Genomic DNA, 144,179 nt, shown 5'->3' on the forward strand with positions numbered 1-144,179 from the left:
AGAGCTGGTTAAAAGCAAGCAGCTAATTGTGCTGAAGTTACTCATTTCACTAGAACCCATAAGAGGTGAGTGGTGAGTTGCTACACATTAGTGAATGCAAAACATCAGCTTGCAGAGTTTGCTGATTTTGCAAGTTGCAAAGAAAGGAAAAGGGAAAAATAGGTGCAAGGCAATGCACTATGGTTTGATATGCTGGGCTAGTTCAACAAGAAAAAGCGCACCCGGTTTGGACCGGGACGCCCGTTGCGGCAGGGGAGGATGGAGTGTCTGTTAGGATTTGCAAGTGTCTGTCACAATCCTGACAACAAGGGGTTAACTGTGTGCATGTTAATTAGCTAGTGAGGTCAGTGTCTTGCTATCAATTCATTGATGAGTCATTGGGCAGTTAATCCGACATTGCTTAGGTGAGGCAGAGCACAGTAGGTCAGAGGTTATAAAGTTAACTATGTTTTCCTTGTCTCACACACGAGGCTTTTTCTTTGCTACCTGTAAGATGGATTCACCTTAAGAGGTGAATGCCTAGGCCACATGTGGGCTCACATGTGCCTAAGTTCTGTAACTAAGTTTGTACTAGAATAGTAAGGATTTGTTATGTTTATTCCATGTATACCCTACCCTGATTTAGTTAAGTAAAGTTTCTTTTTATAATCACAGCAAAAGTCTCCTGGTCTTTCCTCTCACTCTGCTTATTACCCAAATAGGGAAACAATTCCCCAACAGCGTCTGCCCACTTCCCCGTTCGGCCAAGAACGGTGGTCATGTGACTGTTCCACCGTCACATGACAGGGGAGCCGGGAGGCTATAAAAGCCTGTGCCTGGCTCAGCTCGGCTTCTTCGCAAGGCCAGGGGTGAACAGACCCACCCACCCTCCCTAGGGTTATTAGGAGTTGTTGCATGTTTTGTTTTACTTATTTGTCGCAGTCTGGGTGGTTTTTTGGGCATAGGGGCACATCCTTTATTGGGGAGGCAGGCTTGCAGGCCAGACCTCCCTGCGGCGGGGGCCTCAATAAGAGGTCTGGGGGTAGTGGAGGGCTTGATGGCACAGGCCTGGAGGTCATGTTTCGGGCACGCTACCCCCGGCAGGAGGGGGTGTCACAAATGGATATGCATCCAAGTGGCACCCAGTAACCTCCTGTCCCGGTCCCCATGGGGGACGGTGCCAGGCCAGCGGTTTGCTGCCCGAAGGGCCAGGAGGTGTCAGCTTTGGGGCTGGCCGTGGCCAGGTTCAGCGCTTCGCTGCCTGGTGGCCAGGATGTGTCCCATATGCTTGCCCAGCTTCCAACTGTTATTATTGTTGCTGTTATTGTTAATGTTAATAATCTGGGCTGCGGCCATTTCATTTCCAAAGAAATAAATATTTCTCTGTGGTTATTGGGTAAAGTGTAATCCGCACATCTGCACGCAACTGTTGTGTGGGTGATCTGGCGTTTGACCTGAGAGGTGGGGCTTTAGTTCAGTCTCTGGAACCAGCAGAGAGGAGTAGCAGCAGAAGAGACTTGGCCAGGAAGAGCAGAGTGACCTGCTGGTGTTCATTTTGGAGGGCTTTTCTCAAAGCCACAGCTTTTAAAACAGTGTATTTTAACAGGGGTTATCTCTTTTTCTCCTTGTAAGGCTGCTGAATCTGGAAGGTGGGGCTTAACAGGGGTTAACAGAGTTCATCTCTTGTTCCTCTTTGTCCTGAGAGGTGGGGCTTTTGTCCTGGAAGGTGGGGCTTTAGTTCAGTCTCTGGAACCAGCGGCGCGCGCCTAACTGCGCGCGCAATTTTAATTTAATTTTTTTTGTTTTTTAAATTAATAAGGACATATTTGACAGATAGTACGTGCAGATAGCTCCAGGGGGGCAGTGACTAAAAGCTTAATATTTAAATATCTAAACAAATCAGATATGAAGGCAGAAAGCCAGCAGGGGGATGGGGGCTTTCCAGTGTTTTGCACTGAGTGTCACATGTATGACTATCTGCCACTAGGACAGAAGTCGTGGGTGTGCCCTCGCTGCAATGAGCTCCTGGCACTCAAGGAACGTGTGCGTTCTCTTGAAGCCAAGGTGGCAGACCTGGAGAAGCTGAAAGAGGCAGAGAGGGTGACAGACAAGGCTTTCAGGGACCTAACAGCCGGGTCCCACTCCCAAGGTGACATCTCTTCAGATGTCATGGAGAATGAAGGCCTTGGGGATGGAGGGTGCCAGTCTGAGGTGGGGGAAGATGCTCCCTTAGATGGGATCCCTTCCTTAACTGGTGATCAGCTATCCTCTCGCACTGAGGATACCCCTCGGGGAGGTGGGGGGCTCCTTGTAGTGGGTGATTCGATCATTAGAAATGTAGAGAGTTGGGTTTGTGAGAGGCGTGATGACCGCATGGTGACTTGCCTGCCTGGTGCGAAGGTTGCGGATGTCACGCTTCGTCTAGATAGGCTTTTAGACAGTGCTGGGGTGGAGTCAGCAGTTGTGGTCCACATTGGCACCAACGACATTGGGAACTGTAGCCGGGAGGTTCGGGAAGCTAAATTTAGGCTGCGAGGAAAAAGGTTGAAGTCCAGGCCGTCCAAGGTGGCAGGCCTCAGAAATGCTACCTCACCCACGCACAGGGCTGAAGCTAGGGCAAGCGGAGATACAGGGTCTCAATGCGTGGATGAGAAGGTGGTGTAAGGCAGAGGGTTTCAGATTTGTCAGGGAACTGGGGAACCTTTTGGGACAAGGTAGGCTCAGCAAACGGGACGGGTTTCATCTTAACCAAAGAGGAACTAGGCTGCTGGCTTTTCTCAACATGAAAAAGGTGGCAGAACAGCTTTTAAACTGATCCCTTTTAAACAGAAAGCCGGCAGGAGCTGAGGTGACTTCAGTTCGGAATACAGTATCTATGGGGATGCAGATAGAGAGGGAGGTTTTTCTAAATCAACCACATACAAGCCGAGGAACATAGCAATGTGCATGTGACAAGGGATAGTGTCTGGCTACAAAAGACTTGAGGGTAAAGCACATAAATCCCAGGTTAGGGACAGAGATTAGGTATACAGGTGTCTCCTATGCTAATAGTAGAAGCATTCGATCTAAAATGGGGGAGCTAGAGTACAGAGTTTTGAAGGAGGACTTTGATATAGTGGGCATTACAGAGACATGGTGGGAATCAGGAGAACCAGTGGGATGCTGTTATAACTGGCTACCGGCCCTATAGGGAAGGATAGGACAGGGCGCATTGGGGGTGGAGCTGCCCTTTACATCAAAGATATACAGTATCACATAAAATAGAAAATGCAAGGGGAGCTGGTTCCCCTACAGAATCACTGTGGATATCAATACCAGGTGCGAAGGATAGCCATCATTAGGAATATATTATAGTCCCCCTGACCAAAGTGCACAAGAGGATTCTGAGATGGAAAAAGAAATTAGAGAGGCCAACAAAAACAAAAATGTGGTGGTAATGGGTGATTTTAACTATCCCCATATAAACTGGAAAAATGCATGTTCAGGTCATAGTAAGGAGAGAGCTTCCTGGATATGCTAAATGACTGTGGCTTAGAGCAGATGGTTGTGGAACCAACCAGGGGAGAGGTGATCCTAGATCTAATTCTATGTGGGACCCAGGACCTGGTGCAGGAAGTCAGTGTTGTTGAGTCGATATACAGCGACCACAATGCTGTCAGATTCAGTATCTCAGCATGTGAACAAGTGGCAACTACTAATGTAGTTACATTCGCCTTCAGAAAGGGAAATTTCTCAAAGATGAGGGGGATAGTGTGCAGGAAGCTGAAAGGGAAAATCAGGAGAGTCAAAACTGTCAGGGATGCTTGGAGGTTATTTAAAAACACAGTAATAAAAGCTCAGCTGGAATGTGTTCCACAGGTTAGAAAAGGCAGCACCCAGTCCAAAAGAAAGCCACCATGGTTAACAAGAAAAGTTGAGGAAATTATCAGAAAAAAGAAAATGTCTTTTAGAAAATGGAAGTCCAGTTTGGCTGATGAAGAATATGAGAGGGAACACAAATGTTGGCAAAAGAGAAGCAAGTTAGCTGTAAGGGAGGCAAAAAAGGATTATGAGGAACGCATGGCCTTGAACATCAAGACCAGCAACAAACAGTACATCAAGTACATCAAAAGCAGGAAGCCAGCAAGGAAAGCGGTAGGCCCGTTCAAGATGACAAAGGAACAAAGGGTGTGCTAAAAGATGGCAGGGAGATTGCAGAGAAGCTGAATGAATTCTTTGCATCTGTCTTCAATTCAAGAGGAGGTGAGGAACATTCCTGCACCTGAACCAAGCTTCTTAGGAGGCTTAACTGAGGAACTAGCTTAAGATAGTGGTAGACAAGGAAGAAAGTTCTGGCAGCCATTGATAAACTAAATGTTACCAAATCCCCTGGCCCAGATTGCATTCAATCTAAGAGTTCTTAAAGAGCTCTGCTACGAAATTGCTGATCTTCTTCACTTTAATATGCAACTTATCCCTGAAATCAGGCTCCATCCCTGAAGACTGGAAGATGGCCAATGTCAACCAATCTTTAAGAAAGGATCTAGGGGGGACATCGGAAATTACAGGCCAGTCAGTTTGACATCTGTTCCTGGTAAATTAGTAGAATCTATCATAAAAGATAAAAATAATAAACCAGTAGAAAAAACAGACCCGCTGAGAAAGAGTCAGCATGACTTTTGCAGCGGCAAATCCTGTCCTTTACAAACTTACCAGAGTTCTTTGAGGGTGTAAACAGGCATGCGGGACAGGGGGGAACCGGTGGACATTGTCTACTTGGATTTCCAAAAGTGTTTTGACAAAGTTCCTCACCAGGAATTGTTGAGAAACCTCCAGCAAATGAAGGAATAAGAGGGGAAGTCCCTCCCCATGGGATTAAAAAACCGGTTGAGAAAACGGAAACAAAGAGTAAGTGTAAATGGGAAGTTCTCACAATGGAGTAGATGTCGGGAGTGGTGTCCCCCAAGGATCCGCTTTTGGGACCAGTGCTCTTTAACCCATTCATAAAATGACCTGGAAGTAGGGGTGGGTAGCTGCGGTGGCCAAGTTTGCAGATGATACCAAAATTATGTAGGGTGGTGAGAACCACAAAGGATTGCGTAAGAGCTCCAAGCTGACCTTGATAAATTAGGTGAGTGGGCCCAGAAATGGCAAAATGCAGTTCAATGTAGCAAAACGTAAAAGCGATGCACATAGGGGCAAAAAAATCCAAACTTCACATAACATCGCCACAGGGGTCAGTGCTATCAGTCACAGACCAGGAAAGGGACTTAGGCGTCTTAGTTGATAGTTCCATGGGAATGTCAACTCAATGCATGGCAGCTGTGAAAAAAAAAAAAAGGCAAACTCTCTATGCTGGGGATCATTAGAAAAGGAATTGATAATAAAAAATGCAAAAGATTGTCATGCCCCTTATATAAAGCAGTAAAGCGACACACCCTGAGTAATTGTGTCCAGTTCTGGTCGTGCATCTCAAAAAAAAAAGGATATTGAGGAGATAGAAAAAGTGCAGAGAAGGGCAACAAGGATGATTATTGAGGGACTGGAGCACCTTCCCTATGAGGAGAGGCTGCAGCGTTTGGGACTCTTTAGTTTGGAGAGGAGGCGGCTGAGGGGGGATATGATTGAAGTCTACAAAATTATGCATGGGGTAGAAAATGTTGACAGAGAGAAATTTTTCTCTCTTTCTCACAATACTAGAACCAGGGGGCATTCATTGAAAATGAGCCCCCAGGGGATGGGGCGGTTTATAAATCGAAACAATAAATAAATAAATAAATAAATAAATAAATAAATAAATAAATAAATAAAATAAAATAAAATAAAATAAAATGCTGGGGGGAAGAATTAGGACTAATAAAAGGAAACACTTCTTCACGCAACGTGTGATTGGTGTTTGGAATATGCTGCCACAGGAGGTGGTGATGGCCACTAACCTGGATAGCTTTAAAAGGGGCTTGGACAGATTTATGGAGGAGAAGTCGATTTATGGCTACCAATCTTGATCCTCTTTGATCTGAGATTGCAAATGCCTTAACAGACCAGGTGATCGGGAGCAACAGCCGCAGAAGGCCATTGCGTTCACATCCTACATGTGAGCTCCCAAAGGCACCTGGTGGGCCACTGCGAGTAGCAGAGAGCTGGACTAGATGGACTTTGGTCTGATCCAGCTGGCTTGTTCTTATGTTCTTATGTTCTTATGACCCAACAGATGAGGCAAAACATTCATAAACATAAAATTATTTGAAAAGCCAAAATAACAATAGGATGTAGCATGACATTAAAAACAATGGTTGCATGTTTAGACCACCTGAACAGAGACGATCCCCTGGAATGGCGGCCTCATGAGGCAATCTGGGTAGAAAGGCTGGCAGTTCAGGTGCCGGTATGGGAAACAGTCAGAACGGCATGGTTCCCAGATTCCTTTATTTTCCAGAGCTCTGCTTCCAGATCAAATTGCACAAGGATTTCTAGGATGAGTTCTAGACACAAACCCAAAAATACAGGGGAAAGGAATAGCATAAAATGGGGGACAAAAGCATTTCTTGATAAATTCAAATGGGGATTGAAAAATAGAAAGCTTAAAAATAAATACAAATCCACATTATTAATTAAAAAGAATCAAGCAATGCTAGAAGCTTGGGAGCAACTTAAATTCCAGAACACTTCGTTGTTTTGGAAATTGGTTTGAAACTGTTCACAAAAACCTTCATCTTATGCAACAATTCTGTCTAGTATCTGGGAAACACATTTCAAATATCTATATTTGGCCTTAAAATTGCCAGGATCTGTCTTTACAGAAACAACAACTCATCTCCCAGCGCACAAACTGAAGCGCACAAACTAATTGACACCTTACAATATGGGAAAGTGCCTGGTTTTGACCTTGTTCCCCCTGATCTTATTGACAGAAATATAGGCTGGAGGCTTCCAGAGTTGACCAAATTGTTTACATCAATAGATAGGTTGGGGAAAATCCACAAAAGGTGGGAAATACCGGTAATTGTTCCCATTATAAAAAAGGTGATAGGAACAACCCAAAGAGCTACAGGCCCAATAGCTTGCTTAACACTATAAGCAAGCTGTATGCAAAACATCTTTATTGGAAACTAAGAGATTGGTTAGAACAAGGCAACATCCTAGCAGAAGAACAAGAGGTTTTTAGAGAAGGTTATTCAATACAGGATCACTGTGTAATTATGGACCACCTAATAACCAAGTATTCCTCAAATGCTGAGGCCTCTCTCTACACTGCTTTTATCAATTTTAAATCTGCATTCAATTCAATATCGAGAGAGATACTGTGGGCTAAACTCCTGTGCACCAATATAGATAAATGATTATTATTCTTAATTAGGGCTCTTTATGAGAACACCAGTAGAGTAAAATAAACCCTTTTAGCCTTTTGCGTTACAATGCCCTTTCACCTGCTTATATCGAAGGGATATATTTATTTATTAATTTATTATTTATATTTATATACCGCCCTGCCCTATTGTTGACAGAAATTGTATTTGCCAGTCAGGGACTACTGAACTGAGACTACAGAACACATTCTATTTGAGTGCACACTGTACAATGAGATACACAGGACGCTTCTGCTCTTCGGCTAAAAGGGATAGGATGAAAATATTATCAGATACAAACAAATATCAAACATGTTCTGTTGCTATGTTTGCATGGATAGCTAGTAAAATCAGGAAGGTGCAACAGAATCAGGTGTGCTAGTTAATCCCTCTTTATTACTTTTAGGTGGACATTGTTTCATTTACTTGTTATTATTTATAATGAATTTGTTATATATTTTATTTATATTGTATCTGAATTTGTGCAATTTTAAATCTGGAATTTTTACTGGTCAATGATCATAAATAAATCTGAATATTTTATAGTCTTTACAATTTTTTCCAGATATCTGATGAAGTTTAACTATGTTCTGAAAAATCAAGATAAAGGTAAGTTTTTAACTTTTTTGATAGTCTATCCAATTAAAAATATTCTTCTGTCTGAGAGATCCAATCATCGATCTTGGGTGCAGTATCATTCCTCCATGTTCTTGCTATCATTATTTCAGCTGCCATGGACATGTACAGGAACAATTCTACATTGAGATTTAATACATTCTTGACTCCTAGACCCAATAAATACAATTCAGGAGATATTTTAAATTCTACTCCTATGATTTTTGTGCTAACTCATGTACCTTTTCCCAATAATTTCTAATCTTTAGACACTCCCACCACATATAAAACAGAGTACCTACACTCTTATCACATCTCCAACATGTTGGGTCATTATTTATATATATATATTGCTAATTGTTGTCATGTAAGGTACCATCTATGGAATAATTTAAGAAATTGTTCTCTTAATTCTAAACTTGACGAAAATTTATTAAAAATCTGAAATGAGTTTTCCCAATCTTGTAGAGGTACGTTACTACCAAAATCCTTTGCCCATTTTACCATAAACTTCCTTCACACTTTCCATTTCTAATTTTAAATTAGGAAACATTTTATAAAGTTTACTCATAGTTTTACAGTTATCTAGTAATAAGATTTGGACTAAGTCTGTAATTTTTTTGTAAATGTCCCAATTTTTTTTAATCTTCAAAGTATTGCTGTGAAAGTTGAAGGTAAGTGAACCAATGACACAGATATTCTCCCATCATTATATTCTGTTGATCCTTTAATTCTGAAGTGTTATTTTTCCCAAACTAATACATCTTTGTATGTGATTCATGATGTATTAGTATTTTGAATATTAAGACAACTTTCTGTTCTTGACACCAAAATTAGCAATTTACTGTAGAATCTATCTTTATACTTATTCCAAATTAAAATGAGGGTTTTCCTTATTATATGGTTCTTAAAGTTCTGAAAAGTTTTTTTGTTTACTGGGCCATAAATATTCATGCCATCCCAGGGATTTATTAAAACCTTCTAGATTTAATAAACTTTTATTTTCTAGAATAATCCATTCTTTGATCCACTTAAGTGCACATGTATCATGACAAAATTAAAAATCAGGTAGCACAAAGCCCCCTCTTGTTTTCATTTCAATTAGTGATAAGTATTTAATTCTATGTCATGATGAGTATTTAGTGATGAGTGATTAGTGATGAGTATTTAATTCTAATTCTTTTATCATTCCAAATAAATTTACCTATATCTTTTCTCCATCATCCACTTTTTTGAAGTTACATTTTACCTCAGATTTAAGTGAGGTGGTCATTTCCAGAATCTGAGATACTTCTGAATCTCTTATCTCTGGTGTGTTATCTCCATTATTTACAACTTTATTTTGTTTAGTAAGTCTGTTATGTTTTTGTTAAGAGTTTGCTATCTTTAATTCTTATGCGAAGTGTAAAAACAAAAACAAAAAAACAAAATATCAGTTTCTATTTGGATTACTACAGTTTCCCCCTTATTTGCATAGTTCTCTCTGCAAATGTGCCAGATGGACCTTATTTGCTACTCTATTATCTCTACTTCCTGCTTCTTTAGTAATGCCTCTCCAGCCAAAAACAGAAAAGTCTATGATCCTTTGTTAAAGCAAACTTTAATTCATTTGTCTCAGCCTTCCCATATCTATCTTGTCAGGATTCAGATTCAACTTGTTCATCTTCATCCATTTTTTTTTAAAGTGGTCAGGCAGTGGTTCATGGATTTGGATAAAGACATATACTAGCCAGCACCTTTTCCACAATTTCTCTTACTCCTAATTTTCACAGCAGCCAGTCCAGAAGCACTGGCATCATAGTGATGTAGTGTCATAATGGTAATTTATGCAGGTTCTCTGAATTCCTAGATTTAATTTTGTTTCTGCCCTCTTACCTTGTGAATCTATAAGAAAAAAGGCATATTTATGTGAGGGAAAGCGATACTTTAAAAAAATGAAATCTGAGAATTCAGGTAACCTGCATAAACTACTATTACAGAACTACATCAATATATTTATATCTTATGGTCATTTAGTCTTTTTAAAAACTAAAATCACTCATTTTCAGGCCAGGGTGATAAGGAGTAGTTTGGTTATGAGGACAATGCAATAATTGAAATGAGGCTGGAGGTGAGTGGGAATGGGTGTAACAACAAAAACAGAAATATTATGCACGAGGGGTTAAAAAAACTACACAAAATAAGCTTCCAGAAAAAGATCCAGGTAAAAGTGGTATCAAAAGAAATGGAACACCCCCTCCCCCTGGAAACCACCAAAAAAACTAAAGTGAAAACTGAAGGCACAAAAAAGCATGTGGAGAACTATATGAGAAAAAATGGAAAAGCCATATGAATTATTGCTCCCAAGGGCTTTACAAAGAGATTAAACAGCATCAAAGATAAGACTGAGCCCTGTAGAACCCTGCAGAACAAGTCCAAAATTTACAAGGCTATTTATTTTTGAATGTATAGATAAGTGCTATTCTAAATGCATAAATATACTTCTTGAGTGTGTAAGTTGTCTGATTCTTTCATTTCTTGGAACAAATTTGGTAATTGTCTCTTTATTGTGTTAAGCATTCTCCTCCAAAGTAGCATTTTGTTACATTTGAAATAATATTCCATAAAAAGCGAGGAAGGCACTAAAAGCACATCATGCAAATTTGTTTCTGATCATTTAGCAAAGTAAAATCTGGCTGAATCCAATTAGGAGGGAGAGTTTTCTTTGTAAAAAGTCTCTTAAAAATTAGTGATGCAGTCTAAATTGACTCTACTTAAAAGTGGTGCTCACCAGAAAGTGTGCATTTCATTTCATTTTCTTTTCATATTCATGTTTGTTTCATTTCTTAAAGATACATGCAATGTTGTTTAGTTATTAAAATGATTTACATTTTTTAAAAGATCCTCTTAGGAAAAAATAACTGGAACTAATGTGTTGCAGTTTCCAATCTCACCCTACAGCTCAATCTGCTACTTTGTTTTGTTTACACCTCATTGGATTTCCTTTTGTCTTTTCATCCTTGCTCTGTTGATGAAGTCATCTGTCTGCATTTTCCCCACTGACTTACCCCCCCCCCCCAATCCAGAGAGCTGTAGATCTCCTCCAAAAGTTAATAAGGCAAGCCAAATGATCCCATAGTTTGATGGCAGGCACCACGGCAAATAAAAAAAAACTTCCAGCAGAGTTCAGTCTGTCCATGTTAACTCTCAAGGCTGAACTCTTCCCATAGACAATGATGTGGCTGAAAATCCTGCAGCTAATGCTTTCTGACCAGTGACATGGCAGAGAATTTTTTTCATTTCATCTTAAACACACACACAAATGTTCATTTGTTTCAATTCACAGAGAAACGTTATGATTGCTTATAATTAAATTATTATGTTTTATTTTTTTTAAAAAAAGACTATTACACTGCCTAATCCTTGTCTCAACTTGTTGCAACTACATTAAAAAAGTAAACTCCTTATAGCTAATCCTGTTGACTGAACTGCCAGAATTTTCTATCTACACACTTCATTACACAGCTTCAGTATGTTCAGATCTGGGGAAGAAGAAAGCTAAAAATGGAGGATGTCTTGAATCCTTAATAAAATCCATAACAACAGAGTCTCCATCATGAATCAAAATAATTGACATATGCATTTTCAGTAGTTGCTTGATATCAACTTTGCTGCTGTTTTCAAGACTGTGAATCAGCAACCAAAAACAGTTTCCTAGGGTTGCCAACTCTGCTTTGGAAAATTCCTGAAGACTTGGGGGTGGATCCTAAGGAGAAGAAGAAGAAGAGTTTGGATTTATATCCCCCCTTTCTCTCCTGCAGGAGACTCAAAGGGGTTTACAATCTCCTTGCCCTTCCCCCCTCACAACAAACACCCTGGGAGGTAGGTGGGGCTGAGAGAGCTCTGAGAAGCTGTGACTAGCCCAAGGTCACCCAGCTGGCATGTGTGGGAGTGTACAGGCTAATCTGAATTCCCCAGATAAGCCTCCACAGCTCAGGCGGCAGAGCTGGGAATCAAACCCGGTTCCTCCAGATTAGATATACGAGCTCTTAACCTCCTACGCCACTGTCCCCAATGCACAAGGACCCAAGCAGAACATTCTAGGACAAAGATGGTCCATGCAATAGTAGATGAATTCTCAAATCTGGTATCATCTTTATCCTGAAAAAGATATAAAACAAAAACAATCTCCTGTCACCCTTATGTTGAAAAAGTATAGTCCACAGTACATCAGCCCTTTGAAGTTTAAGGGTTATTATTGTTTTATTTTTTATTTTTAAATCACTATTTTAAATGTTAAAATTAAGTTAAAATAATATTTAATTTTAATTAAGTTTTGTTATTTTATATGGGTGGAAAACATCTGGAGTTCTTAGAAAATCATTCTCTCTATGAAGTGTAAAGGGCTAATTTGCTAACCAGCTGAGACATGCCTCCCTCTTCCCTCGCCACACCTGCTGCCTCCCCATCACAATGCCTATATTATTGGAAATATCAGAACTGGGAATTATTGTGGGAGATTCTGCAGAAATGGATATTGTTGATCCAGTCTATTGCTGGAAATATCAGACATTTTCAGACCCATAGTTTCCAGAGCAAAATGTTACCTGATTCCTCAAGGACTTATCTGGATTGGATCCCAGCTTTTACTTCCTGTCTAAATGTATATTTTTCTCTTAGACTGAAGGAACTAGGGTTAGATTCAAAAGTTCAGTTTGTTTTGTTAATAAGGCTTTTTATGCGTGTTCTGCTTACTGAGTGCTTTAAGAGCAGTCAATTCACAACCTTTGCTTTGCAGCATTTTTTTCTTTTGTGCACTGTCCTTTTCCACAAGTTGTGTTTAATCTGCTGTGGGGTTTGAATTTTTATATCTGAGAAAGCTGCAACAAACCCCCATTATCAACCACTTTTCCATTTACCCTTCTTTCAATGGCTTTTACGACGTGATTCTTTCAAGAACTCTTACAAATAAATTTCATAATGTCACATGCAGAGGGAAGGCAAATAATGAATTATCATTCACATGTAGAAATTTGAAATGAATTACTGTAATGGTACAGAACCATGGAGCCATGTAAATGTTCCATTCCATTGTTCTAATATAGTGTCATGGAAATGTTAAATATATTGTTCCATTCTTTAATGCAGCCTTCCTATATTAATAATAGGGGCTGGAACACTGCAATGTTGTAGATGAGGTATCGAACTTAAGATGCTCAGACAAATAAAAAATACTCATTTCCTGTAACAAAATGTTTCTTTTGTGATTACAGTGCTAAATTGCCTGCCTCCTTTCATTGAGGGTAAAATATTTTCTGCTTTGTTTTATTCCCAAACCTCCTATAACACTTGTCTAAACAACTCATGTAAGTAAGACTGATGTTTCTCAAGGACTGTAAGTGATGAGAAGATCTGCCCTTTGCTCTTAAGTTATCTCTTCACAGTTATTGTCATGCTTATCTGCAGTTTTCTGAAAGAAATAGCTCAATTTTGCTGGATTGCAAACATTCATTTCTCTTATTCAGTCCAAAGCTTTTTCTCCAGGCAAACTAGAAAAAAGGTTCTGGATCTCATCTAGTGGTAGTGCTTAACTGTAAAAGAAACCAAAACAGAAAGTATGCTTCAAGTGAACAGCTCTTTCCAGAGTTTAATTGTAATTTACTAACTCACCAGTGATAAAATGTGCCCCAGGACTTACTCAGTTGGGGCAGGGGAGGAGTGAGCGTCAGCCCTCTTCCCTAATAGCCGATTGATGATGAAGTCATGTGACAAGGGAGCCGGGTACACCTTTAAAAGGCTGTGCCCAGCCAGCTTGGGCTCTTTCCAAGACCGGCAAGCAAAGGGAACAATCACTCATGTCAGCGGTGACATTGGGCCTTACAGCATGTGCTGAGGCCCCTTGCGCATCACTGCAGCAGCTTTGGAGGGCACGGGTGATAGGCCTGAGAGAATTAGAGGTTTTTTCTGATGGGGTGGGGGTGCATAGAATGTGGGGGGAGCTGGCCCAGCGCTTCAAGGCCCGGCAGCTTAGCAGCACAGCCTCATTAGAGGGCCTTTCAGAGGCATTTCTCCTTGTTCTCCCTTCCCTCCTTTTGTCACAGTCCAGAGGTGGAGGCAGCAGGTGGGATTGCCTGTAGTGAGGATGGCCTTATGTTTCTTTTCCTTTTAGCGGCAGGGGCATTTGAGCTCCTGGGGATTGAGGTGGGGCAGTCATTTTAGGTGAGGGTGATACCTTGCCTCAATGGCCATTTTAAGGACCTTTTTTCCTCATTAGCCAGATTTAGTTGCTAGGGTATTTTTCCCCCCATTTGCCTCATTGTACTTAAACCAGGACCACAATTGAGTTTCCCCCTCCCCTGATATCCATCCATCCATCCATCCATCCATCCATCCATCCATCCATCCATCCATCCATCCATCCATCCATCCATCCATCCATCCATCCATCCATCCATCCATCCATCCATCCATCCATCCATCCATCCATCCATCCATCCATCCATCCATCCATCCATCCATCCATCCATCTAGATAGATAGATAGATAGATAGATAGATAGATAGATAGATAGATAGATAGATAGATAGATAGATAGTGCAATCAGCCTGATGCCTATAAACACCTGGGCATACTGCAGCTGGATAATATCAAGCATGGACATGTGAAAAATGTGGTCAGCAGAGAATATGTCCAAAGGGTCAGAAACATTTTGAAGAGCAAATTAAATGACGGGAATACAATCAAAGCTTTCAAAACCTGGGCCATACCTGTCATCAGATAGACTGCTGGACTTGTAAACTGGACGCAAGCAGAGCTGGACGATCTGGACAGAAAAACAAGAAAACTGATGACAATCCACTACTCATTACACCTGCATGGTGATGTTGAGAGGCTTTACCTACCCAAAAAATCAGGAGGCAGAGGGCTTCTGCAATTGAAGTAAACAATAGAAGAAGAGAAACATGCAATGGCAGATTATGTGAAAGACAGTAAAGAACAAACACTGATGGAAGTCAATAGCAGAAAACTGCTCAAAGTTCAAAAGACAAAGAGTGAATACCATAAAAATACAGTGCAATGGAGAAGAGAAAACTGACAAAAGAAGGTTCTCCATGGACAGTTCCTAGAAAAAATTGAGGGCAAAATTGACAAGAAAAAAACCTGGTTGTGACTCACAAATGGAACTTCGAAAAAGGAGACTGAGAGCTTGATTCTTCCAGCCCAAGAACAAGCAATTTGAACAAATGTCAGCAAAGCCAGAATTGAAAAGTTGACTACAGATCCCAAGTGCAGACACTGCAAGGAAGCTGCTGCAAGAAAATTGCACAGACAGACTACAAGCAGAGGAATAATACTGTTGCTCAGATGATTCACTGGAACTTGTGCCACAACTACCATCTGCCTGTGACAAAGAACTGGTGGAATCACAAACCTGAAAAGTTCACTGAAAATGAACACGTAAAACTATTCTGTGACTTCCAAATTCAGACTGACAAAGTTTTGGAACACAATACTCCTGACCTCACGATTGTGGAAAAAAAGAAAATGTGGATAGTCGATGTTTCAATACCAGGTGACAGTATAATTGATGAAAAGCAACTGGAAAAAGTTACACGATACAAGGATTTAAAGACTGAACTACAAAGACTCTGGCACAAGCCAGTAAAGGTGGCCCCAGTGGTGATCGGCTCACTGGGTGCAGTGCCTAAAGACCTTGGATAGCACTTAAAAACAATTGGCACTGGCAAAATCACCAACATGTCAGCTGCAAAAGGCCACTCTACTCGGCTCTGCACGCATTATTAATGGATACATCGCATAGTCCTAGACGCTTGGGAAGTGTCCAATGTGTGATTTAATACAAAATCTAGTATATTGATCTTGTTTGCTGCGTATTACTGTTTTTGTATCTTCAGATGTTGCCTGAGCCCCTGGTCCTGATCCTGTGCCCACTACTGAAGGTTCAGGCTCTAAGTCTGCCTGAGTTGGCTGGTCCTCTGATGGATCAACTACAGCCTCCTCTACTCCAGACTCCATATCTGCAGCTTCTGTTGTATTCTGGGTCCTTGATGGCCCAGCTACAGCTTCCTCTTCTGCAGACTCACTATCTGAGGCTTCTGCCATAGTGTGCAGGGACGTGACAGTCAGGATTCTAAGGATTCCCAGAGACTCAAAATGGTTAGGGACCCCTGGTCTAAATCACAGCCACTGATTTCTGACATGGTTAAAACTGGCATAACCATACAACAGTGTGTTTTGTATACCATATCTGTAGTACTGGCAATCTTCACTATTCAGTGGTATCCAGACAAGCGGAGTAAATTCTGAACTTCAGACGGTCAGCCCAATCAAGGACCCTGGGGCAGTCAGGGACAGAGCCACTATGGTGCCAGCCTGCCACTTCTAGAAGGTTTTTCAGTGGTGCAGAGAGGCAAAAACAAAAGCCTCTCTCTGGGCTCAATGGGCTTACAGCCCCCCAAAGGAAAGTCCAAGACCCAAGCAATAGCATCCCAAGAAACAAAACCAGGGTGCAAGTCAACTAATGTCAGCAACACCCTTGGTAGAATGCCTCTGCTACACCCATGAAGCCAGAGGAGGGCATAAGAGCAGCTGTGTGTATTCAGCTGTCATTTTTAGAAACTGATTATTGGTGATTCTTCTCTTTCTTAATGGTTCTTCTGGTATCATATACTTTATCTTAATAGCACAACTGTTGTACATCCACTTCACAAGTGCCAAACTTGACTAAGCAACAGTTCATGCTCATGCCAGTAGTCTCTTCAATGTTTAGAAATTCAGTGACATTTTCCTGTTGTTTTGTTATTGCTCACGATTTAATCTCCACAGTTTCCATACCTTAGCCTAAGCGAAAATTATAGACTTCTTGCTGAGGTTGTTCAATTCTCCACAGTTATCAGCACACTGCTGGAGTCTGACCAAAAGTAAGGAGCAACCTAGTGTCTAGTCCTCATTTCTTTCATGTCTTTACTAAATAAGAATGCATTCCACAGCTTCTGTGCTGTGACTATTATTACTGACGCGGTTTGGGGATGTAATGTCTTAGAGAACAACTGTTCTTTTCCCATTTATTTTTGCTGCACTTCATTGGACTTACTCTTCAAGTAAAACATGGTCTGCAAACATCCATCCCTTCCTGAACTATTACTAGTCTATCATGCTTCACATGCACAGATGGCAACTCAAGATGTCAGTCAACCAGAAAACCTGGGAAACCAGGGAGGCGGTAAAAAGCAAAGATTGAAAAAAACAAATCAGTTAACAAATCAGTTATGCTGTGATGCTTAAATTTAATCTGGTTTACTTCTACTGACCCAAAACTTAGACTTTAAATAGAAATAAATTACCCCTTAAATTCAAAAACTCTGCTCAATGGAACAATGTAAGACAGTAAATTTTAAACCTAAAACGTTCATTCCAATCCCATGAAGAATAATGACAATGCCCTTTCCTTTGAGTCTGTGTACAAAGGCTCATAAGCTATTTCACACATAGCTGGACTTAAACACATTATTCTTCTATGGAAAATTCTCTATTCTGTGGACAGTTGCTACTGCTGCATTAACTTCATGTGAGATACAAGTGGTATTACTAATCAATTCTCCTTTTCCATCCAGTTACCAATAACAAATAATGTAATTTGGGCTCTCTCAGAACCAGAAGCTGGCTACAATTGAAACAGAACACCATTAGAGGATGTGCTTACTGACCCTGGACCCATTTCAGTCCGGCTTCTGATCTGGCCATGGGACGGACAAGGCTCTGGTCACCCTCATAGATGATGTTTGGATGCAGCTGGACTGAGGCAGATCAGCCCCACTTTTATTGCTTGAGCTGAGAGAAACTTTTGACACAGTGAATCACAATCTTATGGCTCCCTTCTTTGCTGATACTGGAATTTGTGGGACAGCCTTACAGTGTCTGCTCTTGTTTCTCCAAGATTGGGGACACAGGTAGCACAATGGAAGAGGTCATCTCTACAACACCCCTTGGTATGCAGATTCCCACAGGGAGTGATTCTCTCCCCAATGTTGTTTAACATCTGCATGCACTTTCTGGCCCAGCTGATTTGGAGTTTCAGGCTGGGTTGTCAGCAGTAGACTAATGACACCTAGCCATATCTGTCAGTGGGCAGCTCCCAGCTCTGGACAGTGTACAACTGACACATTAACCATTAATAATCTGGGTGTGATCCTGGATGCCTCCCTGTCCATGGAGGAACAGGTCACAAGTGTAACCAAACTGTTCTTCCACCTATGGCAGGCTAGACTCTTGGAACCCTACCTGTTTCATACTGACCTAGCTCCAGTGATCCATGTGATGCTCACCTCTAGAATAGACTGCTGCAACTGACTCTATACAAAGTTCCCCTTGAAACTGCTCCAGAAGTTAAACTTGTCCAGAATGTGGCTGCATGCATCCGTACAAGGACACCATGGAGAGCAAATTTTCAACTGATGCTCTATCAGGTGCACTGGCTCCATCTGAAATGCTGGATCAAGATCACAGTTTAACATTTAAGGCCTTAAACAGTCTGGGACCTTCATATATGTGGGGCTACCTTTCCTAATAACCTCCCCCCCCCAATAGAACATCAAATTCTGAAAATAACAACTTGCTGGTGGTCCCTGGCCCTAAAAATGTCCAGCTGTCCTCAATTATGGCCAGATCAAAAGCAGTCTAGTGGAATGCACTTTCAAATGAGTCCTGGGTCCTGTGGAATCTGCTTCAGTCCCCTTTTGCTTATTCCTTCCTGACTGATTCCCACCTATTAGTGATGTAAAGTACTGGGGTGTCAGGGTCTGTTCCCCCGTTGTGTCTGACAGTAAGGATGATGGCCTGTTATGCTGGTCTTTTGACTCCAATGGAGGTGAGACCCCCGAAACGGGTTTCTTGTGGACTTCCTTGTATGACCTTTGCTGAGCTTGTGGACTTGCTCTGTATGGACTGTGCTGAACTGGTTCTTGTGGACTTCGTGTGAGTGGACCGAGCTGCACCAACAGAGTGGTTAGCTTCTGTGAGTTTCTTTGCTTACCTTAGAGAAAGTAAAGCTGTGAGTGTTCAATACACCTTGCCTTATGCCTCCTTTGTGGTCACCCCATGACATGGGGTGATATGGTTCATTTTATTGTTATATGTAATTATTGTTGTAAGTCACCCTGAGCCAGCTGATGGGGAAAACCAATCTATAAGTAAATAAGACAACAAACAAAAAATAATGTGCCAGTCATAGGAATGTAATGTGAATGTCTATTCTTTTTTCTCCTTCTCAGTACACACACTACACCCAGTAAGGAGAACCTTGTTATTCAAGAGACAGTTGCATGCAACAGGTAACATCTATCTATATATATAAATCTAACAGTGTGTTTGTCCCTGATGGTGTCCCTCAGAAGCTGCTGGACGGATCACCCCCAAATTTTCACAGGACGTCCCTCCCTGTTGCTGGCAGGTACTTGGACCTTCAAACTGCTGAAAGTCCATACCTGAACCAGGTAAAACATCTTTTTCCTGGCGCACCAGGCCAGGAAGCTGCCTCTGTTTAACTGTCACCTTTAGAATGTTCGTGCAGCCTGTCTGTCTGTGGCCTGAGGGCTTAGAATGTTCATGCAGATGGGCAGAGATGAGCAGTGAAAACAGTAAATAGGTAATACTGTTAGGTAATACGAGTGGAAGTGAAACACATGCACACTTTGCCGTGTGAGACGTCAGGTGGGGTTCCCCCCCTCACACGCAGGTAACTGTCACTCTCTGTGCCTCACCCACTGCTACCACACAACACACATCCAGCTCATCCTCACACACCCTCACTCCCCCATGCCCTCCTCCGTCAAATCCAACCACCACTTCTACCCACTTCCTCACCCATATTCACCTGGCAGCTCTCTTTTACTAAAAAGCGCAGCTTGAGTTACTGCCTATTTCTTTCTAAGAAAATCTGCGGAGTGGGGGTGAACCTACACTACCTACTCCGTTTCTTTTGCACATGGCCCTTTAAGAACCCAGGGAGCTGGCCTCGATCTGAGCGCCTCACCACCTGAGCTGCCTGACTGGGATAGCCTGCTTGCCCCAGTTCTGCCTTACCCAAGCCAGGACTGTGCATGTCAACCAGCCTCATGGACAGCGGGATTCACACTCTGGACAGATCTGTTGTGGAATGGGAAGGGTTACCTTATACTAAAAAAACAAGACAGCACCATATAACTATGTGCATTGAAAAGGGAAAGAGGGATTCCATTTGATCACCCCAAAAGGCTATGCTGGGGATCACTGGACCTGCATGGACATCTGTGTGGGTTGCGGACTGTGATGAGAAGGACAATTGCCACAGCAACACGTGGCTGGGCCCACTAGTTCTCCTATATTTAGGCATCCTTGCTACAATATTGCTTGTGGTTTGAACATATTTCCTCTAATGAAGCATTCTTGGCATTCTTCTAACAGTCCATCTCAGCCATTTCTGCTCCTTGACCTTGTATATTATTTATAGGGAATTTGAGTTGACTCTGTTTTTAGGATTCTGTATGCTGCTATTGATTTTAAGGCTTGTAATTGTGTTTTAAATGATTGTTGGATATTATGTGTTGTGTTGTAAACTGCCTAGAGCCCTCTGGGGATGAGGCGGTCTACGAAATCTATAATAATAATAATAATAATAATAATAATAATAATAATAATAATAATAATAATAATAATAATAATAATAATATAATAATAATAATAATAATACCTATTATTATTATTATTATTATTATTATTATTATTTATCTAAAACATTTATTAATCTGTCTTTCGCCACAGAAACTGAGATCCAAGAAATTTAACAAGAATAAAACTAAATATATTGTACAAATTCTACTCCATTAAACCATCTAGCTAGAATAAATGCTGAAAACATTCATGTCCTTTCTCTTTTCTTATTGTCACTTCGGAAAAGATGCAGGGAAAGAGTTTGCTGACTGAGAAATACTGACCTTCCAGTAGTCTCTGTGTCTGGCATTTCTTCTGAGTAGTGCAAAACAGAACCGTAACAGATAATATAAGAACATTTCCCATCAACAGTAGAAAAAAATTATAGTTGGACAAACTACTCTGTTCACTTGGCTTCCTTACCAAAATCTTAGTTATAATTTCTTTTAAGTATGCTGTCCGAGGCTTCTTTAATCTTTTTTCTTGTTTTGAAGACAGTCAACTTGTTGCTAATCCTAGTAGTAAAAACATCATCCTTCCCTCCCATTGGAAAGGAAGAAGAAACAGTAAATGCTTCTCAGTCCAGGTGGGCCTTGGTTCTGGAGATATGCATTTATTTTTAAACTAATGACAATGAACAAAAGAATCATTACATGGGGTGACAAAACAAACAGAAAAAACTACAACCATATGATTTCTGTCGAAGGCTTTCACAGCTGAATTCAACTGGTTCTGGTGGGTTTTTCCGGGCTGTGTAGCCGTGGTCTGGTGGATCTTGTTCCTAACGTTTCGCCTGCATCTGTGGCTGGCATCTTCAGAGGTGTATTACAGAGGGACACAGTGTGTAACAGACTTCCCTCTGTGATACACCTCTGAAGATGCCAACCACAGATGCAGGTGAAATGTTAGGAACAAGATCCACCAGACCACGGCCACACAGCCTGGAACACCCACCAGAATTATATGACTTCTGTTTGCTTCATTCATTTCCATGTGTACTGTCTTTAATTGCCGTTAAAATTTGGATCTATTATTCTTCCAAAATTTACCAGGCAAGATGCTTTGGACAAGGAGAACAAACCATGAAAATTTCATCCAACTTAAATGGGTCAAACAAATACATTACCGTTAGAATTGATTGCTGCCGAGATGAGTGAAAACAGAAAATAAATGTAAACATAAAAACAAATGTGTAATAATGAATATTTTGAAACAAAAACGAACATAAAAAGGAGGGGGGTCAAAATGCCTACTTTGTTTTAGGAATTTGAAAGTGCTCTGTCAACAACTTTGTGGACCAAAATAGGATCAAAAGGTAGGATAGAAATGAGATGAATAAGTCAGAACAACCTAGACTGCAAGCTGCTCTATACATTCAATGGCAACACTTCCAATTCCTCTTCGGTAAAACATACATCGCCAGAATATGGCTTTATAATGAGCATACACAAGCTGCTCAGTTTTTAAAGGGCTGGTTAACTACCTAATCCATCACAGGTGTCTTCCGCCCCCTTATACTACACGATCTGTGATGCAACCCATATAAAATACATATTGAAATTCGAGTGTGCATATCTGCAGTGGAAAAAAATGTGGAAAAAAACCTACATTTTGTGGCAAAGCTATAGAATTAGAATAGAATGGTGGAACTGACATTCAACCAACCTTAACATATGGAAGAATGAGGTTCTGTATCTGTATTAAAATTTGAATCAGTGTCACACTTTTTTTTTGCTCAGAACTCATATATAAAGGGCATTTATGACAAATCTAAAGATAACATTTTGTGCTGTCTTAGAATTTTTAACTTGGTCTTTGAGACTGGGGACAATGCTGCAGACTGAAAGGAATACTGATTCTTATATCATATTATACAATATAAATGTATTATGTTACATTTTAAATTAATGTCAAATAATGCAAACATTACAACCCATAACCAGATCCTTTTAAACAAACTCTGATTCATATTGTGTGTAGTTTTTTTAATGTGATAAAATCCTTATAGGATTACTTTTCTTTATCATTCACATGGCCAGGTATTTGTCTGATATAAGAAGAATTTGGATTTATAACCCATTTATCTCTCCTGTAAGGCATCTCAAAGCAGCTTACAAACTCCTTTCCTTCCTCTCCTCACAACAGATACCTTGCAAGGTAAGTAAGACTGAGAGAGTTCTGAGAGAACTATAATTAGCCCAAGGTAACCCAGCAGGCTTCATATGTAGAAGTGTGAAATCAAACCCAGTTCTCTAGATTCAGAGGCATAGCAAAGGGGGAAAGCGCCCGGTGCACTAGTGAGTTCTCCACCCCTGTCCTGCCATGGAATGCCCCCATCCTACCCCAGGCCCCTGGAATGCTGTCACCATACCCCTGAAATGCCCTCACCATACCCCCACAGAGGAGCACTCCCGGTGCGTCGCCCTCCCGCCCTCTTGGCTACGCTTCTGTTTAGATTAGAGTCTGCTGCTCTTAACAACTACACCACACTGGCTGTCACAATAACCCCCTTATGAAGTCAAACAGTGTCATCCTAATAACATTTTCCAGGGAGTAAACCCCATTGAAAAGGTCTGAGTAGAAATCTGAGTACATTTGCTTAGGATTGGAGAAGGAGAAGGAGTTTGGATTTATACTCCTCCTTTTTCTCCTGAAAGGAGAGTCAAGGTGGCTTACAAACTTCTTTCATTTTCTCTACCCACAAACAGAGACAAATCTAGGGAAAATGGAGCCCAGGGACAAAATCTGAGTTTTGCACCCCCTCCCACCCACCCCCGTGGGCAGCCACCCTTCCCCACTGTGATCAAACAATGATTTTTTGCACCAGGTCGTTTCAAAATCACCAACACATTATAGAACATGCCCCAATTCACAAATTTGAACACAGCAATGGGCTATGCTACACAGCGGAAATAAAATTTGTTGACAACATTTTCAAAATGTTTTATTACTGCTGTGAAAAACACACACAAGTTACTTTGTTTGAGAGCCAGTGTGGTGTAGTGGTTAAGAACAGGTGCACTCTAATCTGGGGAACTGGTTTTGATTCCCTGCTCTGCCACTTGAGCTGTGGAGGCTTATCTGGTGAACCAGATTAGCTTGTGCACTCCAACACATGCCAGCTGGGTGACCTTGGGCTAGTCACAGTTCTTCAGAGCTCTCTGAGCCCCACCCATCTCACAGGGTGTTTGTTGTGAGGGGGGAAGGGAAAGGAGATTGTAAGCCCCTTTGAGTCTCCTACAGGAGAGAAAGGGGGATATAAATCCAAACTCTTATTATTATTCTTAATATAAAGAAAAGTTTATGCAGAAGGAACAGAATAGAAAGGTTTGACAGCAGCCAAGATGCTTTAAAAAAAGGCAATTTCTCACTCTCAAACACTATCAGCTGCCCTTAGTTATAATTAGATTTCCAGGCCAAACATAAAATCATTAGAAGAGCCCTGCTGGACCATCTAGCTCAGCATCATGATTGCTACAATAGCCAAGAAGTTTGCCCTTGGGAAGGCCAGCAACCTGGTCCTCACATGGTTCCCCAACAGTAATTACCCCAAGATACAATACCATTGAACATGGAGGTTCCATTTATCTGTTGGTAGGACCCTCTGTGAGTTTGCTTGATCCCATTTTAAAGCCATGTAAACCAGTGGCAGGAAGTTCCATAAGTTCATCACATACCATGTGCATAAGTATCTTTTTTCACCATCTGTCCAGAACTTGAAGCCAGCCTGTTGCACTGGCTGGCCTGACTTCTGGTGAGAAAAGATGCATGGTTTCCATCCCTTTTATTACCAAGGCCCTCCCCCTGACCTATCTTTTTCCTTAACTGAAATCTCACTTCCAACTCTTGCCCTAGAGAAAACTCTCCAAAATCCTCCCCCATAATACTGGATGCCCATTTTTATGCCCGCTCCCCATGTCACTGGAACGACAAGCACAGCCTTCCAGTGGGCAATTCCTCCCAAATACACTGAGTTGAAATATTCTCTGGTATGTGTCTGTGCTGTGGGGCAGGCCAGATGCCTTCTTGGAGTGCATGAGCTTTCTCCTCCAGAGTTCAAACTATGCAGCGAGACAGTATCAAAATGAAAAAAAGTTTTTTTTCCGCAATATATACAGACAACCTCCATGTACACTCCTTTGGGTAGGCCGGCGGGGCACCGATTGGAATAACTCTCAAATGGCTTCTACGGTACCTACTATTTCCTGCAATTTACAGCGAGATTTCATACTCAGGGGCCATCTGCTTCAGAATTGAGGAGCGTTCCTTAAGGAGTGGCTCTCTGCAACTTTACCCCTATCTGTCTTTACAGCCCGCGGAGGAAATTTCAGCACGGAGGCAGCCATTTCCCAGCAACAACAGATCTTTACAACCATGGAGAAATTTCGCTGGGAGGCAGCCATTTCGGCAACAGATCAGCAAAACAAGCACAGAAGCGGCAGGAGGCGAAGAGGTAAAAGAGGCGAGAGATTTTAAATAGACTAAGGAATAAGGGAATTAAAGCCGCTCCCTTCAATCTTCTTACCAATTTATGCTCACTTGCCAACAAGATAGATGAAATGCTTTCTTTTAACAGATGCAATTCTGGTTGTGCATCTGCCCTATGCTTTACTGAAACCTGGCTAAATAGAGCGTGATGATAATAGCATGTGCATGGGGTTTCAGATATTTCGTTCAGACAGGATTGCAGAATTATCAGAAGGGGAAGAAAAAAGGAGGATTATGTATATACATCAACAAAGCTGGTGTCAGGACATAACAATAATTCAAAATTCTGTGATGAAACTTGGAGTCCTTACTTATTGAGTACAAACCCTTTTATTCCCCTCGAGGAGATAAATTCAGTTCTGTTTTTTTTTTGGTTATATTCATCCCACAAGCGTCACCAAGGCATTAAGAACTCTAACTATTGATCAGATTATGGAGGCTGAAGCCAAATACCTGATTCACTGGTTATTATTTTAGGAGATTTAAACAAAGCAAACTTAAGGAAGACCACCGAATACTTTCCAGCATGTCAACTGTCCCACCAAGGCAGAATATCTTAGACCTGCTATACAACACTGAAAGATGCTTGTCGGTCTTTTCCCACACGAGCAGCTGTAGGCCATTCTGATCATTGCATGATTCACCTTGTACTTAACACAAACAAAGATTTAAAGCACAAAACCAATAACTAAATCAGTGAACTTGGACTGAAGAGCCAAAGTTAAAGCTGCAGGCTTATGACTGTACAGACTGGAATATTTTAAAGAACTTACCTCTGCAGATTTGGATGAACTCACAGATATGTAACATCATATGTCAGCTTCTGTAGAAGATCTTTATTATACCAACAGAACTTCGTATATATAGTAACAACAAACCTTGGTTCACCGACTAAACTTAGCAATTCACATTAGATTTCCAAAGAAGAGGCCACAGAAAGGGTGATAGAATGCTGTACAATCAGGCCAGAAATGTATTAACAAAGGAGATCCAGAGCGAAAGCAAAGAAACTACTCTGAAAAGCTAAAAATGGTTTCACCAAAGCGAGCAGCAAACGTAATGGAAAACTTTCAAAATATCACGGTTACAGTAAATACCTTCCCAAGCTGAAATCAGCAGTTGGCAAGGCGACCTGAGCGTGTTCTACTGTAGGTTTGAAAACAATCTACGTGCCTTTCTCCAACCTCTATCTCAGATCGCACCAACAATAGCCAAACTTCCTGCACAACTGAACCCATTTCATTGGGTTTACAACCCTGGTGATCTCCAGAAGGAAGTGCAAGGTCTATTTCACAGACAGAAGCGCAAGAAGGGCAGGCCCAGACAAGATAACACCTTCTTGCCTAAAAGTCTGTGCTGTCCAATTGCTTCCCCATCTTCACCCAAATCTTTAACAAATCACTAGAGTAATGCTATGTTCCTTCCTGCTTCAAACACTCCACTATCGTCCCAGTGCGAAGAAGCCTTCCATCAAGGAGCGAGCGACTACAGACCGAAGTTGCTCTAACATCTGTAGTTATGAAAACTTTTGAAGGCTAGTGATGTACCATTTGAAAACCATCAGGATCCACTGTTGGACCCCTTACGGATTTGCATACCGAGCAAATAGATGACAGATGATGCTATTAATATGGCACACTATATCCCTGCAGCATCTTGGAATCGCCAAAGATTATGCAAAGGTCCTCTTTGTTGACTTTAGTTCAGCATTCAATACTATCAGACGGACATTCTTCCGCCAAACTAAATCCATAGCAGTACCTGAGCATATTTGTAAGTGGATCACAAGCATACCACAACAGATAAAGGAAACAGCAGGTGAAGCTAGGAAAAATTACATCGGACACCTTAAAAAAATGAGCACAGGGGCCCCAAGGCTGTGTGCTGCACTTCTCTTCTCTCTGTATACCAATGACTGCATCTCAAATTGATCATCTGTTTAAAATACTGAAATTTGCAGATGATACAACAGTGATTAGTCTCATTGGTTTCTTGATGAAACATACAGGCGGGAGGTTGAACAACTAGCCTCGTGAGGTGCGCTGGAACAATCTAGAACTGAACACACTTAAAACCGTAGAAATGGTGGTAGATTTCAGGAGAAACCCTCCCCATCCTACCTCCTCTCACAATGCTAAGATAACACAGTATCAACGGTAGAGACCTTTAAATTCTAGGCTCCATCATATCCTCATGACCTAAGAAATGGTCACCCTAATATCAAAATGTCATCAAAAAGCACAACAAGAGAATAATTTCTTTCCTGCCGCCCAGCTCAGAAGCTCAAACTGCCAAGGCTGCTGATACAGTTCTACAGAGGAATCATTGAAGTGCAATATGCCGCCCTCTATAACTGTGGTGTGGTTCTGCAACCCAACAAGATCGACCCAGACTTCAGAGAATAATCAGAACTGCAGAAACAATTGCTTTCTTTAACCCATACCTTCCATTGAGGACCTGTATACTGCCTGAGATTCAAAAGGCTGTATTTATGACCCTACGCATCCTGGACATAAAACTGTTTCAACTCTTACCCTCTAAGCGTGGCTACAGAGGCACTGCACCAAGACAACTAGACATAAGAACAGTTTTTTTTCCGAGATGCCATCACTCTGTTAAACAAATAATTCCCTCGATAATGTCAAGAGCTATTTATTATATGGTATTATATAATTACTGCACTTCCTACTTTTCATCATTCCTATTACCCATCTCCTCCCAATTATGACTGTATGACTATAGCCTGTGCTGACGGCAATTTTATTTTATGATTTTACATTTTATGTTTTATTACTAGTAGTTGTTTCCTGATTGCTTAGACCTGCTTGACGTCATTAAGTGCTGTACCTTATGATTCTTGACAAATGTATTTTCTTTTATGTACACTGAGAGCATATAGGACAAATTCCTTATTGTGTCAGTCACCTTGGCCAATAAAGATTCTAATTCTATTCATTCTACACCTTCTGCATGAGTGCAGTCCCTTGTTAGACAGGAGCAATAAATAATCCCAGGAGCCTCAGTCCTACTCACCCATTGCACAAATACTTTCCCCCACCCCATAAAAGCAGACATAAAATCCCAGAAAATGGAGAGGAAATAAGAGTCCAGCAGATCCAGTCCTTGGAGTGGCTCGGGGAGAGGCAGGACAGATGACAATCTGCCCAAATAAAGAATAAAAGTTGCAATTTGTTAGATTGAACCATCCAAAGGAGAGAAAGGACCCAAGGGAACTGACTAGATCCCCAAACCGGGGAAACAGATCCTAACCCCCCTAGAGAATCCAGTTTCACTGCTTCGGGTCAGGGTCTCCACTCCAGCACGGCAGCGCTGATGAGCCAGCACACAGAACTTGGCTTTGGTGGGGTGGGGGACTGGGGGTGGCATGGGTGGGATGGGGTGGGGGTGAGGCGGTTTGGCACCTCCACATGATCAAAGTAATTTGCACCCGGTGACATAGGTCACCCCATGTCATCGTTGCCGGTACACCTCTGCCCACAACAGACACCAGTGTGAGGCCTGAGAGAGTTTTGAATTTTGAACAAACTGTGACTAGCTCAAGGTCACCCAGCAGGAAAGTAGAAGTGGGGAAACAAATCTGGTTCACCATATCAGAGTCATCACTCACGTGGAGGAGCAGGGAATCAAAACCAGTTCTCCAGATGGGAGTCCACCTTCTCTTAACCACTAAACCATGCTGACTCTCAAAAAGTGCCATGATATAGAAAACTCCACATTCCAGAGTTATTTTATTTTACATCAAATTCACACACACACACACACACACACACACACACACACACACAATATGAGACCAATTACATGCAAAAGATTATGTAAAATTTGTTTCATGGTCTGAAATATAAATTGGATATTAGCACTTTCATCCAAACAACAGGCTATTCATTTAAAATATTCATACCCCAAATGTTCCATTATAATATGCTTGAGATGGTTTAAATATCCTAACCAAAGGCTAAGGGATGGATTGTTGCAACAATGAACCCTTCACCAATTCACAAAGTGAACCCTGTTCGCCCACTGGTGGGCAATATTCCATCCCCTTTCCTGGCTACCTTACTCTGATCCAGCTGCCCACTTTACTCTGATCCACCTTACTCTGCTAGATCCCTTCCCATCCCACAGAATCCCATCCCACAGAATCCCTTCCACCTCTCTCCATCCCAACAAGATGCCTTGACCAGTGGAGCAGTTACACCTGGTTGCCTATATGCTGGCACCTGGGCCTCAAAAGTATACTCCGCATTCGCAAGACGCTAGCAAAGAGCTCAAAATAGTAGTGCAAGCTTTGGTAACCGCAGCTCCCTGGGCTTTGCAGAAAACCTCCTGTCTCCCAGCCCATTAATGCACGTCCCAGCTCATGGAGTGGTGGAACCTCTTGCTGCTCCCCAGGTTCACCTCTTGCTGCTCCCCAGGTTCACAGAAGGCCTCTTGCCTCCCCCTCACCTCAACAGGGCACCTCCAGCCCTCATAGCTGCAATGCCTAGCCATCCACTGTTTCCCGGGCTCCCAGAATGCCACTTTTGACCTTTGGAGTAGTGACACCTGGATGCCTACTGCTCCCCAGCAGAAGACCCCCTACCCCCACCCCAAAGCCTACTGGTGCTTAGGCACCTGCTGCTTCGAGGGCCTCCAGAACTCATTACACCTCCCCTCACCTGTAGGGCACCCTGGGCCACTGATCAGCAGCACCCCCCCAACACCAAACCCAGGACCAGATAGGTTGCAAATCTTGTGTTGGGAGCAGGGGGCCCCCTCTAAGGCTTATTGCAGGGGCAAATGCCTAGTCCCCCACCCTTTGCTAGGGTCCATTGAGCCTTCTTCACAATCGGCTTTGCTGCTAGAATCTTAATAAACTGATAGAATAACTATAATAAAATAACTGTTACACATCCAAAATGTAACAATAACCCAAAGCACAAAAATATTTTTTTAAAAAAACTGCCGAAGCAGTCATAACAGATAACACCTAGGATTACTTTTTGTGATAACAACATAAAATGATCCCATCCTAGGTCCCAATGTAAGTCAACAGATACCTGAAAAGAAAAGAAAAACTGACAACATTTTCACAAAGGAGAACACACTGCACTTACTTAAAAGAGTTTCTGAAGAAGAACTTCACTGGAAGACAGGATAATATGAGCAAAATGGTCATTTAGGTACCCAGATCCTACTTTGTGAAGATCTTTGAAGAAATTGTGCCTGAAAGCAGTCTGTCAGACATTTGACTGTATTCGATAGTGCCTGAAAGAAATCTGACTGACACTGCAGCTCTATTAAGACTCTGCCAGCATGCATTCCCACTGCCTCCCAGTAGCACAGTTTAGGTACCTTACTAACTACCGGTTTCATCGGCGTCCTCCCATGGCTCTCTGTGGCGGCAACCGTTTCTGACACTTTCGTTCAGCCCTGTTAATCGCATTCTTGGCAGAACCTGGATGCAGTGGTTCAGGCCCCGTTATCACAGTTCACGGCTGTTCCGAGGGGAGGAACAAGGTTTGGAACCTGGAGTTGTTCCCGCACCAGAGGCGTGGCGTGCATCTTTTATGCGCAGCCAAATCAGGGATTGATTTGACCCTTGCGCCAGTCTACTTCGAGGTTGATGGAGCGATCGCGTTTCTGAGCATGTGCTATCCAAGTGAAATGCGCAATTCGCCTGGTAAGCGATTTAGCGGTAAAACTTTCAGAAAATAGTTAGCTTTACTTTAAATGACAAGTAATTCATAGTGGTTGATTTACTTCGGCGTTAGCACAGGTTTTTTTAATGGGTAAAATGGGTAAAGTGTTTCTGGAAGTGGCTAAACAGGTCCATGCTGAACACCGACCAATCAGATTAGGGCAATGAAGCCGTAATCCACATGGCTGTGGGGATTGCAAACGCGATGCCTCGCACCGGGAGTGTCTGCTGTGTATTGCTTTCGCTGTGGGTGGGGAGGAAGCTACCGGCGAAGGGGAGTGAGAGTGTCTGGATTCAATAAGGAACAGGTTTGGATCCACTTGCAATTTCAAGTGGGGATTCGCCCAAAATATGCTCTATGTATCTCATATCTGTTAGAATACTTATCCTTGCATTGTGGTCTAGTTGAGGCTTCCAGGGCATCCATATAGAGCATACTGCCCAATGAAAACCATATGTAACCACACTATGGAAAACTCACCACATGATAAGTTCCCCTCCTAGATGGAGAGCCCATTGGGGGTATCATAAAAGAGATCATCAGTAAATTTGGATCTAACAGTATCTTCAGGTTGCAAAGCTAGTTCTTATGGTAGAAGTGCTGTGGTTCACACAGGGGCATATCTATAGAAAATGGAGCCTGGGGCAAGAACTGAAATTAACCCCCCCCCCCCAGTACCTCACTTCAGTTCTCAAATCAACACTTTAGAGAGGAACCATCCCACCCCCCTTACTGAACCTACAGGGGCCTACAAAAGGTTTGTTGGAGAAGGGACAGCACACAAGACCAACCAACAAACAAACAAATAAGTGACAAGTAAATAAGTAACCAAATAAATAAATGTGTTTTGCTCACATCTGTGGTTCCTCCCCCTATAGCCCTCACAACTTTCTTCGACAGAAACTCATCTGAGTTGGGAAAGTATAGGAACTACTCCTGAGCAGAAGAACTGTAGAGAAGAGAATAGGCCAGTTTTTGGAGGTGGTAAAGTGATTAGTATAGGAACTTGATTCTTGTGGGTAATTTTTATCGTACAAGGAATCTACATCCATGGTTCCCCATCAATCTGCATAGGCAGAGATTTGCTGATGCCAACAGATGTGTACTGAGCAAGAAGTCTCCCAGCACCTTTCAGTCCTATGTATATTTGACCCATCTCCATGGCTCCCTCTAAACCAACCACCTCCATCAGTTAATAACTCAGATATCACAAATGACCTCTCAGAACAATGCCAGCTGAGCTAGGGGTGTGAGGAGGGAGGCAAGGGTTGGGTAGGGATTGGAGAAGGTGGTAAGGGATTGCTATGGATGGGGGAGATGGGAAGGGATGGCTAGGGGTGGGGGAAATCGGAATGGGTGGCTAGGAGTGGGGGGGTGGGGAGGATTGGGGAGGGTGTCGAGAGATGGCTAGGGATGGAAGAAGGTGGCAAGAGATGGCTAATGGTGGGGAAAATGGGAAGGGGTGGCTAGGGGTGGGGGAGGGTGGAAAGGGGAGGTGTTGGAGAAGGTTTCAAGAGGTGGCTAGGGGTGAGGGAAGGTGGCAAGGGATGGCTAGGGGTGGGTGGAGGGTGGGAAGGAGTGGGTAGTGAATAGAGAGGGTGAGGTAGCTAGGGGTTGGGGAAGTGGGAAGGGGATGGGGTGCTTTCTCTGGGGCTTCTGCAGCCTGGGGAGCTTGAAGGAGGTGGGGGTGGGCAGCTCCCACCAGGCTCGGTGAGAGCTTCCCCACCTCTGCTCACCCTGAAGTTCCATGGGATGGGGAAGCTCTCGCCAGGTTCTCAGTGGCCCGGTTAACTTGAAGGGGGGTGGCGCATGAAAGCTTTCATCATGCTCTGTGGCCTGGGGAGCTTGAAGGGGCCAGGGTGGGAAGCTCTTGCCAGCTCTCCACGACCTGGCTTGAGTTGGGTTGGGGTCACTTTCTCTGGGCCTTCTGTGGCCCGGAAAGCCTGAGGGTGGGAGAGGGCAGGGCTGGCTGTTTTCAGGCCCTCTGTGGCCTGCCTTGAGTTGGGTGTGGTTGGGAGAATGTATGGATGAGGGAAGGAGGAGAGGTGTGGGGGTGATTTTGCAACCCCCCATGTGACAAAATGGCTGGCACCCGGGGTCATCTGACCCTCCCTTGTCCCCATGGGTGGTATACCCCTGGGTTCATAGGTACAGCACCTGCTTGGCATGCAGAGCACCCCTAGTTCAATTTCCAACATTTGCAGTTAAAGGGACCACGTGATGTGAAAGACTTCTGGCTGAAACCCTGGAGAATCATTTGAACTCTGATCAGACAATACTGATTTTGATGGGCCAAGGCTCCAGGCACCCAGCTGCAACACCATGACCATGCCAAGTCATTGCCTCCAAAGAGGCTTTCTGGGGGCATGGGAAGGGATGAATGCTGAAAACCCATCCCACTGTCAGGAAGTCCCTATTGGGCTGAATGGACTTACACCAATTATTTGGTGATGTTTCCCTCCCCCCTTCCCTCCCTTAGAAATGAATTTATACTCAGAATGCTTCAGAATTGTGGAGCAAGTACTTGGAATATTAGAGAGAAAAGAAGTCAGTCCCAGTGATCTATTGCTGCAGTCCTTTGCATGGGTTCATAATAGGGATTAAGCAGACCTTTTGTGGGTTTTATTATCAGTTCTACCCAATCCAAGAAAAGAGAGAAGAAAAAAAGAGATAATTTAGCAAAGTGATGTTTAGGAAGTCTTCCAAATATCTTTCTGAGTCTTTACAACAATATTCTTAAATTGTTAGTAGTGCCCTGGGAGAGTTTTTGCTTAAGTAGCAATCTTCAGAAAGAATGCCAGCTTGTGAACATTACAGAGCCAAGTGAAATTTCCCTTCTGAAGTTGCAGTCCTTGAATATTTTATATAATAAAGTTATACTTCCAGTTAGTCCTTAGTGAGCAGTATCATGTTCAATATGGGATTTTTTTTTAGTTTATATGATCATCTTTTCTTTATTTTGGTAGAGTATTTAAAAATTCTCATTCTATGTGAGAATGCCTGCTTGACTAACTTGCATCCCTGACCTTGTGTGGCAGAGGTTGTGGAGGGTAGTATGGTTACAGAATAATTTAAAGGCTGTTGGCATATACATATGATAAACAGGGGGGAAATGCCAAAAAGTCACAGCCACTTATGGCAACCGGTAGAGTTTTTGGCAACAGACTAACAGAAGTGGTTTGCCATTACCATCCTGTGCATAATGAGCCTGGTATTCCTTGGTAGTTTCCCATCCAAGTACTAACCACCAACAACCATACTTAACTTCTGATACTTGATTAAATCAAACTAGCAGCTTTGAATGCCCTTGCCCAAGTTCTGAATTGTAGGAAGTGAGTAGCACAATCCCATAAGAATGGGTGATCTAAAATTGTAGTGACCAAGTTTTTGTATGATACCAATTTTCAGAATGGTAAAAATCGGCAGGCTGTGAAAGCTATCAAAAGATCTCTTTGACCCATTATGCATGGAACACTTACTTTGGGGCTCTTAGTTGAGCAGTGGGGCTGTAATGTGATCTCTTCATGGTTCTCTGCTTACACGAATGGAGGCATTCACTGACTGCTCCGCAGCTGCTTGCTGAAGTCTCAGTGGTACTTTGCTTTTCCTGGTTCTCTTACCTCTGCCTATCAACTCCCTCTTAAAGGCACATATCTCACCACATCCGGTAGTTGCAAAATAAAGGACTTTGTTAAAGTCCTTAACATTGCAGTAATTCTGATATACCTGTGACTGCATAAATTGCAGTTATATTGATATAAAGAAGAGAAAAATAAGAGTTTGGATTTATGCCCCCTTTCTCTCCTGTAAGGAGACTTAAATAGGCTTACACTCTCCTCCCCCCCCCCACAACAAACACGCTGTGAGGTGGATGGGACTGAGAGCTGTGACTAGCCTAAGGTCACCCAGCTGGCAGTGTTGGCTAATCTAGTTCCCTAGATAAGCTTCCACAGCTCAAGCGGCAGAGCAGAGAATCAAACCCTGTTCTCCAGATTAGAGTGCACCTGCTCTTAACCACTATGTCACTGCTGCTCTGTGATCAATACAGTAGTGCTTTCCAAAAATACCACCCACCCCCCAAAAAAAGAAAGAGGCAAAGCAATTCCCTGGACTTTACTCTGCTTTACTCTCCCCAAATACTCCACACATATACACAAAAATACTTCCACACATATACACAAAATACTTCCTGGGTTTCAAATGCAATGGAAGACAGTGATTATGCAGTGATTCTCTGTTTATATCAATATAATGAATAACAAAAATTGAACTGAAAGCAAGAAAAGAGAAACATGTACACAGAAGTGCAAAGGAGTGGTAAGGGCTGGTGGTGGGCAAGGAAAGATGTCTGAGGGAAATCTGTGCTCACTGACAAATCTCCCCTACTCTGGCAGTGAAGAAAATTAAGTTGTGCTTAAAGTATCACTTTAAACATTTGGTCATTGTGTCTAGGAAAAACTTAAAGGAAAAGGGATTTTTGGTTTGTAATGCATTGTTTATTTCAATATTGGTCACACAGTGTGCAAAATGACAAACATCAGGGAAGGATTCTTAGGAAAGGGACTGAAAATAAACTGGCCACTATTGTAATGCCCCCATATTGTAAAGCACTGACAGCTTCAAAAGGGACTCAGTAAGTTCAGGGACAATAGGATCATCAATGACTATTTGAGTGTTGAGAGTCAACATCAGGGTTTGTCCTCTGTGCCCTGGTTGTCAACTATGTGAAACAGGCTGCTGATCTCAATTGACCACTCCTGCAGGACTCTTTGCATATGTTTCTTATGACAGATGCATCTTCTTCTGCACTTTTTTTTAGTACACTTATGATTTTGGTATTACCACTGATAGATTAGCACAGTATTATATCCAACTTCTTGTTTAGATTCCCCATGTCCGTTTTGGGTGATTTACTTTATCCAAAATAATTTGAACAATAAAATGACAGGAAACAATCCTTTCTATATGAATCTTGAAATTCCTTCTCCTGAGTTCATACTTTCTCATGTACTTGATCATGATAAACGCTGGGCAAAAACAGATTCTGAACAGCATTCTTTTCTTTTCATTAGAAGTGCTAATATAAATATCCCTGATGTATATCTCCCAAGGTGCCAAGTTTGGAGATAATAGAACATTTTTTTGCCAATGGTCAAGTTACTCACTGATTAAAGCCCTCTAAATTAAACAAAAATGTATTAGAAACATCTATAAATGTTTATATTGTCCACAGTTCAGTTTCCTAAAACAGTTGAAATTACAGTTCCTTCATAATGTAGTTACTTCCATATGAATTCCCTGTGTATGTCTTCAATGTGCTTGTTGGTTGACACATTTAAATTATGTTTTTTCATGGTTTGTTTTGTTCTTTTCTTGACATTTGCTACTTTTTTCTTTCAGGGGTCCACTTAAGTTTTAACCCTTTCCTGGATTCACATGCTTTCTTTATCTCTCTGTTGGTTTAAGCAGCTCTGTACCACCAAATGAAGGTCTTCCCACACTAAATTCCCTAGGTAGCACAGGAAGTGAATTTTAATGTTAATGAAAGGAAGGCAGTAGCCAGGCAACCCCAGCCCTATGTCCATAGCTAACTTTTGCAACTCTTAAGCTTCCCACTGCCTCAGTGCACATCATAACAGGGAAGGAAGGAAACAGAGAGTTATTCATCTGGGCCGATTCTGCACAGGCAACACAGGTTTATGGAACCCGTTTCTGCTTCCTCTGCCACCATTTGCACAGTGGGTGCAGGATCCATCTGGGATCACTGGGGTCCTAGAGGCAGAAAGCAGCATGGTTCAGTCAGAAATTTTGTGTTTCCATGTGAACCGCACAGCTGAGAAACTCCTCATCTGAGAATCCCTCCACCTGAGAATCCCCCTATCTGCATGGCATTACGACTGCCTATTAGCATGCCCACTCTAATGGCAGCCGCCTGGAGGATCCATGTAACGGTGAAGGGAAGATTGAATGCTTCCTGCTTGCCATAGTTTGCACATGCAAGCAGGAAGCATTTGCAATCCAGGTTAGAGGGGGAAAGTTGCTAAATTAGCAATTTTCATTTAACCTGGGTTCTGGCCACTAAAATGTGTCAGCAGCATTTGGGGGGCAAGTTCTGTGGGAACTCCCCTCAAAAAACACTTTTTAAAAGGGTCTCAACCTGTTTTACTTGACCCATGGAGAATCACCCCTATCCTGTTAGGTAAGAAATGTATAGTAAATGAAGGAAATGAGTAAACACATACTCTTCAGTCATGTCTGGGTGAAGTTCAATTCTTGAAGATGCTCATTTTTAGTAACTTTTATATTTGGTAATGTTTTTATTGTCTTTTCGGTGCATCTACTTTGTGAACACTGGTTTTAAAAAGCAATATAAACTTTATACATCTATACATATACTTTTGTTATGTGTTCTACCACTTCTGCATTTGGTGCTAAAGCTACAAATGGTAGGATATTCTTCTGGATGGATCTGATCTGGTTAGGTGAGGCTTAAATGTATAAGCTTCTTTTTGAGTCCTTTTGTTCATTGCACCCAAATTTTCTGGATGTAACTTAAAGGGCAATGAATTACTGACTTTTCCATAATTATGAATTTGAAGATAAAGAATGCTACTTCATAAATCCTCCAAGTGAACGATTAAAAAAGACAATTTCAATTTCATGAAAAATAAAACATACTATCCATACTATTTTTTTAAAAATATAGTTGTTCGATGCTGGTTTTCTGATCTACCCAGTAATATTCCAAGTAAATGGAACATTCACATTGTTTCTCTTTTTAAGTCATCAAGGAGTGCTGGTAAGCCAGAAAATAAGTCATAAATCTAAGTACTAGTAAAACAAGAGATCTCCTCCTCTCACATCTTGCCTTCAAAGAAGCACTTTGCTCATTTCTTAAATTAGAAATTCAAAATTTATTGCACGTTCTTAAGTGGCTTCTAAATGTTCTGGTAATACTTTGACAATAAAGTATTCCTGTGTCCATCTACTTAATGCAGAAGGTGAGTCAGCAGCACAAAAAGACATAGCCTTGGGAGAGCAAAAGCTGGCAGAAAGCCTTCTGCTACATTTTATTATTCTGATGTGGTTATTAAATGTAGAGCTCTTACTGTGTCATTTTCCTAGTTATTTCATTAGGGATTCAGGAAGAGTAGAAGTGTTTTAGGAGAACAGGTAGGGAGGTGTTACATTTATAAACTCATCATACAAGATAAAGGTAAAACAAGTCATTTAAAAACTGGATATGTAAGAATGTAGTGGTTAGTATGATATTCCATTTGAATTTCAGCTTTTACCCTCTCTCTCTCTTTCTTTATAAAGAATGGTTTCTAGTCCTTGAACTCTGAAAAGGAGACCATCCCCTGTTAATATCACAGAAGCTGAGGGAACAGTGGCTGTGAAAGATTTCCTATTTGCAAATATTTTGAGCTTTATGCTTCTACCTAGGGTAAGCAAAAGTAGAATAAATTTGTAAAACCAGCAATACACCCAAATTGCTTAAACTCCATCATTTACATAGGCTCCATAATTAGATTTGCCTAATACAAAATGTGTTACCATGATGCAGAATTTTAATTTATTCAGTGCAAAATTTACACAATTCTTTGTGGGCATGTGTTTTGCATTGTAATTAAGAAAAATCGGAGATAGCACATTTATATTCATTAAAATATTGCTCAATAAAATGCACATTAAAATTCTCTGACTTCAATTATTTTGATTGCCTCTTTGTAATTATAGTTTTGTTAGAAAATGCAAGCTGTGGTTTCTGTTGCACATGCAAACATACACTTTTACTATCCCTCTTTACCAGGGGCAGTAACCTGCTTTCTAGTACTAATCCCTGGTAAAACTCTGTCATATTTTGTCTTCTCTGCTTCTTGGAGATCAATTTGAAAACTCTGTAGTGCTTATAAATATGCACTACAGTGCTTGTCTTTCTTCCATACTATCTGCATAACCACCTATCTAGATAGCAATGTTGGCAAATGATTAGCAGTTGTAAGATAAGTTCAACTACATCCATCATGGGATAAGCATCCTTAAGCTTTAGAAAATGAAATTCTTGTGGTCAGTTTACTAACATGCTTCAGAACTAGTAATTGTCAAAGTGAATTCAGATAAAGAATCCTCTTCAGCAAAGTGTAAGAAGTAGATAAGCTTTGTGTGCTGTCAGAATACACGAGTGTTTCTTTTTTCTGCTGTGAAATGTTGGAGGATAGGTGTGTATAAAGCTACAAGCTGTCAATGCCAACATTTATAGGTAAGATGGAAGGTGAATTATAATTCTTTTGACTGTTGTGGATTTTCTGGACTGTGTGACTGTAATCTGATAGTTTTTGCTTCTAACATTTTGTCCACCTCTGTGGTTGACATCTTCAAAGGCATCCCATGGTACAATGTGTCTCACTCCATGGCATGGTGTGGAATAATTGTGTGGTAGTGTATATGTTCTGTCTACTTCACAGGTGGGGGGAGATGAGGCACATTATGTGCCCAGATGAGGCACATTATGTGCAGTTGTATTTGAATGTCTCTGGTTTTTGGTTTTACTGTTGTTTAGCACTGGTAGCAAGATTTTGTTGATTTTCAGACTCTCTTCCATTTTGTTGAAACTAACCTAGTGTTTGTGGATTTCAATGCCTTTCCTATGTAGTCTGACACTAGGGTCTAAGGGTTAAACTATACATTATATGTTATATGCAATACATTTTCAGTCAGAGCCTCTGAACAGTTCCATGAACTGTTTTTAAGCTGTTTTTTTTAACCTGCAGGAGGTACATTTGAATCAGGGCTGCTTCTTGTTTATTTCTGATTTCTTCCTTTCTCTATGTTACATGTAAATGTCGTGAAAATATGGATCTGACTTATAATCAGCTCTCTTCTTGCTTTGTCAATAGCGATATGCTGGCTCTTTCATTCTTTAGGGTTAAACACAAGATGCTGTTGGCATTCTTCTGCTCCTGTCTCAATACAAGATACCTTGTTTAAGACACACAAGACAATAGCCCCTGGAGAAGTCACCTTCTTCCCTCAGAATGGAGTAATAAACTCCTAGGATTTCAAAATGAGTAGAGATGGTTTCTTTTGACGAAGACCAAAAGACAGGATGGAGATGACCATTTGCTCAAGAAGAAACACACTGGATCACTTTTTGGCTTTCCTGAGTTAAGGCCATAAAATGGATGTGTGCCTTGTTATGACTAGAGAAAGATACAAGACAACACACATCTCAAATCTAGTTCCAAGACAAGTCAATGAGTAATCCTCCCAAATGTGAGGGAAAGGTTTAACAAACTATGTGAAAGGTATGCTAGCTACAGTTTACGGGACAAGGAGAAAAGGAGTGAAGTATGTATCAACCAGCCTCTGTCTCAAAGTTCCAGCTTATCTTGTGTCCATTGGAAAGGAATGTCAAAGTCAGCCAGGTGACTTGTACAAATTTATTAGTCCTTTTTTGTTTCTTTTATACTAGTTTCTGTAACATCCCTGCTAGTTTTCTGATATGAGTTTCCTATGCCCTTGTGCTAATAGAAACTAGAAGTGTATGTTAGTAAATAAAGATCTTTTTCTTTCTAACAATATCAAGCTGACCCAGGTGCCTGGTTGTTCTACCAGGTGTAGACCACATAGTTACACCATATGTAGATTGCATTGTCACAGGGCCCATCTATTATTTTCTCAAGTGAAGATAAAACTCAGAAAATCTATGTATATGAATTGCAAATTAGAGAGGTGTGATCTTCTGTCTCAAAATAATTACTGCATATTTGGTCTAAATCAAACCAAACACCACTTTGGTTCAGTCTCCCTGTCCCTGATATTAGTGGGCATGTGCCTCTGACTTACTCTCAAGCAGAATATCAGTGAGACAGGCATCCTATTTTGTTTGATTCCAAAATATGATTATTAGAGAATTTACAAAGAAAAAGGTCTTAATTATGGCTGATTACTATTCCCATGAAAGATATTTTGTACAAATTTATCTGATTCTCTGTGAAGTAACTCACATGGTGGTGGTTTTAACATCTTTTAATGAACACACACACTCTGCAACACTGTCCTTTTCAGGAATAGGTATTCTTCTGAAATTCTCATACAAATTTCTCCAAGCTGTGAAGTAAAGCTAAAGCACTATAAATGTTTCACTGTTAATGTTATGTTTCTGAACCATTTCCAACAGACCTGAAAACATATAGGTTGTCTGTGACTCTTAACAAAATTGCACTCACGACTGTAACAGTACCTTCAGTTCACCTGAGTCCTTGTGAATTTTCATGTGTGCATTGATAAAACTTTGAAAAAATTATCTTGATTATTTATTATTTATATTAAAATGTATATTAATCTTGTCCACAGGTATGCTCAAAATAGTTCACAAAGTAAAATGCAATAAAATAAAAAGGATAAAAAGTAAATACAGAGCCATCAAAGCATGGTGCCCTTACTCAAATTCAGCCAATCTGTCTAGAAGGATACTATGGTAAATGGTATCAAAAGCCATCAAAGGTTTCAGGAAACTTGAAAGGCATGCACTTCTTTCACTTTTTCAGTGAGGATAATTAGACAGAGTGACCAAGGCCAGATCCATTCCAAACCCAACCTGAATATGGATTGAAATTAGTTCAGATAATTTGTCTTCTCAAGGACTGCCTGAAACAGCATAGCCACCATCCATTTGAGAATCTTGTTCAAGAATGAAATGTTGGCCATTAGGAATAGCTATTTAGGTCATTTGGTTCAGGGACACCTTTTTCAGGCAGGGTTTCATGGCTACCTCTTTTAAAGCAGTTAGAACTATACTATCACACAGTGAAGAATCGATTATTTGACAGACTCACTTGAACAACCCAACCTAGGTCAATATTTCTAAGAAGTTTCTCCATTAGTTCCCAGCAATTGAAAGTCACCCATTCAAGAAGGTCCAGACCGAACTTTAACAGCATCTTGCAATTGAACTGAACTAATCATGGCACCTAGATCATTACAGTGGTGAGTGTGATTTTGTTAAGAGTCACAGTTGACCTACATGTTTTCAGGTCTACATCTCCAGGGGCCTAAAATAATAATTTAAAAACATTACACCATCAGGCAGCCTTGCACAGATTCAATGATGGTCAAGAATTGAGCTCACTTCACTTCCATAGATCCACATTGATTTTGAGTTTCCCTGCATCCACAACACAACTATTTGCCCAATTATTTCATGTTGCAATCTCCTTAATAGATGACAGTATGCACAGCAATATTAAGATTTTTTGTTGACATTTCATGTGCTCAAATGCATGTGCACTGAACAAAACCTGTACCAAAAAAATCTTGATATGATCTCATTTAAACCATAACTGAGGAGCCATGGGACAGAATGCTAAGAGAATTTCTGGACAATAAAGAAATGGAATCAGGCAAATTCTCTCATTCCTGCTAGCAGTTCAAAAAAATTCACTCTGAATAACTGATTTGTATTAAATACATTGTGATTGTTTATACACATGAACATTACTGATGCATGTACACTTCCTAAAATTTAACTGTATATATCTATAATGTTTGGTAATGACCAATAACTTTAATAAATCATCTGATTGGTGTATAAGTTATACATGTTTAAAAATTCAGCTGACTGATTTATAAATCAGGCATCTGAATTAGAGGCTGTGTTACTGATTTATTAGTTGTTTGATGGTTTTCCTAAATCATAGTACTCATTTATTTGAGTTACTATGCACCATTAGTATTCTTATCACAAAACTGCATGCCTTTTATTAATGATGAAACTGGGTCTTTGGCTCATGTAATGGATAATATTATTATGGGTCATAACAACGTAAGTCAAGCTGACTGATCCCCACAATACCATACCAAAACTGAAGTTTAACCCCAAGCATGAATCTGATTTGTAATCATGTTTGTCCAAGTCCTGATATTGTCAATGAAACATCCTGTATAGTTTCATAATTCTCAGCTCTGCAGTATATTTTAATGGAAAAGGGTGTGTAACCATAGGGATCAGCCAAGATGAATTGACAGCTATTCTTGTTTTATTACAGTGCCATGTCATCATATTTTTGACATTCCATTTTTTACATTTCCAATATCTAAGAGTGCTTTTTCTTATTAACACTGCTTTCCATTGCTTCATAATCTTCCATTTAATGTGTGGTATTGACTGAATACTGCTTTGTAAGAAGTTCCATTTAAACAAAAAGATAAGAGAAAACATAGTGTTCTTTGCGAATTCACATTTTACATGGCAACTACCATTAAAATTTTGTAGGATGGAGAGAACCACAAAGGATTGCGAAGAGCTCCAAGCGGACCTTGATAAATTAGGGGAGTGGGCTAAGAAATGGCAAATGCAGTTCAATGTAGCAAAATGCAAAGTGATGCACATAGGGGCAAAAATTCCAAACTTCACAACAGGGGTCAGTGCTATCAGTCACAGACCAGGAAAGGGATTTAGGCGTCTTAGTTGATAGTTCCATGGGAATGTCAACTCAATGCATGGCAGCTGTGAAAAGGCAAACTCTATGCTGGGGATAATTAGGAAAGGAATTGAGAATAAAACTGCAAAGATTGTCATGCCCTTATATAAAGCAGTGGTGCGACCGCACTTGGGAGTAATTGTGTCCAGTTCCTTGGCTAAGCACATCTCAAAAAAGGATACTAGTGAGATAGAAAAAGTGCAGAGAAGGGCAACGAGAATGATTGAGGGACTGGAGCACCTTCCTTATGAGGAGAGGCTGCAGTGTTTGGGACTCTTTAGTTTGGAGAGGAGACGTCTGAGGTTGAAGTCTATAAAATATGGTTGAAGTTATAAAATTATGCATGGGATATAAAATGTTGACAGAGAGAATTTTTTCTCTCTTTCTCACAATACTAGAACCAGGGGGCATACATTGAAAATGCTGGGGGGGGGGGGGGAAGAATTAGGACTAATAAAAGGAAACACTTCTTCACGCAATGTCTGATTGGTGTTTGGAATATGCTACCATAGGAGGTGGGAATGGCCACTAACCTGGATAGCTTTAAAGGGGGCTTGGACAGATTTATGGAGGAGAAGTCGATCTATGGCTACCAATCTTGATCCTCCTTGTTCTCAGATTGCAAATGTCTTAGCAGACCAGGTGCTCGGAAGCTTTCACGGAAGCTTTCATTGCTTTCATCTCCTGCATGTGAGCTCCCAAAGGCACCTGGTGGGACTAGATGGACTCTGGTCTGATCCAGCAGGCTCTTTCTTATGTTCTTAAAAGCAATCCATTTTCATTTTTCAAATGAAGAATCACAGAATTGCAGAGTTGCAAGAGATCCAAATGTTCATTTGGTTCCACTGATCCTTAAACATTTCTACAGAAGATAGTGTTTTAAGAGGAATTATTTCAATTCATACTGAACTATTTTTCTCCCAAAAATCCAACAATTGGTTTATTTTTCTTTTTTAAGAATCAGAAGTCTGCTTTCTGTTTTGCTCCAGATTGAATTCAAAGAGGGGAAGTACAGGAAAAGAAGTTCTACAAAATTTCAGGATTTTATTTTGCAGAATCTCAATGGCAGGGAATCAGTTATGTCCTCCTCATACAGAACCCTATGGTGTGTAATATTTTTTAAAATATATTCAGGGGTAAAGTTACAAAGGTCTACACAGAAGTATGACAGAAAACTACAGAGAAAAATCAAATACAATCTCTTCTTTTGATACAATTTTTTTCTAGATTTTTTTGTATTGTTTATAACCCCCTGGAGTGGCAATGGGGGTCAGTGGCAGGGACCCTTGACTGGCACTCTACAGGAAGTCTATTAGAAGCTACTGACAAATAGGACCCATGCAGCAGCTGTAGAACTTTTTTTGTGGTGATTTAAATGTACATGCCGATTCAGTCTCCTTCTCAGTAGCTGCTGATCTAGTGTCACCCATGGCGATGCTAGGCCTCTCACTGGTTAACACCAGGGTTAACACTAGTTAACACATCAGGGAGGCAATATTCTGGACCTGATCTTTGCAGCAGGAGTGTATGTGGTCTTATCCTCTATTGATAGAGTGCTGTGGTCTGACCACTACTTTCTAAAGGCCCGAATTGATGCTGCCATGCCCTGTCTAGGTGCTGGGAATATTTGGACCCACCCATGGAGATTAATGGACCCTGAGAGGTTCCAAGACATCCTGCAGGAGACCCCACCCACTTGTGATACTCTTGATGTGCTGGTAGGGAACTGGGAGACCAGACTCTCTGAAGCCATCGAGCTTGTTGCCCCAAGACGCCCTCTCCATTCCCATGCCAGGTTGGTATACTGCCACCTTGGTATACTGCCACCTGGTATACATGCCACCTTGGTATACTGAGGAACTGCAAAGGACGAAACAGGAGCTGAGACAGCTTAAGCGAGTGTGGCAGTGGGTTTTTGACGAGGGGTCATGATGCTCATATAGGATGTTTATGAAGGCCTACAAGAGAGCAGTGAAGGAGGCCAAGAGAGCTTACTTTGCTTCCTCCATTGCATCTGCAAGCTCACACCCAGCACAATTATTTAAGGTAATTCAGACTCTAACAATCTCTTTGATAGGTCCAAAATCTGAGGAATTGGCATTCAGCTGTGAGGCATTCGTGAGCCATTTTGCAGAGAAAGTCCTGTGCCTCCGCCAAGCCCTCCTGGCCACAGTTGATAGAGTAAGGAAACTGGAGGCCCCTTGGCTGTCATCCGGTCCTTGTTTAGACCACTTCAGTCATCTCAACCCCAATGATGTAGTCAGGATTCTGGTAGCTGTGAGATCTACCACTTGTTTATTTGATCTTTACCCTTCCTGGTTGGTGAAAGCCAGAAGGGAAGAGTTTCGAGGCCACCTGTTGAAAATCATTAACAACTCCCTTGAGCAAGGAGTGTTTTCAGGTCAGCCAAAAGAGGCAGTGGTTCACCCACTACTGAAAAAAACTCAATTAGATCCATTAGATCTATTCATTTACCACCCAGTCTCAAATCTTTTGTTTATGGGCAAGGTAATTGAGTGACCAGTAGCAGACCAGCTCCAGAAGTTCCTGGATGATATGGAGGTTTTGGATCCCTTCCAGTCCAATTTCCACACTGGCCATGGGACAAAGATGGTTCTGATGGCCATCATGGATGAACTCCAACACAAGGTAGATTGAGGCAGCTTGGGGCTGCTGGTGTTGTTAGATCTCAATGCAGCATTTGATGCAGTCGATCACTACCTTCTGGTTTGCTGCCTTGCCAAAATTGGGGTTTGTGGGACAGTTCTGAATTGGCTGTCCTCATTTCTCTGAGACTGGGACTGGCAGGTAACATTGTGGAGAGAGAACTCCAAATGCCACCCCATGATCTGTGGGATGCTGCAAAGGGTGATCCTCTCTCTGATGCTTTTTAGCATCTACATGCACCCTTTAGCTGGATTGGTCTGGAGTTTGGGGCTCAGGTGTCACCAATATGCGGATGACACCCAGCTTCTGTTCATGATGGCAGGTCCCCCTATCTCTGCCCCGGGGCTCTCCAGTATTGTTTAGAGGCTGTGGCTGGCTGTTTGAGAGTGAACCAACTAAAGCTGAATCCAGCAAATACGGAAGTTCTGTGGGTGGGTTGGGGGGTGAGACCGATTGACTTTTGCCTGCCTGCACTGGACAGCGAGGTCTTGCAGTTGGCCTTGTCTGTCAGAAGCCTAAGGGTAATCTTGGACTCAGCCTTGTTGCTTGAGGCTCAGGTTGTCAAGAATACTCAGGTGGTTTTTTACCATCTGTGTCAGGCACGGCAACTGGCTCCTTGTTCTGACCAGCCACAGTAATCCATGCAATGGTCACCTCCAGACTGAATTACTGTAACTTACTTTTTGCTGGCCTTCATCTGTCTGTGCTCCAGAAACTAAAACTCATTCAACAGGCAGCAGCCAGGCTCCTTTCAGGAGCATCAAGCAGAGACCAGATTACTCCAGTCTTGCATCAACTTCACTGGCTTTCTCAGCCCTGGGCCCTACCTGGTGGAATATGCTCTTTATTGAGATCAGGGCCCTGAGGAACTTGAATGAGTTACACAGGGCCTGCAAGAGGGAGCTTTTCCACTAGGCATTTCCATCTAGCCAGCTATAACAGAAGGCGCTTATATATTCTTTTCGCTGCCACCACTATAAATTAAAGCCCACAAAACTGATCTTCATGGTCACCACCCTGACTGGGGAACACAGACACACAGACAAAAATAATAATGACTGGAACGGTTTTTAAAGTTGAACAAAACTTAAAACGTTTATTTGCCGGCTTTAACAGAGGCTTCTCAGGTAAACTGGAGAGGAAATAAGCGTATTGGTTTCAGAGAGAGTTTGCTTAAGCTTAATGGTTGCAGATAAAGTTTGTTTCTAAGCTTAATGGTTGCAGGCACTTCACTTAAGTTACACAATGTATCAACACTCGCAGGTGTCACTTCACTCCAGATTTTACTTCAGAAAAAGAAAGATGTTTCTTAAGATGTTACTGTAGATGTTTCACTCACTCTTAAAAAAACTTCAGTCCACTGTACCTCCTCACAAAAATAAAACACCCAGTCTACGTCCAGTGGGATTCAGGCATAACAGCCTCCCTCTCCCACACTCCCAAAATCTGGCTTCTCTGCCACAGGAACTGGGCCTCCCAAGACTGGTGTTCACTTTGAGGACAGACTTTTGGACTTTTAGAGGTTTCCCTCAAAAACAAAACAAAACACCTGAGGGTGGACACTCTCCTCCAACTCAGGGTCTTAGTTGATTTAATAGCTTCCTCAGCTATTATTAAACCACAGCCGTGAGAGATCTAGCGGATTCTCCTCACTCTGCTACAAAATATACCCGAAGGCACAAAAGCTCAGTCAGAGCCAAAAAGTCAAAAGACTCCCAGAAAGAACCCCTCAGCACTCGCGCTGACAGTATTTATAGTATCTGCGTTTTTTCTCTGGCCAATCAGGGCTGGCCAGGGCTTAACTCTTTCAGGGGCAGTTCCACCCTGTAACCTGAATGCAGGATAAATGCATTCGTCACACCAGCCTACCTAATCAGTGCTAACATTGGCCTCCCATAGATGCATTGGGGGGGGGGGATATTTTCGCCATCTGTGGTTGTTTTTAATAGTTTTCAACCATTATTTTACTGGATGTTTTATCTGTATTAAATATACTGTTGTGCCACCATGAGCCCTTCTTGGGAAGGGTGGGATACAAATAACAATCTAAATAAATAAATATTGTACATTGTATAAAGATATTTATGGTAAAACTAGCAGCAAGGCCCATTGTGGGAGAGATGCAATGGGGCCTAGCAAAGGGACAAAGAGGAAGCATCTCCCCCCCACAATGGGCTTTACTGGGGCTGTAGCAGCATCCACTCCACCTGTACTCATGGTGTGACACTTACCTGGGTCCAGAACTGTGGTTGGCCAGTGGGAGAGGTATGACTTGGGGTAGGCAGGAAGGTAGGATAGGGAGATGGTGGGAAGCAGTGGCTTGGGATAGGGGGAGGGTGGCAAGATGAGGGTTGGGGATTGAATGGAGTTTGTGGTTGGGTGGTTGGGATTGTGGTAGGGTGGAAAGGGGAGGCTTGGGGTGGCAGTATGGGACAGGTTGGAAAAGAGAGTGTTGAGGTGGGGAAGGCAGAAAAGTGAGAGTTCTGGTGGGGCAGAGTGGAAAGGTGTGGCTAGGAGTGGCAGGAGGGGTTGAAGGTGTGGAAATGTGAGGGTTGGGGTGGGGTTGAAAGGGTTTTGGGGTGGGACTGTGCGGGCAGGTGAGTTCTGATGTTGAGGAGGGTAGAAAGGTGTGCCTAAGGGTGGGGGTGGAATTGAGATGGTTGGGTGGGAGGGGGAGGCAGCAAAGCCTTTATTGGGGTTGGGGACATGCTGGGAAAAGGCTCAGATGGGCACTCAGGTGGCTGGATGGCCTTTCAGGGGGTGGGTAGGTAATGCCAGGGAAAGGCTCAGCTAGAAAGATGCAAAAGCCAATTTAGCCGATAATATAAATCCATAGAAAAAAAGTTTGACACATAGTATGTCAGTACTCTATCTAATTTTACCAGTTCTGAAAAATGGTTTTGATTTTCCTAGGTTGTGATCTCTTATAACTCCACAATAATTCTCTATCTATAATACATTTTAACTCAGAGCTCTGGAGTATAGAATAAAATGCAACCCAAGGTGCAAAGAGAAAAGTAAAGTACAGTTATGTGTTTTTCTTTGATCATTTTGACAAGAACTTATGAGATTGGTGTAGGAATTTCTCAAAGAAATTCTCTGGAATCCTCCTTGCTGCAACTTAGTAAAGAACATTGTCCACTCCATTTTATACATGGAGTATAAAATCCATGTATAAAAATGAGATCCAAAATTCTATAATTTTGTTGAAAGTTCAATGTTGTGTTGACTAAAAATGAGATTCTGTACATGATGTTTCAGGATATTAATGCATTATGTTAGCATATTAAGATATAGATACATTAAATCTGTTTTATTTTGTTACTATAACTAAGAAAGATCTGCAGCAGTGGCGTAGGAGGTTAAGAGCTCATGTATCTAATCTGGAGGAACCGGGTTTGATTCCCAGCTCTGCCGCCTGAGCTGTGGAGGCTTATCTGGGGAATTCAGATTAGCCTGTACACTCCGACACACGCCAGCTGGGTGACCTTGGGTTAGTCACAGCTTCTCAGAGGTCTCTCAGCCCCACTTACCTCACAGGGTGTTTGTTGTGAGGGGGGAAGGGCAAGGAGATTGTAAGCCCCTTTGAGTCTCCTGCAGGAGAGAAAGGGGGGATATAAATCCAAACTCTTCTCTTCTTCTTCTTCCCAAAACATTGTTCGATGTGTGCTCTTCTTAGGATATTGAAGAAGTAGTCTTCAATTGCAGAAGTCACTTCCTTTCATGTTTGATACTTTGAGCTCATTGAAGACCATTGTGTTTGCACTAGCAAAAGCATCTAGTGAGAAAGGAAGCAAGCTGTGCACTGGATGACGATGTAGAGAAGTATACAGAGAGCAAAGGAATAGGATCAAACAAGAGACGTCAAAGCCAAATTGACATGTGTTCCTAAGCAGACTTACATTCTTAGATCACTGACTTCAGTGGCATTGGAATGATATAACTCTGCTTAACGTTGCACCATGATATTGTTAGAAACTGCAACACATTCATGTGAAGATTCATGACTGATAACAGTGTTTAAATAGTAAGGGATAGGCATGCAAGTCTGTTCCATGAACATTTGTATGATGTACAAATAAGATTTTTTTCTAGTTCCTGATCATTAATTTGTGATTTGGAACTATCTAAGCTCCAAAGACTTTGGATGAAAAAAAAATAATGCAGGAAAAAGCTAAAAATCTATCTAGATCAGCAAGAATTCTGTCTACTGATGGTGATAAACAATCCTAATTGGGTCTATTCAGAATCCAACTCACCGAAAGTCTGCTCAATGGGTGTTACTCCAGGCAAGGGTAGTTGGTCCATTAAAGCAAAAGAGGCAGTACTTCCTAAAAAGCTCAATTTATGGCTGCTTGCCTCCTTTACAGTAAAATAAAGCAACATCCTTACTGGACCGACTTTCAGTTTAGGGCTTGCACACCTGTATGGAACTGCTCGCTTGCTCACTCTCCTATCATGCATTCCCAATACTCCAGGAAGCTCAGGCAGGGAGGCACAGCAGTTCAATTGCTGAGGATGAGATGAAGATCTCTCCTCCTCTAATCCTTTGCATCAAGGAGGTTTGTGAACAGGGATTTTTGCACGCACAGTTACAGCTCCAGACACCATTGTCAAAACGATGTTCACACGTTTATTAACAAAGTTCCAAAGGTTAAATCATTCACTCACCAGGCAGTATCAAAACTAAAAAAGATTTAACCACTACAACAATAATACTCCCAGCCACAAGGCTTAGCGAGAAACAAAACAACAACTGGTTCTCAGTGAAGATACAGATCTCCTGCCTTTCTTCCCAGGTGTCTTAGAAAGTTAATTTCCCAACTCCAGGAGGAGCTGCCCTTTTCATCACTAAAACCTGTTATAATCATTTTCAGGTGTGATTAGGCAAAGAGCAAGATTACAGGTGACCGTCAGGTGGAGTCAACCCTCACACAACACCTTAACAAGTCTTAGTCATCTTGCTTTCAGATGCTCTGCCAAGTTCTTCCCTTCAGTCACAGCTAGAGGACTTATGTCACTATTCTGAAAAATACCTGCTCTTTTTTTTAGGTACAGAAAAAAATATGGATTCCTATGGCAAAAAATAGAAAGAGAGAGTGAGCTGTACTAATATAAGGAAAGAATGATAGGCATGGTTGTCAATGGATTCTAAAGGAAATAATTGACAAGCTATTGCTTCACAGTGTCAATAGAACTCATTGCTCACAATTGATAAATGATAGATTTGCCATACTTGCACCTGACAATTCTGAAAGAAGTTGAAGGGAGGATTAGACATGAGGAGGGAAGCATTGCACAATTCTCTAAGAATGTCCCCAATCTAAGTAAAAGGTCATCGAAACTAGGGAAATTCCTAGACTGCTGCAAATACAGTAACCAGAAGTAATGTTACCACATCTGCAATGTTATATCCTCCCTCACTTTCTCCCAATGTAAGAATGTGTGAGAGCTGACTGGGGCAGGAGATTGCTTGTTGTGGTTTTCAGCTTGATGATCCTAATATAGTGCCTGTAGACTGAGTTAGTGGGTGTAGTTTTGCTCAGCCAGGGCTGGGACTGGGCCCTTCCTTTACTGCCTATTAGCTAATTATAATGTAACAAATGGGGACACATTCAGAACTCCAGTCACTGAATTTAAGTATCCAATCATTTGGTTGAGTTTGCTATTCGAACATAAGGCAAGTGGGAACCCACAAGAAACTTGTGTAAACAGCTATCTCATTCCCCTCCACCTTTGCTTTCTTTCCTCTCCCCCTGCTTCTCTCAGTCTCTCACTCTAGTCGATTCCCCATGGGGAAATTCTATCTAGATCAAACCAAGTTTGGAAATAAACTGCACCTTTTAATCAAGGTTTCAGCCTCCCCACCACAGCTGTTTCCAATTGAAGGCATCTAGGCCTGTATCCCATTCTGGAAATGTGACATTCCCTACTACCGTGTGATCGCAATGGCTGGTCTCTCCTGATTGGCTGGAGTGCCGTTTGGGGCGGGACTGGTTTTCCTATGAAAGACATGATAACGTCATGATGTGAGCATGCGCTGCTTTCTGGTTGGTTAACGTTTTCTCATGTTCTCATGAGATCAGCACCACATGTTTCCATTAGTGGCTAGATTTGAAAAAAAAACTTCTGTAAGGCTAGGGACAGCCTCCTTACCTCTGCCTAGGTGCTGTGAAGGTTGATCAGAAGGCAACTCTGGTTCAGAGCACGGGTACCACAGGGTTCTACTCTCTACCTCATGGACTTTGACTCATTTTCTTCATTGACTTGGCTTTGGGCATATTTGGCTTGGAGGGAGAACCTCATTTAATAGTTTAATTGTATAATCGTGTCACTGTCCTCCCGTTTGAATGGTTCACCAGCTCACATTCCCTCACACCCATGCGCATAGACCTAAAAAGCGAAATCAAAACCTAGAGGAGGCTAGTTATGGACCCTCCAAGGAGTAGCCCCCATCTCCTGTTAGCTCCCATTGGAAACAATGGGAAATGAAGCACACCCTTTGGAGGTTCATAACTTTGACCCCCATGAACCAAACTTCACCAAACCCAGGTGGTATCATGAGGACAGTCCCTGGATGATACCCTGAAAATTTGTTGCTGCTAGCTTTACAATGCACCCTCTGCAGGCCACAACATGAAAAAACACCCCAAAATTAAAAAAAAATAAAACGGATCCAAATTTTTTGGATTTACCCAAAAATTCAGGCATTTCCGAATTTGTTATGTGACTTATTTGGGCATACAAATAATTTTATGCCCAGATGATCTGAATTTTACCAAATTTTTACAGCATTTACCAACCCTATCTCCCAGGGATAAAACCAGATTGGTCTGTTTATATAGTCTTGGAGTATTGATTGTAGTCTATTTGCATGTATTGCCAGGAAAACTCTACAATTGTTGTTTAACAATGATATTGGTCGAAAATCACTTGGCTGAGGTTCCAGGCATTGGCCCTTGGGTACAAGGGAAATATGGGCCTCCTCCCAAAATTCCTGAGATCTCTAGGACCCACATAGAGATCCTAAAAAAGAGAAGGAAGCAGAAAAAGAGAAGATGCTCTCGAGACTTTCAGGAAAGGGAAAGAGGGAAGGTGGGGGAGAGAAAATTTGATGCATCCAGCAAGTCACTGCAGGTTCCCTTTTATTTCCTTTGAATTCTGAACTGTGTAAGACTGTTTGCTTCAAAATAAAACATGAAGTATACAGTTGCTGAATCATTGGATGATACTTCTTTTTGTCTTGTTCCAAATTCTCTCTTGCAGAAGAAGAAAAGGTGTTCCAAGTGAACTGTTTACACCATTTTTATTTTTAAAAATAGATCTGATGCTGCAATAATTAATCAGATACTTTTTGCCTACTGAATTGAACTGGAAGGCAAGATCACACACCTGTGCTTTCTTCAAAGAAACATACAATTTATATTCTTTCTGCATATATTTATAGCAACATCTTTTTGTTTCTGGCTTCTGTGGCTTTCACCTACTTGATGCAGCTAGATTTATGGAAACCTTCAGTACAGTTTACATTTATCTAAACCGATTCTTTAGACTGTAATAATTCTGTAAATAGCTCCTAATGCACAAATTGCTCCTTATGCATAAATCAGTTCCTGAACGGGCTACATTTCCTTCTGTACAAAGCCTGGGCTGTGCAAGGTGCCTCTCTGATGAGCCTGTGAAGACATGCCTCAGATTGTATTTAGCTCCTCTGTTGTTGTTGTTGTTTTTTGTTTGTTTCTTTTTGTTGAAGCTTACCTGAATTTCTGGAACTAGGTCCTGTCCACCTCAGATTATGCTTCTTGCCTCAAATTCATACAGTTTAGTCTGCTCAATCAGACTTCTGACCCTTAATCTACTCTGAAATTCTGCTTTTCAGCCCTGACAGAAAAGTTAGTATTTCAAGAAGGATATTTCTAGCCTAGTAGACATGCCACAGTTACCAGACCAACCCATGGTGGGTTGGGGAGCCCCATTTTAAAACAGTTGTGTCTCTACCCATCTCTGCCAACCCCTGGGGTGCCCAGCAGTGCAGTGCCAAAATGGGTGGTGCATTCTCTGCGCTGACCCAGTGTACCTACAAGGACATTCAGTAAATGAGAAAATTGTCTGAACTTGCCCTCACCCATCTTTGCCATGCTAAGTGCCTATCTCACATGCTTCCTGACAGGATTATGATAACACAATGAACCTTCCTGGAAAAAATAGGGTTGGCGGTTCACCCCCCCAAACGGCAATTCGGGCCGAGATCAGCCAGTTCGGAGGGGGTCGAAGGGCCAAGGGGCCAAGCCTGCCCCCTCTGCACTAGTATCTATCCGAACGCTACTCGTTCAGATTGGGCCCTTCCCCCGAGTGGTGGCTTCTCCGAGCCAGCCTGGGGAAATATATTCCAGCTCCTTCTGGCCCAGCCACTCCTGGCAAGCGGCTCAGGACGAGCGGAGCTTCCAAGTAAAATACCGTGCTCCACCGCAAGCGCTGCTCCCCTCACCCCACTCCCGCAAGTCCCACAAGCACCCACCCCACCCAGCCTCATTTCCCACCCAGCCCACACAAAAAAAGACCCTGAACTCCCATGCCGCTCCTGGCAAGCGGCTCGGAACGAGCGGGGCTTCAAAGTAAAAACAAACAAACAAACCCTGCTCCGCCGCAAGCACCGCTCCCCTGACCCCACTCCCGCAAGTCCCACAAGCACCCTCCCCCACCCAGCCTCATTTCCCACCCAGCCCACACAAAAAAACAAGACCCCGCACTCCCATGCCGCTCCTGGCAAGTGGCTCAGGACGAGCGGAGCTTCTAAGTAAAAAACCCTGCTCCGCCGCAAGCGCTGCTCCCCTGACCCCACTCCCGCAAGTCCCACAAGCACCCTCCCCCACCCAGCCTCATTTCCCACCCAGCCCACACAAAAAAACAAGACCCCGCACTCCCATGCCGCTCCTGGCAAGCGGCTCGGAACGAGCAGGGCTTCAAAGTAAAAACAAACAAACAAACCCTGCTCCGCTGCAAGCACCGCTCCCCTGACCCCACTCCTGCAAGTCCCACAAGCACCCTCCCCCACCCAGCCTCATTTCCAACCCAGCCCACACACAAAAAAAAGACCCTGAACTCCCATGCCGCTCCTGGCAAGTGGCTCAGGACGAGCGGAGCTTCTAAGTAAAAAACCCTGCTCCACCGCAAGCGCCGCTCCCCTGACCACACTCCCGCAAGTCCCACAAGCACCCTCCCCCACCCAGCCTCATTTCCTACCCAGCCCGCACAAAAAAACAAGATCCCGCACTCCCATGCCGCTCCTGGCAAGCGGTTCGGGATGAGCGAGGCTTCAAAGTAAAAACAAACAAACAAACCCTGCTCCGCCGCAAGCGCCGCTCCCCTGACCCCACTCCTGCAAGTCCCACAAGCACCCTCCCCCACCCAGCCTCATTTCCCACCCTACCCGCACAAAAAACAAGATCGCACTCCCCCACGCTGCTCCTGCAAGTGGTGGTGGGTTGAGTGGGGCTTCAAACTACAAAATAAAAAACCCACAGAGTGGTCCCCACAAAGTTTCCCACCCAAAGAGACCCCATTTACCCACAGTGTCACTGTCCACGAGGCTTCTCCACTCCAGTGGAAGGCAGGACAGCACATGCAAGGCTGGAAGCTGAAGTGCTGCAAAGTGCTGGAAAAAAAGAAACAAAGCAGAGAATCCACATCCCCAATGTTAGAAATGTGGCAAAACAACACTTTAACTGAAAAAAATCAACTACTTTAACTGAACAACTGACTAAAAACTTTAATAACACATTTAAGTGTGAATTCCACCTGCCTGGGCGTTTCTTACCACCTTGCTGCAAAAACATGGTTAAAAAGCATGGATCCTCAAGGATCCGCATGGTTTTTTCACCCCCAAATCACCACCACATCATGGCACAAGTCCTTAGACACATGTCTGCACAAAGCAGTCACACATTCCATGCTTCATGACCCAACAGTGCCCCACAAACATGGTCAAAAAGCATGGATCCTCACAGATCCTAACTTTGGCCCCCCACAACCAAACTTGGGGGTTATGATCAGGAAAGTGTCCTGAAGATACCCTGAAATTTTGGTGTCACTAGCTTTAAAAAATATTGTGGACCCTCCATGTGCAAGAGCACTGAAACACACAAAATTTGTTTTAAAGCTAGTGACACTAAAATTTCAGGGTACCTTCAGGAGACTCTCCTGATGATACTCCCCAAGTTTGGTTGAGGGGGACCCAAGTTATGGACTCCCAAAGGGGTACTCCTTCCCCCATTGTTTCCAATGGGAGCTAAGCAGATGGGGCTACCCCTTTTGAGGGCCCATAACATTGGCCCCCCTCACCCAAACTTCACCAAACTTGGGGTGTGCCATAAGGACAGTCTCTCTATGATACCCTGAAATTTTGTGCAGATAGGTCCAAAAATGAGCCCCCTACAGGCATCCCCAAAAATTTCCCTTTGAGAGACATGGAGCAAATTGACAAACGAAGAATCTTGGGCACATTTCTGGGGGTGCCTGCAAGAGGCTCATTTTTAGACCTATCCGCACAAAAATTTCAGGGTACCATAGAGATACTGTCCTTATGGCACACCCCAAGTTTTGTGAAGTTTGGGTGAGGGGGGCCAAAGTTATGGACCCTCAAAAGGGGTAGCCCCCATCTGCTAAGCTCCCATTGGAAACAATGGGGGATAGGGGCACCCACTTTGCAGGTCTACTTAAGATACCCTGAAATTTTGGTGCTGATACCTCTAAAATGAGCCCCCTGCAGACCAAAACGCAAAAAACACACAAAAAATAAAAACGCATCCGAGAATCTCGGATGCTGCTGTAATTTCGGGTGGATTCGAGCCTCGGGAGATCTGACCCCACACACCTGAACTGGGCCCGAACCCGAACTGGGGCCAAATGTTTTTCCAAACTACCAACCCTAGGAGAGAGTTCCCTTCTCCAGTCCTGGACCATAAACCCCTGTAAAGACAAAGGACGTGTTAATGGGCTTGACTGCCCAATGTCATATTAACCCAATGCTTCTTTTTCTAATTCACATTTGCATTGTCATGGTTCCATAGGCACTCCTAAGCTTGGATTAATGACCCAACTATTAACACCAATGTATGTCCCTTGTCTTTCCCCAGAAAGGCAGGACTCTCCTTTGTTCTAGGAGATTAAGTGCCAATCTGCATAATCCTAAGGGTCCTTCTTTTCTTATAAGAAGCTCCTCACCCAGTAATCCTTGTTCTTATCTCTGGACACTTCTCTGTCTGTGATACTGTTCCACAATGCCTTGTTCTTCTACCAAAGCTAAGCACGGGCCACTCAGTTCTGTTCATCAGACCATTTTGCTCCAAGATCATGAGACAATAACCTCATTTCACCAGTTCCCTCAGCTATTCCAGACCTATCTCCTCACAACTGCTTGTATCTTAGGACTGTATGTGTGTTCTGTTGTTTTGATTATTGTGTGCTTGTGTACCCCCTTTATCCCTAAATAAAATGATTAAACTTTATTCACTCTCCTGCAGAATTTCTTGCAAAAACTGTTTTCCACAAATCATAGACAAACAAATCATAGACAAACAAGCTAAGCCAAAAGTCTGCTTTTACAAATTCCTCACAGTAAAAGGATGAGACTTCCACTTCTTCCGTTAACACCATATGCAGTGAAGTTTTGCTGAAGGTAACCCAGATGCAATTCTTCAAAATAATATAGTTTTGAAGGGATGTAGGAGAGTTATCCAAAGAGAACTCTTCTAGTCCACTGCCTAGTCTTCCCTTCTCTGCAAAATCTCATCTTTGTCATTAGCATAAATTATCTTTAATTTTTTTGTCAGATGTGTTTTTTCCACATTTTGTGTGTGTTAAAAATCAAGAAGGAATATGACAGCTGTGATGAATACAGACACTTAGAAGTATTCAGATAAATAGAATGCAGACCTTAAAGGGTTAAAATTAGAACTGCAGGTGATTTGCTGGAAGTAACAGGTCAGTACTTTAGTCAGTACAAAGGAATTCTGGGAGGAGTGCTGTGGAGTTTTTGCTCACAGAGAGGACTGAAAATGATAAAGCTCTGTGGAGGGGTTCTATTCAGTCAGAGCAGGTTGAACGGAAGCATAACAGATGACTCTATTGTCTTGTAGAGTCCAGAAGCCCCTGTAGAATAGGAACTAAAAGAGCAGAGAAATCAAATTTGTGTCACGCTAAAGCTGACACAAAGTTGATGTTTAAGGTTCTCTAAGGGAAAAAGATCCATTCTGAAAAAATAAGTGGAATACTTATTAGAGTGGTGATCCTGGAAAAAAAAGAAACAGGAGTGGATTATTTTTTGTACAAAGTTCAGAAAATTAGAGAAAAATCAGCTCAAGTAAATCAAAACCTGTGGCCAAGATTGGATTGCCTTTGGAGTGCTTCTCAGGTAAAGAAGCGCTAATGTTTGTTTTTAAATATCCTATGGGATTGTAACAACTCAGAGAGCTGCTGAACCTGCGTAGATAACTTGTGTCAAACACAGAAGAAAGCTGAAGCTTGCATGTAACTATTACTTACTGACTTTACAATTACAATTATAACTTGTTGACTTTACAATTAATTTGTAAATATGTTGACCTTGCTAAGATCTTCAATGTTCCTAAAAATAATACTTCTTATGTTTGTTTAACTTCTTGAAACACCAGAAGTCTTGTGTATCTTTATTCATTGTTAGGAAGTCTGATGGGAAAACTAGGGGTTTGGGAATTTTCATCTTGATAATATAATCCTCTATCTCCACTGAATAGTTTCTTGTTCTCTTCTGTAGTTCAGTCATGTTTGTTAGGTGGGAAATAAATATCCATTTACACAACCTTAGTGCCAAAACACATTAGGGGGTTGCTCAGTGAACCCTCACAGTGACAGAATTTTTGCAGGGAAACTCCTGGGAGCACCCTGCCAGGGCAAGACAGAGAAAGTCATCATAATGGCCATACTGAAATAAGTTACTGTTCACTCCTGTCAGCAATTCTCTTTTATATTGAATGTATTACCATCACAGAAAGACTTGAAGTTAAACAGCTAAATTGAAGTCCAGTAGCCCCTTAGGTTTCTTGGTGTACTTATAAGAACAAAACAGTTTGATGTTGACTAATATGAATTATGTTGACAAATATAAATTGTATGTTAGCCTAGCTTTAAACTTATTCCATATTCTCAGAATGGCATGTATAATGTAATAATCATTCTAATCTTGAACTTTAATTTAAACCAATTATAATTATTTCCTTCTGTTATTAACTGATCTCTTGATTTCAATTTGCATTTTCCTTGTGAAAAATCCAAAATGTCACAATATGTTATTCACCATTCACCATTTATCATCTAAACAGTGCTTCTTGTGGTGAGAGCCACATAGGTGTCTAGGTTTATAGAATCATAGAGTTGGAAGAGACCACAAGGACATCAAGTCCAATCTTTGTCATGCAAAAATACACAATCAAAACACCCTTGAAAGAAGGCCGCTCTCAACCTCTTTTTAAAAACCTCTAAAGAAGGCAACTCCACCACACTCTGAGGCACCGTATTTAATTGTCAAACAGCCCTTATTGCCAGGAAGTTTATTCCATATTCTCTGAATGGCATGCCTAATGGAATGGCTTTTAAAACCTTTATTTACTTTAACTTTATCAGACCATACCTAGATAGTCATCCATATCTCAAGTCATGTTCCTGTAGATGCAGAAGCCCTGTCTTTCTCAGCATAACCCATTCTCTCAGCCACACTAAACAACAAGCAGCAAAATATAAAATATTCCAGCTTCACAAATAATTTAATTTTGTGAAAAAGTCCGCCCACCTCAACTGCTTGGCGGAAAGTTTACCAGGAATGTGGAGAGTGGCCAAATTCTTATGATCAGTCCATACTTTGAAAGGTTGCTCTGCTCCATCCAACCAATGGTGCCAAATAGCCAGCGCCTTCTTGATAGCCCCAGTCTCTTTATCCCATACAGTCCAATTAACCTCCAAACCTGTAAATTTCTTGGACAAGTAGGCACAGGGGTGTAATTTGACATCCTCCACTCTTTAGAGGAGAGCGGCCCCCACTGCTCAATCCAAAGCGTTGACATGCACAACAAAAGGTTTGGCCAGGTCACCATGGTGCAAGATGGGCTCTGAAGTGAAAATCTCCTTCAACTTAGTGAAAGCTTCTTGGCAGGCAGGGGTCGCCCCAGGTTGTGTAGCTCCCAGCCCCTTATCCTTAGTCTTTAACAGGTTGGTAAGGGGCAAGCCAGTTCAGCAAACTTGGGGATAAAGTCCCAGTAAAAATTAGCAAACTGCAAAAATGATTGTAGTTGTTTGCGGGTTGGGGGCTTGCCAATCCCACACATCTTGTACCTTTGATGGGTCCATTTCAATCCCACCTGCTGACACTTGGTAGCCCAAAAAGTCTAGTTTATCTTTGTGGAATTCACATTTGGAAAGTTTCACATAGAGTTCATTTTTCAATAGTCTCATTAAGACCTCCCACATTAATTTTATGTGCTCCTCTATGGTCTTTTAGTAATTCAACACATCATCCAAATAAACTATTACACCTTTGAATAGGAGGTCTTGCAACACCTCATTAATAAGAACATAAGAACATAAGAACAAGCCAGCTGGATCAGACCAAAGTCCATCTAGTCCAGCTCTCTGCTACTCGCAGTGGCCCACCAGGTGCCTTTGGGAGCTCACATGTAGGAAGTGAACGCAATGGCCTTCTGCGGCTGTTGCTCCCGATCACCTGGTCTGTTAAGGCATTTGCAATCTCAGATCAAGGAGGATCAAGATTGGTAGCCATAAATCGACTTCTCCTCCATAAATCTGTCCAAGCCCCTTTTAAAGCTATCCAGGTTAGTGGCCATCACCACCTCCTGTGGCAGCATATTCCAAACACCAATCACACGTTGCGTGAAGAAGTGTTTCCTTTTATTAGTTCTAATTCTTCCCCCCAGCATTTTCAATGAATGCCCCCTGGTTCTAGTATTGTGAGAAAGAGAGAAAAATTTCTCTCTGTCAACATTTTCTACCCCATGCATAATTTTGTAGACTTCAATCATATCCCCCCTCAGCTGCCTCCTCTCCAAACTAAAGAGTTCCAAACGCTGCAGCCTCTCCTCATAGGGAAGGTGCTCCAGTCCCTCAATCATCCTTGTTGCCCTTCTCTGCACTTTTCTATCTCCTCAATATCCTTTTTGAGATGCGGCGACCAGAACTGGACACAGTACTCCAAGTGCGGTCGCACCACTGCTTTACATAAGGGCATGACAATCTTTGCATTTTTATTATCAATTCCTTTTCTAATGATCCCCAGCATAGAGTTTGCCTTTTTTACAGCTGCCATGCATTGAATTGACATTCCCATGGAACTATCAACTAAGACGCCTAAATCCCTTTCCTGGTCTGTGACCTGGTCTGTGACTGATAGCACTGACCCCTGTAGCGTGTATGTGAAGTTTGGAATTTTTGCCCCTATGTGCATCACTTTACATTTTGCTACATTGAACTGCATTTGCCATTTCTGAGTCCACTCACCTAATTTATCAAGGTCTGCTTGGAGCTCTTCGCAATCCTTTGTGGTTCTCACCACCCTACATAATTTGGTATCATCTGCAAACTTGGCCACCACGCTACCCACCCCTACTTCCAGGTCATTTATGAATAGGTTAAAGAGCACTGGTCCCAAAACGGATCCTTGGGGGACACCACTCCCGACATCTCTCCATTGTGAGAACTTTCCATTTACACCCACTCTTTGTTTCCTGTTTCTCAACCAGTTTTTAATCCATAGGAGGACTTCCCCTCTTATTCCTTCATTGCTGAGTTTTCTCAACAGTCTCTGGTGAGGAACTTTGTCAAAAGCCTTTTGGAAATCCAAGTAGACAATGTCCACCGGTTCACCCCTGTCCCCATGCCTGTTTACACCCTCAAAGAACTCTAGTAAGTTTGTAAGACAGGATTTGCCTCTGCAAAAGCCATGCTGACTCTTTCTCAGCAGGTCTTGCTTTTCTACATGTTTAATAATTTTATCTTTAATGATAGATTCTACTAATTTACCAGGAACAGATGTCAAACTGACTGGCCTGTAATTTCCCGGGTCCCCCCTAGATCCTTTCTTAAAGATTGGTGTGACATTGGCCATCTTCCAGTCTTCAGGGATGGAGCCTGATTTCAGGGATAAGTTGCATATTAAAGTGAGAAGATCAGCAATTTCATGCTTGAGCTCTTTAAGAACTCTTGGGTGAATGCAATCTGGGCCAGGGGATTTGGTAACATTTAGTTTATCAATGGCTGCCAGAACTTCTTCCTTGTCTACCACTATCTTCGCTAGTTCCTCGGATTCGCCTCCTAAAAAGCTGTGTTCAGGTGCAGGAATGTTCCTCACCTCCTCTTGGGTGAAGACAGATGCAAAGAATTCATTCAGCTTCTCTGCAATCTCCCTGCCATCTTTTAGCACACCCTTTGTTCCTTTGTCATCTAACGGGCCTACCGCTTCCCTTGCTGGCTTCCTGCTTTTGATGTACTTGAAGAACTGTTTGTTGCTGGTCTTGATGTTCGCAGCCATGCGTTCCTCATAATCCTTTTTTGCCTCCCTTACAGCTAACTTGCTTCTCTTTTGCCACCATTTGTGTTCCCTCTCATATCAAGTTCATAAACACTCCAGGGTCAAGTTCATAAACACTCCAGGGTCCCCACTCAATCCGAAGAGCATGATTCTGTATTCAAACTGACCATAGAGAGTGTTAAAAGTCGTCATATGCTCCATCCCGTAGGCTATTCGAACTCTATAGTAGGCTTCTCGTAAGTCCAGTTTGATAAAAACTTGTTCCTGCCCAAAACTGGCCAATAAATCCTTGATGAGGGGAAGTGGGTATTTATTACACATGGACACTGCATTCAAGCCTCTATAGCAGGGGTAGGGAACCTGCGGCTCTCCAGATGTTCAGGAACTACAATTCCCATCAGCCCCTACCAGCATGGCCAATTGGCCATGCTGACAGAGGCTGATGGGAACTGTAGTTCCTGAACATCTGGAGAGCCGCAAGTTCCCTACCCCTGCTCTATAGTCTGGGCACAACCATAAGGTCCCATCTTAGCCCCGGAAATCATTTTGATTTTACAATCTGTTTTTCTGTGGGGCAGTAACTTATCACATTCCCGCTCTTCGAAAACCTTTTTCAAGTCCTGGTAGGGAGGGGGAAAGGCTGGCTCATCATGGGCCCCACCCACCATGGCTTTCTTAGGTGACCTCACTGAAGAGCCGCAGCCATCTTTGTCCATTACATCTTTCTGTAAGTTTGTATGGGATCCAAAGATGAGTCAGTGAATCAGACAATTTAGGTGGACCACTTTATCTCCGGATCATGCCCCACCAACAAAGATATTCCCAACACTATTGGCTATTTAGCCACATTAACAATAATAAAACTGCGTTTTTCCCAGTGTGCACCACAGCACACCAAAACTTTCTTAGTCTTGTGCAGAGCAGGGTGATCTCCCATGACTTTACCATCCATTGGTACAAATTGGATGGGTCTTTGGAGGGGGATTCATTTTAGACACAATCCACCAGCTATGTGGGGCTGCATCAAACACTTGAAGCACCTTGAGTATATAAGAGCAGGTCCAAGATGTTTGATTCACGATGGTCAAGGGATGTGCTAGAGGTCTTGTTTCACCACTCACCTGATCTTTCAAGCCCTGTGGGGGGACCTGGCTGTGGGTGTTGTCTAGGTCAGGTCATTGTAGTTTCCCACCGACCTTTCATTTGAGTCAATGTCAACTGGCTTCTCAGAGGTGGATTCACTACTAACCACCTCCAGGGCTGCTGTCCCCGATGTCTTCTTGGGGCCTGGCTTCTTTGGTGTGGCTTTTCAGTCACACCCACATCCAGAGCTCCCTGAGGGAAGCTTCAAGTCACACTTCTCAGAGCAGTTGGCAACCAAATGACCTGCTTCCCCACAGTGTAGGCACAGTCCCTGATGTCTGTGACAGGTATATTGGGACACCTCTTGCTCTCATCAGGGCTGGTTGCTGGAGGACCTCCTGGCTGGGGTTGTGGAAGTTGGAGAGGACCAACTTTTGGGGCCCGGTTTCCACTTGTATTGTTGAACTGCATGCAGTAGGACTTCAGCCTATTAAGCTCTCGGGATTACCGGTCACCAATACCCACTTTGCCACCTCAGGATGCAATCCCTCTTTGAATGCATTGACCAAGACATGTTCCGGCCAGTCCATTATTTTACTGGCCAACTGCCGGAACATAGCTGCATATTCTGCTAGCAATTACCCCGCTTTATGTGTTGTAATTGTCGCTTGGCCAATGAATGGGTCCTTGAACCTGCACCACAGAGCCAACATGAACCAAGGGAACAATTGCAGTTCTGAGGCATGCCCTCAAAACAAGCCTACATACCAAGCTGCAGTTTCTCTTTCTAGCAGGGCACCCACATCATGGATCTAGTCTGCTTCATTTTTGTACTCAGCATGACATTGCATGTAGGTTTCCACTTGCACAGGAAAGCAAGGAAAAAGGTCTGGGTTGCCATCAAACTTGGCTTTCAGTTTCTATCATCGGGGCACCCCCAGTATGGCCATCGGTGTTGGTGGCCCCATTGGCTACATAGGCAGCCCCAGTACTGGCTGCTGCGGGTAGCCCAATGGTCAAGGTGGTTGTAGTTCTTGTTGACCTGTAAGGAATTCCATAGAAGCAGAAATAAAAGGCTTTTTGGGTGTAAAAGACCGTTTATTCAGACATCCTAGAAAGCTCACGTACACGCAGTGGCAGGAATAAGATCTCCCGCCAGAAGCACAGGTTATAACTCTGTCCATCCCATCCCCCCTCCCGGATTCCCATGGGAACGGAGGTCTCATCTCCCTCGCAGAGATAAGGTCTCCGCCGGAGAAGCTGGCCCATCGCCCGGGCTGTGGAATGTAGTCAAGGCCAGGCGGCTGACCCGCTCATCAACACCATTGAATCCTTTACATGACCAGCCACTCCATCGTGGCATGGGCCAATCCCAGTACCTGCACCTCTGGCCGATAACCATCCTGGCAGCTGCGGTACCCCCTCACCTCTCACTGGAGGTAGGTTGGCCCTGCCTCAATAAATAGTGCTACCTTCTTCTTGAGAAGGTAGGTCTTGTGTTGCATCTCATCCTTCTGACATTTCCAGACATCTACCCTTGGGATCCATCTCAGTAAATGTCCCAAGTTGTCACATCACCAGAGTAGTATTCCTTGTAATCCATTGTATGCTGAAACCAGGTGGAGTCCTGTCTCTCATCCCGGGTCTTGTATGGCACCTTTTTTCAGCAACCCCAGGTGGAAAGCCAGGTATGTGGAAACACAGATTGGGGAAACACAGCCAGAGATCCCTTGGTGTGCAATGTGATCGAGGGGTCTATCCAGGATGAGGTCTTTGACCCCCCCACCCCGACTGGAGGGGCTTGGTTGCCACATCCTGCTCATCTCTGATGGGGTTGCAGGGCTCATTGCCAGCCCTGCTCCCTGTTGGGGTGCCAGGGGTCTGATCCTGATCCCTGGCTCCATTGGTGCCACCTGTAGCTCCACTGATGGATGTCATGGAAGCCAGAGCAGATTATTGATAGAACCAGCTTAATGTCAAACCCTGAACTTTTGATCCAAACCAGACTCTGTAACTTGAGGGTTAAGTAGTCTTTATTAGTAGATACATGGGTAAGAGGGAGAAAGCTGGTTCTGCCAGAACCTTCACACAACTCCAGTATATCGATCCCCATTTCTCCTCCCCCCTCCTTAGACCATAATACCATCCCAAGCAACAGAAGGCACGAAGAGCAGGAATGTAAGATGAAAACAAGATCAGAAGTATGACATAAAGGCATTAGCTATGAGAGTCCCTTCTCAGGAAAAACGAAAGTAACCTCATTAGCTCTGTGGAGCTCCCCTCCCCCCGATGCTCCTCTGCTGGTTGCCAGGCCCCAGCCTGACACCATTTCAGACTGGCTCAATTTGCACAGCTGGATTTTGTCCATATTTCAAGAAATGTAAAAATCATGAACATGATATTAGCAGTTGAGGCGGATGAGGTTAGACAAACTAATCTCACGGCAGCAATAACAAAATAAAAACTCTTCCTGTAAGTATTTGTCAGTGAATAAGAAACAGAATATACAATTTGAAATTTAAAAAATAATTGGGAACAAATGCCCTCCACTTACGAATTCATCCAAGATTGCAAAGTGCTAAACAGATTACTAAATCTGAGACTGTGTTAGGCAGCAATTACACCAAGTTTCTAGTGGCAGGGGAACATATGAAATTTGTTACTGGCACTCTTGGAGAGCAAGGGGACAGGGCATCATCATTAACTGGAGACTGGTTTGGCCGTAGCAATCCTAGGGCCCAACAAGAAAGAACAGGAGGAACTTGTGAGTCCATTCCTTCAGTCATACACTTGTTCTGCTTTCTAAATGAAGACTTAACTAGTTGTATTGCTAGCTGATCTGCATATTATTAAATATGTATTGACTGTTACAGTAGGGGAAGCCCTGCTGGTTATAATATATCCTGATCAACACTGCTTGGAGTCCAAATTCAGTCATCATTGTTTTTACCTTTGTTTATCCTAGGCTAGCCATAAAATGGTCAAATATCTCCTCTCCCCCTCACATGGAACATTTACTAAGTTTTTGTTGATGCTGCTCAGCAGCAACCTCCCAGCTGCAAAGCCAATGATCAGTTGGTTTAGGAAAATCTTCCTTCATATTTTTCAGGGTACTCAGTAAATTATTCCTATTTATATGCGAACCAGCGGGGCCCGGCCACGCGTTGCTGTGGCAATTGTCCTTCTCATCACAGTCTGCAACCCACACAGATGTCCATGCAGGTCCAATGATCCCCAGTGTAGCCTTTTGGGGTGGTCAAATGGAATCCCGCTTTTCCTTTTCAATTCACATTGTTATATGGTGGTGTCTTGTTTTTTTAGTATAAGGTAACCCTTTCCATTCCTCAACGGAACTGTTCAGATTGCGAATCCCGCTGTCCATGAGGCTGGTTGACACACACAGTCCTGGCTTGGGTAAGGCAGAACTGGAGCAAGGAGGCTTTCCCAGTCAGGCAGCAGAGGCAGGGTGGTAAGGCGCTCGGATCGAGGCCAGCTCCCTGGGTTCTTAAAGGGCCATGTGCAAAAGAAGCGGAGCAAATAGTGTTGGTTCACTCCCACCCCGCGGATTTTCTTAGAAGAAAAAGGCAAACTCCAGCTTGCTTTTAGTAAAAGAGAGCTGTGGCGAATATGGGTGAGGAAGTGGGTAAGTGGTGGTTGGATGTGAGGGAGGGCAGAGTGAGGTGTGTGAGGATGAGCTGGATGTGTATGAAAGTATGTGTGTTATGTGGTAGCAGTGGGTGAGGCACAGAGAGTGAAAGTTACCTGCATGTGAGGGGGGGAAACCACCTGGTGTCTCACATGGCAAAATGTGTATGTGTTTCACTTCCAGTCATATTACCTAACAGTGTTACCTATTTACTGTTTTCACTGCTCCTCTCTGCCCATCTGCATGAACATTCTAAGCCCTCATACCAAGCCCTCAGGCCACAGACATGCTGCACGAACATTCTAAGGTTGACAGTTAAACACAAACAGCTTCATGACCTGGTGCGCCAGGAAAAAGATGTTTTACCTGGCTCAGGTATGGACTTTTGGCAATTTGAAGGTCCGATTACCTGCCCGTAACAGGGAAGAACGTCATGTGAAAATTTGGGGGCAATCCGTCCAGCCGTTTCGGCATTAGGGAGTGACTAACAAAGTCACTGTTAGCTTTTTATATATATAGATTGTGTAAATTAGTCCAGAAACCTAGTTAGGAACCCAACCAGCCAAAGGCTAGTCCTATTCCCATACATAATGCAAAGTTGCCATAGTAAATTCCCTACCCAGCAGTCTGAAGATTAAAAAAAATAGTGCTCAACTCCAAAAGACAAACAATGCATCTTACATTATAACATTAGCATGAATAGACAGTACAACAGTTCCAAACAACATTGCTGCCAGAGGTGGAGCCACCAATAGTTGCTTCTTTGCTCCTGGTTGTTAGCTGGATTGCCCAAGTTTTTAAACCCCAATCCTGCTCACCATCATGTTCTATTTCATATAAAACTGAGAAGAAATGCATCACCTAGCTTATGCAATTGGGAATGACATTGTGCAGCAGTACTGGGTCAAAAAGCAGTTGTAACTGAACATTTTAGCAACCATGAAAAGTCTAAATTAATCCCACTGCATTCTGTCAAATTGTCATACAGTTGAATTCTGTCAGAAGTCAAAAGCTGTTGACGTGTGCTAGCTGTTTGCAAGTTGTTGTCGAATGATAACATTTGATTGCTGTCAAATGTTTCCATGAAATTTGTGATGTTAGTTATGAGTGGATTGTTCATAAACATGTTGTTGGCATAAAATCGAATGAACTAAGAGTTTTTGTAATTTGTATAGGCTGATTTTACATGCCAAAACTGCCCCTCTGTTGGCATGGGGAATGCTCCGATGCAATCAGGAGTTTCACACAGCCCCTGGTGCTGCAGCGTGGCTGTCATGTTTCTGCCCCACAGCAATTGCTTTCCTTTGTGAATTTCCTGAACCACAAAGGTTGAGGTCCTTTTGAAATGCCTCTTTGTTGCTCTGGAGGCTTCTGCCCTGTGCAAAACTCCTCCGTAGCAGAAATGGGGCCAGTTTTCCTGCCTCGCCTCTCAGGCCCACTCCACCAATGGACAGGCACTGAGAAGCGGTGCCCTCCCCCCCTTGGAGTGAAAAAAAACAGAGGGAGACAGCTGGGTTTTTATAAAGGAGGGAGAAACCTTGGTCAGAAAAGCAGCATGTGCAGACGCTGCAAATGGTAGGGTGGCGATTCGCTCGCACACACAAGGATTTTGGATTTACATTTTAGACGGAGGGGGGTGGAGGATGGCAATCCCATTGCACACGCAAGGTTTTTAGACAGGGGGCAAGGGCACCGATTCCTAGTGCCTGTTTTCTGTTCAGAGTCATGTAAAACTAAAATAGTGAAAGTGCGTGGGTGGAATGGGTCAAGATTCAGCCAATCCGAATGCACAAATGAAGGCTGCCAGCACATGTGTGAAAGAGACTACAGAAGAGCTTGTGGTGCTTAAGTGGTGCTTATGGGAAAGCCCTGGGCTTGTGAGGAACCATTCAGGGCTTCCTGCTCTGGCCGTGACTCGAGCAAAGAAAGAGCCAGGCAGCAGTGGGGAACTACAAGCAGGGTGAGAAGCCCTGCAGCAGGTACTCTCCCCAGCTCAGCCACGGAGCATTTAGAAAGTGCAAAATCAGCTTTCGAGTGAAGGATAAAATTCCTGAGTTAAACGGACAAACATGAACAAGATCACAGGCATGCTTTGGTCTACAAGAGATAAATTGCAGTTACAATCTGGATAGGCAGTCTTTGGGCAGGGGAGGTGTGTTTAGAACGTTGGACTGGAAACTATGAGATGTGATTTGAACCCGCACTCTAGATGCGTGAGATTGGGCCAGTCACTCACTCTCAGCCTAGTATGTCAAAATCCTGGCACTTTTGTGGAAGCTTTCTTGAAAGCTACCTAATTGCAATGTTCACTGAGATAGTAAGAGCCCATCAAGGCCCTTGAATCCTTGACTAAACACATGTGAGAGGTGAGTTGTGGCAAAATGCAATGAAACAGCCGATTTTCTTCAGACAAGATTTAGCTACTAGTGAGGCGAGTTAGTAGTATTGCCAGGTCCCCCAAGGCCACAGGCAGAGAGGAGGGTGGGTAAGGTTGCCAGATCCAGGTAGGGAAACTCCAGGAGATTTGGAGATGAAACCTGGGAAGGATGGGGGCCTCAGTGGGGTACAATGTCATACAGTCCACAATCCAAAACATCTGTTTTCTCCAGGGAAACTCATCTCTGTAGTCTGGAGACAAGCTGTAATTCATGTAGGATTATTAGGTCCCACATAGTAGTTGGCATTGTTACAGGTTAGGAAGTCCCTGTCTTAGGAGACAGTGTTTGTTTCAGAGTCTGTCTTAAGGGGAAGCAGACTGGTAAAGTATTAACCCCCAAATCCCCCCAAGTCTCTCTATCTATTTCAGGCCTATCCACTCAATACTTTCTATATCCTAGGACTGTGTGTACTACTTTCATTTTGTGTGATTGTATGCTTACTATCTTTCCTTTAATAAAATTGTTACACTTTATTCACTCTCCTTCAGCAAGATTTCTTGTTGAAGCAACTCTCTGTAAAAGTTGGTGACAGAGATTCCAAACTTGTTTTCCCTAAACTCTGGTATACCATTCAGTCCACCCTCTGAAAGTGCCATTTTCTCAAGAAGAACTGATGTTTATCATATGGAGATAAGATGTAATTCCAGGAAAACTTCAGCTCACAGCTGGAAATTGGTAACCCTACATATCCCTCTAAAGACGTCCTGGACAGTGCTGCTATGTTTCTTGCATTGCCATTGTCTTCCTTGCTAAGGTTCTGTTCCCCAACCACTGACAGGGACTGAATCTAACATACTTGGAGGGATAACAGTTGCTTTATTTCAGTGGAGAAGGGAAAGACCCCTTTATTTCAAGCATTCAAAGCATGTCACTGCCACAATTCAGTGGCTTAGTTTTTCTCTCTCTCAGCTCTAAGGCTAATTGTAGCAAGGATCTTAACAACTCTTGTTATTGATCACTTTGGAATTTTTGTAGATAATGAGCTAATTGCTTGTTCATTACTCATTCTTGCAAATAATTAACAAAAGTAAAGTACAAGGTGATTGCCTCTATAAAAGTAAAGCTTTCAAAGGTAAGACAGAGGCTGCATCATAGCTGCCAGTTCAAGAAATTGTATGGTGAGAAGCAAGTAGGGCCCATTACAACTAAATCACAGCTGTTTAGACACAGCCCTTTCTGATAAAGCAATTGCCACAAAACCTTCAAGGTGAGACTAAACTGCTGAGTTGGTCATCATGATAGCCATGTAATCAGTTACATTGGCCTATGGGACTAATAAGGATTTGGCCAATATGAAGCTTTTATTACATTAGCACATCTGTTCATTTGAAATTCATTATGAATTAGTTATTTTATCATTTTCATGCCCCTTGGTAGCAGCATTAATCTATTAAGTTACTTTAATAATATAAAATGAAAGACTGTTTTCAAGAGTTGTTTAATGAAAATCTATTTTTTTTCTTCATGTTATAAACCACACTTCAAGTCACAGGCTGATTTCTGGTTGCACACAGATTTTCCCATTCCCTCAGTCATGGTGCTGCAGAGCCCAAAAGCTCTGCAGTTCTGAACAGAGGGTGAAGCTCAAATTTTCCCTTTGCTCCAAAGGGAAGATAGAAGGAATGGTCCTTCCCTCAGTCATGGTGCTGCAGAGCCCAAAAGCTCTGCAGTTCTGAACAGAGGGTGAAGCTCAAATTTTCCCTTTGCTCCAAAGGGAAGATAGAAGGAATGGTCCTGCCTTTGATTTTCTTGCTTCTTTCCACCTTCCCACCATCCCCTGGTGAACTGCCACCAATTTCAAAGTGAACAAGAGGCTTTTTTTGTTTTTATGCTAGCATTCTATAAATTTAACAATATATCTTCCAAATGAAACAATGGGGCTTTCCCCACTTACCATTTGCGGCGCGCTACTCCCAGCACGTTGCTGGCACGAGTGAGTTCTGCCGCGGGGTTGTGTTTCCCACAGTCAGAAGGTGCTGTTCCTTCAGTGCCAAAAATGACGTGCGCTGAAGGGGCGGGAGAGCGGCAACGTCGGGGCGGCTGCGTGGTTGGCACCCTTGCAAGTGGGGAGCGCCGCTGGACCCCACGCTACTTTTCCTGAGTAGTGCGCAGCAAATGGTAAGTGGGGAAAGCCCCAATGAAGCAACAAAGCAATGATAAACTGTCAGGGTCCCCCTCCAGAGTCCAGCCAGGGGACCCTGATGCCGTTCCTCCAATCCCTTCCCAGGGGTTAATATTCCCGGCCTCACCCCTGGTCGAAGAGGGGGCGGTCAATATGGGGGGGGTTGTCTACACTCCCTCAGGGCTGGCTTGGCCTTGGCCCTCCTTCCCCCCAGGGAGCCTGTTTACTTCACAGGACTCCCAGTCGCTTCCCTCGTCCCCTGCCATCCTGCCCGGGTGCCTGTTCTCTTCACAGGACTCCCAACCGTCTCCGGGCTCTTCTCCCCTCCTTGCCTTCCACTCTCTTTCCCTGTTCCCCCCCTCTTGGACTCTCCTCTCTCCTTCTGTTTCCCAGTCTCCTGCACCACACCCTTCCTCCTGCCTTCCACCCCAGCAGACCTCCAGGTGCCTCCCTTCTTCCTTCTTTATAGCCCGGCTACCGCCCACCTGACCTGAAAACCCCTCCTCCTTGCAGCCCCGCCTCCCTCCTGACCGCCTGGCCCGACCTGGCAGCCAGGGAGAGATCAGGCGCGCGGCGCTGCCTCCGCTGCCAGCTGGTCGGGCTGCTGAAGCCGGCAGCCCGGGGAAGTCTGGGCGGGTGGTGCTGCCACCGCCGCCCACCAGCCAAGCCGCTGAAGCCATCCTGGGCTCCCGCCTGGGGAGCAGCCGGTGGGCAGGTACCGTGGCGGCGACCCCGATGCTCTGGGGTGTGTGGCTCCCTCGTCGCCCGGGAGGGCCCGCCTGCCCGTCCCCGGTCCCCGCCTCCCCCTCCGGCTCCAGCCCGGTGCCGGGGAGGCATTCCATTGCGGGCGGGAAGGAGCCTGCCGAAGCGTCGGCGAAGAGCCGGCCCGCCCCCGCCACCCGGCGTGCCGGGGAGTTCCCGGCCTCTCCTCCCGGCGGCCGGGGAGGAGGAGAGAGTGGCAGTAAGTCTGGGGAGGGGGGCTCCCCGATCCCGGACACAAACAAAACACACACATGTGCATATGAAAGCATACACAAATGCAGCAGAATCAAGGGAGCAATGGCTGGATGGTAGTTGCAGAAAGAGTTAAGGAAGTGGCTTCTTTGCAAGAATCCTGAAAGAGTTTGATTTCCTGTGTTGTGTCAGGAGTTGGACTAGATGATCCCTGAGGTCCCATCCAGTGCTATGTTTCTGTCCCAAAGCCATGATGAATTGCCTAATCAGGTACTCAAAAATTGGATTATATTCCAAAATATGAAAAGTATTATGAATTCGTATGATTAAAATATTGTTATGAAATGGGAATATCCAGAAATTTATTCATTAATATCCAATCTAAACAAAGCCTGCCAGCATGGGTAATGGTCTAAATACATATACCAGTATACTACCAGTTATTCTGTTTTTTTATTGTCTGATTTCAGTTTTCTAGGCAGCAGGAGGCAGGTGGTAGACAGCTACTCCAAACATAATGTGCCTGATAAGGACATTGCCTAACCAAAAAAGTTAGCTAATATTTCTGGACAATAACTCTGATGGTTATTTCCACGTTTCTCACTAACTATATCATAGTTCTGGTTTTGCCAGCTTTCTGATTTAGGAAGCCTATGGCTGTATGACTGATTTCAAAACTTAGGGCTACACCTAATACAAACTTAGCCTACTACAAGCTTTACTCATACCTTCTGGTAGACAGGCAAAGCGATTGAGTTTGAGGAAGAAACTACATTCCTCCCTCCAATTTTAGGCAGCCTGCCTAAATGAATTTTGGAAATCAAGGCAAAAGCCCTGCATTTACATGGAAATAGCCAGAATGGAATAAATTGGTGAAAAAATAGATGTAGCATTCAAAGCTTTGTCTGCTAGTCATCAATAGCCAGAAAAGTAGTGAGAAATCTTAGCAACAGCTTAATACTTCTCCTTCACCAACAATAAAGATATGCATGCATACATATATATATTCACACAAATCAATGATGATAAAGCATCAAACTATTGGATAGATTTCCTTACATCACAACTTTTCTTTTGATATTAAATTATCCATTTCATTTTTATTACATATGAATTGTATTAATCCAGATGTTTTTTGCTACATCCCTGTTTTTAGATAAATGACCTAAGATTTTAATCTAATTCTGTCTTCATGCTTCTCTTGCATACATCCTATAACGAACTATTCTGGTTGTTATGATTGCATGATGAATATCTGTGTTAGTGCTATGAGTAATTAGAAATGCATGAAGCTATGTTATGTTTATTTAATTAAATGCATTAATGCAGTAAGAAGCTTACAATTGTTGTATACACATAAAAGTGAATCAAACCATTGTTCCATCCAAGTCAGCACTGGCTACTCAGACTGGTAACAACTCTTCAGAGTTCAGGCTGAGATCTTTCAAACCATGTACAATCTGACTCCTACTAAAGAAACTGAGAACTAAACATGGAACCTTCTGCACACCATGCAGATGTTCTATCACTGAGCCATAGCCCCTCCCCTAGGGCCTATGTAGGAGTAGTCATGAGAAAGAATTTTTTGATTGCTTTCAAGAGGGGGTATATACACCAGTAATGAGAGTGATGGTGGGTATTCCACGCTATATAATTTGACTATATTCCTGCCCAAGGCAGCAGATACCCATCAGTGAATTATTCTTGAGTTATTTTCGTATAAAATAATTTTAAAGAAAACTTTAAATAATTTAGTTATGTGTTCACTCTAATGGGGAATGGTGATATGAAATTATATGAGATATTGAATGCAAGGAAATTGACAGAGTCATGGAGAATCACTTTCACTCTGATTCTCCAACTGGAAGCTATAATGAAGTTCACAGACTGAAAACCATATTTGACCTTTAAAAGCAACCAAAGAACTAAATCAGTCTGTTCAATGAATTTTTACATACTATATTAGAGTTTAGATAATGAAATTTTGAAGATTGAACCTTCACTTACTAGGCAGTTACAATAAATATAAGTGCACTATGCAGAACAGTACATGCCATTCTGACTGTTGCATGTCAAAATATTCATTGAGAGAGAAATAACTGAGGCTATTGGAACATCTTGATACCCCATTACAAAAACCTTAAAACTGTGGCATGGAGTTGAACTTGAGACAGGCAATTCTCTGCCTCTTCCCTCCCATTATTGCACCACTCAAAATTATGCTTCTGTGGACAAAGACAATATGGGGGCAAGTAGAAGTAGGAGGGGGAATGAGAAAAAAAATGCATTCCCTTCTTCCATAAACAGAAATGCCCATTCATTGGAAGAACCAATGTACTGCCAGCACTTTGGGATCCAAATTTTAATGCAATGCAGGAAATCTTTGATCCCTCAATTCAAATAACCCCCTCCCATAAACACAAAGCTGCTATTTGCCCTAAAATAATGTAATTTTTCTTCTACCAAGGAAAACAGCTGTCTTTAAGCACAATATAATTTAGGGAAATTGCTCAGGAGAATGTCCCAATATCCTTTGAAGCCACTGCACCAATTCAAGTCTGAACCAACCATATTTGTTTTTAAATAAAAATCCAAATGTTTCAAGATCCAGCCTCCCATATAACATATTGTTTGGTTTCAAGGGTTCAGATGTAAAAACTGTGATAATGCCTTTCCACATGTAATATGTTGGCCTCTGATTTCCTTTGTCATGAAATGTACTGTCAACAGCTGTACTCCTAGGCAGCAGAAGTATGAGTCAGCAAAAAGTAGTCAACTGACAGCTAGACTGGACCAAGCCAGTTCCAGATTACTTTTAACGTGATTGGTTCATCACTGTATACAAGTACTAATACTGTACAGTGAGTTTGTTCCTTTGAGAAACTGTTGTCTTTTTGAAGCACTTTGTTTGACTGTTCCATATCTGTGTATATAGCTCTGTACATATTGCAACTATATGATAAAAGCCTTCCTTGTGGAAAGAACACCTTGTCTCGAGTGTTTCTTCCTGGTGGTGAGAGGCTGCAGTGTGTGCAGATGAACTACAAGCTCCACTTGTCTACTATGGGAAGTTCCACTTTACATCTGCTGACAGGTTATGGGCCCAGATTCATGGTCTACTTGTGAGTAAGACAGAAGACGTCAGGCCTCATGTTGAGGAGGGGGATGAAAAACACAAACCAAATTTTTTAAAGCTAGTGACACCAAAATTTCAGGCTATCATCTAGAGATTTTCATGATCATACCCACTAGGTATTGGTTGAGGGGGGCCAAAGGATCCTTGAGGATCCTTGCTTTTTAAACAGATTTTGGTGCCACTGTGGGATCACAAAGTGTGATATGTGCGACTGTTTTGTGCAAACATGTGTCTAAGGACTTGTGCCATGATGTGGTGGTGATTTTGGGGTGACCAAGTGAAAAAATCATGAGGATCCTTGAGGATCCATGCTTTTTAAAGAAGTTTTTGTGCCACTGCGGTGCCACAGAGCATGGGATGCATGATTGTTTTTGTGCTCCCTGTAGACTAAGACCTGTTCTATAGTTTCATCGTGGTTTCATTTCATTCCAGTGAAAAAATCATATGAATTCATGAGGATCCATTGAACTTCAGGGAGATTCTTTGGGCAAAATGGGGAAAGAGAAACTCCCAAGGAGGGGGAATTCATTACTTGAAGTTATTGTTAGTAAAGTTAAGTTATTATTGTTGAAAAGTTTAGTGCAAATGTTGTTTTGCCACCTTTTTAACCTTTTTTGATGGGGATTCTGTGTTTTGTTACTATTTTTGCAGCACTTTTTCAGTCACAGGAGCAGAAGCCGGCAGCCAGCCACTCTCAGTCCAGGAGCAGCAGAAGCAAGCCGCCTATGAGAGCTACTGTGGGTGAGTGGGGCATGTATTTTGGGGGGCTTGTTTTTTGGGGGGTGGGAAAGCACGGCTGGGGCGGAGGGTGGGTACTTTGTTTGTTTGTGTTTTTCGGTGCTGTGGGAGGGAAGGGGAGAGGGAGACTCTGGACGGAGGGAAAGTTTTTTTCAGAGGGAGGGCTTTTCTTTTGTTCCTGGCTCCCCCCTGTTTTTTGTACTTATTCTTTTGGGGTGGGGGAGTGTGAATGCTGCTGCCAAGTGGGTGGTTTTTTTACCCTCCCCCTCTCCTCGCTGATCTGCGCTTGCTGTTCTTGCCGGGCGCTGGGAGGGTTTTTTTTTACTTTCACTTTACTTTTTGGCTCAGATGAGCTGCACTCGGCTGAGCAGCCGATCCAAACCCCATGGGGTCAGATGGGGGTGAGGTCAGATGGCTCTGGCTCAGACAAGCAGTGTCCGAGCAGCATCCGACCCCCCCCCCCATGGCTCGGTCCAAACCATGTGTTCGGATGAACTGGGTAACCAACCCTAGTCCTAGCCTTGGAGAATTCACAGCTCCTGTATATTTGGAACTCTGACAGTGCGAAGGAGTGCTGGGTAGCTCTCAAGAAAATTTATCAGCAAGATCTGGCAGGGTCCAAAATGCTAATATGCGGTTGTACAACTGCAAGTTAAAAGCAGGTGAGTGTGTTTCATCACATCTACAGCTAATGAGGTCATTGTTTGTACAACTAGAAGACAAGGGAAGAACATTTCCTGAGTCTCATAAAGCAAACATCATCCTGTCCCCTCTTGACGAAAGCTGGGATCAGTTAGTCTACAGCTTGCAGAGCTTTCTGAACATTTTGAAAGATTCTTGAGGGAGTGATGGTAATTTCAAGTACCTGTTCTTTTGTCCTTTGGGGTGGCAAATCTCCATTGAGCCCTATGGAGGAATTTCAGGTGGCTGGGTTTTTCAGCTTTTCACTGCCTCCCAGTGCCACCCGGAACCCTGAAGGTGGTGCAGCAGTGCAGCAGCAGCACCATCCCTGGCTGCCCCAGGGTCTGGATTGGGCTGTAAGAGAGTTACAGTGGTATTTTGTGTCTGAACAATGGGCTTGGGCTAGAGAAGCTCTATTGTTCCTAGTCCCATAAAGGCCCTTATTTGGAGAATTTTGCATTGCTGTATTTACCTGCTGAAGTAGAAATCAGCTTATGGCAAATAATACATGATTCTGGTGAGGAAAAAAGTTGTAAATGTTACTGTCCTCACTATCTATGTGCTGGTTGGGAGAAAATGAAAAAGGTCTGTAGTTTTATACTCACATACCTGCAGTTTTATACTCACTGGTAGGGTAAGGTACCAAAAACTGAGTGCCTTGTTTCTAGGAGCAAATATACATAAGTTGAACAGTAAATCAACTATGTATAAATGAGCATACAGTGAAAATTTAGTTATATTGTGATTTCTATCTCAAGGAGGTAAAGGACGGCAAGCATTTAAACATGGATGAGTAGGCCACTATGGTAATTAGCAATGAAATCAAATGCAATTGAGTGGTGAAAATTTAAATAATGTATATCCTTAAATAAATGGTCAATGGATGCAGGTTTAAAAGAATGATAAAGAATTTGATAATATCAAGGATATGAGGCATGAAACATTAGTCCAGTCAAGCAACTGTCTCCAAAGCATTCTGTAATTGTCTGTACTTTTGCACATGGCTGACTCCATTATATCAGTCACTTAAATCAAACCACAGAGAAAGTGATGCAGAATTAAGATAAAGCTCTTTGAACCTGCATGTTGTTTTTCTTGATAACCATGTTTTCCCCAAGTAAAGACATTAAACTTAAAGACAGTTATTTAAATAAGGGATTGACTTGCTGGACACATCAACATAAGCTCTCAGAGGCCCCTTCTGAACAAGCCAAGAAACACAGGTGAGGGATGCTATATAACCCATTTGGCGGGGGGACTTCACACAGATCTTGCCCCCCAAATGAGTCTGTCCCATTTCATTTCTCTCAACCCAAGTTTTTTTAAAAAATTACTAAACAAGTGATCCTTTTGAAAAATCCCGGGTTGGAGCCACTCCTGAATAAACGGCCAGGCAGGAGGTACTTTATTTCCCTCCCTTCCACACCAGCCTCCATTGTGAGGGAGAAGACACCTGCCATTGCCTGGCTATTGCAGGGAGGCCCCTTTTTCTTTTTAAATCTTTTTGCAGCTTGTAGTTGCATAGCTATGCAAGTGCAGCCAGTCATATTTGGGACATCAGTATGGCTGTGGAGGTTCATTTCAGGCTGCCTGCACAGTTACGCATGTGTTGGAGGATATTTTTTTAAAAAAAGAAAAGCATTTCCATGAGAATTTGCAACAGCAATCTGGATTGTTTCTGTGGCCTCCCATAGCAGCATGCTCAGAACGCACTTGAACGGGAAAACAGGTTTCTTTATCATGACTGAAACCCATTATACATTTGCTGTGCAGAAGGGCCAGACTCAGTTCATATATGTGGATTTGTTTCCATACAATCACCTCAGCAATATACAACCTCATTTGTACAGATGTTTTTTGTGTAAACTGTAGCTTCTTATGGGAGCTATACAGAATCCAGTATTTCTGTGATGACAGTGCCAGTTCTTCAAAAATCCCACTATTGCAGAAATGTATTCTACCCTGCATAGCAAAATGGACTTGTGGTAGTCTGGTCACTCTCAAGCCAATTTTGTAGTGTCATGTGTAAACCACATCTAAAATATAAGGTTAGGGTTGAAAGAGCAAATAGGCAGTTACTGAAATCACAGTAGAATGCCACACTGGATACTTTCCAATAAAGCTCCCACATCTGCTTCTGTAAAATATGGGTATATTTACATGTCTTCTATCATGGTTCACTTCTCTGACTAAGCATACCTGTTCCCTGCAAGTCATGGAGAAACTGATTCTCTCAAGATTCCAGAACAGACATGAAAAATTGCAGCATCAGAATGGATGGCATAGTTTGTAACTAGGAGAATAATGGAAGAACTTTCAATTTTTCATTGCCTGATGTTTCAATCCCCAAATCCTCAACAATAGAAAAACTAGACATTAATGAGATGACTCATCAAGACAGATCAACACATAAAGTAACACAGGTCCTTGTAAGGCAGACAGCACAAGAGAAATCTGGTGTGTCTCATCAAAACAAAACAAAGCTGGAGATGAATGTTAGATGATTCCCTAGGAAAAATGCCAATACTGCCAAATTGGTTAATGTTCCCTAGTATTTGAAAGCAAATGACCACATAGACCAGGGGTAGGGAACCAATTGGCCATGCTGGTAGGGGCTGATGGGAATTGTAGTTCCTGAACATCTGGAGAGCCGCAGGTTCCCTACCCCTGACATAGACCATATGAAAATGACCTTTCTAGTTGATGATTAAATTCAGTGGTTTAGATCCAACAACATGTTCTGTTGATGAAAAAGGAGAAAGGGTGCTCAATGACCATTAAAAAAGTGTGCTGGTGGTCACGGGGCCTGCATGTACATAAGCCAGGTGAAGTAGAGGCTTTGGGACGTAGGGGATGATGAGATTGAATGAACTGTCTGGTTAGGTCCAATCCAGTATTTCCCAAAACAAAATATGATTGTAGATAGCCATGTTGGTCTATACAAAAAATATTTTAAAAAATTTAATCTTTGTATTATTTAAAAATGCAAAACAGGATGTCCAATTTGGAATAGAAAAAGTATTAATTATATACTATAATTATATACTAATTAATTATATACTAATAATTATATACTATAATTATTCATTACATAAGAAGGAATTATTCCTTACATAGGAGCAGCAGGGGTGTAGTGGTTAAGAGCAGGTGTACTCTAATCTGGAGGAACTGGGTTTGATTCCCCGCTCTACTGCTTGAGCTGTGGAGGATTATCTGGGGAATTCAAACACTTCTGTGCACTTCAACACATGCCAGCTGGGTGACCTTGGGCTAGTCACAGTTCTTCTGAGCTCTCTCAGCCCCACCTACCTCACAGGTGTTTGTTGTGAGGGGGGGAAGGGAAAGGAGTTTGTAAGACCCTTTGAGTCTCCTTACAGGAGAGAAAGGGGGATATAAATCCAACTCTTTTTCTTCTATTTATATGATGCTTTCTGAGTCTTTAAAATTTTTCACAAAGGTATAAGTAATCATTACAACCACCTTAGTATTACCCTTGTATTGATCAGAAGGGCTAATTCTGAGAGTTGTTACTTTGCTGAAGAGTACCAAGTGACAGTGGCTGAAACAAGGATGGTTTTTTGTGTAAACTGTAGATATTACTTTAAAAATATTAAATTTGATTATCATTAAAAACATCATGGCATATATTTTTCATATTATACTATCAGTGTTACAATGTTTGCCTGCTTGAGTATGATACAGGGATCAAGATCCCTGGAAAAAAAAATCTTGGAAGATGAACCCAGACTTCATACTATGGATCCTACAATTTACTGCCACTAATTGTGCCATGAAATTCTGAAAATGTGTGTGATATGTTCCTTTGTGCAGCACCCTAAGAAATATATATATATTATTTAAAGTACCATTTTTTTCTGACAGAGTATACAACAATTAAAATTTTGTAAGCTGCAGGTTCTCCCTTTCCCCTGAGGAGATACCGTCATTTGTATATTCCCATTTATAATGGCCCCAGAATCAACTGGGCCGTAATCGCAACAGGGGGCAGGGCACATGGTGAGCTCCAGAGCAATGAGCAGGTGTGCCCTGGGCTGGCTGTGCGGCTGAGCCATACCTGGCCCGATCATGTGATGCGCACGAGTGTTAGGGGTGGAGTATGCTCCCTATATATTAGGCAGCACACTGTTGCTCTGGCCTTCTTCGACGCTTAGAGCAAACTGACTGTGTTCTGGTTGCTAGGTGGGGAGCTAGGCTAAGAAGGGGTTGAGGTTTTTGAGTTGGTAGTGGTTGTTATTCAGGGATTTGGGTTAACCCCTCACCCCTCCCTCCTCCTTCATTTGGCATGGTTTGGAAGAAGCGTTGGGGTTGTGACGGTATTCACTCCCCCTCCCCTCCCTCTTTAACTTATATGACAGGAGCAGTTTGCTCGACCATGGCGGTGGGAACTCGCAACGGGGGCCACTTAGCACACCAGGTGGCGTGTGAGTTAGCTTTGGCTAGAATAGAGAGAGGAGCCTTGGCCATGCAGCCAGGGGGGAGCTTCCAGTCCTGGCTTGGGTGGCGGTTTTCAGGGTTACTCCAGCCCTGGACCCCTCCGCTGCCTTTGATGGGGAGGTAACTCTGGATTCGGTGGGTCGGGAACCGAGTGAGAGATCCCCATGGGTGTCCATCTTCTCCTCCGCCAGGGGTCTCGGCCAACATAATGGGTGCGACTCTTAGTCCTAATGTATTGGCAGTTGAGTTCCGTGGGGTGTGGAAGTGGCCTTGGGGTGGATGGAACAGCCAGTGTCCTTTTTTGCGCATGCATGTGTTCAGCTCGTGTTGCGGTTGTGTGACTCATTTGACCTTGGCTGCTACACCAATCACCTCTTTTTTCTCTCCCCCTCTTCAAGGTTCTTGGAGGTGTTGTGTTGCCTACCCTCTCCCCCCTGGTGGGGAGTCTTCTCACAGGCAGGCGTTCTAGATTGTGCTGGTATCCTGGGGAAGGACGGCATTGGTTGTGCGCCCAATTCGCTCACAGTCTATTCGCAATTGTATGGCCATAAAAAAGGCCTCAAAGTGGGAGTTTTTAGTTGAGGGTGTTTTCTTTTCATTCCTTGAGCTTCATGCTGGTTTCGCCAGGTGGAGCGACCTGTGAGTCCGGCACACTTTCGCGGCGGTTCTGGCCAGAGTTCAGTTAATTTTTCCCTTACCAGGCAGTTTGATGGGGAGTGTTTCTTGGGCACCGCCCCTGTTGGCGGGGTGACTGGTGGCTCATTTCACTGATTGGAAGGCCATATCTGGTAGTTGGTAGTTTTAATTGGCAACTTGGGATTGTACTACCTGTATATGGCGTTGAGTACGCAGGGGTCTGGATGGCCTCTCCCTCCCCCTCTCTCCCCCCTTCTCTCCCCAATTTTCTTGGAAGGAGTAGTCTACCAGCTCAGGGGTTGTGCGGGTTACCCCCCTTTTTTCATACTTTAAAAAAACATCAAGGGAAACCTTCGGCTGATAAGCAACAGGGTCGGGATTTCAGGTGCTTATTTGCACAGCTTGTTTCCCCAGATGGGGCGTTCAGCTCAAGTATTTGTTAGCCATTGCCCAAGCCCCCCCAAATTTGTTTCTCCTTTCGCCTTGCATCTGGTTAGCAAACTGGCTTTCAGCGGGAATAAAACCATGGCTTCACCTGGCTGTTAGCAAGGGCACCTTTGCTTCAAACGCCCCCCCCCCATCCCACCCTCTTGCTGGGATTTCAAGTGACTTGGATGGGGGCAGGGCTCCAGGGTTTGTTTTACTTTTCCCGGGGCTTCAGTTCACAGCATGGGATGTGTGGCTATTATCTACTGGGTGGGAGCAGAGGCTCTAGGGTTATGTTACTTGTCAGCATTGCATTGCCTGTCTCCTGGAGAGCAGTTTCATTCTCCTCCCTCTCTCCGCACCAGCTGGGGCGGGTCTGGCGCTGGAACGTAGCTGGCAACCTGGTTTCTAGGGCCAGGTTGGACAGTTGGATTGGGTATTGGTTGCCTTGGTGAGGGTGACATCGTCAATTGCTGTTTTTTTATTTGGGGCACGAATTAACACTCCTGACACTTTGTCTTGCCCAGGTGGATCACTTCTGGATCCGGGTCCCAGTGGGCGTGTGCCTGGTGACTTGCCCGGGGCAGCTGCAGAACCTTGCGAGTGGTCCATAGTCAAGGGATTTTGGTGGTCTCTTGGCCTAGTCACAGATGGACCATATGCAAGGGCAACTTCTTCCAGTTGGGGTTTCAGCTCTCATACAGTCCTGAACCCGCAGGTCTCCTGATTTGCTGTTTTGGGGATGCTTGCCTTTATATTGGGCCTTGCCCACAGGGGTCTTAGTTAGCAGGCAGTGCTGAGGAATGTTATCCCGACCCATGATGACCTTCAGGGCATCTGGTGGACTGGTGGGCGAGGTGCCAACCCAGTTGCAGGCTTAAGGGAGTGCAGTTATCCCCAAGTCAAGGATATTGACTGACCCAGGGGGAACGGGGGGCTTGTTTGGACTAACCCCATTTTATTAATGCCCTCTCAATTTTCCCTCATGGCATTTGCTGACACTGTGTTGGTTGGAGGCATTTGGAGCTCAAGGGTGGCTTCCCCCCCTTTCCTCTGCCCTCTATGGGCATCAGCAGGGTTTCCTGGGCTTATGACCTTTGCTGCTATGGTTGAGATGGTGGTTTCCTGTTGGTTGGTTTATGGAGGTGATGCTGCTTACTGCAGGTCACTCATGTTTACTCCCTCTTTGGGCGCCTGGTAGCTAGGCTGCTGGCCTATGGGCTTGGGGCCTCGTAACACAGGGTCTATCTAATGCAGCTTAATGTAATCCTATTTCATGACTGGGTGGTTCAGTGTGTTTGGGGCATCAGCGGACAGGGGTTTTCTGCACAGCGCCCAGATTCATTCCCCAGGATGGGAGTGGCCTCCTATGCCAGTGGTGGCGAACCTATGACATGGGTGCCAGAGCTGGCACTCAGAGCCCACTCTGTGGGCATGTGCAAACAGAGTCGCCCCCAGCACCCCTCACACATCTAGGCTGGCCTGGGCCTCTGGGCTCGATTATTAACATTAAACCTAAGACCTAGTTTTGGGGAAACAGTGTAGGTAACCCTGTTAAGCGCTGTTAAACCCCACTGATTTTCATGCAAAGAACTAAAGCGTGATCCTTTACCTGGGAGTATGCTCGGTTGCTGGCAATGGGGCTTGCTTCTGAGTAAACTCTCCTAGGGTCGTGATTCACCCGTTGGAAGAGTAGCACAGTTGCTTCAAAGCAAAGCCACCAACTACCACCATGGTTACTCATGAGTAATACACGCCTCAGAGCCAACCATTTTTTCTAAACTAAAACTTCAGTATTCAGGTTAAATTGCCATGTTGGCACTTTGTGATAAATAAGTGGGTTTTGGGTCACAATTTGGGCACTCGGTCTCCAAAAGGTTTGCCATCACTGTCCTATGCAGTCAAGGACTGGCCCTCATTGCACAAGTAGCCCAGTGGTGGGGTCGTTGGTGCTGGTTGGTGACCAATGAATGTGGGATCTCACCTGTTGTTTTACTGTTTACACAGAGCCGCAAGAAAGCCGAACCTGGATATGGATCATTGGGCATAGTAATGTCCACTGGGCTGGCATATATGCGTGTTTGACCCCTTGGGGCACAGATCTGGCCCTTGGCAAGGGTGTGGATGTCATTTGGCTTAGCCAGCGGGGGATGTGCTGGGAGGCCTTATTGCCAGCCATACAGGAGACTCTTTGAAGGTTCAGTGTACCTCAGGGGCTTGTCATTCATCTGGGCGAGAATGACCTCCCAGCTTTAAAGGGCTTGGAACTGTCCTTGTGGATGGCAGCCGGCCTATGTGAAGTCCTGGAAGTCCTTCCTGACGTTAAACTGTTCTGGTCATGATTGCTCCCATGGCTCCACTGGAGGTATGCTTGGGAGCCGAAGAAAGTGAATTTGGCACTCTGCAAGGTGTGCAAGGTGGCAGCGTGGGTGGCCTGGGAGCTCTGTGGAAGCGTCATCCCGCACCCTACAATAACCACCCGGGAATGTGCGCTTTTCAACTCAGACAGTGTGTAACTCTCTGAACAGGGACTGTACATCTGACTACATGCCGTGCGGCAGGCACTCTTGGACTGGCTGGAGGGTTTGCGAAGCTGTGGCGGGAGCTGGATGGTCAGCTCGGTGGTGGTTTGGGCAGAGGAGCACATCTTTAAGGGGAGGCTGAGCTTGCGTGCCAGCCCTCCCCATGGTTCATGTATACCTCACCTTTCTCACCAGTGGGCCCAAAGCAGTGGGGCCCAAAGCAGCTGACAACATTCTTTTCTACTTCACTGTATCCTCAGAACAACCCTTGTGAGTTCAATAATGCTGAGAGAGTGTGACTGATGCAAGGTCACACAGTGACCTTCTCTGGCACAGAAAAGATTTAAACCTGGTTCTCCCAGATTCAAGTCTGCCATTCTAACCACTGCAGCGCATGGGATGTCTTGTAAACTTGTAATCTTGCAAGAAGAAAGAAAGAAAGAAAGAAAGAAAGAAAGAAAGAAAGAAAGAAAGAAAGAAAGAAAGAAAGAAAGAAAGAAAGAAAGAAAGAAAGAAAGAAAGAAAGAAAGAAAGAAAGAAAGAAAGAAAGAAAGAAAGAACACGAGTCACCCAATCAGAGAGACTAGGTTGTGATAACTTTATTATATATCTTATCTTACATATTATCTTTTAGTTTTATTCTATTTACCTTACCAATTAATCTTAAAGGAAGTAACACAAGGATGGATGGATTGTGCTTGTGTTACTTCCTTTAAGATTAATTGGTTGCAATGGCTGTCTTTCATTTGTCACTTTATTAAAACTAAAGCCAGTCAGTTCTGATTTGCAGAAATTAGACTACATTCTTATTTTATTCTCTTAGTGTGGTTTCCTCTTATGAAGTACAGCATAATGTGAAAGCAGCCAAGAGGTAGTAACTTGGAACAAAGACTCTATGAAGATCAATCATCCTCCATAGCTTGACATCAAAAAGTGGAAAAAGTCTTATGTAAAAAGTAGAAGGCCAGTCTCCACTGTAATTGGTTTCCAGTGCTACTTGTAACTTACAAAGCACTCATTCTTGATGAATAAAAGATCCAAATTCCTGTTTCAAAACAGGCTGCCCTGAAATGTGTTTCTCAGGATTAACTTTGGAGCAGGTGTATATGGGTAGAAATACAAAGTATGTCACTTCCCACATTCCAGACAAACCATGTATAAGATATTAATTTATTTTGTTTAATGACCACTGTGCTTGAAACAGCCCCTAATTCCTAACTTTCCTCAAGCACAATGTGAAGGATTCTACACATAGGTTTTGCTGTCAAATTAATATTTTAATTCTTGGGTGCTGTTCATGAAATTCTTAATCTACCTTCCTAGTTATAGTGTTGCAATTCATTTTCCTCTTTGTACACATGCCAATTTCTCTTAGCTGCCACAATAAAGTAGTTTGTAAGGGATTACAATATTTTTTTCCTTGAAAGATAATATTGTCCTTAATATTTGCAATGTTCTTTCCCAATAATAAGAATATTTTTGATAAATAAGGAATTCTGGGGACTCTCAAATTTTTGATGAGCTGTGATTAATTTTATCAGAGACGAGAAACAGCTTAGGAATTAAATGTTAGATTCACAGAAAATTAAGCTGTGGGTTGATTTGCCATGGCCCCCAACTTATGTCAAATGAAATGTGACACTTCATTGACTAAAGAGGGGGCAAAGCACTCAGGGGAAGGCAGCTGGCCCTTTCAGGAATTTTATTTGAGACAACAGAAACCACTTGATAGCCAAATATCTAAGTTTTCAGATAATTGCTACAATCTGGATTCCAACTCTACAAAATACAGAACAGACACAGTGTTTTGTATACATTTCTTAAGTATACCATTTTTTAAATTTATCATGAGTCAAGTATTATGATGAAAGAAATACAGGTTGTTTACAAAAATGTATGTTTGGAACACCATTCAACTTTCAGTTTTTTAGGGGAGGAAGTTGGTTTTTGTTTAACAAAATTTATGCCCTGCCTTTTTTCTCTCACAAAGGCCACCAATGTGACTAACAAATAAAAAATATACACTATAAAGTCTCATTTTAAAATGATAAACTCTCCGACATAAATCCTTAAAACAATTAGAACAAGAGCTAAAATACAAAGACATAAGAACAATTAAAACATCAATCCATTTGCAGTTTCACATGATGTCTACAACATTGACAAGAAATGCCTAATGTTATCTAGTAATAGTAAATATGGAAAAACCTGAGAGTAATACATAGCAGAGTCACGCAAGTCAGAAAATTACAAAGTTTTTTACTCTGGAAATGACAACTAGAAAGAAACAGAGTTGTTGTAATAGTGAGGCAAGTGGTAAAATTATGAGAAGACCAGGGTCACTGGAAAAATCAATAATGGTAAGAAAAGTTGAATGCAGTTGGAAAAGAGGAAGATCCATCATGAGATGGATTGACTCAACAAAGGAAGGCACAACCCTCAGTTTGTAGGATCTGGCGATCATCATAGAAGACTTGACTGCACTTAACACACACAATTCACACAGAATATTTTTGTAACAGTAACAAAATGCCACACCTGTCAATTTATGGCCATCATATCTAAATGTTTTTTAAAAGAGGAGCACCAAAAAGGAAAAAGAGCAACTGATGAAAGACAATCATATTCCTTGCTGTCTAAAGGTATACTGTTAAGATGGCAAACTTCCATGAAATTTTCTGTCATGTTTTTTATCCTCAAGGAAGTCATGCCAGTATACATGAAACTCTTCTCTCTCAGCTCCACACTGTTTTACTTCTTCATGTCTTATTTGGTCAACATGGTACCATGTTATAAAGTGTTTGGCACTGCTTTTTCCAGAAACCTGTCCAACTTTACCTCTAAAAGCATAATCTTTCCTGAATTGAATATCAATACACTAGCCATTAGTCTTTCATTGACATTCTTGCATTCCATCATATCCTGAAAGCACGTCTGGAAACAAATGGTGAAACTTAATTAGAAGTCTGTTTTAAAAGATAGTTGATTATAATCACTAATATTTTAACTTTTCACTTCATTTAAAGACTTTTGTTACTCTTTCCAAGAAATGGAAGGTATTATCTTTCCCAAAATGGGAAATCCCATCTCTTTTGATCTGGACTGCAAATAGAGCCATTTTCTTCAATTTCCTCACACATTTTTCACACTGTGGAAATGTAAACTATATATCACACTTGAATGTGCTGACAAAATTGCCCCCCTTGTATTGTTGTCATTCCATTTAGAGGGAAAAGCCTCTTTATATCTACATGCACAATTAGTAACATGCACAATCAGTAGCAATCAGAACACTGCCATACAGCCCAGAAACCACACAGCACCCCAATCAGTAACATTCATAAATAGTTGAATTGTTTAGAATACCATGGCTGAACTGTATTTTCAGATGTATAATCATTTCATACTGAAGGATAATGGGAAGCAGTAATGTAGGATTTAGCAGAAAAAAATCTTTTTCACTTTGGCTGTTTCCGCACAGCCCAATAACAGGGCTCAGGAATGGTAAAAACACCGTCCCTGGGACACTGTTCGCACAGCAGGTGCTGCTGCATTGCAGCAGCGCCATGCTCGTGCTGGCCAAGCAGTGCAAAAACACCACTTTTGAACCTCGCTCAATGAGCGTGGTTTTTCAAAAGTGGCGTCTTCCACCCGCTGCTGTGTGGAAGGCGGCATTTTCCCCCCACCAGCCCCAAACAGCTCTTACCTCCTGTCGCCTTCCGTCACATTGTGGAGGCCAGGGGACACAGCTCCTGTCCTCCAACCCCAGAGCCATTGCTCTGGCCATGGGGGCATGTCCCCTGGACTCCACAACATGACAGAAGGCGACAGGAGGTAAGAGCTGTTTGGAAGCGGTGCAGCCTGTGCGAAGGCTGCTTTGTCCGCTGCACTCCTAGCAGGACCGTCCATGCGAACAGTCCCGGGGGATGCATTGGCATGAACTATGCCAATGCAACCCAGCTCATCTGGCTGTGCAGAAATGGCCTTAGAGTTTGTTCTTCTTTCACCTGCTCTGAATATTGACATACCAGACACTTGGGCCTGTCACTAGTTTGTGTAAAAAACCTCATGAAATCTTATTGACAGCTCAGCCTTTCTCAATTGTGTTCATAAAGAGAAAGATCTTTAGCATTATTTATTTTTAATGAGTAGCTGAGAAAGGAAACTGCATTTTTGCCTAGATATTTTTCATGTCTTTTATTTCTTTGTATCATGGAGTCTAACAGAATATTATTTCTCTCAAAGTTTTGAACCACCTGAAGGGGAGAAATAATTAATGGGAGTTTCTCATTATTCTTGCCTGTTACAATTCCAAGTTTCCCTGGATTGTTTTACTGCTTCACCCTGAAGTGAGCTGAAACTTAAAATGATAAAATGTATAAAACCTGACTTGTGAGATAATCCAAATTGTATGCCACTTTTCTATATACAGTATTTCACTCCTGAGCACATTTACTCAAGTTAAGTCCCACTGATGTGCCTGGAACTTAATTGTAAGTAATTATATATAGGAACACTAGGTTACATCTTGTTTTTGTGACTAGGTGCATGTACAACTCAGGAACTGAAAGAAAATGAGGCTAACAATTAATTAAATCTGTTTTTTGAATTCATGGCAGCTCTGCTTGCTCTTTTATTTAGCATTACTTTCTGGTTGAGCTAATGAAGATGTAGCTAGAGTTCTGGGTTTGGTTGTGGTGAATCTCAGCTACAGAATTCACTGGGTATTCTTATGTAAACCATGTTCACTCATCAAAACCTACTCCTTGTGAGACTAGTCCTTTTTGAAGTTCATGGAAATAGGGTTGTAAGCAAAGGTAAGGCTGGATTAAAAACTTTCACACAGTAAATATATGGAAAGTATTTTTGCTGCCTTGCTAATGTAACCTATGCATCCAACTGAAAAGCTGCTTCTTCAGGTTGTAAGGCTCCAAGGATCAACATCGGTTCTATATTACAGGTGAAGAGCAATTTCCATTGATTTTTATTGTTTTTTGTAATAAATGTAAGAAGAGATTTTTCAAGGGGCACAAGGGATTTTTCTGAAAAGAGGAGGAACTCTTCCCATAATAAATAGTGCAAAGAGATGGTGGCAATATGTTTTGAATATATTGGATCAGTAAGGAAGAAGCTTCCAGTAGATATGGTCCAACTTTCTAGATGCAAACTGTCAAACTGACAGGTACTTTGCAAAGCCCTAATAATGTGCCAATAACACAAGGTAAGCTTAAATTCCAATGAGGTCAACTGTGACCTTTGTAATTTATTTTACCATTGTAGCTGTAGGTTATAACATTATTAAACATATAAATTGCATATTACATATTGTAATGATTATTACAAATTTAATACAAACATATTAATAGCAAAATTGTTTCTCCCCCAACCCCTGTAAATAGTAAAACATTCCAATTTGCCTAGAGTTCTTTCAGACATAATAGATACTAATTTCTTCCTTATATTTATTCTTAAAAAGAAAAAAATTACCCACTTTAAGAGTTACCAATGGAATAGCATCAACCAATAAAAAAACTAATCCAGTTTTAATCAGAGCCAGAGAAATTTACCAGAAACTGATTCAGCAGTTTATGATGGATGAGCACAGAGAAGTAGCACCAGTATAAAATATAATGGACAATATCTGCAACCTGATTAGGACCACAGACATAAATACATGGTTGCACAGGGGTTTATTTTTTTTGGGGGGGGGGGTGCAATCTGCCCTGTAAGAACTCAGATGGCATTGCCTGGAAATGTGCACTAGAAAATGGTTTTTTTTCCTAATGAGGCATTGGTGAAGTCAGCTAAGTGATGGAAGGGGGGAAAAATCTTACACCAAGAGGAAATTTTGATTGGCAAACCATGCTGACATCATAAAGTGCATCTTTTTCAAATAGTCATTTACAGATTTCTTCTAATTCCAAGAGGTTTACCACTTCTATGGAGGGCAAGGAGTTTATTATTTTTAATGGCAAATTTGACCAAATTAATGTCCACTTGATTTATGGTTTGGTCTTTAGAAGAAGAAGAAGAGTTTGGATTTATATCCCCCTTTCTCTCCTATAGGAGACTCAAAGGGGCTTACAATCTCCTTGTCCTTCCCCCCTCACAACAAACACTCTGTGAGGTAAGTGGGGCTGAGAGAGCTCCGGAAAGCTGTGACTAGCCCAAGGTCACCCAGCTGGCATGTGTGGGAGTGCATAGGCTAATCTGAATTCCCCAGATAAGCCTCCACAACTCAGGCAGCAGAGTTGGGAATCAAACCTGGTTCCTCCAGATCAGAGTGCACCTGCTCTTAGCCACAACGCCACTGCTGCTCTTTAGAGTAACATTGATGGGGACGTAATAGCAGGTGGGCATAATCCTTGTCTAGAGTTTCATGGGATAAAAGGGTAAACAAGTCATTAGCAACACGGGCGTTAAAGTCGCCAGCTAGAATAATTTCAATTAGGGGGTATTTATTCACTAGATCCTCAATATAATTAAGGTGTTCCAGGTAGTGGTCAACGAACTGGAGTCAAGTCCAGGGGGAATATATAGATTAACAAAAATTAATGAAATGTTCTCAATACAAATCAATACTGCCTAGGCAATAGGGGGACAATTATGTAAAGAACTTGCTTGGATCTGGTTATTTACTAGAATGGTTAACTTCACCCCCCAAAAGACATCCATGAGAGGATGATTTTTCTGCTGGTAATGTGTAATGAAAATGATGTGTATTCCTTGATGGAGCATCTTGAGCTAGACCAAGTTTCTTGGAGGTGGATAATTTTAAAGTCTGTTAAGTAGTTCTTGAAGTATTCATTCTTGATCTTATTTCTCCACCCTGCAATGTTCCAAGAGAGGACTGAGAGATTGGGAAGATTCTGGCATCAGTCTAAATGAATTAAGTTTTCACTGGGGGCTGGGTCATGTTGAATGCAGCCATTGGTGGTGGTCCTTCTGATGTTGTCCAGGTGAGTCTTTGGGGTATATAAGGTTGTAGATGAAGTTGGTTCACATTCTTGCTCACTAACCCTGTGTACTTCTGCGGTAAATTGTATATTTTTTTCTTGACAAGTCATCTTCTTCCCATGTGGATTGGTCCATAAAGGGTACAATCGGTTCAAAAAGGTTCAAGTGATCGCTTTCTTTTGGGGATGTTGGGTGTTTTGGTGTATTGGATGCAGCTATTTTTTTGTTGTTTCTGATCTGTCTAAAGTCAGCTAAGTAATGGAAGGGGAAAAATCTTACACCATGAGGAAAATTTTGATTGGCAAACCATGCTGATGTCACAAAGTGCATCTTTTTCAAATAGTCATTTACAGATTTCTTTTTAGTCCCAGAGGTTTACCACTTCTATGAAAGGCAAGGAGTGGAACTGCAAAATTGGAAACAATAATTTAGACCACTTATTCCCTTCTTTGAAACACTAATAATTTAGACTGCTGATTTCCTTCTTTGATACTGTCTCCTGTAACATTTTAATAATCTAAAGTTGACTCATAGGAATAGAGGGGAGACCAATTTTTAATCTTAAAAATGCAACAAGGAGACCTTGGGGGACTCCCAGGATTCATCTTAAGAGCCTGTTTTGAATTATTTCAAGCTGCTTGATGCCTTCACCCTGAAATGCTTTACTAGGTGAGACAATAAGCTGTCCACTCTTTGAATAGAATAATTTTAAAATAGCTCCCATTGGGCCATTGATAAGTTGGTATTAAGATGTGCCGACGAAGATAAAGACATGTAAAAAGCTATATGAAGGTATTTAAAAGAAGGGTTCTATATTAAGAAGGCATTGTTCAATTTCATGAGGTTTTATAGTTCATCTGTGCTTGCATCTTTTGGTTCCAAAACCTACAATTTTTGTTTTGTTACAATTAATTCTCAATTTCTCCTTAAAACAATAGTCCACTAATCAAGCATCCTTCTAAGCCCAATTTTTGTGAAGGCCATAATTGCTGTATCATTTGTGTACAACAAAGCAGAAATTTTCCCACCTGCTACTGATGGTCGATGTTGCTGAAAAGCTGAATTTTTTTCATTGCTTCCTCACAGCACCATGGTGCATATGTGTGCCTCCTGGGTTTTCAACTCTCTCTCTCTCTCTCTCTCTCTTTCTCTTACTGTCTTTCTCAAACATACTTGTTCTAAAGTTTTTGGAAAGCTCACTATACAGTTGGGGGTGAGGGGGTAGGAGAAGTGTGGATTTCCCCACCCACATGGCAACTTTCCCGCCTGAACTTGCCATGTTGTGGCTATTTCCTCATCCTGCCTTTGGGGGCTTTTAAAAATAATCAGTTTCATATTGATGTATCAGTATACAATTACATGCCATAATAATAATAAGTGTAACACATTCTGGGAATTAACAGTTTGTAATTTTTAAAGTAAAGCCATAGCTCTTCTGTTGCAGAGCTATAAAGAAAAAAGTATATATCTGCAATGTAAAGACCTGGAGACTTCTTTTTTAAAAAGGAGCCATCAAGCTCTAACCATGGAGCATTCAAGCTCTTGATGATGCTAATGAGTCTGGCTGAAACAGGGCAATGACATATCTTACACCTTGCTGCCAATTAACAGAGACTACTAATAGGCAAATAATTAGAAAGAAAACTCTTCTTTGTTAAATTAATTTACTAATTGTTATTAAAGGACAAATAAAAATAAACAAATTAATGATACAACAATTCATTTTGCCTGAATATTAATACTTACTGACAACCATTCGGACCGTGAAACTATCAAGCTTTTGCCATTCACAAAAAAAGGTGAACTTAACTATCAAATAACTTCAATTCAACTTATATATCCAGACCAGATTTTTTTACCTCCAGTATTGCATATAAACTTATTTAGTTGCTGTGATTGAATTTAACAGTAAAAGTTGTAATTTGTTCAGAACTAAGGAAACATAATTAAGCAATACTTTGAGGTGTCTTTGGAATATTAATATTTAAACTGTAACTTAATAAGGTTAAAACTTTATTCCACTACTCAATTGCTCTTGAATAGAGCCACCACATGTGTATAAAGTCTACTGATGACCTTACTAACAATCATCTCCACAAGAGCTGTACATTTTTGCAATCTGTTTTGACGTAAAATACAGGTTTTGAATAATTTTATAAATATTTTATTTAAAGTTCAGACATAGAAAAAATGATGATCCTTAATACAAAGTGAATTTCCAAACAACGTCTATTGCTTTGTAATTGAAAGCCTGATCCTGAATTCCTTTACAGGTATGGTTTTTTTCATGAATCTGAATTCAGATCCCTGGAACCCTAAGGGAAGTTTTTAATGGCTCTAGGGGGCTGTAATCCAAGGTAGAGGCACCTGCTTTTCAGTGTAGATGCTGGTGACTCTTCTTAGAAGAACCCCTGAATGTTCTGGCTGCCTACTGGCTGCCAGAGTCAGGTTACAGTGTGTGTCCCTCTCTGTGCTGAGTAACAAACAAGTCAGAGAATTTCCAAGCATGAAGTCAGCCAGTCCAAGGTCAGGAAAGCCAAAGGAGTTGCAAAAGTCTATTGTTCAGTCCAAGGTCAAGATTCCAGGAACCAGTCAGAAAGATGTCAGCAGGTTCACTGTTTGTTGAATTCATTACAGCCATGCCCAGCAATTCCCCCCAGGAAGAAGAAAAGTTTGTATTTATACCCACTTGCCTAAACCATAAGGAGTCTCAAAGCAGCTTACAAATGTCTTTCACTTCCTCTCCCCACAACAGACACCTTGAGAGGTAGGTGGGACTGAGAGTTCAGAGAGAACTGTGGCTAGCCCCAGGTTACCCAGCAGGTTTCATGTGAGAAGTGGGGAAACAAACCTGGTTCACCAGAGAAGAGTCCACTGCTCATGTGGAGGAGTGGGGAATGAAACCCAGTTCTTCAGATTACAGTCCACTGCTCTTAATTACTACACCCAGTTGGTTCTCTGGAGACTTTACAGTCACACTACAGGAAGGCCGTGGAGCTCCTGGGGTGGCAAGATCCCAGCTGGAAAATGAGGGGGATTCCTGCCACCGACCCCTGATATCGCCGCCACCAAGCTGCTCCGCCCTCGAGTGCCGTGCCCTGCTCCCTTCAACTGCGGGGCTCCCAGTTTGGTGAAGCCCAAGCTGGAAAATGGGGGGAGTCTCTGCCACCGACCCCCAGCCATGCCGCCGTCAAATCGCTCCGTCCCCAGTCACCAGCTCATCAAAACCAGGGGAAAAGGTGTGATGGGGGGGAGCAGGAGCCCCCGCAGGAATGAGGGCAAGGGAGGCGAGGAAGGTGAGAAAGGTGAGGAATGTGAAGTACAAGCACGGAGAGAGCTGAAAACCTCATGCCATCATTCCGATTCACCCCAGTCCGTGATCTTCCTTTTGCGCTTGCCAGGTTTATACTTAGTGGCCCAATCTCTCAGAATAGCACACAGTAGTCATAAGAGTGGGCAATTACTCTCCCTCTGCAGGCTAAAATTCAGGAGGAATTTAAATTAAAACCTATTGTGGCGGAGCTCCGTTGTCGAGCTCCGCTGGGGACGCCATCTTAGTTTATTGAATATATATATAAACTGACTTGCTACATACAAAGGGTAAGGGGCCACAAGCCGCAAAAACGGGTACCCCCCTTGAATGGTCTGACAAGTGCCAAGGTGCATTCCAGCAACTCAAAACCCCATTTACCACGGAACCTATCCTGGCACATCCTGACCCGACCCTTCCCTTTGTTGTTCATGGGATGCTTCTGAAAAAGCACTAGGTGCAGCCCTTTTGCAAAGAAATAAGAACGGTAAGCTAGCTCCTTGCGCTTATTTGTCCAAGAAATTTTCCGGTCCTGAACTGAACTGGGCAGTAGGAGATAAAGAGACTGCGGCTATTAAAGAAGCCCTTCGTACTTGGCGCCATTGGTTGGAGGGGGCTACACACCCTTTCCAGGTTTGGTCTGATCCCAAAAACCTGGCGGCTCTCTTGACTCCTAGCAAGATGTCCGCTAAACAATTACGATGGGAGGATTTCTTTTCCCGTTTCCAGTTTCCAGTGCATTTCCCCCCCGGGGAAAACCAACTGTTTGGTGGACGCCCTCTCCTGCCTTCCTAAGGGGGTGGAAACTTCCTTACACGCCATTCCACGTACTGTTTTATCTCCGATGCAATTGGGCCTGGCTGTCACCAGGGTCCAAACTTGCGTGCATCCCAGCCCAGCTCCGCCTTCGGCCCCGCCCCCTTACACACTGACATTGTTATGTCTTTCTTACAAGACCTCCTTGTAGCAGGGAAAAGCCCCGTTCCGGAAAGTGAAAACTATTCTTCACTGGATTTAAAGGATGGGGTGTGGCAAAGAGGGGACTGTTGGTACATACCGCCTTCTTTATGTAAGAAGGTGCTCCTTGCAGGGCATGATGCTAAACAGGTGGATCATTTTGGATTTTTGAAAATGTTCCATTTACTGCGCAGCCAATTTTGGTGGTGTTCCTTGCGCAAAGATATTGAAACATACGTCAAAGGCTGTCCTACATGTGCAGAGGCCAAGTCCATTCCTGGCAAATCCCATTCCTCCTGCCTCCCACCCGTGGCAAGTTATTTCCATGGATTTTATCATGGATCTACCCGAGAGTCACGGCAATACTGTATTATGGGTTGTAGTGGATTTGTTTTCTAAACAAGCTCATTTTATACCTTGTTCCACCATCCCTTCAGCCCCCAAGTTGGTGAAAATGTTCATTCAACATATCTATTGTTTGCACTCTGCCCCCACTAAGATAATTTCGGACAGAGGTCCTCAGTTTATCTTCAAGTTTTGGAAGGCCTTCTTAACACTTTTGGGGGTCAAACCCGCGTTTCCTCTCCTTATCACATGCAATCTGATGGCTAGTCAGAACGGACCAATCAGACATTGGAACAATACCTGCATTGCTACACCAATTACCATCAGGATAATTGGGCTGACTTACTGCCTTTTGCGAAATATGCATACAATAATGTGGTGCACAGTAGCACCAAGAAAACTCCCTTTGAAGTTGTCTCTGGATGCTCTGCCCCACCGTTTCCTCTGTTGGGCTCCGATCCCTTGAAACCCCCTGATCTCAATGAATTGATCCAAACCATAGTTAAGGGATTGGACTCAATTTGTATAGCTCTTTGCCAGGCTCAGGAATCCCAAAAGACTCAGGCAGACAAACACCTAAGTGATTTCCCTTTGCATGTTGATGATTGGGTGTATTTGTCTACCAAAAATCTCTGTGATGTACATAAATATTCTAAGCTAGGGAAAAAATTCATTGGTCCTTTTCGAATTGTACAAGTTATCAATAACGTAACTGCTAAACTAGAATTGCCTAAATCTCTTAGCAATATTCATCCTGTTTTCCATTCTAGCTTGCTCAAGTGGGCTCCAGATTTCAATGCCTGGCATGGCCCTCTGGAACACCCTCCGCCAGTTTTGATTGATGGCCACAAGCATTACGAGATCGACGCTATCCTGGATTCCTGCATGCACCGCCAGCATCATGGGTGGGGTTTCCCACTGGTCATAATCAGTGGGCCAATGCTTCAGATATACACGCCCCTATCCTGTTTACTGCCTTTCATAAAGTTTTTCCTCACAAGCCAGGGGGAGGAGGTTCTTAGGAGGGGCGGAATGTCAGGTTGTGGTTAGTGTGTGTTTTGTCCTTGAGAAGTTCCCACCGGCTGCTTCTGGCTTTCTGCCTGGGATGGGGATTTTTGCTTTTAGATTAGCTCTGCTTGCCTATGAGAAACTATGCTTTGTTTATTCTGTATTGGCACGAACCTGAAATGCTACTGTGTAAAATCCACTATCAGAGATCTGAGGCTCTCAGATCTCACATTGCTTGTATCTGACTATGACTGCCAGCACAATAATGAAGAAGAAGAAGGAGGAGGAGGAGGAGGAGGAGGAGGAGGAGGAGGAGGAGGAGGAGGAGGAGGAGGAGGAGGAGGAGGAGGAGGAGGAGGAGAGTTTGGATTTATATCCCCCTTTCTCTCCTGCAGGAGACTCAAAGGGGCTTACAGTCTCCTTGCCCTTCCCCCTCACAACAAACACCCTGTGAGGTAGGTGGGGCTGAGAGAGCTCCGAGAAGCTGTGACTAGCCCAAGGTCACCCAGCTGGCATGTGTGTGAGTGTACAGGCTAATCTGAATTCCCCAGATAAGCCTCCACAGCTCAGGCGGCAGAGCTGGGAATCAAACCCGGTTCCTCCAGATTAGATGCATGAGCTCTTAACCTCCTACGCCACTGCTGCTCCTGAGAACGGTTACTTTGGCCTGGACTTTGCTAGTTCGTTACACCGTGCAGCCTGTGGGGCCATTCACACGAATCATGCTGATGCAAGCCCACAAGCCTGAATGTGCAGAAACCGCCTAAGATTTTCTTTTGTGTGTCTGCATAGCTATCAAGATATCTCCTTGAAAATAAAAAGAGGAAAACTAGACTCGGAGACCTTTATTAGGCATATATAAGAGGAAAACTATATTTTGCCAGAATTGGCAGGACCAGCTAAGCACAACTATGTACTTTTCAAACTGAATAGGCACCCGGTATTGGAGCTTGCAAAAAATCTTGGGGCCTTCAGCAAATGGCAGCAGAGAGAATCCCTTCATATGCACACAAAAAGTTGTGCGCAAGCTGAGAATAACACTGACCAGAGAGCAAAATGGTCAGGCGGGAAACATAAGATGCCTCCTAAGCTCTGCATTTGACACAGCCAGACAGGAGACATCTTGCAGGATGTTTAGGGGGGGAAGGTGCAGTTTGGATAGGCGTTTTTTATATAAAAAAGGTGTCTTGAGCAGAAATAAGGCATCCTAAGATTGTGTTGGGAAAAAGGTTGAATGGAGTGCCTTCCCAGGATGTCTTTTTTTTGGCATCTTCAGGATATTTCAGCTGTGCAGAACAAACTATTGACTTCACTGTAGGTCTTATGCTAAAGGGATATGTGTGCAAAGAAGACAAATGTTATTCTGCATAAAGTATATAGTTAAACTTTGATGCAACAGTTGAAGGAGTTCACATTTTAATATTTGAGCAACTGGCTAATGTCTGTGAGGTATCTTCATTTTCTTGTTTTGCTGTACTTGACTGTCTGCTACCAGTGAGGCTAAAAAAAACGGAGGAGAGAAATACAGTCAAGATACTAGGAAGGATGGGAAAAGCAAAATAGATTTATCACAGGAGAAGACAGCTAAACCACACATTGTTGATGATAATCAAAACAACACATGTAGTTGAAGCCTAGAAGGCATTTGTAGTGTTTTTATATTTTATTTGTGCCAGTAGTCATATCAGTGAAGACAACCACATCAAAAATGCAGGCATTCTAATGGTTTTGTTCACAGAGAAAAGTGTATTCAAAAAGTGGTATGCATTTTCTACTAAATGTACCATATGGCACTATACAAAGTAATTTAAATACTCTGGGACTTAGTGTGAGAGAAACTGGCCAGTGAATACATCTCTCATAACCAATTTTTTTAAAAAAACAAGTCAAAGTTTTAAGGGCTACATGATTCATTTTCTCATTTTTAACAGTTCCTTTTAAAATAATTTTGGATAGTATAATCTTCTCATGGATTTGTAGATAGAGGTTTTTTTTCAATGAGCCATTCAATGATGCAACCATTTACTAATTCATTACTGAAAACAGTAACAACAGTATAAAAGTATTCATAGGGGTTTAAAATCAAAACAGGATAGCGAAAACAAAAAGACTCCCATGTGAAGATCTAATAAAATCCTGCAATACAAATGAATGATTCCTCATTTATTCAACTACAAGCAATTCAATGCATCAGCATTGAAAACCTATGCTCCTTACTTTAGATAGCCCTTTTAACATTTTTAAAAGTTTACTGAAACACTTGAAGCCTATGAAGACCTTGAAGTGACACATATACTGGCTTCTCATTACACTTACTGCCAGAAAGTCTCCACCTAATGAGAACTCTCACCCAATGCAACGAGTCACCCAATCTGACCCATTAATCCCAGCTTGTCCCATGGTTACTCTGGCGAGTAAAGAAGCTGATCATTATTATAAGCATGCAAATATGGATCTGGAGGTAGCTGAGAATGAACCTACCTTAACTAACAATGGGATATCATGAAGTGTTTATACATCGATCACGCAGAAGGTTGCCTGATTGGGTGGTGGTGGTGGTGGTGGTGGTGGTGGTGGTGGTGGTGGTGATGCAGATCTAATTCATCTGCAAAAAGCTGCAACAGTTGATAAATGATGGGAACTTTTCACCCTAATTTGGTGTTCTCCCTGATTCTTTGGTGTTCTCCCTGATTTGGTGTTCTCCCTGATTCTTGGATTACTTCTATAATTATTCCAATATTTAAGAAAGGAGACTCCATTTTGCCTGAGAATTACCACCTAATTGGCTCTTGTCAATTATTGGCAAACTATATGCACACCATCCAGAGTCTAAATTACTAGACTGGATATCTGCAAGATATATTCTTGGCCCTGAACAGCCTGGATTCAGGAAAGGTCGATCTACAACTGATCATTGCATAATACTGGATTTTTAAGCCAAAAAATATACAACGGGTGATAGAAGAGAACTCTTTGAGTCCTTTTTGGATCTCAAAGATGCCTTCGGCATATCAAGACCTTTGTTATGGGAGAAACTGATCCATTTGGAAATTGATCTCAGACTCCTATTTTTGATACAAAAATTGAATTCTAAAACATTTTGCCAGATAAAACTAAACACAAACGGCAATTTTTCATCAAAAATTCCCATCATGAAAGGTTTCAAACAAAGCTGTGTACTGGCATTTCATTTATTTAATCTGTTCTTACGTGATTTGCCCCATATCATTGATGCAGTCAATGGTCATCCACCAATGCTGGGGAATCACCCCACTTCTCTTGTACACTGATGATACCACTATTCTTTGCTGTATGAGAATTGGCCTGATCCAATATCTGCAAACTTTCTACTCTTGTTGCCAACAAAATACACTTTCAATCAGCTTTGAAAAATCCAAAATCATGAGATTCTGCAAAAAACAGACTACCCTATACATGGAAACTTAGCATAGCCTATATAGAACAGGTGAGATCCTTTAAATACTTAAGACTAAATTTCCAATCAATCTCAAATGGATGACTCACCGGAAGAAAGCTATTGTACAAGTAAATGTACTGCTGTTGGAATTAAAAATATATTTCTAAAGGAGAACCAACATGTGCCAGCTGCCACTCGGATTTTTGAGACTAAGGTTGTTTCACAATTATTTTACGGCATTCCAATTTGGATGAATTCCTTTCATAAGGATATTGATTTTTTAAATATTAGGCATCCCCAAATGTGTAAGCTTTATGACCCTTTGTGTTGAAACAGGTCAACAATTACTTGAGTCCAAAGGATGGCTATCTGCGATCCGATATTGGCTGAAAATACACTGCAGCTCTAATGAAGACAGTCTTATTTCATTCCTTCTCAAGGACATGAAATTTACAAAGTGGTCTAAATCCATCTACAGCAAAATAGCCAAAATTGGAATTGCACTGGATACCTTGTAATTGTGCAGGTTGTTTCCTCAAGACGCTTCAAGCCGAAAGTACTTCCACGCCGGCAAGAATTCTGCCGGCATGGAGGCGGAGGCCGTTCACATGCAAGCATGCGGGCGGCCTCCGGAGAGGCCGGCAGACGGCAGGTGGCTCTGCATGGAGCCGCCTCTTCCCCCTTCCCCGTTCACTCATCTTTGTCCTGCCGTCGTCTTCCTAGAGCCAGCCGAAGCCGCCAGCTTCCACGCTGCCCTCCCACCTCCAGGGGTTGGAGGACAAGGCATGGGCTTCTCTCTCGATGGCCAGCAGGCCTGTACTCCATCTGGACAAGGTGAGTGGGACGGGGAAGGGAAACAGCGTGTTCCCGGCGGTGCTGTTCTCGCATCACCGGGAACATGCTGTCGGGGGAAAAACAACCCTTTGAAGGGTTGTTTTTCAGGGCAACCTGATGCCGCCCTGGGGGAGGGGGAGCGACACCAGGTCAGCGCTGCTGCTTAGCAGCAGCGCCGCCTGTGCGAATGGCTCCCTGGGGACGGCGTTTATCCTGTCCCCAGGGCACCATTAAAGGGCCGTGCAGAAACGGCCTGACAAAAATACATTTCTCAAACAATTAAACAAAGACTAATAGACCAAGATAGACATCTATTACATCCTCACAAGCCAAGAACATGTTTGCCAGGAATATTTGGAATAACTCCTTCTTCTGACTCAAATACAAAATATCTGACTACATTTAAAAAATCCAATACACTGCAGAGCATTTTCTCTAACAAGATTGAACATCTTTCTCTCTGCAGTCTCTCTAGGGATATTTTCTCAAACTCCATACTCCGCTCATCTATGTATTTGTGATTTTAATGAAACAGATACACTCATTCAGATTATTCTTCACGGTCTTTTACGTGAAGAAGCCCGCACACTTGACCTTAGACAGTTGCTTAATGATCAGAAAGAACTTTCGGATGAGAACCATGTGAAGTTCTTGTTGGCAGACAAGAATGAAGCAATCACATCTATGATGGCTCATTTCCTATCTATAATGGTTGACAGATCTCAGTACATCTACCATATCAGCAAGTCAAAGGCATAAGTTGTTCCGTTGCTGTAAACAAACTTTTAATCTGTTATGATTTCCTTTTATGTATTTTGCTAATTATTTATAATATGTCATTAAAGATTTTTTATTGTACTGGTTTCACTTCATTTGTTACAAACCATGAATTGTGTTCAGCAAAAATAATACTAGAATGGGTTTTACCCTGCTGTTTCAGAAAATAGTAAGTAGTTGACTTCAGTCAGATTGTTTCTGAAGGCATACTTTTTCAATAGGAAAGGATGTTCAAGCATTAGCATCAGATAGACCCTAACTGTTGTTCAAGAGCACTATGTCATGGAACACCCTGCTGTAGTGCAGGTCTTCTTTGCACTATCTTTACAGTAAGGTTAAACTGACAACTCCTTAAATAAGATGTGTTGCTATGGTTTAGAGGCACCTTCCTATCAATTAGCTGCATATAGGGAAGTGGAATTTTAGAAAAGCAGAAAAAGGAAGTTTTGACTTCTCTTAGTTCACACAGAAAGAAACACAAAAGGAAGGTAGAACGAGAGATTGTCCCCATATCCAGGTATAAAGACAGAAGACACAAATATATAGGTTAACTAGAGTTTGTTCAATCTTCTGCACCACACCTAAAATATATATCAGCTGTACAGGATTTCTAAGAGCTGGACCAATCATGTTTGCCAGCAATCAGACCACTCAGCCAGTCTCGGAGCTCAGCATGACCAATAATAATGTGTTGCTTCTCCATATCTGCATAAAATTGTATAGAGAGGTACTATCCATTGACTTCTTCACCCCACATGGTGTGGTGTAAGAGATCAAGAGGTGATGTGCAACATCGGGACTTCAGAAAAACATAGCATCTCATTCAGACTGAGCTCTCATTAGCTCCAGGCTGCATTCACTTAAGAGGGCAAACAGCTGGCTAAAGAGTAGATTGGGTATAACTCTGGCCTCCTCAGTCATTTTGAGAACCTTTAATTCAACAGGTGGGCTAGTTTGGGTCTATTTTGACCCACTAGTTCTAGTAACATTCAGGATCAGTGATTGCAAGCATGCCTTTTCAGAAGAAGAGACAGTCCTTTTTGCCCCTCGCCTTTTCTTTTTAATTTCCTACTTTGCTTTTTTCTGTTTAAGTTTTCCTTCTGAAGCTACAGTAAGATTTTATTTAACACTGAAGGAATTTTTTAAAAAAATAGTTTTTACCAAGAAAGAAAATAGAGAAGCCTTTTTATTGTTTTGTTTTGATTGTTTGTTGTTTGAATGATACTGACTGGTTTTTAAGATTCTCTGATTTATTTACTCTTTTGACAAGAGGTGGGGAACTGAACTCTTCTTGGTAGTGAAGTGCAGTGACCAGAGAGTTCTTGGTGTGATTTGTAGACAGTTGAGAGACCTAAGAGACTTTTGCTAAAATCTTCTGTTCGGGATCTGTTTTGTCTTTTGGTTTGGAATTGCTTTCATTTTGTCTGGATTGGACCTGTGCAGTTACAAGGCCTTATGCCTGACAAAATAGCTCACAGTTGAAGATCCTTCTGAAGACTCCAGCACTGAATTTAGAAAAAAGCCATCAGAAAATATAAAAGATCAGCCACCCAGAAAACTGCAAAAAAAATGGATAGACTCCTTTGAAATTTCAAGCACAGACTCCAGAGGGGGTAAAGAAAAGCTTTCAGGATATTCTAAAAATCAACCACCCACAAGAATGCAAGAAAAATAATTTTAAAAAATGGCATTTATGCTGGAAATGCAGTGAGAAAACTTTTTAAAAAATGTTTGAAGATAGAAAAATGGATATTAATGAATACTGAAATGTTAAAATACTATACAGATAATTATATATAAAGCGCTGGTCAGCTTCTTTACGGGCGGCCGCTATTGGGCGGGTGGGGCCCCAGGAGGGAAGCCGCTGCCCGGCCGCCAAATGCGGCCGGTTGGCGGAAAGGCTTCCAGCATGCGCCGCTTACAGGTCACGACAAGCAAGCAAGTTGGCGGTAGCTTAACATCGGCTGGCCTGTTGGGAGGGCCAGCCGAGTGGTCGTCGCTGTGACTCGTGGCTCTTGCATCAGGAGAGAGTGTGTCAGTCAAGGGGCGGGGCAGAGCCTTTAAAAGGCCCTGCCTCAAGGCCAGGCCCCATTTGGAGCCTGGCAAGAAGACGGTTTTCCCTCCCACTTGGTCCCTGCTTTGTTGGGTTGTATTTTACTGGTTGTTTTGTCATAGCCAATGGTGGGTTGAGCATGGGGGATGATCTGATGGAAAGGGGAGCTGGGGGAGCTCCCCTGTTTTGGCACACCTCCTTAAGAGGTGGGGGTGGAGCAAGCTCAAGGAAGGGACGCCCCGCGGGGGGCTGAGAAGCTTGCGCCCTTAGCGTAAGTTGGATGGGGCCTCCAGTCATGGGCATTTGGCCGGACTGGACATTGTCTCACTCCAATCTTTCACCTGTTTTATTCCTCTAGCACCGGGCTGAGGAATCGGTTTGCCCTGGGGTCAGCACTTGTGCTGCCCAGAGGCTTGGATCACCCCCATGCTGCGCCATCTATATTTCCTATGCTTTCTGTTAATAAAGTTCTTTGGCTATGGCCATTTACTTATCCACTTTAAAATTGTGTCAGTAGTTTCTTTGGGGGAAGCATGACCAAGCGGGAGGGCCACCAATCCACCCACAATGTCAAAGTGAATTAATTATATGAGTATGACAGTTTGAAGGAACTGCCAAATCTATGTACTAAACTTTTTTTCTTTCCTTTTTTCTACATTATTTACATTGGTACTTGGTTCCCTTTAAGCACAAGTTTATGTCTTACTAATACTGTATCTTATTCTTCTTCCCAGCATTGCCCCACTAATGCAGGGTCCATTGCTCGGATTTTTAAATGCCACTTCTCTCAATTGAGTGCAATGTCTGGTTGCAGGCTTATAATTTTCATGTCCACATTGGTGGTGTTAACAATGGCAAGATACCATCTGTATGGCCACCAATTGGTAATCTCAATGTGGTAGGTGATGCTCGCAACAGTGTCCAGGGCTGCTCATCAGACATGGCTGAACCAGCACAGGTGCCTCTCTTTCATCTTTGCCTCAATGAGTGTGATGCCAAATTGTTTTTGGACCATGTCATTTGTGGTCAAGGAGTGATACACCCAGTGTTCAGTGAGTCATGCGTGTTTCCATGACATGGAGTCATCTCTCAGTTGCTTTCATTATGGGCCAGCACTCTGACCCATAGAATGCTATGGGGCAGACGTGGTCTTGTAGATTTTTGACTTCAGGTGTATAGGCATTTTCTTATCACAAAGAACACCACTGATTCCCTTCCACCTCAGCCATGTTGCGTTGACTCTCGCCTGTATTTCACCATCAATGCTATCATTGCTCTGTAAGATTGAGCCGAGGTACTGAAATGCATCTGTTTTCTTCAGATTGTCACCATTGGCCTGGATCAAGACCATACCAGGAGCTGTTTCCTGATTTTCAGTCTTTGCAATGTTAAGGTGCAGGCTGAATTGACTGAGACAGTTGTTCCAGGCCTGCACCTGGCGCTGCAGTTCCACTCGGATAGTGGTAATGATCATAATGTCATCAGTGTAGAGCAATGTCCACAGTACAGCACTTTACAAATCCCACATGATAATGTCCATGATAAGAATGAACAGCAATGGTGACAGTGCTGAGCCCTAGTGGATACCAACATTCACTGGGAAGCTGTCAGACATTCTAGCTGCACACCAAACTCAACTGTTGGTGTTCATGTAAAGAAGTTTGTCCCAGTTGATCAGTTCTTATGTCTTTCTAATATGATTTGGATGAAAAATAGCACAAAGTAATGCATATATTTCTAACGTATATAATTTTAATATCAATTTATTTATCAATTGCAGTAAGTGTAATGGTTGCCTCTATATGGAAATATAGGGTTTACCTCACCAGCTCCCCCCCACCACCACTAGTGTTCAGCCTTATAACTGGTTTGGACAACTACCCCCATCCCTAGATGTTTTAGGGTGCTTGCCAGTCTAAACAACAATAAACATAATCCTCAAAAAATCCTGCCTATTCTAGCAGGGTGTAACCAATCCCTAGATGATAAACTACCATCACAGAAACAGCAGTGTGAAGCAGTCAAGAAAGACCAAATGAATTTGAAAAGTGCCCTCAAAATTCCTACTTGGGCCAGCAGCAACCAGCTAATCCTGTACAAACTGGTTCAACAATTATGATAATCATCAGAAAAAATTTCTCAGGCTTTTAATTATTTGCCTTGTATATGACTTTGTATAAGTTTCTCATATTACCATACAATCTTGACACAAAGTTTGTGAGCTTTAATTGTTAGTCCATTATTATAAAGATGCTTTTAGCATATTGTCTTTTTTTCAGTTGCTATTGATTTAATCCATGCTTTGACATCTTTTGTCTCTCTGAAATTTTAATGAATTTATGCTGCTCCTTTCTTTTGCTTTGGAATTTTCTCCTTCTTTACTTTGGAATTTTCATGGACATCATCATGTGGGATTTGCAAAGTGTTGTATTGTGGACGTTGCTTTGGAATTTTCTCCTTCTATCTTATCTGATGTAATGTATTTTCAGTATATTTTATTTAAAAAGTCAGGATCTTTTTTAATAACTAAGCAACTTTTTTCTTAGGGATATACTAAAAAAAAGGAAAGAGACATGTAAGAATCTTCTCTTCATATAAAATACAAGTAGCATGTTGGGATGGAATGGAAGAGAGCAAGCAAGTGGTACAGTGTGGCACTTATGACCTTGAAACCTTTGAGCTGTAGCTGATAATTTGGGAAAGGTGATACTATCATTTAGACTTGAATGATAAGGAGGTAGGAAAGGTCACATTTCCATTTCCCCAGAAGATTCACAGTAATTGGATTTACAAGTACCACACTGAATTGAAATATATATTATAGTTCCATATTTGTAGAGTCTTTCTATAATCAGGCACTCCAAAAGGATATGCAATTATTGGACAAGAGGTCAAATCAATACAAGTGAGATTAAGTTGGGGATAATTTTGCCTCCAAGGCTCAACTGACCAACCCCTATAATGTCCAATCAATGGGGAGGCATAGTTTTGAGCATATATTCTAACTATGCCTTTTCCCAGCAAGGCTTTTGCTGCTTGCTGCTGACTCACCCAACTGCCTTTTAGACATTATCAGATTAGCCGGTCAACTTAGGTCAATTCCCCACTGGCAGAGTCGACCTAGGTTCAACCTAGGTATTCCCTACAGCCACTGAGTTCAACGCGGTTCCATCCCAGCTTTGCCTCCTCTGTCAAATTTCTGACTCCACCAGGGAGGTACATCTTTTTCAGTGAACCTAGGTCGAATTCAGGTTGAAGCCAGTAAAGTGGGGAATCGTCGAGGAACTGTTCCCTCCAGTCAGCCAATCACAGTTCAATGTTTTGGGCATGTGCAGAATGGGAGATTCGCGGCAGGGAAAAGTGCGCCTTTAAAAAAAATCCTTCTTGTATACAAAGCAATGGCCAGACATATAAACAGCACATGTTTACATGCCACTTTTAGCTACATAGAGCACTGCTTTGTGGCTACATTGCCATTATGTAAAAAACAAAAACAAAAAAGGGACGCCCGTTCCCGTTCCCATGGTAACACGACAGCCAATCAGGGACAAAGAGCAGAAGAAGTGCTGAGGTGATCCTGCCCTCTGAGGTGATCCCGCCCTCTGGTGGGAACTTGGCTGCTGTGGGGAGTAACAATGGAATTGACTTAGGTCAGTTCCTTTTCAGGGAACCAGGTCAAACCTAGTCGACTCTGCAGTGGGGAATCAACCTTAAAGGGCTGTGTGGCCGTGGTCTGGTGGATCTTGTTCCTAACATTTCACCTGCATCTGTGGCTTCAGAGGTGTATCACAGAGGGAAGTCTGTTACAATATATACCCCAAACATTTCCTTTTCTCTGGACACAGTGTATAACAGAAAATGTATGGGAACAAAATTTTCCACAGAAAACAGAAGTGTTCACATACTGGAGGTATAATACCAAAACTACAATAAAGAAAGCATTAAAAGGATTTCATAAATAGCAACATACATACTACAAAATTGATAACAAAGTGAAATGTATAGGCAAAAATATAACAATGTCATCAGCCAAGTATATAGAGATAGAAATGCACATCAAAATATCAAAATGGTTAAGCACACATTAAATGTAACAGTCATCTGATAACATAATGATGACAGAAAACTAGTGGGAATTTATTTTGATGCTGACCTTTTGTTCAGAAAAACTTGCAAGCCTCAGTTGCTTATTCAGAGATACTGGGTCACCTTGACAATTATTCAGGGGCAGAAATTCTGCAGTTCTGTGTATGTACAACTGTACCAATAACAGAGTTATAATCTAAATTCATACAAAGATGAGGTACCAATTTTCAGCTGTTCACACTCACTATATCAGGTATAATTCAGCAAAAACACGCTGGTCGTTTCCGCACGGGCGGAATATGGCGGCCTGGGGATGGCAAAAATGCCGTCCCCAGGCTGCCATTCGCACAGGGGGCGCAGCTGCTTCACAGCCGCGCCACCCTCGCGCCGCCCGCCCGGGGCCAAGCCGGCGTTTCCAGAGTGCACTGGGAAGCGCTGTAAGGAATTCCAAAGAGCAGAAATAAAAAGGCTTTTTGATTATAAGTCCGTTTATTCAGACATCCTGGAAAGCACACACACACGACATGGCAGGAATTAGCAACCCCGCTCAAACAACAGGTTATAATGCCGACTACCCATCCCCCCGGCTCCGTTCTCATGAGAACGGAATTCTACTATGCGAAAGCGAGATAAGCATTCTCACAAGGTTGGTACAGGTCCTGGCCGGACGCCCGGCCAAAAGAATCTCCGTCAAGGCCAGCTTTGGCTGTAAGGGAAACAAGAACGACTGAGATCCTTACAAGGGCACTTTTCTGGAAACGCCGGCTGGAAGCCGCTGCCGTGCGAACGGCAGCAGCTTCCTGGCACTTCCCCCCCACTCCCTCCCTGCACTTACCTTGTCCCTGGGCCTCCGGTGCATCGCCGAGGCCTGGGGACACGCCCCCCTGCCCTGCAACGCTGGCACAGGCGCGCAGGGCCGGGGGCGTGTCCTCAGGCCTCGGTGACATGCTGGAGGTCTGGGGACATGCCGGGTTGGTCGGGTGATGTCGCTCTGCGGCGCCGTCATCCCGGCTCTTTCTGGGACCGTTCATGCGAACGGTCCCAATGTTGTTGGGTCGGCGTACTCGGCGTACTCCGTGCGGAAACGGCCACAGTGAAAATTTCTGCTGACAAATGGGATATTCATCAGTGGAACAGAACTGTCACCTTCCTCCTTTGCCTGAAGCCCAAACTGATCCACAAAGAGAGCCAATGTGATGTAGTGATTACAGACTCAGGATAGAATCTGGAGACTCAGGTTCAAATTCCCGCTTTGTCATGGAAGATTCTTAGGTGATCTTAGGCCAGTCACTCATTCTCAAGCTATCCTACCTCCCCCTCTTTTCTGTGGGATGCAAGCCCATGGGTGGAGATAGCATCCCAAAGCTAGAGACCAAAGCTATGAGACTTCTTTCTCTAGTTGGAGAAGGAAGTAAGGGAGGATACCAAAACAAAATGTTGTAATAATGAATGACTTCAACTGCCTTCACATTTACTGGGGGTAAATATGTGCTAAAGACATGCCACAAAGTTTCTGGATATCACACATATCTGTATTGGAACAGTAGGCCATGGAGCAGATGACACTGAACTTGGTTGTCGGCTTGGTTCTGCCTAGAGTTGGTTTAAGCTACAGATGTTACACTGACTGGAATCAATGGCTGCAGTGCTGTTGTTTATCTTTCATGCCTATGGTATGTGATCCAAAGCCCAAAAAAATTACATGTGATTTCAAAATTGGGACTTTACAAAAATGAAGGGACCAATTAGAAGGATTCTGAAAGGAAGAATCCAAAGAGTTAGATTCCTCCATAACATCTGGAAGCTATTTAGAACCCAGATGTAGTGCATATATATCTCCATTAAAAAGGGTAACCCCCATCTATTCTGGTTAATATCCAAAATCAAAGAAGCCATAAAAGGCAAAATGGGTTCTTTTAAAAGTGGGATATTTGTCTGAGTTAGGTGAGCAAAAGAGAGTACTAATTCTGGAAAAGCAGGCAGACAATAAAGGAATTTGGGGTTAAGTTTGCTTAAAACAGTAAGACAAAAAATAAACATTTATATTATTCTGTTTAAAATATTTACATACCTGTTTTCTAGCAGCACTTAAAGTGGTTCTTAAAATAAATTAGTTTGCAGTTATGAGATAATGATCTTCACTGGACCAAAAGAAAGCAGAGAATAGAAATAAATGTACTATTCTTACAATGTTGGTGTCTCACAAGGATCAGTATTGGGATTGATATGACTGTATTTCTTCTTACAAAATCTGAAATTGAAGGTAAGCAGTGGAATGCATGTGATGCCATATAATTCAGAATGGTTAAAATAGATTGTGAAGAGTTCCAATAACTATAAGGTGATGCCCACTGGAGCAAAAAAATGTTTTTCACCTAATAAGTAATAATATTGTGGAATTCACTGTCAGTAGATAGAATAATGGCTGCTACCATAGACTTTAAAATAGGCTTTAAAATGGGATCAATCAGGTTAAAAGAGGATAGGTTAATTAATGCTAACAGTTCTGGTGATTAATTAAAACGTTCATATTTAGAGGAAGTCAACATTTAAAATCACTCATGGGAAATGATATCTGGGAGAGGACTTGGCCACTATGCCCTGTTAGATGTCTACCACATGAAAATGGATCCTGTACAAGTGGATAACTGATTGTATCCAGCAGGACACCTCTTAAGCTGTTACATTCTTATGTAACTTTCAATTTTTACTTGTAAGTAAGTGTGCTTCCAGACTCCATCCTAACAAGTAAGACTTCCCAGAATATGCTGTTCTGATCTGAGTTATCCATATCATGGAATGGAACAGCACTCTACTGACATGTTTTGGACAATGTGTGTGTTTTTTAGTGCTCACTGGATATGCATGTCTCTCTGTGTTATATATCATTATTAAAATATTAAATATTAGTTGGGCTACATATTGAACACTTAGAAAATACATATTTGTACAAAATATGAATCCAAATGTGTATACATCAAAGGGAATCTCACAGAAATTGTCTGTGAATCATCAGAAGGAAATACTTGATACAGCAAAGCTATCAATCAAATGCACAACTGAGTGACTGAAGAGTAGTTTCTTGTAATTTTGTTATCTCTAGCAGAGCCAGTGGTATCTGAGTAGCAGTTATGTGAATCTGTGAGGACCTGAGCAGCACTCTGTGAGTCTGTGAAGCAACAATGACCCATCACTAGTGAATGCCCATCACCTTTCCAGTGGCACTAGTGCCTGGGAATAAACTGATCTCAAGTAGTGTTTTGAAACCTCCTGAGATTTGCCATTCACCATGGTTGACGTGATGTTCTCTATTAAAGACCTCACTAGTGATTTTAAACATGTAATTGCCTCTGATTCTCAAAATGTATTTATCCTTCTCCTTTTTGCTCTTCTCCAGAATAAACTGTAAGGTGATGACAAGAGGAAAACTGTATGGTGATGACAGGAACAAAGGGATATGTAATCAAAACATTAAAATAGGTTTATGCATGTGATGTGCATGAGGTAAACATTTTGGGGAAAAGGGCCCTCTTTATAATAGTAATCTGAACTAGCATTTATATAAGTACCAGATGGATTTTTTCATATGTGAAAAGTTTGAACTGATTTAAAACACTTTAAATAGAAAGTGAGTAGGAGGGTAAGCCATTGGATGAGGAGATAGAAAATAATATGAAATAATATTTTCTTTTAATTTTTCTTTTGCATTTAGCAAATGAGTAAAATGTCTGAACTGTGAACTCAATTCAGCAAATTCACCCCAGATGGTAAAAAAAACCACATGCTATTTTCTGATCACTCATTGTCAGTTAATATAAATTTCTATTGACCCAGTTGCATGTGCTTGAACACTGGTGTCATTGGAACTATAAACCCACCCTTAAAATGTTGTGTTCTTCAGTCTTCTGTTTTTTGGGTTGGTGATTTTCCATACATAGAAGCTCTTACATGACAGAATTCCTGTTAAATCTTTAACATTGTTTATTCTACTAATACCTAACATCTTTCTTTTCCTGCTTATTCTCTAATGTTTTGAAGACAGATGTTCTCCATAACTGCTTGCCTCTCATTGTCCCTCTTAAAGCTTATAGTAGGCATTTTTTCCAACTACACAACCAGCTCAGTCAGCATCCAATACTATACACCTCAGAACTAGTTGATTACCAGTAGGCTTGAGCAATACTGAAAATATTCGGTAAAATTTGGATTCGGCTTTATTCGGATGTAAAATTATCTGTGTACCCGAATAAGCTGAATTTCATATTCGGTATGAAATCAAGACCGACCGAAATTCAGTTTGAAATCAGACAGACCTGAATATATTCAGGCATGCCGGATATTTTGGGTCCGTCTGGGTTTTTTTGGATTTTTTTTATTTTTGGATTTTGTCATGTAGGGGGCATGTTTTTAAAGCTAGTGGCAGCAAACTTTCAGGGTATCTCCCAGAGACTCTCCAGATGATACTACCCATATCTGGTGAAGTTTGGTTCAGGGGTCCAAAGGTATGGACCCCCAAAGGGGGTGCCCCTATCTGCCACTGTTTCCAATGGGAGCTAAAAGGAAATGGGTGCTACCCTTTTGAGGGTCCATAGCTTTGGAGCCCCTGAACCAAACCTCACCAGATTTAGGTGGTATTATCAGGGAAGTCTCCTGACAATTCCATGCAATTGTGGTGCTGCTAGCTTAAATGTGCCCCTGACAGCCACCCCAAGGGAAGTATTGGGGGGATTGTTTGGGGAGTGGATTCTTTAGTTTTCTTTCTTTCTTTTAAATCCCAGGGAAGGGGAGGAATGTCTAGTTCACTGTTTTGTGACTCTTCAAACATTGTTTCAAGGGATTTTTCACTCCCTTGAAAGAATGCTTAAAGAGTCAGAAAACAGCAAACTACAGATTCCATCTCCCCCCACCCTTTTCCAAGCAAGCATCTGTGAGATCCTTTAAAGGGACTCACATTTGCTTGCACTTGCTGTGGAAAGGCAGGAGGGGTTATCTGTAGTTTGCTGTTTTCTGACTCTTTAAGCATTCTTTCAAGGGAGTGAAAAATCCCTTGAAATAATGCTTAGTCACAAAGCATGAAATTACAGATCCCACCTCACCGCTTTCCCCAGCAAGCGCCTGCAAGAGGAGATTGCAACAAATGCCCATAGGGGAGGTGGTTTCCAGTGACAGATAGCATGTAAACAGTCCTTCCCGTTCCTGGTTGGGTAGAGGGAAATTGCCTCAGAGGAGAAAAAGAGGCAGCTGGAGTCCTGGGTGGGGGGGGGGTTCTGGGGAGAGTGGGAATGAGGGAAACTCCAGAAAAGGGGTCTGAGCCCGAAAACCTTCAGGGCTACTGAAAATATAAAATTAGGGTGACCCTAGGAATGTGTCATTGGGGCTTGTTTACTTTCCCTAAAGGGGAGGTCTCCAAGATATGGCTGCAAGGAAGCGCCTGAGGGAGACTGGTCAGATTTGAAGGGGAATACCAGCTTCCTGAGGGGAGAGCTGTGACCCTTCTTGGTGTAAGCCAGTGGACACAGGAATTCTAGGCAGGAACCCAAACACCTCACCTCACATTTGAGAGCCGAAATACCAGTCTGAATGACAATACGTATTTCTGTTTTTTTTATGTTTTTGTGTTCCTCAACCCTACCAAAGAAATGTTTTATGTTGCTGTTTCTTTTAAATAAAAAAATCCTTTTGTTGTGGAGCTGTAAGGCGATTTAGGCTCTGGTGCTTATGATTAGGGAGATCCCTAAAGTCCATAAGAAATAATTCCTGAGGGAATAACTCACCGGTTTTGGAGCATGTGAAAGGGGAATCCTCTCCCTCCCCCTTTTAAATGTGTGTTACAGAGATCCTTTAAAGGGTCTCCTGTTTGCAGACACTGCTGGGGGAAAGGGTGAAGCAGCTGCATGCAGGGATCATTTAAACGATCCTTGAATGCTGCTGAATATATATAAGCCAATTTGAATACTTAGCATTGGATCAGTTCCTATTCGGGCATATTGTATATGCCTGAATGTACCGCAGTGTACCGCAATCAGGATACTCGAATCACCAAGCCTAGTAGTTGAATTCTAGATCAGGTTCAAGTTCTTGGTATTAACTTTCAAGATCTTGAGTGGCCTGGGACTTCAGGACTGCATCTCCCCATATTCCCCTGAAAGTTGCAGGATACTTCAATCCCCTGAAGGAAATATCATGGTGGTTCCTGGCCCCAAGGACATTTGGTTAGCCTCAACCAGAGCCAGGGCTTTTTCAGCCCTGATCTTGTAGAACTCCTTTCCAGCTGCCCTGAGGGCCCTGTGGAACCTTGCACAGTTTTGCAGGGTCTGCAAATGGAAATGTTCCACCAGGCCTTTGGTTGAAGCAGCCTGGAGTCCATTTCATCTGTTGCGTTTCCAATCTTCTCCCCCTTCCCCCATCCCAAGAGCTAATGATTGGAGATTTGATTTGGACAGTGTTGATGATGCATCATAGGCTATGTAAGTGTCCTTATGAAAACCCAGGTTAGGCTATCATTTATATTTACCAGCAGCAAAGCCCATTGTGGGGGTAGATGCAATGGACCCAAGCAAAGGAGGGGGCAAGCAAGAATTTCCTTTACTAGAACTGTAGTAGTCCCCCTTTCTCCTGGCACAATGCTTCCTGCCTGGTCCTGAGTCTGTGACTTGGGGAGGGGAAACGGTAGAAAGGTATGGTTTGGGGTGGGGAAGGGTTGAAAGGTGAGGCTTGGGGTGGGGGAGAATAGAAAGATGAGGCTTCTAATTGGAGGAAGGTTAGGAATGTGAGGTTTGGGGTGGGGGAAGGTTGAAAGGTGAGTCTTGGGTGGGGAAGGGGGGAATGGGGAAGCTTGAGGTGTGAGAAAGATGGGACAATGTTAGCAGGCCAGCTGAGCAATGGGCATCAGATGATTTTGGCTTTACTATTAAGTTTCCACTGGAAGCAGAAAATAAACCTACAGGGTCAGGTCAAGATGAGATATGTGGATCTTAGGAGATTCCATCATACACGAGTCCATCTGTCCATGTATAAAGTGTGGGTTGGGATGAGTGTATAGTGTTCTTGAAAGTAAAGTAGGAGAGTGAATAGAAGCAAAGTTCTCATGAATTTTCTGTACACTCTTTAATTATGTTAGTATTCAGATTTTAACTATTGTTTTGTATATTTTACTTTATTGTGTGTGTGGGGGGGAGTTGAATCTTTAAAAAAATATCCAAGGTACCAGTTCCAAAAAACAAACCAACAAAAGCAATGACAACTTAAGCTAAATAAACTCAGAACACCCTGTAATATATACTGGTGCATATTTATTTTATTAATAATACTTGCATATAAAAGGTTTTTTCATGTTTGAGCTGGGTTTATCTTGTATATATAATTTTTAACTGCTTAAAATATAACTGTCATTGTATTATAATGCTACAATACAACTTTCATGATACTATAATACTCCTTGGCAGGAGAATATTTGTGAAACTTTATCACAGACATTTTAAAATAAATTAACGGGAAAAACTGAAACAGGAGCAACAGAAAGTGAAAAAGATGGATTTAAAGATGAAAGATTTTTTGTGTAATTAAGCACAATCAATAAATTATTATTCCTAACACAGACAACACATTTATATTCATAAATATGAGCACGGGAGAAACAGTTTTAACCAGTATATATTGTTCTTTTTATCCTAGTGGTCAATATTTGTGGACTATGAACTGGAAACTGAAGTAGCAGAAATGTGAGAATATTGATGGCTTTGAAAAGTAACATTGGTTCTTTTATATGTTTTTTTTAATATGCAGTTTGGAACTCAGGCAAAGAAACACTAGATGATTTTGATGTAAATATTGCATACTGCTTCCCTCCATTTGTTATCCACTTTTAAGCCTGTCAAGTTACAGTGTTGTGGTATATGATTTTGGCATAGCAATTTGAGTTAATTAGTAATTAGATTGCTCCACAGGAGGATTATGGACTAATACAGGAATTAGATTGTCATAATTTCTGAAGCTTATCAACAGAATATGGCTCAGCTGGCTGCACATACTTTCACATGAATGGGTTCATTTACCTCAGTATTTTCTCATGAGGAAGTATCATTTGAACCTTAAATGCTTCATTTTCCCATTTTTGAGGCTTTTTAACAACTAAAAATTTACTTATTAAAACCATTAATAAGCAGAAATTTATTCATTAGTATCAATACATAATTAATATTTGAAAAAGGATTTTACTTAGGAAAAATGTTTTTGTGTATTTTGTGTATGCTTTCAAGTAATTTATTTTACAAGATAGAAAACTGTAATGAAATGTGCCTGGGAGAGAGAATATCACTGACTGGAAAATTTCCTGTTAAGGCCCAAATTTGAGCAATATATTGTGAAGGAGATTTTTAAAAAACTAACTTTGTACCTGTTAGACCCCTTTGGCCAATTCTCTTGAAAAATGTAAAGATCTCCCATTTTTAGTAGAGGATGAACTAAGTTCCTTGATATTTTGATACCATTTGATGAAAAAACAGCTGCTCTAGAAAACATGTCATTTTCCCAAAGGAAATAATGGGAAAGCATTCACTCAAACATTAATGAAAATTGAAACTTTCCCTGGCATGTTTGTCCAATATAATAAATGCACTCCCAACATTTAATGAGAATAGTTATCCTGCTCTTCCTCAAATTACGATAGAGAATTAAAACAATATTTTTTCAAGTCCACACCTCTAGAAAACTGGAAGCCAAAACCTTCCAATTCAGATTCAACATGCTCATAACAATATTTCAAATCCTTAACAGATTCAGCACCAATTCAGACAAAATTACTTACACGTTGGTCTCGCTGAAAACTGGGCTGATCCCAGACATTTTTCTTTGTTTCAGCAACATTAGCCATGCACCATTTCCCCCTTCCACTGGTCTCCTTTATTTCAACAAAAACCATGAACAAAACTTTTTCTGCTAAAAACACATAAAAACCCTGAAAATGATCTCCCAACATAGTTTTGTTGCTACAATTTTTTTTTGTATGTGCGTTTGAATAAAAGGACATTTTCCCTTTGCCCCTTCCTCACATTGAGTTGCCTGGTGTTTTTGCTCACATCAGCAATATAGAGATTATTATTGTAGATTTCACAGCTATTACCGTATTATTATGGTAGATTTCTCAGCTGCCAGATTATTATGGTAGATTTCATAGCTGCCAGATCTTTAGCTGGTTGTTGGCCTTTCATTACAATTCAGTCCTCACCCAGAAGCCTAGGAAGTTGTAATGTATCAGTGTAGTATTTGTGCGGATCCCAGCAGAGCTACCTGCTGAATTTGACTGATGTTAATTTTGTCAATTTGAAGTTGTTTCAAGTGCTGCCCTAGTGGTTTGTGCCATAGACGCTGAAGCTCAATTTTCAAATCGTGGTAAACCTTCTTGTGTTTTTTTTCAATGACCCTACTGTCACTGGAGACTGCTATGTCAATGATGGTCACTTTCTTGTCCTCGATCACGGTGATGTTGACAAGGGTTGTAAATCAGTGGGGTCTACAGTGGAGTAGAGCAGTAGAGCAGTCAGCAACCAAAAACAAGACACAGAAACGCAGCAGCTTCACTTCCAAGAAGGACTTTATTCCACTTGTACAAATCACAGTTCCAACTGACAAAGTGCTTTGCAGCAACAGGTGTCCCTAACTCACACCTTGTCTCTATAGATACATATATACAACCAATGGCTATGCAGCCTCTTATCAGTACTTCCTTGCAACTCATGGGAATGAGTCATACTCTGTCCATTACAAGAGATTGCCAATTGGCCATGCTGGAAGGGGCTGATAGGAACTGTAGTCCATAACATCTGGAGTGCCAAAGGTTTGCCACCACGGCAATAGGGGAACTGTCTTTCAACCATGGCAACCCATTCTTTAAACCTGGGTAAGCTTCAGATTTAGACTTTAGGAACATGCTATAGGTAAATCTACTGTAGTCATCACCTTAGATCATTGTATACTTGGCATATCCTTGGCTGGGTTTAAATGGACTGGCCAGGTCTATATGAACCAACTTAAAGATCCATTATGACTGTCTGGTGCTTTGCCTTGTACCTGAGTATGCCTTAATCTTACTTTTGCTACGGATAGCACAGTCCACATAGGCTTTACATGCCATAAATCACATAGCCTGCTTAGATTTCCCAGCACTTTAAAGCTAGCAGGGCCAAACACTCTGCATGTAATGAATGCACTGATTATGTAAGGGGGTATTGGACACATTTGCAACACTGTTAACATCACTTTCTTTTAGGTGATATAAGCCATTTTGGAGTACACCTTTACCACAGACATTACCCTGACTTTTTATCAGGCACGTCTGACCCTTAAACTCCACTATAAATCCCTCAGCCATAAGCCTTGCAACGCTCAGGAGACAGAAATCAAAACGGGGACCAACCATATGTTACACAGAGTTCTATTTAGAGCTGGAACAAATGCAGATCCTTGTAGATGTGCCTCTGCTGATGTTCTATCCGCTAAACACACATGATCCACATCTTGCTTACGTATGTTGTCTCTGAGTAAATGTTCCTTGTTCACAATGTGAACATTGAGCCACACACTGAAAAGAACCAGCCAAATTTGCTAAAGTTTGTATGGGAGAAGAAAATGCTGTGGGCACCCATTTGAAGGTGAACCTGATGCCCACAGCATTTGTCCCTCCCATGCAAACTTTAGCAAATTTGGCTGGAAATGCGCCCCCTGCAGGCCAAAATGTAAAAAACCCAAAAATACAAAAAAATTCAGACTTGATTTTTTTGGATATACCTGAATTTTCCAGTATATCTGAATATGCTATTTATTCCAGCATACAGATAATTTTATGCCCAAATAAATCTGAATCCGATTTTACTGAACTTTTAGGGTATTTACCAAGCCTACTAAGCACACTTTACAACTTATACCCTGTCTCTATATATACATATGAACAACCAATGCCTAAGCAGCCTTTTATCAGTACTTCCTTGCAACTCATGGAAATAAGTCATACTCTGTCCATTTCAAGAGATAGTATCATCTTCCTGCCAACTGTCAGATATATTTTGCTGATTAGGTCTGTCAGATCCTAACAGATGTCTGGTATTTCAACACTTTGTTTGGATTCAAAAGCCCCACTCATGAGGCTGGTCACATGCTGGATTTGATCTTTAGGTCAGGAGCTGATGTGGTTGTATCCTCTATTGATAGAGTGCCATGGTCTGACCACTATGCCCTGAAGGTTTGGGTGGACTTGCCGCACCAACCCTGTCTAGGCGATGGGCTGATTTATGCCCATCTGCAGAGCCTTATGGATCCTATTGGATTCCTGAATGCTCTGCAGGATCCTGAACCTGCTGGAACCCTCAATGAGCAGGTGGATGACTGGAACTCCTGGCTTTCTGATGCCATCGAGATGATTGCTCCCTGAAGCCCTCTGCACCCCCATGTTCTGCTGGCTGCATAGTATACTGAGTGAGGAGCTACATCATATGAAGTGGGAGCTCAGACGACTAGAGCGAGTGTGGAGGAACTCTCATGATGAAGCTGTGCAAACATCTCACAGTACGTTTATGAAAGCCTATGAGATGGCAACGAAGAGGAAGAGAGAGTATTTCTCGTCTTTTCTCGCATCCACAAGCTCCTGCCCAGCCCAATTGTTTTGCATTATTTGATCTCTTTCCTCATTGAATGAAGGCTCTCAAAATTCCCAATTGGCTCTCAGCTGTGAAGTATTTATGAGCTTTTTTGTGGACAAAGTCAAGTTGCTCCGCCATGATCTCCCTGCCACCTTTGGTACAATTAGTGAAATGGAGGCTCTGTGGCCATCTTCAGGTCCTTGTTTGGACCTGTTTTCCCTGCTCGCTGAGGCCAATGTTGACAGGGTCCTAGCTGCCATTAGACCTACTACTTGTCCTCTGGATCTATGCTCCTCTTGGCTAATTAAAGCTTGCCATGAGGAGTTACGACCCCACCTGTTGAATATAATCAACTGCTCCCTTAAGCAAAAAGTGTTTCTGGGTTGATTGAAGGAGGCAGTGGCCCACTCACTCTTGAAAAGACCATCTTTAGATCCTAGTGATCTCGCCAATTACCACCCCGTTTCAAGTCTTTCATTTCTGGGGAAGGTAACTGAGAAAGTGGTATTGGAGCAGCTTCAGGGCTTCCTGGAGAACACATTGGAATTAATTGTCCCTGCTATTTAATGTGGGCCATTGATTTTTAACAAGTCCACATAGCCTATAAAGGAGCAAACTGTAAATCTTATGGGGTATTTCACACTTCTGAGGGCAAATGGAATGTACTAGGATATTAAAAAACATTTTTCCACATTTGCAATCCTAGATTTCTACCCAGAAACAAAAAAAAAATGGGATACAGAAAATAGGAATCAAACTTGGCATTAGCCTTGAGTGATTGAGGAAAAAGCACATAAAAGTCTAAATAAAATAAATAAGGACTTCTCTGGTGGCCATCAGGCATTATGTACATCAGGGATCTTTGTATTGTAGGCGGATTCCACATGGGCCAAAAACAGCGCCCCGGGGAAGTAAAAAATGCCATCCCTGGGGTGCTGTTTGCATGGCTGCTGCCTCCACAATGAGGCAGCACCATGCTTCCCCCCCTCCACTGGAGCAGAAATGTTTTCCTGCCTTGCTCAATGAGTGAGGCTTTTGGAAAAAATGAGTGAGGCTTTTGGAAAAAAGCATTTTCCTGCCAGCACCATGCAAACGGCACCAGGTTGGAGATGTCGCTTTTTGGCACCTCCATGTCCCCACACACTAACCTTCTCTCCCTGCCCTTCAACCCCCAGGGGTTGGAGGGAAGGGTGGGTATGCCTCCCTATTCCTGTGGTGCTCCCCATGGAGAGAAGGTAAGTGTGGGGAAACAAAATGGAGGTGTGTCCATGTGGAGGCATCTTCACGGGTCACAGCTGCTCTGGGGCCACTAACATCTCAGCATGTGAATGGCCCTGGGGCTCCACCGGCATCATATATGTCAGTTGGAAGCTGCTGTAGTGACCCTTGGGGAATCCGCCATATACCCATGCCATAATATATCTATATAAATACAGTTATTTTGATGTGACTACTGTTTTTATGTCCTAATATTTTACTTGTAACAGGTGGGGGGAGGAGGTCATTGAATTATAATTATTTCCTGGTGAGGAATAGCATATCAGAGGTTAACAACCCCTGGTCCAGACTAACTTCAAGGACTCGGTTTTGATCACTTTCAGGTGCACTTTCAGGTTCAAATTTCAGCCACAAGCTCAGGAGCTTGCGTTAGCCAGTAGTCCCTGTGATAAAGTAGCTGAAGTATTTTAAACACTGAAGGGGCAGTGTAAAGGTTAAGTATTATTATAGTATATGCAGCCTTTCCAAAGCTTTCCAAAGCTTTCCAAAGCTTTTCTTTGCTTCAGGTGATTTTAAAATGTGTTTAAGAACTATTATCAGCATTGTTTTTTTAAAAAAAGGGTAAGTAGAAATAAAATTGGAAACAGACCTTCCCTTGTTTGGTGTATGAGAAAACCATGCTTTTGCTTAAAAGCTAGACTGCACATCAGATTGGCTCCGGACAGTCTGGTTCAAGCAAATTACCAGATGTGGAGGATGGTTCTTCCATCTGCTGTGAAGAGGAATACAAAGTGATGGGCTAAACAGTGAAAATTATAGCCACTATTATAACTGTCTACCAGTGGATTTTTTTTTTAGTGAAGACTGCCTGGTTGGCAGTACTTATAATTGAAACTATTTTCCAGTGAATAACAACAGTGTTTTGTGTGCCTTCTGCTTTCAAATGTATGCTCTTTCAAAAGAGACACACTTAGCTATAAAGGTTCTATTGGCAGATATCCTGATTTTTACTTAGTCACTTTAAGGCAGACATCCCAGTCTTCAAAGTGTTCTGCTGGCACAGACCCCAGAGGACTAGAGCCTTCATTTCTACCATTGCTACTCATTTACTATTCAGTCATAACCCCATTCGGTAGATGAAAGCAGATGGCATTCTAAAACTGTACATCTAATTTAAGGTTGTCAGCTTAGCATTTTTTGAAAAAAAGATGTGCACAAAGCTGATCAGATAGAATAAAAAACAGCCTAGATAACAGAATGAAGAATTAGGGAGTGACTATAGGGAGTTAAGAAGAGAGACAAGGGAACATGCAAACCTGCAGTGATTCAGATAAATGTGGCAGAGATACTGTGATGATATAAAATAAGTGAAATGTTGATTTCAAAAGATAGGACAAACTCACTTCTCATGCAAGTTAAATCCACAGGACTTTGCTCTGAAAATTTCAGTCCCACTGAAGCCAACAGGGCCAAGTCCATTTAAATCCAAGTACTTCCACTTCAATGATGAATCTTTAACAATACAGCCCTAAGCAGAGTTAAACAATTTGAACTTCACTGAAGTCAACGGGCTTGGAATGGTAACTCTAAGTGTGAAAATAACAAGTAATTCAATATATTTAGGAATAAAATAGGAGAACTTAAGTAGAAAAATGAATCAGAGAAAGAACTCATTTAGCAGCAAACAAAAAATAATTCTAGAGCAGGTCTGTCACACTTAGTGATAAAACTGTTTTTAGATTTTGCCAATTAAGAGGGATCCTGTTCACATGTTTATCTCTTTATTTTAAAAAGCATGAAGGGAAATCCTCTGCTGAATGTACTCTGTCCTCACCCCCATTTTCACGAGTTCTGTGTGCACAGAATTGATATGCACAGAGCAGTGACTCCCATCCTTTTTTGGTATAGTGACCAAGAAATCCAAATTTACTTGGTATGGTGATGCCTAATAAACAACAGGACATGCTCAGATCAATTACAAACCCTCTGTGGTTGACACTATGAATTAAAATCCCAGAATTGTATTTTGTAAAAAAAATTTCTTCCATGGACACAAAAATGTATATGTGAGCCACTGAGATCTGCTTTGATGTACTCTGATTTTCAGGATAGCTGTTTCAAACTACAGTAAAAATGGTTACACTATAATTCATAAAAATGACTCAATATTAGCCTTTTGTTCATCTAGGATGATGCATACAACTCAAGGTACTTTGAAGATTCTCTGCACTCCTCTAAACTGTCAACTATTTTGGTTGATGCAATGTGCCAAAACTTCATATTATTTAACAAAAAAATTAATTTACATATTCAAATATAACAATATAACAGTGCATATGAGAATCAAATAACATTTCTTGGTGCATTTATAGACATTAAAATGTTTACTCATCTTTGTAGAAGTGAACATGAAATACAAGAATATATTAAAACAGACTCTCCTGTTTCCCACCCACACACATACTTGCTCAGCATCTCAAAGTTGTGCTACGTGAAAGCAATTTGTTGTTCTCTAACAATGGCATGTTTCTTTTGTCTGAACCATTTGCACATCACAAATACAAAGAGCAATTCACTGGATTGTTTCTGAACAGAACATTTCTCCCTTCAATTTACATAGGGGGCTAGGGGCCTCTCCCTGGTTGGTTGTTCCATAGCTGTGGGGCTGCCACAGAAAAGGTTCTCTGTTGTATACCCACCAAATAAGCATATTTAATTCAGTCAGGAGGATATCACCCTACAATCTGAATTCCTGGGCATGATTGTATGGAAAAAGATTGCTCTTCAGATGTTCTGGTCTCAAGCTATGTAGACAAAAATAACACATTGAAATGGGCTGAGTAGGGAGCGTGCATTTGGTAAAGCCAATGCAGTATGAGTTGTTGCTTTTAATTAATCTCCATAAATATATTCTCCAAACTAAAGCAGCCATTCTGCACACTGTACTTATATTATTGGATTATGTGCAAATAGAGTAGATTCTCATCTTGATGAACACTAAAAATTTAAATGAAGGGCTCTTTTAATAATTAATTTGAGTGCTCATGCATCAGGAGCAGCAAAAAAAGGAGTTGGGTTAGTGAAATCCAGTGGTAACTGCTTCTAGTGCATCAAGGATCCAAATCAGTCCTCCAAAGTGCTTAATCTTATTAAATTGTGGTGGCTAATGGAAATGTATTATTATTATTATTATTATTATTATTAAAAGACTGGAGAAGATACAATAATAACACTGATATGATAAAGCTTTATTTAAATATCTCCCCACTCAAAAGTTGAATCAACATTTCAAATATGAACATCAAACTCCTGTGCGTGAATTTTTAAAATGTGTGTAAAAAGTCTGCTTCTTAAAAAGATTTTTTTAAGTAATAATTTTATAATGCCGTAGCACTATCAAAAAAGAAGCTGAAGGGATGCATTTGTTTGTGTCATGAATACTTTCCTTAAAGCAAAGAATCAATAGAACACAGATGTTATGTATTTACACCCAGATGTGTAGAGGTTTCATCTGGTGAATAACCACAGGACATGTCTTGGAATTAAAATGGGCCATAGCCCTTTTTATTAGTAAGACAGAAGTTGGGCAAGCAAGAGGAGCACATTCGTGTAGCAGCTGGTCAGCACCCCTAGCTGACCCCAGCAACAACCCCAATCCCTATCAGAGAGGACAGAGAGGAACTGGGCCACTGGGGTGCCCGCCCTTTGTGGCCCTCTAACTGCTGGGGTGTTGGGCTCGAATTGCAGAGGCCTCTGTGGCATGTGCCATGGACCGCCCCACCCCACCCAAAGCATCTTATGGAGGGAGGTTTGGCATGCAAGCTCGGCCTCTTCACAAGGATGCACTCCTCTGCCCAAGCCACCACAGAGCTGACCCTTCAGCTCCCGCCACAGCTTCGCAAGCCTTCCAGCTAATCCAAGAGTGCCTGCTGTACAGCATGCAACCACATGCCACGTCCACTTTTCTTGGTTCCCTGGCACCCATCCACAGGAGCTGTGGGAGGAGGCAAGACCAAAATAATTTAATCTCTCATAGAAGTTCTTCACCTTGCGGAGGCTGGCCGCCATCTGTAAGGACAGTTCCAGGCAATTCAAAGCTGGGAGCTCATTCTCACTGAGGTGGATGACAATCCCTCGAGGTGCACTGAACCTCAGAAGGGCAAACCAGATAGAGGGCAACAGTGACTCCCAGTGCATACCCACTGGCTGAGCCAAACAACGTCCACATCCTTTCCAAGGTCCAAGTCTGCATCCCAGGCAGATGAGAGGGCGTGCTGGCCCACCCAGCGGACAATACTGTGCCTGATGTTCCAAATCCGGGTCCACCTGCTTTGTGGCTCTGCATAAACATTAAAACAACAAGTGAGGTCTCATGTATGTTCTGTAAGCTAACAACCACCAATGACCCACTGCCTGAATTTTGTCAGGAGAACAGCCATCGCAGGCCGCTCAAGTGGCAGCACCAATCCTGAATGAATGAAGGCCAAACTCCCCTGGAGGGAGGCCAAGCCCACCAATTCCCATGCATAAAACAGAAGCCAGTTGAAAGTGGGCCAATGGCCCACCATCCTGATGCAATAGGAATAAGCCTTGCACTGGCAGGCACTCAGCCATGTAGGCCAGAATTATAGCCACCGGGCAAAATTCCCCAGGGGCTCTGAGGGGGAGAAAAACCTGGGTGCCTCGCAGCAACTGATCTGTTTTAGAGGAAGCCAGCCAGACATGAATGTTACATTGGAGGCACGTAAAGCCTGATGGCCTGTGCGATGCCTAGAGGGGACAACCAACTCGCTAGTCCTGAATGCCCCCAAAGAATGCTAGCATAAAAGCTGTGTGAAATAAGGAAATTTCAAAGGGGGAATCACAGAAGGCAGGTGTCCTGTCCACAAGAGTCTGAAGTATCTTCTTAGATATAAATCTCCTGGTTTCCTCCGTTCGTGGGCTGGTATGGCGCCAACCTGCCAGCATTCTACATGCCAGGAAGGATGTTGTGGGATCTGGGATCCCCATGGTCTTGCAGAAAAAGGACAGGGCAGCCATGTGCACTCGCATGGACCTGGGGACAAAGCCCCGTGAGTTCAAGTGCACCAAGTAATGAAGTAGGAGACCTTCCTTAATCGCCTGCCCCGAGGTCAGGGCTTCCCAAGAACCAAAGTCCAGAAAGGAGGCAACCGTTCCCTCATATGCTTGGTGTGTAGCAGGAATGAGGGACAGCAGTAATCCCTCTGCTATGGACCATTGCCAAGACTCCACAGCTGCTCTGGAAAGGTTTCTGGATGCGAGGTGGCCTCTGGGGCCAGGGCACGGAAGTGATCCACCTGACAGTGAGACACAGCATCAACAATGTTATTCTCTGCTCCTGGGATAAAAATGGCATGAAAGGAGATATTATCCCTCAGGCATAATAATACCAGCTCTTTCACTAACTGCATCACCTTGCTCAAGAGGCTGGACTGCCTATTGACTACTCTGAGAACCGCCTGATTATCGCACCAGAAGCAAACAGAATGGTCCTGAAAACTATCCCTCCAGAGGTGAACCATGACAAGCGATGGGAACAATTCCAGAAAATTCATGTCCCTAATGATACCAGAAGATGAACAGGTGGGAGGCGAGACCTCAAGACCAGCAACCATTGAAATAGATGCCAACACCTGCACTCCCCATGACATCTGTGTGGACCTGAAACTCTCTCTTCAGGTGAAGAGGGGTTTGCCAAAGGGTAACCCCATTATAATTAATTAAGAAAAGAATCCAACCCCTTAGATCCTCCTGCAGGCCTGCCGTGATCCTGATCCAATGATGTGGGGCTGAGCGACCCGCCATAGAACAAGCCAAATGGGCGCAAAAGGATCTCCCCAGGGAAATCACCCTAAAAGCAAAATTCAAATGTCCCAATAGGGACAGGATTTCCCGCAGTGGCGTAGGAGGTTAAGAGCTCATGTATCTGATCTGGAGGAACCGGGTTTGATTCCCAGCTCTGCCATCTAAGCTGTGGAGGCTTATCTGGGGAATTCAGATTAGCCTATGCACTCCCACACACGCCAGCTGGGTGACCTTGGGCTAGTCACAGCTTCTCGGAGCTCTCTCAGCCCCACCCACCTCACAGGGTGTTTGTTGTGAGGGGGAAGGGCAAGGAGATTGTAACCTCTTTGAGTCTCCTGCAGGAGAGAAAGGGGGGATATAAATCCAAACTCCTCCTCCTCCTCCTCCTCCTCCTCCTCCTCCTCCTCCTCCTCCTCCTCTTCTTCTTCTTCTTCTTCTTCTTCTTCTTCTTCTTCTTCTTCTTCTTCTTCTTCTTCTTCTTCTTCTTCTTCTTCTTCTTCTTCTTCTTCTTCTTCTTCTTCTTCTTCTTCTTCTTCTTCTTCTTCTTCTTCTTCCAACTGGTAAGCATAAGCAACCCCAAGAGGGTGACCAACTTCTCCGCAGGGAGGGAGTTAGTGCCCGCCTCTGTATCCAACAAAACCCCCAAATTAAGCGAACTGAGGTGCCCTCGGTCTTGTCTGCCACCAAGGGGACACCAAGGTCGGCTGCTAAGCACTGAAAAGCACTAAGGGCCTCAAAGCAACCATTGGTACAGCATGCCCCCACAAACAAAAAATTGTCCAGATAGTATGTAATTTTTGAGCCTGGGGACCAGGCCTATGAGGCCCATTCCAAAAAGGAACTGGAAACCTCAAACATGGCACATGCCACTGAGCACCCCATCGGCAAACTTGAAACCCAGTAAATCGAAATTTCCAGGGTGAATGAGTAAAATGTGGAAGGCTGACTGGATGTCGTATTTTGCGAGTAGGGCCGAAGGACAAGCTTCCCTAATGAGCCGGATCGCATTGTTCAGCATAGCGTATCGAACCGAGCATAAAGCAGGGTCAATGTGATTGTTTACTGAACCCCCTCTTGGGTAAGAGAGATGCTGAATCATGCAAAATTCATCCGGGGACTTCGGGCGACACCCGAAGAGAAGGTAGTGGAGGCGTGGGGAAAGGACCTGCAATCCTGCCTGCCATACATGCCTTCCTGATTTTTTCCTTCACCATGTCGGGAAAATCCCTGGCTGATTTGAAATTGGGCATGCTAGTAGCCCACCGGTTGGCCACAAACAGAATCTGAAAATCCTCCATGAAACCTTTTCTCAGGTACTCCACGTCTGCCCAGAGGGGGTAGCCCTCCAAGGCCCACTCTAAAGAAACCAACCAAACCGGCGTGGGGGCCAGGAATAAAAGAGAGGAGTCATGTCCATGGCTTGGGAGCTGACCCTGATCCTCCCTGGCTGCCAACCTCCTTTCACGTACCGCCGGTGCCAGGGGACCAGCCAGCCCGAAAGGGCTGCTGGGCGGAGGCCTTGGAGCACTGGCTACATGGATGAGAAGCAATGGCGGTGTTGCCCACCAATTCCCTGGCTCAGAGAACATGGTTCATGTGAGCCTCCAAGTGCCAACCCCAAGCAGGATAAGCTGCTGTAATCAACGCTAGGTACTCCCCAAAACTCCCCGTTTTATTGGTCTACTGTTTTACTGTTTAAATTGTATATGATTGCTGCTGGATTTTAAATGTGTTAAGTTATGTTGTTGGAGTTGCTGTCGGAGAACAGCCATGTTGGAAGCCGCCTCGAGCCCCTCGGGGAAGAGGCGGCCTATAAGTTTGAAATATAAATAAAAAAATAAAATAAATAAAACCTCTAAGTCAGTTATCAAAGGTGCGATCTATACCGTACTTGCCTTGCTGTTTTTTCTCTTTACTAGAACACGTTACCCCCGGGTCACCTTCGGCCTTCACACACCAAAAAACATCCGTAAAATACCCATCCAGGACCCTCTACCTAATTTTCTTAGGAAGGTGTGAAACAGGAGGGTTCCCAGGATCCCAGGATGGAACCTGTCTAGCCAACCTGGCTGGTACCGACCCACCCTCCTGAGGGATATGCCTGTGAGCAAGCCAGTCCAGAGGAACAGGAACCCCTTCCCCAACCTTCCAAAAGGTCCCGCCGCTTGCACAGATCTTTCATCAGAGAACTCACCCGAAGAGGAGGAACTGGGAGATCGATGACTTGAACCTGCCTGCTGGGATGAACTACATCTGCTGCAGCCCCGCCCTTTTGGTCTGCAGGAAACTTCCTCTGAAGAGGCCACTGCCCCAGGCTCCTGCCTGGAAGCTGGCAACCCACTAGTGGGCATTCCCATAGCAAGACCGGGGACCAAATCAATCCCCCCCCGGCTGTTCTAAAGTCACTAACATGCTCGTCAGGCCCTGATGTATAGGAGCAACTGGCGGGACCCCTGAGATTCTGGGTGTTGCCGACCCGCTGCCATAAGCCCCAGACCAGGGAATAAAATAGGAGAAAGAACCTCCCACTGGGGCAGGTTGTCCCGCAAAGAACGAACCTGGCCTTCCCATGCCTTGCATCAAGTGCACAGGTGTACTGCAACCCGGCCACATTACCGCCAATGGTGGGGCCGTGAAGCTGGGAGTTAACTGTGCCGAAGCAGACAAGGGAATTGATGAAGCTGCAGAGGGGGTCTCCCCTTCTTGCTGCCAGTCCTCTTATTCCTCCTCTGCATCCCCTTGGATGGTGGGGGAGGGGTCTGGCATTGGCCTACCCCATGCCCTGAAACATACCATTTAGTTTGGGGTCTAGATACCCCACAGGCCCGTATACCTAACGATCTGCTCTCTGCTTTCTCCCTTGCTAACTCACGCACCACTTGGGTTGCCAAACGGCCCCCATTGCATTTTTTCGGCACCATACCTGGAGCAAATACCTTCCCAGCGAGGTGCCGCTAAAGAGGGAGCTACTACACTCTATCTCAAAGGTACCCCAAAGGCAATTCTCCTCTCGTGCTCTCCCCAGCCTAGCTCCCTGACCAAGTTGACAACACCACCTCAGTTTGCTCCAGGCATCGAAGAAGGCTGGAGCAACCGCATATTGCCTAATATATAGGGAGTGTGCTCCACCCCTCGAACTCATGCACATTGCACAATCAGGTCGGGTGTGGCTTGGCCACCCAGCCAGCCCAGGGCACGCATGCTCACTGCTCCGTAGCTCACCATGTACCCTGTCCCCTGTCTCAATTATGGCCTAGCTGACTCTAGTGCCATTATTTACAGTAACAATATTTTACTATACTAGATATTATTATACTTGATTTAGCTTGCCAGGTCAAGATTCAGCCAAGACCACAGAAGCTGCTGTTGCAGAGAACTAAAATCAGTGGTTCCAATTGTTACTTATTCAGGGAAGGCTGGAGAGAATTGGGCCTTTAACCAGCAAATAGTTTTTGTTCCCCATTACTAACTGAAGAAACATACTCTCTTTCTACTACACCACCTTGTATTCCTGCTAAGAACAAATAGTAAATGTAGTGTTAGAATTAGTTTCCCCCCATGCATGCTTTATATGATTGACATTCATGCTACCATTTCTTACTTTTGCTTTTCCAATGAATAGCAATGATGTCCATATCAATGTTCCATGTGGAAACTGTTTAAAAATATTCCACAGGGTAAATTACTTATGTGGTGCACAACTAACCACACAAAAAGTGTTTTTTTAAATGTCTCATGTAGTACTATGGAGTAAAATGGCCCAATTTTTGTTGCTAACGACTCTAGACAAAGTTTTCTTCATGTGACTCATGTGGTCATAGCCATCATACAGAACAATGTCAAGTACTTTCATGAATTAGTTGTAAGATGTACAATTTTGAATCACAGATCTGTGGGCCCAAGAAAGCATAAGAAATCATCTATCACCCACTTAAAATCTCTCTCTCTCTCTCTCTCTCTCTCTCTCTCTCTCTCTCTCTCTCTCTCTCTCTCTCTCTCTCTCTCGTTATCTATCTATCTATCCACGGAAAAGCACAAAGTTTCTGCAGTTGATTACAACACAATCAATGGGTTGGATCCTTCAGATCCATTCTCTTAATAATTGTGCTTTCCTTTGGCACAAGGAAGTTCCCAACGATCTAAAATATATATTTTGCAAACCAAAGAAGCTCTTGCATTGGGCAAAGCTCTTTTGTACTAGATCAAGCTAGTATTACCTGTAGGACTCAATATGCGGGATAATAAAGAATTTGATGGTCCTGACATTATAGTTAAATGTCTGAAAATTACCAAATGGAACAATTCTTGCCTCAAAATTAGGAAACAATTAGTACTACCTCTCTCTGTGTGTGTCTCTCCCTCCCTCTCACACACATACTGTTTTAAATTTATAGTGAATATTTTTGAGATTATTAGTTTCATTTTAAAAGAAAAAGGGAAACTAGAGTAGACAAAAATGAATATATTGTGCATGATATTTGGCTAGTTTGTTATAGTGATAATAGTAAGGATGCCATGGTAACTGGAAGATTCCACTTTGGGAAGCATGTACTGTAATTTCACTGGTGCAGGCATAGTTTTCATAAATAAACTTTCCTTCTGATATATTTGATACCAAGAGGGGAAACACACACATAAGATAAATGATCAAACAGGTATCAAGAATTAAAATTGCACACATCCCATAGGAGACAATACACAGAATTTGGTGCATATTGATGTTCCTAATAGCAAGGATATCTGCTATAAATAATCTGAAGAAATGATGAGACATGTTGCAAACAATTCCAGTTTTATAGCCCTGAGATCATATAGCCCTTGATTCAGGGCTACATTTCTTCTTCACAGGATCATAGCATCCACTGGCAAAAATATTTACATAAGACATAACAGAACCTGTTTCCATTCACAACTTCATCATTTACAAAAACATTGCAACAAATGACTGTAGGAGACCTGGGATTGGGATGCCAGTTCCCATCTTTTGATAGTACAGAATTAACATCAGCATCAGCCATCAGGAGTTTGGGTATGATGCTGGATGCCTCCCTTTAAATGGAGGCACAGGTCAGTAATGTACCCAGAATAGTGTTTTATCACCTTCACCATGTTAGACAACTGGTGACCTACCGACAATGATCTATGCCACACAGTCACATTCAGGTTAGACTACTGTGGTGGGAAATTTTCCCACATATAGATCATTGCTGAAGTCTGCCAGATACTTCAGTGTTCACTTGGCTCCACTGTATCTAAGGAGGATTTTTGTGTGGGGTGTGTGTGTCTGTATGGTGTGCATTTTTTAGGTAGAGGCACTTTCAGGGTGGCTGACCTGGGTAGCCCAAACTTATCAGCTCCAAACTTATGAGCTCTTACAGATAAGCAGGGTTAGTCCTGATTATTACATGGACCCTTCATCATGTCTAAACAATTTGAACATGTGTGGTAATGCAATAAATTCCCCTGATGAGAGCATCCAATTTGGTGAAGTTTGGATCAGGGGGCAATGGGGGATGGGGCCATACCTTTGAAAACCCATAGAACTGCCCCCCCCAAAACCAAAATTCACCAAACCTTAGTACTCTTACCAGGAGGGGCTCCTGAAGCAACCCTGCAAATCTGGTGCCTCTAGCTTGAAAAATGTTCTTTTGACACACACGCATCCAAAAATCCTCATTGACTACAATGGAGCCAAGTCACGGATTTCTGGGAATGTCTGTAGGGGGCACATTTTACAAGGTGCTACAGATCTCATCTCCCATTAGAAACCATTGGAAACAATAGGAAATGGGGACACCCTTTGAGGGCCCCTAAAATTTGACCCCTAAACCAAACTTCTCCAAAGGTACACAAGCCTCACACTATATTTAAGTTATTTCCCTCCCTTTTCTATTGTGGGTATGCTTCTCTTATTTTTCTCTCTCTTTGACTGATCCCCATTATTGTTATAGTTTAATAGATCCCCATTACTGATATAGTTTAAGGGCACCATTGGAGGTTTTTTTAAAAAAAAATACCTTGGATTTTAATATGTTAAATTGTATATTATATTATTTTAATTGTTGGAAATCATTGCAATCACTGAGCCTGACTTGGTTAGGAAAAGGCAGGCTAGAAGTCAAAATAATGGATGGATGGATGGATGGATGGATGGATGGATGGATGGATGGATGGATGGATGGATGGATGGATGGATGGATGGATGGATGGATGGATGGATGGATGGATGGATGGATGGATGGATGGATGGATGGATGGATGGATGGATGGATGGATGGATGGATGGATGGATGGATGGATGGATGGATGGATGGATGGATGCTTACCAGTGAGGAAATACAGCTCTGCTATACCTTCTGGAGACTCCTTTGTTATGTTTGGTACTAAAAATGGGTATGAATCATATCGTAGATTTATAAATATTTTAAATATTGAAAATAAAAATTGATTAAACTGAACCTAGCTATACTTTTAAGTAGCCCTGACCTGGATAGTCCACATTTATCAGCTCCAAACTTATCAGCTCTTACAGATAAGCAGGGTTAGCCCTGATTATTACATGGACCCTTCACCATGTCTAAACAATTTGAACATGTGTGGTAATTCAGTAAACTAGCTATGCATGCACAAGCATGTACTGCTTTTACACAGCTTCGTCTCTCAATCTGTTTGCTGTATATTTTAAACAAACAAAAAAGTTGCACATTTTGGAACTGTGTAGTGAGGTGCCTTTCTGCCTCACCAATGGCAACATCATTTGACGTTCTTCAAAGATGCATGGCCTGCCCAGTCAACAACAGATAGTCATACACATTCATGAATCTTGCAAGCAGTTCAACATAATAGCTAGTGTCAGCAGTGCAGGTGTAAAAATAAGCACATACACTGTAGGTCTCTTAAACAATGCATCTTACTATGCAGACACAAAAAGAACGACAATGAGAGGGATTGTGCTCAACTGGTAAACTGATCTGACCATGACCCTAGCAGACCTGATTTTTCTTCTCCAGTGAGTGAAAAAATTTAGTCCATGAAATGCACAGTTAGCCAAGCTACAGTAAGGTCCAAGACATAAGTTACAAATTTGGCTTTTCACTAAACAAAGACCCAGCCATGACTTATTGAACAAGGAGCTACTGCAGACTGAAAGCTGGTTAATGGTGCATTCATGCAAAAACTTCAGTGCAATTCAGGGAACAGGTTTGATTTATTTGTAACCAAGGAATTAACTCATGATGTTTGAATAGCAAGCACTTGGAAGTTTTCAGCATCTGTTATGCTGATGCAACTGCATGACTTAGTTAAAATTTAATTGGTACTAAAATTTAGTCAAAATAATATGTATTGATTAAAATGTAAAAAAGAATGCTGACATGATCATGTGATTACATGAAGATTCCTTTTTCTGCTGTGAGTTAGTTGACATGCACATGAATATAAGCATACTGGTAACCTGGAAGGGGGGAAAATGCAAAATAAAAGCTATGCATACATAGAAGAAAATCTGGAGATTAGGTGGAAGAAGGAAAGTGAATCATACATTGGAACAGTGCTACGATCAATTAATACATAATCCCCAAATCTAGGGCAAAATTTGAGATTTTTTAAATATATCTTATAGAACTACATTATATATGGGCTAATAAATATATATACATTATATTTAAAGTATTAATATATGCACAGTTATAATATTGTCTAAAATGAAATATATACTTCGACATCTGAATGATCTGTCCATGACAAGGGACAGATCTTAAGTTCCACAACTGATTGATCACTTCCAACCTGCCCCATCACTAAGACCAAGTAAAGAGCACATCCAGCCAAGTTTGACAAGCCAGAAAAAAACAAGACAGCCCCATGGTTGTCATGGCAGCCATGATGCTCCAAGTTGGACCATCAGAGGCACCCTCAACATGAAATCTCCCAGAACCACTGTACTGAGAGTCTCCAACCCCACCTCCAAGACTGCCTCCACCAACTTAGGCAGCTAGGCAGAAGTGTGATCAGTACACCAGCATCAGTCACAACCTTTCTCTGGTCAAACACCAACAACAGACTCTCTATACCAGCTACAGGGTGGGAGGGTCATCTGGTGAGTGATGGAATATCTATGGACTACAGCCAGTACCACATTCTGCCCCACCAGTGTAAGATGGTATCACATACTGTAATTGGAGGAACAGAGCAGGGTAATACCAGGTCTCTCAGCTCAAGCACCCAGGTTTCTTTGATGTATACTGGGTTGGCACCCTCATCCAGGATCAAGACCCAGATGAGGACAGATTTATTTGGAAGCCAAACTGGTAGGTGATTAAGTATCTTTTATCAATGCTTCCTTTGTGTTTGTGTGTATGCACACTTACAAATATTAGTTAGAAAACCAGATGCAAAGTGGAGGAAGGGCAAAAGCTTAATGGAAGATCATATGCAAAAACTGCATGGGTGGGATTAATACCTGTCCTTCTATGTGGCCTCAAAATGAAATCATGCATAATATTAGCATTTTGGAAGTGTCGGATAGATTTGAATCACAGATTTCCAAGTGGTTCACCACTCTAAAAGCTGCATGAGCCACCACTATATTTACCCTTTGGTAAGATCCATTAATGACTTAAATGACAGGAAATGGGTTACACCTCACAGCTGTAGGGAAGAGGATTTGTGCTAGGAAAATGACAAAACTTACCAGAAGGGCTTTAAACTGAGTGAAGTGGGGGAGGGAGACAATATTCACATGGGAAGGAGTTCACCTCGTACTAGTAAGAATAGGCTGAAGGTTATAAAGAGACCTGAGTAAATAGTTCAAAAATCAAGCAGTGAGAAGGATAAAACTAGACTTGGTCAATACCCTAGAAATTCAATAAAATTCAGATTTGGATTTATTCAGGCATAAAATTATCTGTATGCGCAAATAAGACAAATAACATATTTGGATATACCCAGTGGTGGGATCCAAAAATTTTAGTAACAGGTTCCCATGGTGATGGGATTCAAACAGTGGCATAGCACCAATGGGGCTGGGCGAGGCAATATGGGGGCATGGCCGGGCATTCCGTGGGCAGGGCATTAACAATTTCTCTGTTACTGTAAAAAACTCTTACTGTAAAAAAAGTTCCTAATTTCCAGCTGGTATCTTTCTGTCCATAATTTAAACTCATTATAGCAAGTCCTATTGTCTACTGGTAACAGAAACAACTACTTCTCCTCTAATTGACTGCCTGTCAAATACTTAATACTTTCAAATACTTAATTTTGTTTCTAGAAATCAAAAGAAGGATACTTTCCTTAAACAAGGAACTTTACCATATTTCTAAAACATGTTTTTAAAACAGCCCAACAGGGAGAATTATCCCGTTTTCTACCTTCGCTAACCAACCACATAGGAAACAACAGGACTTTATGATTTTTGGACCTAATGGAATTTCTAACCGAAAAGCAGACCCAATTAGTAACCCCCTCTCGGCACACACAAATAATTAGTAACCCACTCTTGGGAACTGGTGAGAACCTGCTGGATCCTACCTCTGGATATACCTGAATATTTGGGTATACCCAAAAAATTCGGGACCGTCTGATTTTGTTTGTATTTTTGGGAGGTTGTTTTTTATTCTGGCCTGCATGAGGCACATTTTTAAAGCTAGTGGCACCAAAGTATCAGGGTGTCTTCCAAAGACTATCATGATGATACCGCCCAAGTGTGGTGAGGTTTGGTTTGGGGGAGTCAAACTTATGGACTCTCAAAGTTGATGCCCCATCCCCCATTATTTCCAATGGGAGCTAACTTTTGCCCCTCAACCAAACCTCACCAAACTAAGGTGGTATCATCAGGACAGACTCTGAATGATACCCTGAAATTTGGGTGCCACTAGCTTTAAAAATGCACCCTTGACAGGCACCCCAACAATTTGCCCAAGATTCTCTGCTCTGCAGTGGCTTGGCTCCATTGTAGCCAATGGGGAATTTCTGTGTGTGTAAGCACACTGCCCATTTGTGAAGACAGAGGCACCAGACTTTCAAGGTGACTCCAGGAGGCCCTCTTGGTAATAGCATCCAGGCTTGGTGAACTTTACTTCTGAGGATTCAATTTTATGGGCCCTCAAAATACTTATTTTGTCTCCTCGCTCATACACAAGAAGCCTGCTGGCTGAGTTCTCCCAGAACTCTCTCATCCTATTTGCCCCTTGCTGAAACACAAAAAACACCAAAAGATATCCCCCCCACAAAAAAGCCCGAATACCTTGCATTCGGATTCGTTCATATTTGGGCAGGACATATTCACCTTAATATTCACCAGAATATGCCCGAATTTGCCCAGATTTGGACCAAATCTGGTATTTGTTTCACCCATATCTCCAAGCCTAGATAAAACCTTAAATAAGCACTTACGGGGCTTGAACCAAAGCCTTAGCTGTCTCTACACTAATGCACAAAGCATGAGTAATTAACATTATGAACTGGAACTCTTAACATGGCATAATAAATATGATATAATAGGCATCACTGAAACCTGGTGAGATGAATCTCACGACTGGAATGTAAGAATTGAGGGGTACAATCTATTCCAGAGAAATAGACTAGGAGAGGTGAAGGAGTAGCACTATATGTCAGGAATTATTACACCTGTGAGCAGATCCATGACTTAAATCCTGCAAGTCAGGTTGAAAGTATCTGCATAAAAATTAATGCAAAAGCCCCCAGATTAGAAAAGCCCTCCAATACCCTCATTGCCTGGGGGGTTCTTAAGGGGTGGAATGTCGGGGAGGCTTACCTGAGTAAGATGGATGTACTCTTGAATCAATGTAACCAGCTGTACGTGGCAACCGAATGCCTCTTTTGATATATGTATCCTGCTCTGTTTTATGTAACTACTGCCATCTATGCATTCTTTCCTTGACCTATGCGTTATGGTTTGCATGCTTTGTAGTGAAGTAGGCCTCCCCTGCCTTGATTGTACTGTGAGAAAACAGTTACGACTGTTATCTTGTTGTGGCCAGAAGACCAGACGGTTCCTCTGCTATCTGTTGCTGACCTTGGGGCTGGTCACGCTCGCAGTCTCACCCCCAGATGCTGTCTCTGGGAATTTGGGAGTGGGGATCCTTTGGGAAATATATGGGACATGAGATGCCAGTTTCGTTAGAACTGAGTTTGCCAAGTTTTATGCTTGACTACCTCATCAATAAACGCAGCTGAATATCATTTCAGAGTTCGTTTATTGCGTTACATTTCCAAGATCTAACAGGCTGTCAAACAAAGTTAGATCAAGGCCAAAAAGGGATGTCATTAGGTTGCATTCAACCTTATTGGTTGATTTTTCAGTACTTCAAGCCTCTTTAATTTATTTTTGACTCATTTCAATTAATTTTAATAAATGTTTATTTCCCTTCTCAATCTAGGTTGGTGGCAACTTACACAGTTTTCTTTTTTCAAGATATTGAATTGCTTTGTCCAGGTATTCTATTTATAATGTGTGGGAGATTAGAATGCACATATTAGTTAAGACCTTTTGGGCTTCCACTTCCTATCCAACAGTTATTTTCCATCTTGAGTTTTTTATTAGACCAATGATCCTCTAAAGATGGTACCTTAAATTCTAGTGATTGTGGTCAATTAGAATTTGAAGGTAGATAAAGCATGTGTAAAGAATTTGTAGTGCAATAGGCTATATTTTGTTCCCCCCTCTATTTCAGGCAGAATAAATTTGTTTTCTTTAGGAAACCCATATGATAGTGTCCATGTGCCACTTCAATTAGAATTGATGATAGATTTTGGCATTGTTGTATCTTGTGTCTCACAGCCCAGAAAACATTTCCATACCACTTTTACTAGGCTTTTTGTTTTCTCTGCCAGGTCTCCAGTCCCAATAACCCTATAACTTTCTACTCAATTGCTATTTCATTGTTGATTATTTTCATAAACAATCAGTAAAATGCTTATAAATTGCTTGGCTAGCTGTATGCAACATCTTTTTAACTGATATAAGAATTTAGATAGGTGTTGCTAGTAGCCTTTGGTATCTAAAGCAAACAATTTATAAGATTTTTTTCCCTGTCATCAGTCATTAAGTACATACAGGGACAGTGCAACCCCCCTGTTCTGTAGGGCATCCCATGTAGATTATGTTTCCCTTGCCAATAATAAATATGTTGGTACTACCCACCCCCAATTCACATAATGACACATTTCTATTGAAGTGTAACTGTCTTTTGTGCCATTTAAAAAATTTGCATTAAAAACAACCTTCAATTTGGTGGATTTGGTGGATTGTTTGTGCTGGGGAACTGTTCAGTATATTTGGATATACTTCCATTTCATCTAAACCCAGGGAAGTGTGAAGACCTATTCTCAAGTCACAGTGAAAATATGTGTAAGGCACCTGTACAATCCTTGATTTTCTTATATTTGTTGAATAATTTTATGTTTCATTCATTAAGGTACTGGTCACTGTTTTCATTCACATAGTGTATGCATTCTCTGGCTCTTTCTTACAAACAGATTGTGCTCATAGATGCAGAATGTGCATTCATTCACTATTACATGAATATTTTGGGTGTGAGGATCCAGAGTAGTGAGTCGACTAAACAGGCTGTTTCAATGGGGGGGAAAACAACAAGAATCCATTAATGGAAATCAACCATGCTTTTTGGCTTCATTTTTTCCCCGCTAAGCCAAAATTTCATGCAGGGGGAAAAAGTTTCTAAGTTTTTTAAAAAAAACCTATGGGCATTTGGGGGAGGGTTACTTTTTGTAAACTGCAACAGGTAAGTTGTTAACCTCTGGTTTCTATGAGAGGTTTAATCTCAGAATATGAATGTCATGAAATTGCTTCATCAGGCATTTAATGGTAGGAAGAGGATATGTTGGAGAGAAGGTGATCTGCTTTGAAGAACAAAGGACTTTTGAAGTAGTGGAAAAGTGACCCAGAAATAGTGAGGTGGGAGAAAGCTTAAAGAATAAAGAAAGATTGACACAAAAACAAAGTGTTAGTGGGCAAGAGAGGGAAATATATTATGAAAATTGCCATTTCAGTTAGGTTGTTGTGTTGATTATAACTAAAGATTTAAAGTTTCTGGAAGACAAATTATAATATCTGAAGAAACTGTTTGTGCCTTTAGCGATCTCATTTAGTTTATGATGTTAGTGGTCTCCTTGACCATAATGTGACATTGCTATAAGTCTATTGTCCTTTTACATTATGGTTTCCATTCTTGACTACTAACCTGAATTTCATCTCATAACATTAGCTGTTGGGATGCAGGACCAGGATCCAAAAAACTATTTTAGGAATGCCCCAAAAATTTGATTTTGGCTTTTCTTTGAACAGCAGACCCCTATGCAAAATGTTTTATAAAGTTCTTCAGTTTCAAAAGCAGTTTGGTGAGAGGCCAAGTACTGCATTATTTCTCAAATAAAAGGATACATAAATAATTTCCACAAGTGCATTGGTAATGCCAGTGTTGTAATTTAAAGCTGCATAATGAGCACTATTAATCCCAATGAAAAGGTCCAATTTGAGATATGATAGTAGCATTCACATATCACATGCCTACCAGTTTAAGTAGAAATGGGGGTCACTATTTTTACTGGAAAAAAACAGCACAAAATTAAGGACAGATACATCTTGTCTTCTTTCCTACCCTACCATACTAGGCATCATTGCTTGAACCACTTTTCTGCCAACTCATGTCTAATACCAGAAATGGGCCAGATACTCTTCTCGCCTCTGGATAAATTTAATGCTATTCAACCTTCCTCATACAGCTGTTACTAATAATTCACAGTTAATGCTTTTAGAAAGGGGAGATAGCTGCTGCTATGATAAGTAACCTAACAGGTTCTGAAGACTTTACAAATCCTGCAAATTGAAAGTGTTAACTTTCTATTGTTTGCCTTGTAGTTCCATTGTGTAGGAATGGAAAGACACTGGAAGCTTCTGGCAAAATTGTTTTGAATTCTAACTCATCAGGACGCTTCTATTCTGAAATTCTCCACAGGCTGACAGAAGAACACATACAACCAAAAACAATAAATCAATAAGCTTTTAAAGCTTCTTTTAAATGGAAACTATTAATGGCTAAGGACAGCATACAAGTAGGGATGATTTAAAAAATGAAGATACAGGAAGCAAAGAATTTAAAAAGACATACATATACAAACACTAGACCCAAACTAACAAATCTATATTACCCTAATTCTGACAAAACATCAAATAAGAGGAATAAAAAATGCTGGAAGAACAATGGAAATAAGAGCATTAAAAGGAGTAGGCCACAAAATATAATTTTAACAGTCCATGGATGTTATCTATGCTATATGCATATTCTGTAGAGACTTGTATAAATACTTGCATTTGCTCTATAAAATAAAAGAGAAAACTGCTAGCAGGGTTGCCATGGTTACCACTCCTCAGCTATAACAGAATGGCAGCAATGTTCTCTATTTTTCACCTTACAACAATTGAGGTGCGTGCTATGAACTATTTTTGATGCTTTGTTTCTCACATATAGTACATTTTTTGCTGAATTCATGCAGTGAAATCAAATAACTTGTGTTAACATTACACATATGAATGGATCTGAAATACTGACTTTGCCCAAAGTGCGCTTTGTGTCAGATTGAAGCTTATAAAAACAACAATTACAATGAGGAGCAGTTTAATGAATTATGGAAACACATAACTCAGAGGATACTATCCAAAATATTTCAATACAATTATTCAGAATTCTTTTGTAACTACATTCACTACTAGCTACATTTCTTTCATTCATTCATTCATTCATTCATTCATTCATTCATTCATTCATTCATCCATTCATTTTTGTTTGATTTTATACCACTCTTCCTGTTGTCACAGTCTCAGAGAGATTTATACTAAACAGTTAACACATATATATTCTATTTTTACACACATATGCCTGTTTGTTTTAAAAGATCCAATAAACCTTCACTATACAAATGAAATAAAAAATAATATCCTACAGTAGAATGTTCTCATTCAGAGTTGTATACCACACACTATGCAATCTGCTCCAAAAGACATGCGGGTGGGTGGGGTAAGAGGTTAAATAAACAGACTGAGGAGGTAAAGGCACTTTCTGTCCCACTCCTCTTCTCCACTGGTATTCCTCTTCACTACATCCGGAGAATGAGCAACATAGCTAATAGCAAACCCCACCTCTCATCAAATTGCTATCTTGAAAGGATGAGGACACCATTTGCTGTATTCAAGAATGTGAATATTGTGGCTTTGATATTCATGAAATCTTTCTTCTATGAGAAGATCACTGTATAAAGATTTTTTTGCTTTTCCCAATGCTTTCTGTTCTTTCTAGGAAATGAAGTGTTAATTTAAGTATCCACAATGATTACTGTATTGTTCCTGCTGATGAAAAAAAACTGATAAATTGTTATAAAGCACATGGATGAAAGCACTATATTGGATATGCTTAGCATGACACAGGACAGAAAAACCTCTTTCCTTTTAGCTAAAAGTTATTTCACAGCAAAATTTTTAAGACAGCATCATTATGGTTTTACTTTACCGTAACAAATATCAAAGCTTGCTAACTCATTTTAAAATGCAGCTGGAGTCTAAACTCTGAAAAGAGTAAGAACATAAGTCTGGAACAACATATAATAAAAAGTAAATGCAGCCCTGTGCCTAAGTTACATCGTAAAACATTATGTACAGTCACCAGTCAAAAGCAGGCCATCTGGGTGTTGCAATCCATAGTATGGAGAGGTGCAGCATAACCTGGTATACAATGCAACAAATACATAGTCATGTAAAAAAATTGAGATGTGACTTTCCATGAAGATCATTTGCTTTTCAAAGCTGATTTGGGAAAGCATATTTAAAGCCATTCTTACAGTGAATCACTTAATTGGAAATAGTACATAAATTGTAATGCACATGTGATAATCATAATTTATTAAGTGGCATCCCTTGTAAACAAAGTTATATCAAGCCAAGTCACATAGAAGAGGAAGAAGGAAATGGATAACTTAAGGAGATGTTTCATCCTGCTTTGGTTAGAAGCCTATTTCTGGGGTTAGAAAGACAAAAAGGAAACTTTTCAGCATTGCCCCATCCATAGATGAGCCAAGTGAGAGCAGAAAAAGCCAAAGCAGAGCAGGAAATCCTTTAGATATGTCTATCTCTCATCCAGAGTAAGTTGTAGGTTAATGCAATAAGAAGAGTCATAATGGATCATAACAAAGATCCATTGAGTGACTCACCCAGACTACGCTTTGAAAAAGTAGCCAATCATTTGTCTCTGGGAAGCTTTCATATAGATAATGCAACAGCTATGCCCAGCATCTGGCATTTATTCAAATAAACACTGTTTTTGGACTTGGAGTCATCTATCACATCTAATAGACATTATTATGATAC

This window comes from Sphaerodactylus townsendi, linkage group LG04 (genome assembly GCF_021028975.2).
Source record: "Sphaerodactylus townsendi isolate TG3544 linkage group LG04, MPM_Stown_v2.3, whole genome shotgun sequence".
NCBI classification, from domain to species: domain Eukaryota; kingdom Metazoa; phylum Chordata; class Lepidosauria; order Squamata; family Sphaerodactylidae; genus Sphaerodactylus; species Sphaerodactylus townsendi.